Source organism: Bufo bufo, chromosome 6, assembly GCF_905171765.1.
Source record: "Bufo bufo chromosome 6, aBufBuf1.1, whole genome shotgun sequence".
Classification (NCBI taxonomy): Eukaryota; Metazoa; Chordata; class Amphibia; order Anura; family Bufonidae; genus Bufo; species Bufo bufo.
Window position 1 is genome coordinate 346739390 of NC_053394.1, and position 120650 is coordinate 346860039.

General features: G+C 44.8%; 1 protein-coding gene across 2 annotated transcripts; it reads left to right on the top strand.

The window, feature by feature from the left end:
* Positions 1 to 4914: 4914 nt before the first annotated feature.
* LOC121004763 (protein-glutamine gamma-glutamyltransferase E-like) lies at positions 4915 to 87479 on the top strand. 2 transcript variants are annotated; one of them, XR_005779825.1, is made up of 14 exons: positions 4915 to 5037; positions 16013 to 16186; positions 16687 to 16929; positions 17768 to 17886; positions 19616 to 19744; positions 54183 to 54360; positions 57733 to 57862; positions 65390 to 65493; positions 65888 to 66130; positions 68432 to 68797; positions 69724 to 69881; positions 71923 to 72056; positions 72868 to 73695; positions 87470 to 87479. XR_005779825.1 is itself a non-coding variant. In XM_040437108.1 (13 exons), the coding sequence occupies exons 1-13, from the start codon at positions 5031 to 5033 to the stop codon at positions 73079 to 73081; spliced, it is 2199 nt and encodes a 732-aa protein (XP_040293042.1). In that variant the 5' UTR covers positions 4915 to 5030; the 3' UTR covers positions 73082 to 73825. The 2 variants fall into 2 exon arrangements, 1 of the variants encoding a protein (XP_040293042.1); XM_040437108.1 differs by lacking the exon at positions 87470 to 87479 and having other exon boundaries at positions 72868 to 73825.
* The last annotated feature ends 33171 nt before the right edge of the window (positions 87480 to 120650 follow it).

The following is a 120650-nucleotide window of genomic DNA, read 5'->3' on the forward strand; positions in this document are numbered from 1 at the left end:
GCAAAACAAATGATGAAGTTACAAAATAACACCCAAAATGTACCACACGGTGGTGTTAACACACCCCTATCTGATCAGCACAGTATGATTTAGTGATTTATGACAACCAGTGTCATACTTTTAACAAACGGACTCATATACAAAGAGAAACTTAGGATCTTCTGTTTATCAAACAGGCTATAACAATAAAAACACGGATTATACAGGAAAATAACTGTTATCCCTTGACTCTTTTTTCCTATGACCAATCAAAAATATATGATATTAATATGATAAAATATTCAGCTCGGCAATCAGACTATGGAAAATAACTTTCCAAGGGTTTTAGTCCTCTTTTCAAATGTCAGATCTTCCATTAACAATATGCATCTTTGCTAAGAGAATAATCAGCATTATGGAGGCACTTGACACTATATATTCCCACAGTATGGGAACTCTTGGCTATATACCGAGAGAAATATCTTATTAATATCACGAGTAGTAAACAAAATATACGTTACCGGGTCAAAGGTAGACAGAGTTCAGATGGGACCAGTTCTGAAGAACTTTCCTAGTAATCCTAAAAAAATTATCCAAGTTTCTTCTGGTAAAGTTTTTCTTTTTGATTGAATGGATGAATGGATCTTTGGCTTAATATGGATCAATATGCATTTTTGGATATCTCCGCACACGAGTAATTATTCCCCCCCTTACCTAAGAATCATCCCCTTTAGATTAGGGATTCCCAATCAGGTAAGGTGGGTGTATTCGCATGCTAATAACACCATGATGTCATATAAACTCCTAATATGGTATAGAACAAATAATGAAATAATATAATATTGTCCATCTGCCTCCAGATGGCACTGCGTTACTGTAGATGAACATCACAACTTTTAAGCATTAAAATTTAATATTTAATAATATGTTCTCATGACCTGCTTGACCTATTTAATATAAATCATTGAGGAAGGTCTTTTACTGACACTTTTAATTACCTATATCCTGGACTTGTTGGAGTTGGTTGTCTTCTCCTATCTTTTTGAAATATAGATTGACTTGATGAAAATTTTATATAACGGCTTTGATGCTTGGCATCGGAACTTGTACATTTCACTTATCTACATCCATGAATAACTAATTATTGTTTTGAAATAACATTTTCAGAAATCCAATTAACATAAACTTACTTCAATGTTTTTGTACCTTCTACAATACCTTCTAAATCATAAATACATGGTATAACATATATAAATCGATACATTGTTACACATAGATAACAAATTATATGAATTATTGATTAACATATGTGTTAAACTAAATATACCAAACAGAGATTATATAATATAATTATGAATATATAAATTGAACCTCATACAGCAGGTGTGCCTCAAGGATATGAATCCTTATCAAGTCATTGCTTATCCGTGAAATAACCTTGCTCCCTCCAGACAGACATGTCTTAGGAAGTTGGCTTACTCCTTACAGATAATCCCATATCTTTAGTAATAACTTTTAAATACAATGTCCGTTTTATGTTCACATCTATTTTTATATAAACTGAACTTGCCATGAACTCATCTTGGCTTCCTCAGCCACATAATAGAACTTTGGTTCAGGCTGATTTTTTTCTTAAAGGCAATGAGATGAGCATTCATTTTGGTTATAATGTCATTAGATAATATTGTATACGTATGAAAATGCACAACAGCTGTAATATAAATTATGTCAATATGCGGTGATGTTAGAGCTGCAGGGTAAAGCAAGACAGAGATGCATCCTGAGCTTATTACAACACAGGAGATTTCAAATGACTTTGGACTCTAGACAATAATGTTAAAGTATCATGGGTTATTATGAGTTAAATGAGGGAGAAAAAAATAACTAGAAATCTCTCCTGGGATGTGAAACTAGGACATTTACATGCAAGGGTGACCACTTACCTCAAGTCTACAGCTTATCATATTGAGCAGAGTGATTTTCTATACTTAGAGAGCTAATACATATCACTGGATTATTTATAATCATATATTGTGCCTATGAATAAACCAGTAATATGGATTAGGTTTCTAAGAATAGAAAACCTCTATTCTCAATATGGCAAGGTTATAGTAATTTGTGTATGTGATATGTACATGCTAGGACACAGTTCTAGGACATAGCTCTGTCCTCAGCATGCTAATGTATCTCACTGTCAATCAAGGGGAGGGGGAGTGTACATAACACAGAGATGTTACAAAAGCAGTGCTTCAAGGATTCATCCCTGCCCCCTGGTGCTCCAATATATGTATTTGCATATGCATAAAATAACATACAGAAAATAAAGGAATCATGTTAAACAGTATGATCAACCCTACCAGGCAGTATTGAGCATAGTTAATAAGGAACAAAGGAACAGCTTGTCGCCGGTGTGTGGAGTAATTTCATCCTTCCAGCATCCAGTCACTGATCATACCTAATCTAAAATTTAAAAAAACTTATAAGGGAATGTTCATGTGGTTGGTTTCAGAAATATCACATCTGAATGGGATTATTTCTGCTGGATTTACATAGATTTCATCAAGCCTCATTCAGATTAAAAGGGCAGTCATGGAAATTTCTGTTGTGTGTGACTTTATCCTAAGGGCTCATTCACACATCTGTATTGCAGATCTACATTAATGACATATTTTTTCATTGGAAAACTGGCAGCAGTACATTTAACTGATTTTATGTACATTTCCATTTTTTCGTGCATGCATTTTTTATGGGTATGCCCATATAGGTACTGTTTTTGGCTCATAGTGGGTCCCATTGTCCGATTAGATCAGTGGTGGAAGGACCCATAGGCCATGAATCTGTAGCCTTCTAGGTAAATAATCACCTTCTTTATGACGTTTTAATGTCTTTTCTGTTACATACGGTATATGCTTCTATCCACATGTACTTATTTGTGGCTTTATTCCAGGTATTTAATACAGGGTGTGTATGCATTGACTCAGCACATCAATTTACAGGTATTGATGTCATTAAATATTTCCTAGTAATACACCCTGTTAATGGCTGTATCACACAGCACTTGCACCCCAATAACAAGCAAGGTTTGCTGGAATTACAGAGGTATCATCAATTGCAAACCTGAAATGAGCAGCAGTATAATGGCAATTTGGATCCCTAGTCAGTGCAGCAAGGTGTAATAGGATTGTTCCTATTACCCAGGCTGTACACTCCCCTATTGGATCCTGTTCTGCTTTTATAGTGTGGAATAATTCCTCGCTATCCTTTCCCTACACTTCTAATGATCTTTCCCTGAACTTCTGTTCAGCCCAAAAAAAAGATTTAAAGTCTTTTCTAGCACTTCCCCTAGTGCCTGCTAATGTCTCTGCCTGCACATAGGCTACTTTCACACTAGCGTTAATATTTTCCGATATTGAGATCCGTCATAGGGTCTCAATACCGGAAAAAAACCCGCTTACGTTTCTTCCCCATTTATTGTCAATGGAGACAAAACGTAACTGAACAGAACTGAATTCTCCAAAATGCATTCCGTTCTCATACCGGAGAGCATGCTGTGGTTTGCTTTCCATCCTTGGATGCGGATTCTCTGACACAATCTGACACAATAGAAAACGGATCCGTCCCCCATTGACTTTCAATGGAGTTCATGACGGATCCGTCTTGGCTATGTTAAAGATAATACAACCGGATCCATTCATAACGAATGCAGATGGTTGTATTATCAGTAACTGAAGCGTTTTGCTGAACCCTGGGTGATCCCTCGTTCCCAGAGTTCTAACATGTGCAGCAACCATTTTTGGAAAAATGCGATTCGGTACCACGAAGCGTGAGGAAATTTGGATTCGGTGCAAATCAAATTTTTCCTGAAACTTGGATCTAATTCCACTTCGTCAACTTCGATTCACTCATCTCTACTTAGGAGTCCAGTGGGCAGATCTAATCAGTGACTGACAGCCTTCATTGTATAGTTGGGCATGATAACTTTCATGACCGCCCACAGGACTTCTAAGCATAGAAAGATGAGAGATTTAAATGAGTAATGTACAAGTTAGGCTACTTTCACACTTCAGACGTCGCCGGAACTGCCTGCCGGATCCGCTAAAAAAGTAGGCCAACTGATGGCATTTGTAAGACTGAACAGGATCCTGATCAGTCTTTAAAAAATGCCTGATCAGTCAGAAAAATGCATTGAAATACCGGATCCGTTTTTCCAGTGTCAACTGGCAAAACTTATCCAGCATTTATTTTTTTCACCTTTTTTTGGGTCTGCGCATGCGCAGACCAGAAGGACGGATCCGCCATTCTGGAATTTTGACTAATACATTCCTATGGAAAAAATGCCGGATTCGGCATTTAGGCAAGTCTTCCGGTTTTTTTCGCCGGAGATAAAACAGTAGCATGATGCGGTTTTATCTTTTGCCTGATTAGTTGAAAAGACTGAGCTGAAGACATCCTGATGCATCCTGAACGGATTACTGTTCATTCAGAATGCATGGGGATAAAACTGATCAGTTCTTTTCCGGTATAGAGCCCTTTTGACTGAACTCAGTGCCGGAAAAGAAAAACGCTAGTGTGAAAGTACCATTAGACTACAAAATGTCTCTGCGACCTGCTGCCTGCAGATAGGACTGCACATACAAGGTGAAATGTTCCCATTAGTAATGCTAAACTAAGCCGTCAGATGACAGATATTATTGTATCTCTCTATAAATAGTAAAGCAAACAGGTATAAGAAGAAAACATACAATGTTGTCCCTGCCTTTAAGATTCCTCTGTATGATTCAGAAATCTGCTTAATCTCTATGACCATAGCTCTCAAACCTCTGGACCGGCCAAACAGGTAATTCATAATCCAGAAAATAATCTTGCATAACATTAAAATATATTAATGCACATCACTGCCTCGGTTGTAAGTTTCAGGAAGTTTCAGGAAGTCAACTGGGGCCATGATCTCCTCCTACAATCAGTCATCGGCTGACTCTTCAGTTGTGCCTCAGATTGCATGCTGATGAGAAGGAGATCTCTACTCAATCTACTGCTGAGAATCTGTCATCATGGCGGGTGAGTAAAAGGAGCGTTTTGTAACTTTTGCATGTCAAGGCTTAGGTTGCTTATGAATTATATTTAAACTATACTTATAAATTATAATAGACTGGTCATGATTGTAGGTTCAATGTGCATTGCTCGCTGCTTGAAGAAAAGGTGTGTAGCCTTCCTGATCATAGTGTAAAAAAAAAAACTGCCCGATGGATTATATATTAGATAGATCTAGATTTAATATATATCCTTATTGTGTGATATCAGTTTTACACTCTGGAATATTGGTCTCCAACTTGTAGCTCTCTAGCTGAGTTGTGATCCTACAACTCCCAGCATACCCTGACAACATAGCCTGATGTCTGCACAATGTAGCTGTGCCTAAAGCATGGAGATGGTTTGCAGTACGAGGCACATTGCTTGTGCATACAACCCATGATGAAAGGGGCAAAGTTAAAGCCATAGCAGGTGCTATAAGGGCCAGAGGTTGAGGGGCCCACTCAGGCGAGAACATTGTACATTTTGTAGGAAATAACAAGTTGGTGGATTTCTGTTATACACTGTACACAGGGGCCCTATGAATGTTCTGAGCTTCCGCCCTTGCTACTGTGCCTGGATAAACACTGAAGGAGCCATGGTGCCTTTGTTCTGATGATCAACCAGAGTCAAAGCAGTCAGACCCCCATCAATCTAATACTGGAGGATTGTTATAAAGTAGCCATTTTTCAACCACTTGTGCACTTATTCTCTGGCCGCCAGGTCGTTCTTAACGACCGTTTTGAATCCGTTTTTAATGGCAATAAAAAATTGAAGATTTTCATTGGCTTTTTTATTAAAATCTGACTCCCTGCAGTATACTGTACATAATGTCCCACATAGTGGCCCCCAGCGTTAATAATGTCCCCCAGAGTTTCCCCTAGTATTAATAATGTGCTGAAAAATTAATTACCGTACTCACGTCATCCACTTGCATGGGCAGGGACAGTTATTCTTCACTTGATGCAGAAGAACCTGCGCTCTCAGCGTGATGATGTAACCATGCGCTCCCGGCAATCATTTACTTCTCTGTCTCTTAAATGGTTTCTCCAGGACTTTAATATTGATGCCTTTACAGCTCTCCCCATTCACTTGCATGGGACTGAGCAGCAGTAATCACAATATTTAAGGCACACTGACCATCTTCTTTCTTTTAAGAAGACCACTTTTAGTTGGCTGTCTCAAAGAGGTTTTACTGTTTGTGAACACGTGTAATATAGGACATCTCTATAGCAGTCATCCCCAACCAGCGTATCGCAGACCAGTACCGGGCTGTGGATCATTTAAAACTCGGCCGTGGGGGGAGCCGGAGTTGATTGCTGGGACTGGAACCATTCAAAGTGCAGGGGGTCGGGAGAAGTCGGTGGTGCAGACTGTACTGGAGAGCAGGGAAGCTGCTTTGTGAATTGTAGAAGAGGGAACATGTGCAGCAGCACCACATAGCAGCCGCCGCTACCTTCTTCCTGTCCCATACCTCCTAACCACCCCAGATCTGGCGGGACAGTCCTGGAATGGGTGAGGCATGTCCCGCTTTGAGGCAGTTGTCTATGCATCCATAGGACCCAGAGACAATTGCCTGTAATGATGAAGCAGGGAGCTCCCTGCTTCAACATTCCTCCCCCCCTGCTTGCACTCCACACTGCTAGTCTGTGCAGGGGGTCGCCAGTGGCAGATTAACATATGGGCGTTTGGGTCGGCAGCCCCAGGCCCAGCATCGCTGGGGAGCCCAACGCAGACCCGAACGCCCACATACTTCAGCGGGGTACGGGAGCGCATAGTTCCCTGCCCCGCCGCTGATCAACGACATAGGCTTCAGGCCTGGTAGGCCTGAGGCCTATGTGATAGTATAATCTCGGCGCAGGCGTGCGTGATGACATCATCATGCGTCGGGATGCAGAACAATGAGGATTGCGCACCTGCGGCCTGCTTCATCATCCCGGACACAGGCAAGTATTTTTTATTTTTTCTGTGTGTGCCAACTTTGGCGGGCCGAAGAGGACATGGGGGCAAATGCAGCGTGCCGGACCGCAGGGGAAAACACGTGAGACTCGCGGTGGGCCGATGGGTGCAATAGTTGTTTGTACTCACAGTTAGCAGATGCCTTCCTGAGTAGGCAGTGCAGTGAAAGGAAGACAGCACGAGATCTTCCGGGGCACTCTCTGTTGCAGGGAACACCAGCCAGATGTTGGTTGAGGTGCACTTGATAGTGGTGATGTTTAGGGTGCTTGTGGCTTGGCCCCTGTGTCCCTGACACCAGCACCGTTAGGTGCAAATGTTGAGAGTAGTGGTAGCTAGAATGAGGAGTCAGTAATTGTAAACCAGTTGAACGTTTACTAAAGATCAATAGTCTCTGGACAGTTGGTACAAGTTCAAGGGTATTCTATTTTCTGGTAGTGGCAAATGAGGAATTGTCCTTTTTAGGAGAAAACTCTTGACAGGCAAGGATCCTGATAGAAATCCTATATTTAGTTCACAGCACACTGGCACTGAAGATGCTAGTAATTATTCATCTATGAGTATTCCTTTAAGGGAGTCCCCCTTACGGCAGTCAAACACATCTGCTTCATTCTTTGCCAAGAAACGCTTCTAGAAATGGGTTGACTTCCTGGGATGGAAGATCTGGCTCTCTGCATCCCTCAACCCCTTTTAACAAATAAAACTTGGCCACGTGACTTGGTGTAAAAAGGCTGTAGCTTAAGTTTATTAAGAGGACAATCCAAGTGAACCATGTTCGCCCCTCGCGAACCTCCTCTTATAATCCAGGTTTAATCCAACTTTACCCTCGGCCGCCCTCACCAACCCAAGGGCACCAACTCCTGGAAATTAAACCCCTGCCAGGCTATTAGCCCAAACAGGATCCCCCAGCTTTCCATTCACCACAACATCCTAGATGCACACCGCAAGAGATGGAGCCATGCACCTATCAAAGTTTTGCCTCCCAGGATCCTTCTACCTGCTCGCTACAAGAGCAATTTAACGAAACCACCAAAAACATAAATTACGGGAGGGTGGGAAACTTCTCTACACTTTCAGACAACCTAAAACTCTTCCCATCCAGCTTTAAGTACCTGGAGCGAATCTACCGCTCCACCTCCCCAAAACTCCTCCCCCGCAACCTTCAACCAAAGTCAAGCCGCATTTCGCTACTGGTGCGCCCCGCTCCATTGCTTTTCTTCTTATGGTTTCTCACTACCACCCGGAAGGTTAAGTCAGTGATAAGAACAAGTTGGCCTAAATTATCTGGTTGTGTACAGGCACTCTGTAAGCTTCTCCTGGTCACTGGTGCTATTGAAGTCTATAAGCCTTGGCTAGATGTTACCCTCACTAGTCTCCTTGCATCTCTGTGTATAGACTCACTGTCTGGTGCTGGTCTTCTGCAATAATCTTCTCCAGGCTTGATCAGGGCCCAGAGGAAAGTACAGCAGTTACATAGTGACTTTAGTCTGTGTCTCTCCTCCATGGACTTGCTTCTTCCTACTCTCACTAACTACATTCTAAACTAAACTTACACTCTCTCTAAGCTAGACACAACCCCAATATATATACTATGTGGTGCCAGCACCACCAAGGGGCGAATGGATGTAAATGACATTGCCAGCCAGAAAATAAAAAATATTATACATTACAATTACAATAAGTACAGATATTCAGATGTTTGAAGTGTTCCTTTTTCACACATATGTGGGACACTGCACAAATAACTTCAGGGGGCGCAGTACGGAGGCAGATTATTACATAGGGGCAAATCACTTCATTGGGGGCAGATTAATACATGGGGCAAATTACTTCATAGGGGTGCAGTGTGGGGGCAAATTACTTCATGGGGCAGTGTGGGGGCAAATTACTTCATGGGGCAAATTACTTCATGGGGCAGTTTGGGGGCAAATTACTTCATGGGGGCATTGTGGGGGCAAATTACTTCATGAGGCAGTGTGGGGGCAAATAATTTCATGGGAGGCAGTGTGGGGGAAATTACTCTATGGAGCAATGTGGGGGAAATTACTATAAGGGGGCAGTGTGGGGGAAATTACTATATGGGGCAGTGTGGGGGAAATTACTATAAGGGGGCAGTGTGGGGAAAATTACTATAAGGGGGCAGTGTGGGGGAAATTACTATAAGGGGGCAGTGTGGGGGAAATTACTATATGGGGCAGTGTGGGGGAAATTACTATATGTGAAGATGAGATGCAGTGGAAAGAATTTGTCAGGGCGTTCTGGGTCAAACGGAGGAAAAGAGGAAAGAGAAGGTCTACATGAACGGAGATATCCCTGGATGTAAGAGGTATGTGGTGCTGTATTCTCCTATATGTAGTGCTGGCTCACTACTGTGACCTGCATCTCATCTTCTCCTCCAAGTCTTTTTTATCGTAATCATATGTATTTTAAATTTGGCAACTAAAAATTTTATTTGTCACCTGCAGTCCTATGTAACAGCCCAGGTAACAGTGATAACTTTCTTTGTGCAGATAATGTAGTAGATGTTCAATGCAGTCCTATGTAACAACTGTTGTGGAAATTTTATTATGCGGACATTTTACTTTAGGATGTGTGTGTGTTTTTATAGATTGTCATCTGTCTCCCTGTGTCGGATTTAGCCAAGGAGCGCTCTAACAGAGGGTATTTTGGCTGAATCGGGACCAGTGGTAAAAACCGTCAGTATGAAAACCCTCTCATGGTCTTGGAGACATATCTGCTTTTAAGACATGCATATCTGCCTTGTCGGTATACTAGTACCGTATACTGACAATAGCCGTAGCAATGTCTCGCAGATAATTTCAAGCCTATAGGAACCAGTAGAATGATCTTTATTAGATACTGATCACCTTTGAGCAGTATTGAATGAGGTCCATGCTGACAGTGATGGGGGTGGGCGGCCACCTGGCTGATCGGACAATGGACATGACTCATCCTTCCTTATACAGGGATGGGGTGTGTGCATTGTCTGCCCAGCCACATTGATGGCCCCGCCCTGTCCTTTGTCATGTCATCACTTTCTGTATCCTTGTCTTGGGCCAGCCCCTTTTGTTAGTAAATAAAAGACACAGGTTGAGCAGGGAGGGGAGGAGTTGCTCAGAATTTTCAATCAAGATGGTAACACCTGGGTTTGTTTCTGACTGGGGCTGAGGGAAGAGAGTTTCACCTTACACAAACTTTGATGCGAGCTGATTACAACTATTAATATTTTCTACAACACACCCCACATAACATAATATTTCACTGTGTTATGGAAGGTGTTACATAGGACTGCAGATAACATCTATGACATCTGTACTCAGAGAGGTATGAGATGGTGGGGGTCAGACTCCTGGCACCCCTTCCAATCAGCTGTTTGAGGAGACCGCAATGTCCCAGTGAGCGCAGCACCTTTGCTCCTTACCAAGGACAGCGCTGTCCATTTGATAGCACTGTGCTTGGTATAGCAGCTCAGCCCCAATCACTCAGATGGGACTGAGCTACAGCTAGGCCATGTGAACGATGAATGTGATGTCATATGGCCTAGAAAGAGACTGTGGCGCTCACGAAGCACCACAGCCTCTTGATGCAGAAAAAACTTAAACTAAAATGGAGGGAGGGGCCCAAGTTGGGTAGACAGCTCCAGGCCTATCATGCAATCATCTGCCCCTGGGGGTTGAAGCAGGTCGGCAGTCATGAAGTCATCTTTGTGATGCTTCATTGTTCTGCAAGATTTCATTTTACTACTGTCACGGCCTTGGTGTTGTGCGCTGTGACACGTTTGCCGTATATGCCGGTTGCCAGGGGCAACGCGTGGTTGTCTGCATGTGTGTTCTTTGCTCCCCTTCTCCTCTGTCTGGTGCTGGAGGGGTTAACTACCTTGCTGGGTGCGGTCACTAGGTGCTTCTTATACTTGTGGCTTATGGCCAGGAGTTAGTTGTACTCCAGCCTTGGTGTGTGCTGGAGTAATCCTCTTTGTCTGGATGTTCCATATTCCAGTGTGAGGGCTACCTAGTGGGACATACTGTCACAGTGGGGAGTGGGGGAAACCCCCCACCATACGATATTGGGTAAGCGGGGAAGCAGCTAGGCCAGGATGCCGGGATCAGATCACCTTCTAAAGTGTCCCTAATCCTCGCCCTAACTCAACGTATGAGTGGACCTGGATGGTAGGATGGCTCATACCCAGGATACCTAGGATCCTGAGTCGCCCTGATAATCCCTCACATAGGAGCAGGGGAGAGACAACCTGTTTTTCCAATACACTGAAGAGCAGGAGTCTCTGCAGGCCTAACAGCAAGGAAAGGAAGCCAAGTGGAACGGCAGGTAAGTATCCAGTGGCAGGGATAACCACTAAACCAAGAACCCAGATAGGCATGGTAACTTACCTGCCGCAGCTGCTGGATGGCACAACAGAAGACCCCACCAAGGTAAATTGGAACCCATACAAACTAGCTGCGATCCAAACACCAAACGGATGCAGTACGTACTGACATACAGGAACCAGCACTCCAGCAACAGCTCACAGACTTGACATTTGGTTCACCCCTCCGGGAAACCATGAGGCCCCCCTCCAGAGGCACAACAAACAGGGTACGACTTGCATACATGCCGGACATAAAACACGAACTGACCAGATATGCAACAACAACAAGACGAGACACCAAACCCTGAACATAAACCCACACCAAACAACCACACAGGTAAGGTAGGGGAACATCGAGGACAGAATGGGAAGACATCGCTGGAGACATCGATGTTCCACTAGGTAGCCCTCACACTTGAAGATGGAACATCCAGACTAGGAGCATAATTCCAGAACTCACCAAGGCTGGAGTACAACTGACTCCTGGCCTTAAGCCACAGGTATAAGAAGCACCTAGTGACCACACCCAGCAAGGTAGTTAACCCCTCCAGTACCAGACAGAGGAGGAACCAGGAGAAGGGGAACAAAGCACACACATTCAGACAACCACGCGTTGCCCCTGGCAACTGGCATGCACGGCAAACGTGTCACAGAGCAAAACACAGAGGCCGTGACAACTACAAACTAAGTAAAGGCCTTCTGAATAATCCTCAAAAAATTCACAACAGTAAACAATCAGAAGATGAGTGGGCAATGACGTAGTTATTGTCTTGTAATTTTGTTTTGCCATGAGGTTCATTCTGAGTCTTACACAACTCAAGTGTACAATAGTTTATCAAGCTGACTCATATATAAAAGGGATAAAGAATTGGACAAAGATCAATTCCCAAATATACCATTACTGTAGTAACTAAACAATAGATCTGATAGAACTGCAAAATGGAAGACGAGGTAGACTGGGAACTTATAGTGGTCCTGGATAAAAAACTAAATGTGGCCCCATGTTGTACGTGGGTTCAGATTTATAGGCAACAGAACAGAAATAGGAGGGGCAGCAATACAGCAGCACAAGATACCGCCCCTGTAGAACCAGAAAACCAGTGCAGCAAAAAACTCTGCCTCAGCAAAATAAAATATCACAGTGCAGCACATAATACTGCCGCCTTAGCCACAGTATTCAACTATATTACCATACTGAGGATGATGATACAGTTGAATTCAGAAGGGCACCTGTGTCCGCTTGCCAGGTGCATAAGTGCGAACCGGATTCCAAAAAAGTTGGGACACTATACAAATCGTGAATAAAAACTGAATGCAATGATGTGGAGGTGCCAACTTCTAATATTTTATTCAGAATAGAACATAAATCACAGAACAAAAGTTTAAAATGCAAAAATGTACTATTTTAAGGGAAAAATATGTTGAATCAGAATTTCATGGTGTCAACAAATCCCCAAACAGTTGGGACAAGGCCATTTTCACCACTGTGTGGCATCTCCCCTTCTTCTTACAACACTCAACAGACGTCTGGGGACCGAGGAGATCAGTTTCTCAAGTTTAGAAATAGGAATGCTCTCCCATTCTTGTCTAATACAGGCCTCTAACTGTTCAATCGTCTTGGGTCTTCTTTGTTGCACCTTCCTCTTTATGATGCGCCAAATGTTCTCTATAGGTGAAAGATCTGGACTGCAGACTGGCCATTTCAGTACCCGGATCCTTCTCCTACGCAGCCATGATGTTGTGATTGATGCAGAATGTGGTCTGACATTATCTTGTTGAAAAATTTGATGGGAGCATATGTTGTTCTAGAACCTGAATATATTTTTCTGCATTGATGGTGCCTTTCCAGACATGCAAGCTGCCCATGCCACACGCACTCATGCAACCCCATACCATCAGAGATGCAGGCTTCTGAACTAAGTGTTGATAACAACTTGGGTTGTCCTTGTCCTCTTTGGTCCGGATGACATGGCGTCCCAGATTTCCAAAAAGAACTTTGAATCGTGACTCTTCTGACCACAGAACAGTCTTCCATTTTGCCACACTCCATTTTAAATGATCCCTGGCCCAGTGAAAACGCCTGAGCTTGTGGATCTTGCTTAGAAATGGCTTCTTCTTTGCACTGTAGAGTTTCAGCTGGCAACGGTGGATGGCACGGTGGATTGTGTTCACTGACAATGGTTTCTGGAAGTATTCCTGAGCCCATTCTGTGATTTCCTTTACAGTAGCATTCCTGGTTGTGGTGCAGTGTCGTTTAAGGGCCCGGAGATCACGGGCATCCAGTATGGTTTTACGGCCTTGACCCTTACGCACAGAGATTGTTCCAGATTCTCTGAATCTTCGGATGATGTTATGCACAGTTGATGATGATAGATGCAAAGTCTTTGCAATTTTTCGCTGGGTAACACCTTTCTGATATTGCTCCACTATCTTTCTGCGCAACATTGTGGGAATTGGTTATCCTCTACCCATCTTGGCTTCTGAGAGACACTGCCACTCTGAGAAGCTCTTTTTATACCCAATCATGTTGCCAATTGACCTAATTAGTGTTATTTGGTCTTCCAGCTCTTCGTTATGCTCAAATTTACTTTTTCCAGCCACTTATTGCTACTTGTCCCAACTTTTGGGACCCGCACCTGACACCGTGAAATTTTGAATCAACGTATTTTTCCTTTAAAATGATACATTTACTCAGATTAAACGTTTGATCTGTCATCTACGTTCTATTACAAATAAAATATTGACATTTGCCATCTCCACATCATTGCATTCAGTTTTTATTCCCAATTTGTTTAGTGTCCCAACTTTTTGGGAATCCGGTTTGTACCTGATGATCCTAGCATTAATAAATGCTGAGAGCATCACATTGTATCCGGCTGGCAGTTGTGAGGAGGGCTCCAGTGGCCCCCTGGGAAACGGCCCACCAGGATAGATCCCTGTAGAGTCTATTGCCAGTCCGCCCCCAGATGGTGGAGCTAGGGTTTAGCAGGAGATACTGGGGAAAATTGCAAGTCTATTCACATAAGGCACTGTAAAGCGTTGGTTTCAGCCAGTTGAAGCATGCAATCTTAGGCCCTGCTCACACAGTGGTTTCTGCTGCAGTCTTTAAATTTGAACGCCGCAGATACCTGACCATCGGAATCATTTCCTCTTGTGGGTTCAATGAACCCTGGCAGTGCTGTTATGTTAAGACTGTGTGGCAGCTAGTGGCACTGGAAATTGTGTAAATAGTATAAAGAATAGATCCGGCTACATGTCAAGACCTTCTGGAAGCAAATATAATTATCTCACGGTTACTGAGGATAGGATAAATGTTCAATAAAGAAACTAAATAAGAATTCTAAATTCTAGGTTTTGATGAAGGTTTTTTGTTATTGTCTAAATTTTCCTCATTTGTAAAAAAAGAAATCTTTGGGTACTAGGCTGATCCTCCTCATCATTACATACCTTGATACAGATATAAAGACTCCTTCTAAAGTCTTCATAGTGACCTCTAAAGATGATTGTTACAAGTCATATCTGCTGATTATATTTGATTAAGTGCATAAAATTGAGACTTATGTGCACATCACATTTAGTGGACTTCTATCCCATAAAGGCCTGTGTATTGTTCAAGTGCTCAATGACAAAAAGGAAGTGCAATGGGCGCCTCCCACTAGGGCCCTCTATGTCGCAACCCAGGTGTAGGAATGCCGAGTGGTATTGTGCGGCCTAAAATGTCCCTTTATGTGTGTCACGGTGCTCCTACCTGGATATGACTGGATCCCAGGCTTTGACTCCGAAGAAATAAATAGGGGGAATAATTGAAGGATTTGAAAGAAAAATTTGTCCAGACCTTGTATGTAGTTGAACAGCAGCTTTACTTTGGTAAAGGTTCATCAGAAACAAACTTTAAGCTTTGTCTTGGTCCCAGCAGGCTTTATTATTAAAATTGGCAGGCAAACTCGACTCTGCTACATCTGTTTCTCTCTGGCTCTGCTGTACTGACAGGCTGACTGTATAACTCAGATTCTTCTGTCTGCTGCACCTTCTCTCTGTAGTCTGACTCTTAAGTTTTGCCAGGGAACTATGCTCCTAGCTTCTGAGGCTTAAGCTTTGGCCTCCATGGCTAGCAGAGCTGAGGGTGCTCTGTCTGTCTGGGAACATCCAGCAGAGATGTGCCCTGCACACCTGCCCTTAGCAGGGGGTAAGCTAGAACTGACTAGAAACTGGGACCCACCCTTTCTGCAGTAAGTAGGACTTGTCCACTTCTCTCCAGAGGGGGGGTTAGAATGAAATGGAAAAATCCATTCTACCTAACTATAGCTCTGCCATGTTTGCTGCCACCTGCTGGTGAACCAGGCACATCACATGTGAACATAGCAGTTGCAAACAGATTAGGAATACACAGTGTAGTGGACCTGAACAAAATACATAAGATGGCATTATATTAGCCCATTAGAGACAGTAGCGGTGTGAAGAAGTGGTAATGCCACTCTGGGGCGTTACAGAAGCTTCCAGTAATATCTTATAATACTGTTTCATGGATCTGAAGGGTTAAGTAGCAATATGAAAAGTATATATGAAAAGTACGAATAGGAAACACCTCTACAGTAGATTCTACATGATGTTAGATTTAATGTTATACACTTTTTTTCTTTATAGCCTTAAAGCTAAAAACTTTCAGCATGGAAAAGAATTCAAACATGGAGGCACACAGAACAAACTACTATAACAGCAGCAATCTCATTCTCAGAAGAGGGCAAGAATTTGGAATCAAACTTCACTTCAATAGACCCATCCAGAAAGGAGACAAGATGGAATTCATTGCTAGCACAGGTACTGATGCATAATGTTTTCTAATTTGAGGTGGTGATTCCTTCATGTTCAGTCATTTTGTAACTCAGGATCCAACATTTACAATAGATGATATTACATCTACTACTCCTCCTCCTGACCTCTGCACAGGTCACAGAACATGCCTAGAAACTCTCCCATAAAAGTCAATGAGGTCTACTCCTGTCCATGGCATGGTGGACATGTCCATAGTCCATGGTGGCTGGTGTAAAGCATATCTCTAAATGCTAAGAACAGCACAGGTAAGATGGTCGCCCCCACAATCATATTAAGGAAATAGAGTTAAAAAAAATCTAAATTCTGAAAATCAAAAAAGGATATGTGCTGCTATCAAGTTTTAATTGACAGAGAAAAATGTAGGTGAAACATTCCCTTTACTGTTACCTAATTGCCACAGTTATCTTACATTTCAGGTATTTTCCTGCAACCTGAATAAGTTGCCCTTTGCTCCAAATTAGTAGTACTTTGTAATCTTTTCATAGGCCCTGCCCCTGCGGAGTCTGACCAGACACTTGCTGTCTTTCAACTCTCTGGATCTAAAAAGGGCAATACCTGGATGGCTGTCATGGACTCCAGCTTCACTGCTACAGTGAACATCACGATTAAGACTTCTCCACGTTCACCAATCGGTCATTACAAAATGAATCTATACATCCCCTCCAAAAATAAGAAGAGCCATTTCAAATTAGATGATATCATACTATTGTTTAATCCTTGGGCTAAAGGTAAGTCAACAAAATAGTTGAATTCTATTTTCTATTTAACGGCACTTATAGGAGTTTTATACTGATGGCCTATCCCCAACTAGAGGGAGAGCCGCCCTATATATCATTTATCTATATCCTCAGGATACGTCATCAATATCAGACTGATGAGGGTCCAACACCCCACATCCCTCATTGAGCCTCTCTTCCCCTGTAGCTCCAGCATCAGAAATAGGCACCAGAACCAGGTGGCTGTATTGATTGTGCAGTAAACAGAACTGGTCACTGCATGCATGCTCCAGTTGAAGTGAATGGGGTCAGTTCTGCAGTTGCCCGCTCAATCCACTACATTATGTACAGAGCTTTGTAGCTCTGGCTCTTGAGCTATTCAGAAATAGCAGATCGGTGGGGATGCTTGAGGTTGAATCCCTGTCGATCTGGCATTGATGATCTATCCTGAGGATACACCATTAATACAAAAATCCTGGACAACCCCTTTAAAAAGGTGGTCAGGTCTAGAATGGCAGGTTCAACAGGACAGGTATGTAGTGTTTAGAAAACAAATGAAAGCGGTTGTCTCATGAAGACAACACGTGTCCATATTCCCCCCTTTCTACGAGCCAGAACACAGAGCCGCTCTGTATAAACAACTGTATGACAAGGACTCCCATTCATGTGAATGGCTGACATGTAATACTACATTTCCCCTGCAGTGTCTGCCTCAGAGGAAACACAAGTCATGCTATGGTTTCTCCCAGTAAAATCAGCTGTCTGTCGGGGGTACTGGGGATTGTCTCTGATATAGGAGTATTCATGAAGCAGCGTATATATACTGTACATGTACATAATCTGTTTTCAGATGACGTTGTCTACATGGAGGACGAAAATGAAAGACTTGAATATGTTTTAAATGACAGTGGAATTATTTACTGTGGTCTCAAGGACTACATTGACGAAATAGGGTGGAATTATGGGCAAGTAAGTAGATTTTAACCCTTTCCTGACTGAAACGAAACAATTTTTCAATAGCTGTTGGCCGAAAGATCCCTCCCATCTCCCTCCTAGCTTCCCCGTACATACACGTTCCGCTCAGCTGAACATGTCTGTGTATGCTATGGGGAGACCAGAGAAAGCCTCTGCCAGACAGTTCGAGCAGCGGCTTATCTCCCTGAAGGGCAAAAGGATCAGGCAAAAATATTCATTTCGTCCAATCCTTGTCTCACCCAACATCATGTATCGGGGAACAGTCAAAAGCTCCCCACACACACATTAGTGTGTCGGCCGAACCCACCGAGGACAAAAGTACGCTGTGTATGGCCAGCTTAAAGGCTATGTACACCTTTAGTGGCAATATTTTAATGATTGCATTAAACTAATTTTGAGCTATTGGTCTTTATTTCATTTGGTCTCTATTAAAAATGATTAGCCGTTTTCCCTGGACTGCTTTGAGTTTATCTTCTAGCATGATTTGTATTTTCTCTCTGCTATGTAAGGCAGGGATCTAACGGCTCCTTATTTCTGATCTCTGACCTTATAATTACTCATTGAAGCTCAATTCTTATCTTACTGATAAGAATGTGGCATAAATAAGTGTTTATTACCTTTTAGTAATTTAGAGATAAGGGTTATTAGATGACCTGAACAAAGTGAAAGTGAAAGTGCCATACACACAGCTAGAAAAATAGTCAACACTTTGTGACAGAACGGCTCAACATTTTTTATAAAGACCAACTGAAAAAATAATTTTTGCGCAAATTTAGTAAAACGCAATCATAAAAAAAATTAACCCCAAAGATATACAGTACATAGTTTTTAAGCCTATATTGCCATGATTGAAACAACTTTCCTGCTCTGCAATAAATATAGTAGTAGGACACTGGACTCCCCTAACAAGTGGAGAACCTCATTATACCATAAAGATGCAAATGTTAATAATTAATACTGACACGTTTTCCCATTGACGTAACAGGTTATTTTTGTTACTCAGACTACCGGCACTGGCATAAGCTCACAGTATTGGTAGTAATAAATTATCTGTATGTAATCCCAGCTGTTTTCAGAACTTCAATACAAGTGAACAGAGAGAGTTACGTATGTGCAGCCACCTCTCCATTCACACCATCTACAGCTCCAGGCAGGACAGGGAGTCAGGAAACCCAGTTTTAGCAATAGGTACATGTCCCAAAAGTGGGAATCACTTCTCTCTGACATTTGTGATATATTGTGTAGATAAGCCATAAATATCTAAAGGCACATTTAGATGCTTCGAGGAGCTGGCCATTGTCGGGAAGGAAGTGTACCTTCCCAACCACAATCAACAGCTCGTTAAGTGGAGGTGATCGCTTTATGAAGACCAACGATTGCTGCTATCGCTTGTCCCCAAACAAAATCATTGTTCCTAGGCAGCAGAGTGCTCTTTAGACAGCACAATCTGCTGTTTGGGAATGATGATTGAAACATTCACATCTCAGACCGTTTGACCTGATGAAAGAGCATTTCACTCATTCATCAGATGATCTGCGGCACCTTTAGATGGGCAGATTTGTAAATAATCAGCTCGTACATCGGGCCATGTAAATCCAGCTTATGGTCAATGATGGAGGCCATCTCTCTATGATGCACAGAAGGATATCCCTACCTAGTTTATCACTTTTGCTGAAGTGAAGACAATGATAGATGTTTACTGTATATTCACTTCCTTTTCCAGTTTGAAGAAGGCATCTTGGACATATGTTTCCAGATCCTGAATAGAAGCTTAGACTATCAGGAGGACAGTGTACTGGACTGCTCAAAGAGATATGACCCTGGCTATGTGGGCAGGGTACTTAGTGCAATGGTAAGTACAAGTATGCCACATTTATAATGAATTATTTTGACGAGGGGTCAGCAACCTCCGCCATTCCAGCTGTTGTAAAATTACAACATCCAGCATGCTCCACTCACTTGTATTGGAGTTCTGAGAACAGCCAATCATGTGTACATGCTGGAAGTTGTAGTTTCACCACAGCTGGAGTGCCGAAGGTTGCTGATCCCTAAGCTAGACTATTATAGAAAATATTCATACAAAAACAGATGTAGCATCATGTAACTTAACTTAATCTGTATCTTTTCACCACCATGATAATTTACTGAGTTAATTAAATTTACCAGCAGACCTACCAGTGGATCTGCCCAACTCAGCTCTGCTATATTGTCAAACATAACACTGTATATATCTCACCACATTATAGAGGTTGTTTTATGATGACAATGCCTGTAAAGGGGGTAACCCTCGTCCCTGTATGGTATGTTTGCCTTCCCCTTTTTATGTTTTTTCCCTTTAATGTGTACCCCCTTCTTGCCTATAAGTCATTATTTCTTCCAGTTCTGTGAGTCTGTTTTTTCCTTCTTTTGGCAATGGACAGTGCCAAACTCTTTATATGGCATGGCTGTTTAGCAAAGGGACAATATTGGATGGCATATTCTGGGAAGGATGGAGAAAGTGGCTGTGTGTAGAGCCAGTGTGTCTTGCGGCTTGTGCTGAAGAGCAGCAGGCCTCTATGCAGTCAGTGGACTGGAGGCAAGAGACTGAAGGGCACTAAGGGTCTTGACTGATCAGCTTGGGCAGAAAGTAGACATGGAAACAGATGGACTGAGCAGTGGAATGATTGTTTAGATGTCCTGGAACCAACTACAAGGTTTATTCTACATGTTTAGCAGAGTGGATGGATTGATGGTAAAGGCACAATTTCCTCCTACAGTGAAAGTGCAATAGTTAACATTGGTTCCTGTAACTATCATGCATTATATGTGGAAAGTTGCTGTTAAATTGTTGTAATAGAGAGTAGTAGTATAACAATCTGCCACTGATTGGCTTGGGGCCATACCTCTGAGTTGTGCTTTATGTGGTGTGCATGTTGTACCCTTACAGTACATACAAAGGAGGTCAGGATCAGTGACAGCTAGTGATGTTGCGAGGATCCATGGAGGTGTAGAGAGATTAGGCAATGCAGGCTGTAGTAGATAGTAGGTTCTCAAAGACTCACAGTGGCACTATAGGATTCACTATGAGCAGTCACTTTGTTTCATCCCAACTCGATGGAAACTCATGTGGTGGTTGACAATCCTGTGCCTGGATTTTGATACATCCAGAAAGGTCATGCCAATGTAACACTGTTTAATTAAACTACAAATTCAACTGCAATGTCTGTGTCATTTGAGGGAATGCCCTCTTCTTTAAATACAGTCATCCAAGTGATTGGCTGGTCATAATGAGACGAGAATTTTATAGACAATCTTCTTGCTATCTCATATATTAATTGGACTTGCAACTATTTAGCATATGATTAGTTATGCAGATTCTTGTCATATAACTGCATTTTTATTGTTTTACTGCTAAAATTCCCCCCTAAATTTTTTTTTACTAGTATTTTGTAAATCCAACTATCGCTTTCTACACTGCCTGAAGCTTTCTGGGCATGCTCTCTATCAGATTCAAGCATGTCTCGACCAGAATCTATTCCCAGGTTTCTTCTACACATTCCCAATGTTGGTGCATACTGGTCGACTCACTTGGGTACGAATACAGCTTTTTCTTCAACTCTACACACAAGTGTTCGATTCAATTGTGGTCTAGGGGCTGTGGGGGCCAATCCATCACATCGACTTTATTGTCATTGAACCATATCATATAGACTATTTCGAGGTATGCTTCGGGTCCTTGTCCTGCTGGAAGACTATGTCTTCCTATTCATACCCATGGTACTTGAGTGTACAAAGTAACTCGTCTTGTAGGATACTCACATGTAGACGAGAGATGAGCAAATTTATCAAAAATTTGATTTGGTCGGTTCACCGAAGATTTGATTTGATACGAATTTCGTTTAAAAAAACTGCTATTTCCTGGCTGCAGAGAGCATGTATAGTGGTGTAGAACACTCTGCCTCGCAGAAACAAGCATAGGGAGTCTGCTGAGGTAGTGAAACAATACTGAGTCAGTATGACACACAGATGACAGGCATCGCTCTTAGAATCACTTTACACTTCACTTATTTGGGCAGTTACGGGGCCAAAACTGACCAAATAACTTAAGTGTGAACTCAGCCTTACAGGTCAATGTTAGCGCCAGGAATAAAGAACCATGCAGAGGCCCAAGATCCTACTATAACATGAAGGAGCGTACTCCTTTTACACCGTCATCAGTTGATTCCACATAGATTTCTACAGAGCCTGTTCTATTAAACGCTTATACGGATCCTGTCTGTTGAGCATCCACCTTTTATGATGCAAAATAGGGACCATGTCATACAGGCCTTACAGCTGCTCCATAGACAGGATCCGTTGTGCATCTCATTTTTCCTTCCTTCTGACAGATCAGAAGAAGGGTCAAATAAATGATGATGTCAACCAGGCCAAAAAGGCAAAATAGTGGCCCAGTCATGGAGTGGGGAGGGTGGAAACAGCATGAGGAATTAACAGAGTAACCCAATGACAGAGTATTCAGGTGGCAGCAGCATGAGGAGACCACACATGTCCCAGTGAAAGAGTGTTCAGGTGGCAGCAGCATGAGGAGACTTCACAGTGTCCCAGTGAACGAGTGGTGAGGTGGAAGCAGCATGACAAGACCACAGAGTGGCCCAGTGACATAGTGGTGAGGTGGCAGCAGCATGAGGAGACCACAGAGTGGCCCAGTGACATATTGGTGAGATGGCAGAAGCATGAGAAGACCACAGAGTGGCACAGTGACATAGTGGTAAGGTGGCAGCAGCATGAGGACACCACAGAGTGGTGATGTGGCAGCAGCATGAGGAGACAACAGATTGGCCCAGTGATAGTGTGTTGAGGTGGAAGCAGCATGAGGAGTCCAGAGTGGTGATGTGGCAGCAACATGTGGAGACCACAAAGTGGTGAGGTGGCAGCAGCATGAGGCGACCACAGAGTGGCACAGTGACATAGTGGTGAGGTGGCAGCTGCATGACGAGACCACAGAGTGGCCCAGTGACATAGTAATGAGCCACCAGCAGCATGAGGAGACCAGAGAGTCGCCCAGTGACATAGTGGTGAGGTGGCAGCAGCATGATAAGACCACAGAGTGGCCCAGTGACATAGTGGTGAGGTGGCAGCAGCATGAGGAGACCACAGAGTGGTAATGTGACTGCAGCATGAGGAGACCACAGAGTGGCCCAGTGACAGAGTGGTGAAGTGGCAGTAGCATGATGAGACCACAGAGTGGTTATGTGGCAGAAGCATGATGAGACCACAGAGTGGCCCAGTGACTCAGTGTTGAGGTGGCAGCAGCATTAGAAGACCACAGAGTGGCCCAGTGACAGAGTGTTGAGGTGGCAGCAGCATGATGAGGCCACAGAGTGGCCCAGTGACAGAGTGGTGAAGTGGCAGTAGCATGATGAGACCACAGAGTGGTTATGTGGCAGAAGCATGATGAGACCACAGAGTGGCCCAGTGACTCAGTGTTGAGGTGGCAGCAGCATTAGAAGACCACAGAGTGGCCCAGTGACATAGTGGTGAAGGGGCAGCAGCATGAGGAGACCACAGAATGGGGAGGTGGCCGCAGCACGAGGAGACCACAGAGTGGTAATGTGGCAGCAGCATGAGGAGACCACAGAGTGGCCCAGTGACAGAGTGTTGAGGTGGCAGCAGCATGATGAGGCCACAGCGTGGCCCAGTGACAGAGTGGTAAAGTGGCAGTAGCATGAGGAGACCACAGAGTGGTTATGTGGCAGAAGCATGATGAGACCACAGAGTGGCCCAGTGACTCAGTGTTGAGGTGGCAGCAGCATTAGAAGACCACAGAGTGGCCCAGTGACATAGTGGTGAGGGGGCAGCAGCATGAGGAGACCACAGAATGGGGAGGTGGCAGCAGCACGAGAAGACTACAGAGTGGTAATGTGGCAGCAGCATGAGGAGACCACAGAGTGACCCAGTGACAGAGTGGTGAGGTGGCAGCAGCATGAGGAGAACACAAAGTGGTGATGTGGCAGCAGCATGAGGAGACCACAGAGTGGCCCAGTGACAGAGTGGTGAGGTGGCAGCAGCATGAGGAGACCACAGAGTGGACCAATGACATAGTGGTGAGGTGGCAGCAGCAAGAGGAGAACGCAGAGTGTTGAGGTGGCAGCAGCATGAGGAGACCACAGAGTGGTGATGTGGCAGCAGCATAAGGAGACCACAAAGTGGCCCAGTGACATAGTGGTGAGGTGGCAGAAGCATGAGGAGACCACAGAGTGGCCCAGTGACAGAGTGGGGAGCAATACCAGTACCATCTAAAGATGGTGGGTGGCTGTAGGAGCACCTGGCAGCAGGTGTGGCATCAGGCAGGTTGCAGCATCAGAATAGTAGCTGAAGCAGGAAGCCAGAAAAAACAGGTCTTGACAAAGTTTAGGTGTGGCACCATGGATGATTTAGTCTGATGCATCAGGCACTGGTGTTTGAAAATCCTGGCTGATCCATGCTTGATTCATCTTCACAAAGATCAGTTTCTCCACATTTTGGGTGGACAGGCGAGTTCTCCTTGGGGTAGCTATGGCCCCCACCGCACTAAACACCCGCTCTGATGTTACACTGCTGGCTGGGCAGAAAAGCTTGTCCAGGGCAAAATCAGCCAGTTGCAGCCACAAATCGAGTTTGGCTGCCCAGTAGTCCAGGGGATCTTCAATGTGGGGTGGCAGGGTGCACTTTAAGTATGCCGAAACCTGCTTGTTCAGGTTCTGCTGTATGTCTAGGTGCTGCTACTGGTGAGTAGTTTCTTCAGTAGGCGGGTGAAGAAAACTGCTCATCAGCAACTCTAGACTTAAGTTGCTGCTGATAGAGCTGGTACTGCCCCTGCCCCCCCACACCCAGCAGCCATGGCAGTGGAACGTGAGCGCAGAGGACCCCCCCCCCCGGTCAGACCTGCGTGAGGATGGGCGATGGCGCACATAGGCAGTGGCCAACTGACTACATAGGATGTCTCGATAGTAGTTCCGTTTGTCCTCCCTCCCAGCAGGTGTAAAAAAGGCCCCCATTTTGGACCGGTAGTAAGGGTCTAACATGGTGTAGGGTCGGTAGTCATCCCTCTGCCGAATAGTGAGAATTCGTCTGTCACTTCGCAAGCAACTGAGCATGCATCGGGCCATTTGCGCAAGTGACTCGGAGGGACTCCCTGCCTCCATCTCCACTGCATACTGCCACGGTGTGTCTGGGTCATCTACCTCGTCTTCCTCATCACCTTGTAGCTCCTCTGTCTGCTCCTGCTCCTCCTCTCCTGTCACCTGTGTAGAAAAAACATTTCTCTACGCATTACTTGTGCTCGAATGTCCTCCTCCTCCTCTAGTTCAGCCCCCACAGGGCTCATGTGGCCGTGAGATATAGTCGCCATGTCTCCTGTCTCCTGGCCAGCCAGATTTAGCAGCATCTGTTCCAGGACATAAATCAGTGGAATGACGTTGTTTATCCCGTAGTCCTGGTGACTGACAAATAAAGTGGCCTCCTCAAAGGGCCTGAGCAAATGGCACGTGTCACGCATGAGCTGCCACTTGCTTACATCGAAGTTACACAGGGGAGTACCTCTGTCCGCCTGTATCATCATGAAATCGTTTATGGCCTTTCTCTGTTCATATAATCGGTCCAACATATGGAGGGTGGAATTCCAATGGGTGGAAACGTCGCATATCAGCCTATGTTGGGGGACTCCGTTCTGCCGCTGCAGCTCAAGGAGGGTGTGCTTTGCAGTGTACGAGTGACTGAAGTGCATACAAAGTTTTCTGGCTATTTCCAGGATGTCTTGCAGATGGGGTGAATACTTCAGGAACCGCTTTACAACCAGATTGAACACATGCGCCATGTAGCCCTACTAAATGAAGCACCGACACCATGTTCTTCCCATAGTCGGTCACCATGGATCCGATTTTGAGTTGTCGAGGAGAAAGCCAGGATTCGATTTCTTGATGAAGGACGCGGAGCAGTTCCTCCCCTGTGTGACTCCGTTCACCCAGGCAAACTAGTGTCACGGATGGTGTTGCAGAAAGCTGGAACTTATAAATAAACATCCGACTGGCTTGATCCCAAACTAAGGAACATATGGGTGAGCCCTGTAACAGCCTAGCTCTCTCCCTTACTGCTCAGCCTATGAAAAAAATCTCTATGGTAGATAATTGCATACCCTCGTTCCTCGACTGTATGACACCTGAACACCCTATAATAGTGAGGGGACACGACCAACGGCTCCCTACACTTAATACAGAGGGAGTCAGAGTCACCTAAGATCAAGTAAACAGGAAAACAGGAATAAAGAAACAGACTTATCTTGTGGATGTAGCAGTAACAGCTTCTAGCATCAGCACACTCCAGGAAGTTGTATAAACCGCAAAGTGATGCAGTATGGGAGGGGATTTAAAGGGATGCAATCAGTGCAACTAGATGACAGCTGAGAGAGGGAAACGAGATGACAAAACGAAAGCAAAACAAAAAGAACCTCAAGCAGGAGGTTCTGAAGAACATCTGTCAGAGCTTCACAGATGTCTGGCGGTGACAACTAGGTGCAGAACAGCATGATACAGCCGTGCCCTGAACATGTGGTATGCTGGAGGAGCATTGTGATTTTTCCCTGCAGTGGAGGCTGAGGACACAGTGGAGGATGAGGAGGCAGAGGCGGACATTGTTGCAGGACCAATGTCATGAGAACGGGGAGGCGGAAGCGTCGTCACCTGGCCAAGTTGCTGGTGTGACTGGGCAGGAACCACATTTACCCAGTGGGCCGTAAAGGACATATATTGCCCTTGACGATAATTACAGCTCCACTGCCGTGCACTTTGGCAGACACCGCCAGGCTCAAGAACTAGCCCACCTTCTGTTATACATATGTATGCAGGACTGGTACTGCATTTTTGGCAAAGAAATTACGGCTTGGGGCTCTCCACCTCGGCTCGGCACAAGCCATCAGTTCTCTAAAAGGTTCAGAGTCCAACATTTGGAAAGGGAGGGACTGCAGTGCCAGCAAGTTGGCCAGGAGCATGTTCATCTTCTGGGCCATTGGATGAGTGCACGCATACTGTTGTCTTTTGGCAATTGCGTGATCGATTGCTGACGGAATGACTGATGAGGAGTAGGAGGACGAGGAGCAGAAGCATCAGGACCAACAGATGATGGGAAGGACAGACAGCTCCCTTCGGCTGAGGGGGTGGAGCCTTGACTGCATGAAATTGGGTGATGCAGCGGTTGCTGCGGCAGGCTGGACCACCACATCGGAGCCACGATTCTCCCAGGCCACTTTATGGTGACACTGCAACTGTTGATGCAGGGCCGTGGCGCCAACATTGGCACCCTGGCCACGCTTTACCTTCTGCCCAAAAATTCAGTAAATGGCCATGTTCACCTCCAATGTTGGCCTAACAAAAAATTGCCACACCGCTAGGTATAGCATTTTCCCCCAATACTCTGCGTTGACTGTCTGCTACCGCTGCCTCCGTGAACCCCTGCACCGCTACTTTCCGGGCAGGTAGGCTCCTGTGAAGCAGGTGGTCTACCCCGGGCACATTAGGCTCCTGACCTCCCACTGCTGCCACCCTGCTGACTACAAAGTAACTTCACCGCAGAACGGCAATTAAGACATATATTTTTTCCGATTAATAATCCCCCCCAAAAAAAATATCACAATTCACCGCAGAACGGCTAATAGGACATACATATTTATTTCCTTTTAACACACCCCATAAATGGCTGTAGTACAATGTAACTTCACCCGAGAATGGCAATTAAGACATATTCTTTTTCCTATTAATACACCCCAAAAAAAGAAATATAACAATCACATTTCACCGCAGAATGGCTAATAGGATATACGTATTTTTCCTATTAATACACCCCGTAAATGACTAATACAATGTAACTTCATCGCTGAACGGCAGTTATGACACATATTTTTTCCTTTTTTTTCCTATTAATACACCCCCCGAAAAAAGTAAAATAATGTGAAATCAACGCAGAACGGCTTTCAGGACGTACGTATATTTCCTATTAATACACCCCGTAAATGGCTGTAATACAATGTAACTTCACCGCTGAACGGCAATTATGACATATTTTTTCCCTTTTTTTCCTTTCAATACACCCCCCAAAAAAAAGTAAAACAATGTAAAATCAAAGCAGAACGGCTAATAGAACGTACGTATCTTTCCTATTAATACACCCCGTAAATAGCAGTATTACACAGAACTTGCATAAATATTGGGACATCATCACAATTCTAACATTTTTGGCTCTATACACCACCATAATGAAAATGAAATGAAACGAACAAGATGTGCTTTAACTGCAGACTGTCAGCTTTAATTTGAGTATATTTACATCCAAATCAGGTGAACGGTGTAGGAATTACAACAGTTTGCATATGTGCCTCCCACTTGTTAAGGGACCCAAAGTAATTGGCTTCTCAGCTGTTCCATGGCCAGGTGTGTGTTATTCCCTCATTATCCCAATTACAATGAGCAGATAAAAGGTCCAGAGTTCATTTCAAGTGTGCTATTTGCATTTGGAATCTGTTGCTGTCAACTCTCAAGATGAGATCCAAAGAGCTGTCACTATCAGTGAAGCAAGCCACCATTAGGCTGAAAAAACAAAACAAACCCATCAGAGAAATAGCAAAAACATTAGGCGTGGCCAAAACAACAGTTTGGAACATTCTTAAAAAGAAGGAACGCACCGGTGAGCTCAGCAACACCAAAAGACCCGGAAGACCACAGAAAATAACTGTGGTGGATGACCGAAGAATTATTTCCCTGGTGAAGAAAACACCCTTCACAACAGTTTGCCAGATCAAGAACACTCTCCAGGAGGTAGGTGTATGTGTGTCAAAGTCAACAATCAAGAGAATACTTCACCAGAGTGAATACAGAGGGTTCACCACAAGATGTAAACCATTGATGAGCCTCAAAAACAGGAAGGCCAGATTAGAGTTTCCCAAACGACATCTAAAAAAGCCTTTACAGTTCTGGAACAACATCCTATGGACAGATAAGACCAAGATCAACTTGTATCAAAGTGATGGGAAGAGAAGAGTATGAAGAAGGAAAGGAACTGCTCATGATCCTAAGCATACCACCTCATCAGTGAAGCATGGTGGTGGTAGTGTCATGGCGTGGGCATGTATGGCTGTCAATGGAACTGGTTCTCTTATATTTATTGATGATGTGACTGCTAACAAAAGCAGCAGGATGAATTCTGAAGTGTTTTGGGCAATATTATCTGCTCATATTCAGCCAAATGCTTGAGAACTCATTGGACGGCGCTTCACAGTGCAGATGGACAATGACCCAAAGCATACTGCAAAAGCAACCAAAGAGTTTTTTAAGGAAAATAAGTGGAATGTTATGCAATGGCCAAGTCAATCACCTGACCTAAATCCGATTAAGCATGCATTTGACTTGCTGAAGACAAAACTGAAGGGAAAATGCCCCAAGAACAAGCAGGAACTGAAGACAGTTGCAGTAGAGGCCTGGCAGAGCATCACCAGGGATGAAACCCAGCGTCTGGTGATGTCTATGTGTTCCAGACTTCAGGCTGTAATTGACTGCAAACGATTTGCAACCAAGTATTAAAAGGTGAAAGTTTGATTTATGATTATTATTATGTCCCATTACTTTATGTCCCTTAACAAGTGGGAGGCACATATGCAAACTGTTGTAATTCCCACACCGTTCACATGATTTGGATGTAAATACCCTCAAATTAAAGCTGACAGTCTGCAGTTAAAGCACATCTTGTTCGTTTCATTTCAAATCCATTGTGGTGGTGTATAGAGCCAAAAATTTTAGAATTGTGTCGCTGTCCCAATATTTATGGACCTGACTGTAACTGCAATTTAGATCCCCAATAAGTGCAGCAAGGTGTAATAGAATTGCTCCTATTACCCAGGCTGCTCTCCTATTGCACCCCGTTCTCCTTTTATAGCGTAGATAATGCCTCCCTATCCTTTCCCTACACCTTGAATAATCTTTCCCTGAACTTCCAAATCGATTTTTCAGCACAATGAAGTCTTTCCTAGCACTGTCCCTAGCACCTGCTGACATCTCTCCCTGCACTAAGTACCAGGAACGTTGCTAGGGTCTCAAAAGATCCGGGGTGCAAGCTCCAATGAATATGGCGCAGTACTCTAAGTCTCCCCCCCCTCCTCCCGCACACCGCATTTTGCTGTACTTGCTATACAGCAGCACATACTTGTCACATCCATTGCCTCCAGGTGATGTCTCCTCCGATGTAGATCTTCTCTGTCATCATCTTCTCCATTTGGTCCATACAACTTGTTTTAGCTGTGCCTCATCTCTGCCGAGTGTGACACACAGACATCTTAGCTTCCTCACATTTCTATCATCATCCCCCAACCTGGACTCCCAACAGCGTTATCCTGCTGCTCGCTGTGCTCCCCAATACCCCCAAATACTATCCTGAAAATAAATGAGTGCCCCCCATAGTAATAGTGCTCCTCATAGCCCCATCAATAGTAATTCCCTTCTAGAATGCCCTAATTAGTAATACTGCCCCCGACAGTGCCCCCAACAGTGATAATGCTCCTTAAGAATGCCCCCATTAGTAATACTGCCCCCTACAGTGCCCCTAAATGTGATAACGCTCCCCATTAGTAGAAGAGCCCTCCAGTATTAATAATACCCTCACAGAGCCCCCAGTAGAAATGAGGCCCTTTATTGTTCTCCCAGTGGTAATAAAGCCGTCTACAGACCCTTCAGTAGTAATAGGGCCCCCCATAGTATTCTTAGTAGAAATAATGCGGCTCTGTAAGTCCCTCCAATAGAGCCCCCAGCAGTAATAGGAACGTCTATAATGTCCCCTGGATTTATAATACCCCTACAGTGCCCCCTACTGTTATAATGGTCACCCTGAAGGGTCCCCAGTATTTATAATGCCCCCTGCAGTGCCTCCTGTAGTTATATTCCTTCCTCCACCATACAGTCCCATGTAAATACCATCACACCATCTCTCCTGCCCCCTCCAAAATACAGTCCCATGTAAATAACATCACTCCCCTCCCTTCATCCCCTCCAATATATAGCCCCATGTAAATAACATTATTTCCCTCCCTCCGCCATAGAGTCCCATGTAAATAACACACCACAGCATCTCTCCAGCACCCTCCAATATACAGTCCCATGTAAATAACATCACCTCCTCCCCAGCCGCCTTCAACATACAGTCCCAAGTAAATAATATCACCCACTCTTCAGCCTCCTCCAACAAGCAATCCCATGTAAATATCACCTCCTCAACATTAAGTCCTATGTAAATAACATCACTCCCTCCCACAGCTGCCATCAACATACAGTCCCATTTAAATAGCATCACTCCCTCCCACAGCCCCCTCCGAAATACAGTCCCATGTAAATAACATCAATCCCTCCCACAGCCGCCTCCAACTTACAGTCCCATGTAAATAACAATCCCCTCCCACAGCCGCCTTCAACATACAGTCCCATGTAAATAACAATCCCCTCCCACAGCCACAATCAACATACAGTCCCATGTAAATAACATGACTCCCTCCCCAGCCACCTCCAACACACAGTTCCATGTAAATAACATCCCTCCCTTCAGCCCTAACGTACAGTCCCAGTTAAATAACCACAACTCTCAGCATTGCTCTGCCTCTCCCTTCACTTACCTCTCCTCATGTAGCAGACATCACCACAGCTTCTTCCCCCAGGACTTCTCCTCTTCACTGCCGTCCTCTCCTGCACTGGTCACGTTATGGTGATATCATCGCAGGTCCTTCTCAACCACTGACTGTTTTACTGGTCACATGACCTGTGATGTCATCACAGGTCCTTTAGCTTTTCCAGTGTATTGGATTCAATTGTATTGCCATCCAGAGAATGGCAATACAGTTGTATCTTGCTGGCAGGCAGGACATTCGGGGTCTGGGACAAAACATCAGGGGCCCAGGCCCCGAAGGTTTTAACCTAGCAACGTCCCTGCTAAGTACACTGGAAAATGGCTGAATCCAAGATGGCTGAGGCTATTTATAGGGCTGTGACATCAGAGGGGCTGGCTGGATGCTGATTGGCTGCATGCATGGCATTTTGGGTGATCCCTCGTTCCCAGAGTTCTTTGCTCCATGTCCTAACAAGTGCATCAGCGATTTTAGAAAAAAAATGCGATTCGTTACCACGAAGCGCGAGGAAATTCGGCTTCGGTGCGAATTGAATTCTTCTTGAAATTCGGATCGAATTCCACTTTGTCAACTTCAATTCGCTCATCTCTAGAGACCACCATCAAATACTATAGTTTTAGTACAATGTAAGACATTAGAGATGAGCGAATCAAAGCTGATGAAGTGGGATTTATTTAGAATTTCAGGAAAAATTCGATTCGCAACGAATGCAAATTTCCTCACACTTCGTGGTAATGAATCGCAATTTTCCTAAAATGGCGGCTACACGTGTGAGGACTGAGGACATGGGGCAAGGAACTCTTGGAAGGCGGGATCACCCTGATTGGCTGTATGCAGGCATGTCAATCAGCAGCCAGCCCTGTGATGTCACAGCCCTATAAATACGGCAGCCATTTTAGATTCTGCTATTTTCCAGCGTTCAGAATGCAGGGACAGATGTGTGAAGGCGCTAGGGACAGCAAGTGGAAAAACGATTTATAAGTGCAGGTAAAGGATAGGGAGGAATCATTTCACAGCATCTTAGTGCAGGGAGTGCTAGGGACATTGATAGGAAAGTGATTTACAAGTGCAGAGAAAGACTATTTGGGGATCCAAATAGTTTTTAGACAGCTCTGTCATTCCAGCTATTTGTTATTGGGCTGCAAGTGTTACGTTGAAAAGCTTTTAGAGGCTTATATCTTAGTATCTTATTCAGTACTACAAGAAAAATATATACGCATTTCACTTATGCAGTTATTTCTGGTGAAAGCGAAAAATATACAGTACAGACCAAAAGTTTGGACACACCTTCTCATTCAAAGAGTTTTCTTTATTTTCATGACTATGAAAATTGTAGATTCACACTGAAGGCATCAAAACTAGGAATTAACACATGTGGAATTATATACATAACAAACAAGTGTGAAACAACTGAAAATATGTCATATTCTAGGTTCTTCAAAGTAGCCACCTTTTGCTTTGATTACTGCTTTGCACACTCTTGGCATTCTCTTGATGAGCTTCAAGAGGTAGTCCCCTGAAATGGTTTTCACTTCACAGGTGTGCCCTGTCAGGTTTAATAAGTGGGATTTCTTGCCTTATAAATGGGGTTGGGACTATCAGTTGCGTTGAGGAGAAGTCAGGTGGATACACAGCTGATAGTCCTACTGAATAGACTGTTAGAATAGGTATTATGGCAAGAAAAAAACAGCTAAGTATTGAAAAACGAGTGGCCATCGTTACTTTAAGAAATGAAGGTCAGTCAGTCAGCCGAAAAATTGGGAAAACTTTGAAAGTAAGGGCTATTTGACCATGAAGGAGAGTGATGGGGTGCTGCGCCAGATGACCTGGCCTCCACAGTCACCGGACCTGAACCCAATCGAGATGGTTTGGGGTGAGCTGGACCGCAGAGTGAAGGCAAAAGGGCCAACAAGTGCTAAGCATCTCTGGGAACTCCTTCAAGACTGTTGGAAGACCATTTCAGGTGACTACCTCTTGAAGCTCATCAAAAGAATGCCAAGAGTGTGCAAAGCAGTAATCAAAGCAAAAGGTGGCTACTTTGAAGAACCTAGAATATGACATATATTTTCAGTTGTTTCACACTTGTTTGTTATGTATATAATTCCACATGTGTTAATTCATAGTTTTGATGCCTTCATAGTCATGAAAATAAAGAAAACTCTTTGAATGAGAAGGTGTGTCCAAACTTTTGGTCTGTACTGTATACGCACTGCACTGTTGCAGTTATTTCTGTTGAAAGCGTATAGGGGTGTATTTCATAAAAAAAAAAGAAAAATATATACGCACTGCACTGTTGCAGTTATTTCTGTTGAAAGCGTATAGGGGCGTATTTCAGTAAAAAAAGAAAAATATATACACACTGCACTGTTGCAGTTAATTCTGTTGAAAGTGTATAGTTGCGTATTTCAGTACTTAAAGAAATTTATATATGCACTTCAATCAGATTCTTTAATTTTTTTCTGGTCAAAGCGTATAGTGGCCTATTTCCGTCCAACAAAAAATATATATTCTCAGTTCACTACTGCAGTTATTTCTGGTGAAAGCGTATAGGGGCGTATTTCAGTACTTCAAGAAAACTATATACGCACTTTACTCTTTAATTTTTTTCTGGTCAAAGCATATAGTGGCCAATTTCTGTGCTACAAGAAATATATATTCTCAGTTTACTGCTGCAGTTATTTCTGGTGAAAGCGTATAGGGTTATATTTCAGTACAACAAGAAAAATATATTCTCAGTGCATTTCTGCAGTTAATTGTGGTGAAAGCGTTTAGTGAACTATTTTAGTACAAAAAGAAAAATATATTCGTCCCTTTTAGGGGTGTTTTAATTTCTGTTTAATTTGTTTAGTTCAGCTACAAATATGTCAGGCAGAGAAGTGCCAGGCCATGCACAGAGGAGTGGCAGAGGCCTGAATGTTTCTGGGGCAAGCAGAGGTCACTGCAGAGTAAGGGGGCTTGGCAGCAGGAGTTGCAGCGAGAGGCCTGAGCTCCCAGTGTCATCTAGCGGTCGTGTTTTGACCAACAACCCAGCGGTTCTTGATTGGTTAACTTGGTCATCCACGTCATCCCAAGTGACATAAGACACCCCCAGCCAACAGTCGGTGGGTTCGTCAGAGACAACCCTTAGTTGGCATGGCCCTGGAGCAGGCCCTGTGCCCTCACCTGTCCTCAACCTGCCTCTGGCCTTTTCTGTTCCATCACCGCGAGAAGTACTACATGCTGTGGGCTCAGCTCCACTTTTCACCGAGGAAGAGCTACTAGAAGACAGTCAGCAACTAGTGCCCAGTGTAGGAGAGTCCCCGGAATAATAATGGACGGACGATACGTGCCACCAGAGGTCCTGGCCTCGGTGGAGTAAGAACCGGATCATTGCGGTTACAGCGGCGAATGCTGCTGGCGCAGCGTGTCCGGGCCGGTTTTTACTGGGAACAGGTAAAGAGTTGGGGGGGGTGCCTGTTCCCCACGGCCAGCCCAGGTTTTTGGTGGAGCTGGGCCTTTAAAGAACCCAGCCTGCTGATGATGGGGGTGGGGTGTGTCTTGCTGTGCTGGAGATTTCCACAGACAGAGTCAGTGCTGGAGAAGGAGAGTCTGGGCGCAGCACACATTGAAGGATAGTCCTGGGACCTGTGGTGCTACGAGCCGAAGTGGCTCTGGCCTGAGGGAGACAAAGGCAGGTAGCCTACAAGCCTGCAGAAACTGCTGTGGTCTGTCCAAAACAAGGTGACTCAAACCTGCTGTTTATTTTCTATGGAAGGACTTTTGTTTTATGCACTATGCGGATATGCACCTGTGTGGTCTGCACATTGCCTGTTATGCCTTTGGTGTAAATAAAGTCACGGTGAACCTCAATACTCCCGCCGCTACCGTAGCCTACCACGAGCACATCCCCACAATTGGTGGCTTGGAGCGGGCATTCCTGCAGTGAGGCAGGCCTGAGGCAAAAGTTGTGTTGGACTGCATGTCATATATCAGGCCTGCAAGTTTTGTGGTTCCTGACAAGATGGAGGAGGCCATTAAGCACCTGATTCAGAGTAATGTACAGCAGCAACAGGCATTGCAGGCTCAGAGGGAAAATAATGAGCTACAGCAAAAAAGACACGAGGAGGCTATGTGTGCACAGCAGCAAACAAACAATCTCCTAATGCAGCAGCTGGTAGCCATGCAAGAGTCGGTGCGAACATCCCTGCAAGGAGTTTCAACCGCAACAACCCCGACTGTGTCTACCGCCAGGGATAAAGTCCGATCCGCCCTGAGGAAAATGGGTCCGGAAGATGATATAGAGGCGTTCCTGGCGGTGTTCGAAAGAACCGCGGAGCAAGAGAGGCTGCCATTGGAACAGTGGGCCGAGGTGGTGGCGCCTTTTCTGGTGGGGGACGCACAAAAGGCCTATTTTGACCTCAGCCGCGATGAGGCCAAGGACTATGAGAGGCTAAAAAGTGAGGTGTTGGCCAGGTTGGGGGTAAACACCTATGTGCGAGCGCACAGGGTGTATCAGTGGGTGTTTGCCGAGTCCCGACCCACCCGGTCACAAGCCTATGACTTACTTCACCTAGTAAAAAAATGGCTTCAGCCTGAAATATTGAGCCCTTCTCAGATGGTTGAAAGGGTCGTGGTCGACAGGTTCGTGCGTACCCTCCCGAGAGCCATACAGCGCTGGGTGGGACAAGGCGATCCAGGCAACCTGGAACAACTGGTTAGCCTGGTGGAGAGGTATATGGCCACTCAGGATTTGGTGCGGGACTCAGCGGTACTACCGAAGTCACGTCAGCCCCCGTTGCCGACCCGGGATCCTGAAAAAGGGATCCCACCTCGTAAGGAGGGGAGTGGATCTCCAGTCCGTGGGAGGAATACCCTGGGGAGGAGGGAGGCTGCGAGGATCAGATGTTGGCATTGTCAGGGTTGGGGACATGTGGCAGCCAACTGCCCTAGGGCATCTGAACCCATGGACTGCGGGTTCGCTCGCCGGTCCTCTTTTCATGCCCAACCGGTGTATATAGCTGACCCCCTGCTGGCTGCGGACACCCCTCCGTTGTGTGATGTTGTTGTCAATGGTCACTCCGTGCAGGCCCTGCTGGACTCTGGGAGCCTGGTAACTCTGGTCCATGAATCGCTGGTAACGGAAAAACTCCCAGATAGGCGAACCCTTACCATTGTCTGTATACATGGGGATCGCCGGGAGTATCCCACCACTAAGGTTACCCTGGCGGTGTGTGGGAAGGAGGTACCACATGTCGTCGGAGTGGGGAGACGGCTCCCTTATGCCGCAATATTGGGAAGGGACTTTCCCCTGTTCTGGACTTTGTGGAGGAACAGGTTGCCTACCTGTGAGGAAGAAAAATGTCCGGGTCCCGAGCCCGAGGACCCCGAGGCAGGGGCCCCAGCTGTAGGGGTCACCGTAGGGGAGGTAGAGTGTAACCCTGACCGGTTTCCCCTAGAAGTATTGGCGGGTGAGACAGTAGAAAGTTCGTCTATCCTGGATCTGGGGGTACCCCGAGAAATCTTCGGGACCGCACAGCTCCAGGATTCGACGTTATTGCGGGCTAGAGAAGGTGTGTCGGTGATTAATGGCGTTGCCCAGCGTCCCGGCGCCGATACCGTATTTCCTCACCTGGCCAATAACCAGGACCTGTTATATAGGGTAGACAAGGTGAGGCAGGAGGTGGTGGAACAACTGGTGGTGCCCCAGCCTTACCGGCGAATGGTCTTGGATTTAGCGCATGCGCATGTGTTGGGTGGTCATCTGGGGGTTAAGAAAACGCTGGAGCGAATTCTACAACGGTTCTATTGGCCTGGGATTTATGAGGAAGTCCGGAGGTTCTGTCAGTCCTGTCCAGTGTGTCAGGTGACTAGCCCCCACCCTCAGTATCGCAGTCCACTGGTACCTATGCCCATTATAGAGGTGCCCTTCGAAAGGATCGCCATGGATCTGGTAGGCCCCATTATTAAGTCAGCCCGAGGTCACCAACACATACTGGTAGTGTTAGACTATGCCACTCGCTATCCGGAGGCGGTCCCATTGCGCCATACGTCGGCCAAGGTAATAGCTAAAGAGCTTATGAGTATGTTCGCCCGGGTGGGGATACCAAAGGAGATTCTGACGGACCAGGGGACACCCTTTATGTCCAAAATAACAAAGGAATTGTGTAAGCTATTAAATATAAAACCCCTGCACACGTCCGTCTACCATCCCCAAACCGATGGGTTAGTAGAACGGTTTAATAAGACCCTGAAGTCCATGCTAAAAAGAGTCGTGGCTAAGGACGGGAGAGATTGGGACTTACTGTTGCCCTATGTTTTGTTTGCGGTACGGGAAGTGCCCCAGGCGTCCACGGGGTTCTCGCCCTTTGAGTTGTTATATGGGCGACATCCCCGTGGACTACTGGACATCGCTAAGGAGGCATGGGAGCAACAGCCTACGCCTCATAAAAGTGTGATAGAACACATAGGAAAAATGCAGGACCGAATAGGGGTCGTGTTGCCGATCGTCCGGGAGCACATGGAAGCGGCACAACTGGCCCAGAGTCGGGTATATAACCGGTCCGCCCGGGTAAGGACATTTCACCCGGGTGACCGAGTTCTTGTACTCGTGCCCACGGTCGAGAGTAAATTCCTGGCCCGGTGGCAAGGACCCTATGAAGTTAAGGAGAAAGTGGGCCCAGTTGATTACAGGATATACCAGCCAGGGCGGCGGAAGCCCGAACAGGTATATCATGTGAATCTACTAAAACCTTGGAGAGACAGAGAGAATTTGTTTGGAGACAGCCCGCCCTCTGTCTGGACGGCAGGGAGTGACCCGGGGTCACCAGGTGTTCCGGAGAACGCCGCTGGGGTGACGATAGGGGACGGACTGTCGACCAAACAGGCACAAGAGGTGAGAGAATTCGTTAGTTGGAATAGGGACGTATTCTCTGACCTTCCTGGACGTACCACCTTGATCGAGCATGACATTGTCACCGAGCCCCGGGTGAAAGTCCGCCTAAGACCATACCGAGTACCGGAGGCTCGGCGACAGGCCATTTCGCAGGAGGTAAGATCGATGCTACGTCTAGGGGTCATAGAAGAGTCAAAGAGCGAGTGGGCTAGCCCGATTGTCCTTATTCCCAAACCGGATGGTTCATTACGGTTCTGTAATGATTTTAGGAAATTAAATGAGGTATCAAAATTTGACGCCTATCCCATGCTTCGGGTGGACGAGTTGATAGAGCGGCTGGGAAAAGCCCGGTATTTTTCGATCCTAGATCTCACGAAGGGCTACTGGCAGGTACCTCTGACTGAGGCGGCAAAGGAGAAGACGGCCTTTGTCACCCCGGAGGGGCTTTTTCAGTATAGGGTGTTGCCTTTTGGGTTGCATGGCGCTCCGGCTACGTTCCAGCGTCTGATGGATGTCGTCCTTAAGCCCCATCACCAGTATACCTCCGCGTATCTGGATGATATAGTCGTGTTTAGCCCGGACTGGGAGGGTCATTTGTCAAAACTTCAGGCAGTGATAGATTCTCTAAGGAAGGCGGGGTTGACTTCCAACCCAAAAAAATGCTCGGTGGGACTAGAGGAAGCTCGCTATTTGGGGTATGTGATTGGACGCGGAGTCTTTAGGCCCCAAGTGAATAAAGTTGAAGCAATCCGGAATTGGCCCAGGCCTCGTACGTCCAAGCAAGTACGGTCATTTTTGGGCCTGATTGGGTACTACATGAGGTTCATTCCCCATTTTGCCACCTTGGCAGCCCCTTTAACCGGCCTCTTGAAGGGTAGAAAGTCGGTGATGGTTCGCTGGGGGGAGCAGGAGGAGGAGGCGTTCTCCCGTTTGAAGTCGGCCCTATGTGAGTCCCCGATTCTGGTGACGCCCGACTTCAAGCGGGAGTTTGTAGTTCAAACAGATGCCTCGGGAGTAGGACTAGGGGCTGTGCTTTCCCAGGAGCTCAACGGGGAAGAGCACCCCGTGGTTTTTCTAAGCCACAAGCTTACCCCAGCAGAAACCCGGTATAGCATTGTGGAGAGAGAGTGCCTCACCATCAAGTGGGCACTCGAGTCTCTCAGATATTACCTTCTGGGGAGAAGGTTCCGTCTGGTGACCGACCACTCCCCTCTCCAGTGGATGAGTCGAGCTAAGGAGGGGAGCGCTCGGGTCACCAGGTGGTTCTTGTCCCTCCAGAACTTTAAGTTCACTGTTGAGCACAGGGCCGGCCGCTTACAGGGGAACGCAGATGCCCTGTCCCGGGTACACTGCTGTGCATGTGTACACCCCCTCAGGCTTGAACAGTATGTTCAAGCCCTCAGGGGTGAACAAAGGGGGGGGATATGTAGGAGAGTCCCCGGAATAATAATGGACGGACGATACGTGCCACCAGAGGTCCTGGCCTCGGTGGAGTAAGAACCGGATCATTGCGGTTACAGCGGCGAATGCTGCTGGCGCAGCGTGTCCGGGCCGGTTTTTACTGGGAACAGGTAAAGAGTTGGGGGGGGGGTGCCTGTTCCCCACGGCCAGCCCAGGTTTTTGGTGGAGCTGGGCCTTTAAAGAACCCAGCCTGCTGATGATGGGGGTGGGGTGTGTCTTGCTGTGCTGGAGATTTCCACAGACAGAGTCAGTGCTGGAGAAGGAGAGTCTGGGCGCAGCACACATTGAAGGATAGTCCTGGGACCTGTGGTGCTACGAGCCGAAGTGGCTCTGGCCTGAGGGAGACAAAGGCAGGTAGCCTACAAGCCTGCAGAAACTGCTGTGGTCTGTCCAAAACAAGGTGACTCAAACCTGCTGTTTATTTTCTATGGAAGGACTTTTGTTTTATGCACTATGCGGATATGCACCTGTGTGGTCTGCACATTGCCTGTTATGCCTTTGGTGTAAATAAAGTCACGGTGAACCACAAAGACTGTCTGTGATTGCCTCAATACTGCCGCCGCTACCGTAGCCTACCACGAGCACATCCCCACACCAGCCAAGATCTGGGGGAGACATCCACCGCTTCCTCCGCTAGGCGGGCAAGTAGTGATGAGGAGAGTGGCGCGGTAGCTTGTGTTGCGAGCGGTCAGGCTCCTGACCCAGAGACCATTGAGTGCAGACAGTACTCGATGATGATGAAGCCGATCGCACTTGGGAGCCGGGTAAAGAAAGGGCTTCGTCATCATCAGTAGAAGAGGGTGGCAGCTTGCCCGTGAGCCAACGGTAGAGTCAGCAAGTTGTTAGCATGGCCGGGAGTCAGCAGGGTGGAAGCAGTGGGAGATCGGGAGCCAAACGGACACGGGGTAGACCACCCGCTTTTCAGCAGCCTACCTGCCCGCAAAGGAGTGTTGCACGTGTTCACGGAAGCAGCAGCGGTAGCAGTCAGCCAGTGAGTAGTTTTGGGTTGAAAATCAGGTACTCGGCAGTGTGGCAGTTTTTTATGAAGCCGCCAGAGGAGGTCAACATGGCCATATGTAGAATATGTGGGCAGAAGGTGAAGCGTGGGCAGGGTGCCAATGTTGATACCACAGCCCTGCATCAACATATGCAGTGTCACCATAAAGTGGCCTGGGAGAACCGTGGCTCTGATGTGGTGGTCCAGCCTGCCGCAGCTACCGCTGCATCACCCAGTGGCATGGACCCAGTTTCAGCCAGTCAAGGCTCCACTCAGTCAAAGAGAGCTGTCTGTCAATACCATCTTCTGCTGGTCCAGATGCTTCTGCTCCTACTCCTCGTCAGTCATTCCGTCAGCAATCAATCACCAAAGCGATTGCCAAGAGACAGCAGTATGCGTGCACGCATCCAACGGCGCAGAAGCTGAACGTGCTGCAGTCCCTCCCTTTCCAAGTGGTGGACTCTGCACCTTTCAGAGAACTGATGGCTTGTGCCGAGCTGAGGTGGAGAGTCCCAAGCCATCATTTCTTTGCCAAAAAGGCAGTACCAGCCCTGCACACACATGTAGAACAGAAAGTGGGCTAGTCCTTGAGCCTAGCGGTGTTTGCTAAAGTGCACGGCAGCGCCGACATGTGGAACTATAAGTACGGTCAGGGACAATACATGTCCTTTAAGGTCCACTGGGTGAATGTGGTTCCTGCACAGCCACACCAGCAACTTGGCTGTCACGCCATTGGTCCTGCGACAATGTCCGCCTCTGCCTCCTCATCCTCCACTATGTCCTCAGCCTCCACTGCAGGGACAAGTCACAGTGCCCCTCCAGCATACCACATTTGCAGGGCTCGGTGGTGTCACGCTGTTCTGCACCTGGTTTGCCTTGGCAAATGGAGTCACACAGGGGAGGAATTGCTCTGTGTGATGCATCAAGAAATCGAATCCTGGCTTTCTCCGCGACAACTGAAAATCGGAACCATGCTGACCGTCAACAGGAAGAACATGGCGTCGACACTGTGTCAAGGAAGGCTGAGCCATGCGCCCTGCATGGCACACGTGTTCAATCTGGTTGTCAAATGGTGCACCCATCTGCAAGACATCCTAAAAATGGCCAGGAAACTTTGCATGCACTTCAGCCACTCGTGTACACCACAAAACATACCCTCCTTGAGCTGTAGCAGAAGAACGGCAACCCCGGCAACGGCATAGGCTGATATGCAATGTTTCCACCCGTTGAAATTCCACCCTCCATATGTTGGACCGACTATATGAACAGAAAAAGGCCATCAACGATTTCTTGATGATGCAAGCAGATAGGAGTACTCCACTGTGTAAGGCTACTTTCATACTGGCGTTTTGGTTTCTGTTTGTGAGATGCGTTCAGGGATCTCACAAGCGGTCCAAAACGGATCAGTTTTGCCTTTAATGCATTCTGAATGGATAAGGATACGCTCAGAATGCATCAGTTTGGCTCCGTTCCGCCTTCATTCCGCTTTGGAGGTGGACACCAAAACGCTGCTTGCAGCGTTTTGGTATCCGTCTGACGGAACTGAGCCAAACGGATCCGTCCTGACACACAATGTAAGTCAATGGGGACGGATCCGTTTTCACTGACACAATCTGGAACAATAGAAAATGGATTCGTCCCCCATTGACTTTCAATGGTGTTCAAAACGGATCCATTTTGCTATGTTAAAGATAATACAAACGGATTCGTTCTGAACGGATGCATGCGGTTGTATTATTTGAACAGATGCGTTTGTGCAGATCCATGACGGATCCGCACTAAACGCGAGTGTGAAAGTAGCCTAACTTCGATGTCAGCCCGTGGCAGCTCATGTATGACACCTGCCATTTGCTCAGGCCCATTAAGGAGGCCACGTTATTTGTCAGTCGCCAGGACTACGGAATGAACAACGTCATTCCACTGCTTCATGTCCTAGAACAGATATGTAACACCCCAGAGTTGGGTTACTAAACGCTTTTGCCCCGCTACAATCTGCTAAGAGCATTAATATTGTCATCTGATGTGATTTCCCTCAAGTCATTCATAACTGTGCAGATAAAACCACTTTAATGATATCTTCTTCGTAATGTTTCAGGTCTACCAGCAGGTGGCGGCATCGTTGCTAGGAATAGTTTTAATGTTATGGCCATTCAGAATGGAATGTTCCAGTTCTGTTCTGCCCCCCTGCTTAAGCAAAGTGGAGTTTCCCACACCCTGCAGCAAGGGAGGAAAAACCAGTTAGATCCAGTTAGTTCTAGCTCTCCCTGCATGGGGAAGGCTGTGTGTGTAGGAGCTCCCAGTTCTAGGGATCCAAAGCCAGGATCTTGTCTCGGTTGAGACAATTGATCCTCATTCCCAGTCTGAGCCCTTCAGCCTCAGCTGGTGGAAAGCAAGCAGCCACCTCCAGAACTCCAGGAAGAACCATACCTTGTGAGCACAACTGTGAGTAACGTCCAGAGACCAGGAAAAGCTAAATTCCTCCTCAGCTAGGAGGAGCAGAAGATAGTAAGCGCAAAAGATATTAATTCCTGCCACATTACAGATCCACAAGCAGACGACTTATCCTGCAAAGAGCTCCAGGCACATGATAGAGCAGAAGCCAGATTCCTGCCACACATTGCCAATACCTGCTGGGACTTCAGCCTATTGCTGTATCTCACTTGGATGAAAGCTGCATCAAGTAAACACCAGTTTGAACTTTATTCCAAGTCTGGATCTCAATTATTGCTGCAAATCCCTCAATTACTCTTACTAGCAACACACTCATTTTTATTGCAAGTAAGCCAGGATTCAGGAGTCCAGCTGTACCAAGGTAGGAGACACCGTTGACACTATTGTCATTACCACACAGAGACATTATACCACTCTGGCATTCCTAACCTGCTATGTGAGTTACAACACCTTAAAGGGCCCTGCAACAGTACCCTGCGCACGCTGCAATTGGCGTCACGAACAAAAACTATAGACTATTATGTGCATTTCCTGACCCACTGCATAATTTGGCGTCCGTGTAACTGCACCCACGGTCCGGCTCATTGCAGATGCTGGTAACAATGGCTGGTCAGGGGACAGAAGACATGGTGCCTCGATCTCACGGCCACATGAGCCCTGTGGGGGCTGAACTGGAAGAGGGGGAGGAGGACATTAGAGCATAGGCAATGTGCAGCCAAATGGGTGGTTTTTCTACTCAGCTGACAGGACAGAAGGAGCAGTAGCAGCCAGAGGAGCTACAGGGTGATCAGGAAGACGAGACAGAGGACCCTGACACACTGTGGCAGTATGCAGTGGAGATGGAGGCAGGGAGTCCCTCCAAGTCACTTGCATAAATGGCACGATGCATGCTCACTTGGCAGAGGGATAACTTCTGGCTCTCCACCTTGTTGGACCCTCGTTACCGGTCCAGAATGGGGGCTTTTTTTTACACTGAGAGGGAGGACAAACTGACCTACTATCGAGACATCCTATGTAGTCAGTTGGCCGCTTCCTATCTGTGCCATCGTCCATCCTCTCGCAGGTCTGACCGGGCCCTCTGCGCTCACTGCCACTGCCATGGCTGCTGGGGAGGGGTGGGGTGGCAGGAGCAGTACCAGCTCCATCAGCAGCAGCCTGATTCTACAGTCGCTGATGAGTAGCTTTCTTCAACCCCATAGTGAAGAAATTACTCACCAGCAACAGCAGCTAGACGTAGAGCAAACCCTGAACCAGCAGGTGGTGGCATACTTGGACAGGACCCTGCTACACCACATTGAAGATCCGCTGGACTACTGGGTAGCCAAACTGGATTTGTGGCTGCAACTAGCAGAGTTTGCCCTGGAAATGCTGTATTGCCCGGCCAGTAGTGTGGGATCAGAGCGGGTGTTTAATGCGGCGGGGGCCATAATTACCCCAAAGAGAACTCGCCTGTCCAAAATGTGGAGAGAGTGATCTTTGTCAAGATGAATCAGGTGTGGATCAGTCAGGATTTCCAACCACCAAATCCTGATGCATCAGACTAGATAATCCATGGTGCCACACCAACACTTTGATACAAGAGACCGGTTTCTTCTCAATACCTGCCTCAGCTACTACTTTGATGCTGAAACCCGCCTGATGCCACACATCTTATCCCAAGTGCTCCTTATTTCACCCACCTTCGTCAGCGGGAACTGGTATTGCCACCCACTACCCCACTCTGTTACAGAGTCATTTTGTGGTCTCCTGATGCAGCTGCTGCCATCTCCAAACTATGTCACCTTGCCACTCTGTGGTCTCCGGATGCTGCTGCCATAACAACACTATGTCACCTTGCCACTCTGTGGTCTCTCGATGCTGCCGCCATATCCACACTATGTCACCTTGCCACTCTGCCGCCTCCTGATGCTGCCGCCACCACTAAACTATGTCACCTTGCCACTCTGTGGTCTCCTCATGCTGCTGCCATCTCCACACTATGTCACCTTGCCACTTTGTGGTCTCCTCATGCTGCTGCCATGTCCACACTATGTCACCTTGCCACTCTGTGGTCTCCTCATGCTGCCGCCATCTCCACACTATGTCAACTTGCCACTCTGTGGTCTCCAGATGCTGCCGCCATATCCACACTATGTCACCTTGCCACTCTGTCTCTTCCTGATGCTGCCGCCACCTCCAAACTATGTCACCTTGCCACTCTGTCGCCTCCTCATGCTGCTGCCATCTCCACACTATGTCACCTTGCCACTCTGTGGTCTTCTTCTGCTGCTGCCATCTCCACACTGTGTCACCTTGCCACTCTATGGTCTCCTCATGCTGCTGCCATCTCCACACTATGTCACCTTGCCACTCTGTGGTCTCCAGATGCTGCCGCCATATCTACACTATGTCACCTTGCCACTCGGTGGCCTCATCATGCTGCTGCCATATACAGACTCTGTCATTGTGCCACTCTTTCAAAGTGTTTTTTTTTTTCCGGTAATATTGATGGGTGTCTGCAAATCTCCTTTTGCTGTATGGACCGAATGACGTCGTGTGACGTCTGATAGTGTGAGGAAAATATATATATTTAGAAACAACAAAAAGTACATGAACACAATGACAACCTCCTGATGCTGCCGCCACCTCCAGACTCTGTCATTGTGCCACTCAGTGGCCTACTCATGCTGCTGCCACCTCCAGACTCTGCCGTTGTGCCACTCTGTGGCCTACTCATGCTGCTGCCAACTCCAGACTCTGCCGTTGTGCCACTCTGTGGCCTACTCATACTGCTGCCACCTCCAGACTCTGCCGTTGTGCCACTCGGTGGCTTTCTCCTGATGCCGCCACCTCTAGACTCGGTCATTGTATCACTCGGTGGCCTACTTATACTGCTGCCACCTCCAGACTCTGCCGTTGTGCCACTCTGTGGCCTACTCATACTGCTGCCACCTCCAGACTCTGCCGTTGTGCCACTCGGTGGCTTTCTCCTGATGCCGCCACCTCTAGACTCGGTCATTGTCTTACTCGGTGGCCTACTTATACTGCTGCCACCTCCAGACTCTGTCATTGAGCCACTCGGTGACCTCCTCATACTGATACCAACTCCAGACTCTGTCGTTGTGCCACTCAGTGGCCTACTCATGCTGCTGCCACCTCCAGACTCTGTCGTTGTGCCACTCCGTGGCCTCCTCATACTGCTGCCAACTCCAGACTCTGTCGTTGTGCCACTCAGTGGCTTTCTCCTGATGCCGCCACCTCCAGACTCGGTCATTGTATCACTCGGTGGCCTCCTTATACTGCTGCCACCTCCAGACTCTGTCATTGGGCCACTCGGTGGCCTCCTCATACTGCTGCCAACTCCAGACTCTGTCATTGGGCCATTCTGTGGTCTCTTAATGCTGCTTTCACCTCACCACTATGTTATAGGTCCACTCTGTGGACTTCTCATGCTGTTCCCACCCTCCCCACTTCATGACTGGGCCACTATTTTGCCTTTCGGCCTGGCTGACATCATGATTTACATGATTTATTTGACCTTTCTTCTGATCTGTCAGAAGGAAGGAAAAATGAGACGTCTGTGTAGCAGCTGTAAGGCCTGTATGGTCTCATCAGAATTGGCTTATGATTTGGTAGCCAAAAGCAGCAGTGGGTACAAAACACAGAAGACATGCAAATATTCCATTCACGTCTCATCTCTGTTTTACATCCACTCCTGTTTTTTTTGGGCATTAGCAATACTGATGGATTATTGAGCAAATGGTGACCGAGTAAAGGCATATGCTCCACAGACAGGATCTGTTTTTTGTGGGTTATTGTTCTGACCGATCAGAGGAATGGCAAAATAATCAGTGACGTCAACACAAACTTACTACTGACACCCTCTCCACTCTGTCAGGGGGGCTCTACTTGTATAAGCGTTTAATAGAACTGGTTCTGTAGACATCTATGTGGAATCAGCTGACGATGGTGTAAAAGGAGTGTGCTTCTTGTTGGCGCTAACATCGACCTGTAAGGCTGAGTTCATACTTGAGTTATTTGGTCAGTTTTGGCCCCGTGACTGCCCTAATAAGTGAAGTGTGCAGTGATTCTAAGAGCGACGTCTGTCATATGCATGTCATACGAATTCACAGTATTATTTCACTACCACAGCAGACATCCTATGCGTGTTACTACAAGGCACAGTGTTCTACACCACTATAAAGGCTCTCAGCAGCCAGGAAATAGCGGTTTTTTAATGTAATTTGTTGTGAAGATATTCGGATGGAACCAAATTTTTCCCGAATCGGCGAATCAAATTTTTTAAAAATCCGCTCACCTCTATAAGACATACAACCCTAAGGGCTCAAATAATAGCTTTTAGTATGTTATATTGTATAGCTACATTATAAAGCTAGTTATGGAAATAAATTACTATACAAAGCCAACTAAATATACATTAGTTGCAGCAGTTTTACATAATAATACATACAAACAGTTGACAGCATCTTCTTGTAGTTACAACCAAATCTCTGTTAAGAAAAACTACTATTTTCTTATGGAAACAACCAAATGAGACAATCATTACTCCAACTGCCCTCTACATTGGCATCATATTACAGATATAAAAGCCAAACTAAACTGGCCATTTTTTTAAACATTTAATCACTCATTATAAGTTTTAAAAAAAATCACTCATTCTACTGTAAGTAAAATAAAAAGCCCATATACCTTCAAGGACAACTTAATGGTTGCACTTCTGTCACATACGGTCCCCAGGTTCATTCATGGTTTTCTTTCTTTTGCTTCCCAGCAGGATGAAACAATGATTATGGCTACATGCACACGACCGTGTGTGTCCCCCGTGGCCGTATTGCAGCCCGCATACAGCGGGTCCGCAATACAGGGGCACTGGCCGTATGCATTCCGCATCACGGATCGCGGAACCATTCACTTGAATGGTTGAAAGCAAGATCAAAAAGATGCATCGCACTCACCATCCATGTTCATGTTCATGCTTCTTTATTAGTGATTGCAGAGTTACATGCAGGGGCAGACTCACATGGAGTATAAGTTAACAGCGACGGCCGTTTCGCGGTGTGACCGCTTCCTCCGGCTGTTTGATTCACTCTGTGGATCGTGTGTGTGCTGGCCTATAACCTCATAAGGGGGAGGGTTCAACCGACCCATCACTCAAAAACCCCTGACGCCACACCAGCAGCACTAGTTCAGTCCCTTATGGATAATTTTTAAGACTTAGACGTATCTATAGCCAGGATGCAAGTTTCCTGAGACAGGCAAATGAACTGAGGGATAGATTGGTTCAACGTGGATACCCGCCAGAGCAATTGGATATAGCTTTGGAAAGGGCAAGTGCCCAAACGCAGCGATCATTGATGAAACGCAGAGAAAGTGGGGTAAAAAATGATGCAGAGAAAAAGGACAGGTTTGTGTTTGTATTTAAGCATAGTTCCATGGCTAATTGCATAAAAAGAACTATATAAAAAAATTGGGAGATTTTGAAAGCAGAAGGAGACTTAGGTGAATTCTTAGACCTGAAACCTATACTAGCTTTTAAAAGATGTCGCACATTTAGGGACATTTTGGTGCAAAGCCGCTACAGCGAGCGGAAACCGCGCGATTGGTTGTCACTCGGTAAGCCGGTTGGCAACTATCGATGCGGTGACTGCTCCCTGTGCGGCTTTATGTTTCAGGGCCGCCATTTCTTTCTTGGAGATTTTGAGCATTGTGTGCACCAATTTATCAATTGTAGAAAAACGTATGTAGTTTATGCATTGAGCTGCGTGTGCGGATCCTTTTACATAGGAAAAACCAAAAGATCCTTAATGGAGCGGATACGAGAACACCGTAACTCAATAAAAACAGGCAAGGGACGTACTCGCCTTATTGAGCATATACGATGCCAACATGGAGGAAATGCAAGTGCCCTGCGATTTGTGGGTTTGGAGCATGTTCCCCCATTGCCTCAGGGAGGCGACAGACACCGTATTCTGCTCCAGAAGGAAGCCCGGTTTATTATAAAAACGGATACAACTGGGTGTTTGGGGCTTAATGAACGCAATGATTTGTCAGTGTTCATTGAATAGGATGCGTTATATATGCGTCTTTGTTCATTTTTATCACTGACTATAGGGTTATAGCAACCATATACATATGTATATACAGTACAGACCAAAAGTTTGGACACACCTTCTCATTCAAAGAGTTTTCTTTATTTTCATGACTATGAGAATTGTAGATTCACACTGAAGGCATCAAAACTATGAATTAACACATGTGGAATTATATACATAACAAACAAGTGTGAAACAACTGAAAATATGTCATATTCTAGGTTCTTCAAAGTAGCCACCTTTTGCTTTGATTACTGCTTTGCACACTCTTGGCATTCTCTTGATGAGCTTCAAGAGGTAGTCCCCTGAAATGGTCTTCACTTCACAGGTGTGCCCTGTCAGATTTAATAAGTGGGATTTCTTGCCTTATAAATGGGGTTGGGACCAACAGTTGCGTTGAGAAGTCAGGTGGATACACAGCTGATAGTCCTACTGAATAGACTGTTAGAATTTGTATTATGGCAAGAAATGAAGGTCAGTCAGTCAGCCGAAAAATTGGGAAAACTTTGAAAGTAAGGGCTATTTGACCATGAAGGAGAGTGATGGGGTGCTGCGCCAGATGACCTGGCCTCCACAGTCACCGGACCTGAACCCAATCGAGATGGTTTGGGGTGAGCTGGACCGCAGAGTGAAGGCAAAAGGGCCAACAAGTGCTAAGCATCTCTGGGAACTCCTTCAAGACTGTTGGAAGACCATTTCAGGGGACTACCTCATGAAGCTCATCAAGAGAATGCCAAGAGTGTGCAAAGCAGTAATCAAAGCAAAAGGTGGCTACGTTGAAGAACCTAGAATATGACATATTTTCAGTTGCTTCACACTTGTTTGTTATGTATATAATTCCACATGTGTTAATTCATAGTTTTGATGCCTTCATAGTCATGAAAATAAAGAAAACTCTTTGAATGAGAAGGTGTGTCCAAACTTTTGGTCTGTACTGTATATATATATATATATATATATATATACACTTTTTGTATTTTTGTATCCTTTTTTATTTGTATTTTTCTATTTAGCTCATCTTCAGAGGATTTAAATGTCATTTCTGCTATTCATATTAACTTTGTGTCACCTTTTGGAAATACTCTGCAATTATTGTAACTTGTATTTCACCTTTGTTACTTTGGTTTTTAAAATTGCACTAACATCCAGTTCACACCTGAGCGTTTTACAGCGCGTTCCTACGCGCTGTAAAACGCTCAACAAGGAGAAACCAATGCTTCCCTATGGGAATGGTTCTCACCTGGGCGTTTTACAGCGCGTACGATCGCGCTGTAAAACGCCCGACGCTCAAACAAGTACGAAACGGCCGTCGCTGTCAACTTATACTTCATGTGAGTCTGCCCCTGCATGTAACTCTGCAATCACTAATAAAGAAGCGTGAACATGAACATGGATGGTGAGTGCGATGCATCTTTTTGATCTTGCTTTCAATTATATTCTGCTTAATCTTCGCACCCCGTTTTCCTGGATGGTCGGAGGAGGCCAGGACTGTGTTCCCTGATATCTCAGGTGCAGGACGGTGCCCTCAATACCTCTCGTTATATATATTCACTTGAATGGGTCTGCAATCACGGAGATGCGGATCGGAACCCCACGGAAACACTACGGAGTGCTTCCGTGCTGATTCTGGCTGTGCCTCCACACCGCAAAAAAGTAGCGCATGCACTACTTTTTTGCGGTGCGGACCGTCAGATGCGGATTGCGGACTCCATTCAATGGGTCCGCGATTAGCATGCGGCTGCTCCACGGTCTGTGCCTGTGCATTGTGGACCGCAATTTGCAGTCCGTAGCACGGGCACGGAGCCCTAACGTTCGTGTGCATGTAGCCTAATGAGGTTGTCCAGGATTTTACAAGTGATGGCTTATCCTCAGTATAGGCCATACTATCTGATCAGTGGGAGTCTGACACCCCACACCTCCACCGAACAGCTGATCTGCAGTAGCTCCAGAATTTGGCATTGTATACAACTCCGTCTATTGTGTAGTAGATGGAGCTGGTAACTGCTCATATTCACTTTACCAATGGCTGCAGCGAATGGGCATAGGTTGCCGAGTGAGCCAGCCCCACATCTTGTCTCACCTTTAACCTCAGTCAATTCCTTAATTCTGTGCTTGTATATAGGTATACCTTAGTGTGACGAATGCCGCACCTTGCGTCCCCGCCTGATGTCAACTACATCGAGCTCACGAGATATGGTTTCGTCCCTGTGAGCACATAAGGTCAGCTTGGTACAGTTTACACAGAGCCCTCCTGTCCACGCGGGCACAGGGAGACAGGGGGGTGAGAGACAGTAGTTCACGCGGCCTCGGGCGTAATCCCACACTCGCTCACAATTCTGACAAGCTGAGAGCCTTTTCACTGCCCCAGTGAAACAAAGCTTTCTCAGCCTGGTAGACTGCCATCAGTTCCTCATTTGATATAAGCCCTGTCCGCTAACGGGATTACATAGGGTGAGAAACCAACCCGCAGTAGCATATAACTATGCCAAAAACACGGACGTGGGGATTCGTGGACCGACAGCACAAGATTAAATTATATATTTAATTTCCTTAAGAACGCACTACACAATACACAATATACACAGAGAATATATACAGTGGTCGGATATGCAAATACAGGTGGTATGATACAACAGAGTTAGGCCGAATGCACAGGGCCGTGTTCCACGGCCGAGAGCGGTCCGTGGTATGCCGGGCTGGATTCCTGTTCAGAGCAGGAGCGCACGGCGTCATTGGATGCTATGACGCCGTGCGCTTCATGCTGCCGCTGCACTACAGTAATACACTGATATAGTGTATTACTGTAGTGCAGCGGCGACATGAAGCGCACGGCGTCATAGCAACCAATGACGCCGTTCGCTCCTGCTCTGAACAGGAATCCAGCCCGGCATACCACGGACCGCTCTCGGCCGCGGAACACGGCCGTGTGCATTTGGCCTTAAACAGAGCAAGTGTTAGTTACCAGGTGGATGAGTAGTCCTTCGGGTTATGATGAATTCTGGGTTGCTGTAATGCTTGGCTGTAGTCACATGGGGAGAGTGATGTCAGCAGTTTGTCCATGGTCCCTCCAAACACATTTCTCGAAGTGACCCCCTTCAGAGAAAAACCATGGCCTCTGGCCTGAATGGGCCTTTTCACCTGTAGTCGGCCACTCCTCTCCCTTCCTCTGGGAGGAGTCTACTCCCCCTCCTGGTCCTGGTAGCCAAAGATCCAGAAAACCCATTATGGCTCATAACTACATACCGGAAGGTCACAATCACAAGGAGATGGTTCTGGGACCAACGGATCCGCCTGGGTTCCGGCTACAGGTGGAAACCAAACATGGCTCTGTTATTAGGTTCCAGCTGGGAGATATCTGTATCTCCCCTTCCTGGCATCCTAGCCCCAAACTACGACCAGGGGCATGTCTGTCTTGGCCCCAGGGTCACAGATATGTAGCTGGTTAATGCCTGTGACGGACGGGCAATTCATAATTCCTTATGAACTCCCGGTTCCATGATGTCTGATGGATTTGAGTGATCTGGGTAATTAGCTGAGACCCCCTACAGAGTTTTTTTTTTTCCTGTAGGATGAGTTAGTCTCTATGCTGGCTGAGTGAGGTGTGAACTGTACACATGTGGCTTCACTTGAAGCAGGGTCCCCTGTGGAGTTTACTTCCTCTGCTATCTGACAGCAAATGGCTGGAATTAGATCCTAATTCCACATGCCTGACACTTAGCTAATACTGTTTATGATTCTGCTTGATTTTGCCTTTTCTGTGGTTGCTGATCCAGACTTCTGCCTGTTGCTTGTTGTTCTATGGTTCCTACTTGTCTTGTTCTGGACTTTAGCTCAGTCTATGTCACTGGTTATTCTGTGCTTCTTCCTCTTTTACATCACAACCATCAACCTGAATCTAACCTGGTGATTTGCAGCCAGAATGTACATCCCCACTCGTGGGAGACATAGGGTACATAACGACTAAATTCCTTAGCCTCTACGCACTAGTTTAGCCTGCGCCAATTATGGCTTAGAGCAGAGATAGCTAACCTGCAGCCCTCCAGCTGTTTCAAAACTATAACTCTCAACATGCCCTGAAAGCTATAGGCTGTCCAGGCATGCTGGGAGTTGTGGTTTTGCAAGAGCTGAAGGGCTGCAGGTTGGGCATCCTTGGCTTAGAGCAGGGATGCCCAACCTGCGGCCCTCCAGCTGTTGTAAAACTACAACTCCCACAATGCCCTGCTGCAGACCGACAGTTGTAGGCTGTCCAGGCATGCTGGGAGTTGTAGTTTTGCAACAGCTGGAGGGCCACAGGTTGGGCATACCTGGCTTAGAGGATCTACTGCTGCTTCATCATCATAAAAACTTACTACACCAAGAGGCATTGAAGCATGCTGATGACATCTCATTGATTTCTTCAATTAGTGGTAAAATGTTGCACATAATGATGTCACTTATGGGAATGACAAGTGACCTCAGTGGTCATGCCACATATCATTATGGACAGAATGTCATTATATTATAGTGTACATAAAGGATTGGTTTGGGACCTGAACATCAACATTGGAACGGTGAGGAATTTTCATGGTAAAAATGTATTGATTGTTAAAATATTTTTTGTAAATATGTTCAACCACAGGGTTGTGATGGCAGGGTCACTCAACATGTCATATACATGTATGTACAAGAAGAGAAAGTACAATAATACAACAGAATATAAGTGAAATAAAGATGATAATGATGATGTTCCTACCTCTTATCTTATTCCAGATCAACAGCTTTGAAGATGACGGGGTGCTGGAGGGCAGCTGGTCTGGTAGATTTGTAGGTGGGGTTCATCCTCAGGATTGGAATGGTAGTGTAGACATCCTCCATATGTGGCGTAAAAGAGGCTATAGACCAGTCAAATACGGACAATGCTGGGTCTTCGCTGGAGTCCTGTGCACTGGTAATTTATATACAAAGTAGAATCATATAGATATTTAGTGTACAACTAATTACTTGTTACAACTAAATACGTGGGGTTGCCTGGGCAGTATTTTTTTTAAAAAAAGGCTCAGAATGCTTTAAAGAAAAAAAAAAGATTAAAAAAAAGATATAACTAATATAAAAAACTGATCCCCTGGTACTCATAATCCAATGCTTCCCAGATACCCTCCTGACTCTGCTTCCTAGTCTGTCTCGATATAGACATGTGATGCTGCAGCCATAGCAGTAACCAGCCATAGCAGATCACCGCTGCTGTAAGTGATTGGTTGGGCAGACACATTTCTGTTTCGAGAGGGACTCTTTTGGTTACCCTAATTGCAGTGAAATAGTGTAAAAAAAAAAGTGTCTTTTAATTTCGCACTGGATCTTCAAGCAAGAAAGCTGCAGCGGCCTCTTCACGCTCAAATGGATTTTTTTAAAGTGATTAACCCCTGAAAGGCCTTAATATTCATCTCAGATGGCTCGATCAGCAATCAACGTGGCATCGGACGTTCCCCGTCATTGCACCCGCTACTTACAAAGAAATGTGGTTCGTGACGAAGTAATTTGTCACGTAGCAAGATTTTTGTAAAATTCAGCGAAGCAGCCGAATCAAACTTTTAAGAACTTAGCTCCTCACCACCCATAACTCATGATATTATTGCAATGGCCAATGTCAGGAATGTTGCATCACAAGACTTTATGTTTTTTTCTCAGGAGGCAAAACTCTCATTGGTTACCACTCATTAGGCATAAGCTTGTCAGTTACACTCATGTTGAGGCACAAAACTTGTTGGTTCCATATAGGGGGTCTTTTAACAATAACAATAGCAGCTTTTCTGGCAGTCCAATTGAAGTTGATTGGAGTGGCGGCATACATGGGTGACCCCTGCTTCATTCGAATAGTGGAACACATGGCCCCCATTCTTAAGATTGGTAGGAGAGGGGGCAGATGGTCTTATCCCACCAATCTGATACATATTCGCTATCCTGTAGATAGGGGACAATGACAACCTTATCAGGCAGGAACTTCCATAATCTCACTGTTCTTACCATAAAGAATCCTTCTACATGTATGTTGGTGTAGAAACCTTCTTTCTACCAGATGTAGAAGATGTCCCCTTGATATCTCTATGGTGCTGAGTATTAACAGATCATGGGACAGATCTCTGTAGTGACCTTCTGTATGGTTATACATAACTATAAGGTCACCCCTTTTATTTCAAAACTAAAAAAAAAAACAATATTTAAAACTGTAATGGGTAGCCTGCAGTCCACATGTTATTTTGGTTGCCCACTTTTGAACCCATTACATGTCTTTTATGTCTTTCTTGTTCTTGTGCAGACTACTCCTTGTGTGATGTTTAAAGTGGTAGAATTATGTTCTCATGATGTGCATCTATGCCACTTTTGATGCACTCCATGATCTGATTGGCCTTGCCAGTAGTTGCCTGACACTAGTTAATGTAGTTCAGTTTGCTGTCCTGTTAATATCTACAAGCCCTCTTCCATTTTTGGCTTTGTCAAAAAGCACCAATTCAGAGCATAATTCTGAAAAATAAATCTTGAAACATAGTACTGGCTAGACTGAAGCTGATGGCAGATATGGCATCCAGTATGATGGTCTATAAAGTGCTTCCTTAATCTTAGGTGTAGTGAAACAGGGAGTGGCTGTGCATAGGACAAGGCCTTACTAGGATATAACTGCTTATTCGTAAATCTTTATATGACAGCTGTATATTTTTCATGCTCAAAAGCTCAGCAGTACTATAACTCTCCTTAATCTTAAAGAGAGCTTTTCATAAACATATGCTTTGATGTCCACCTCCTTAGAGCTTACATACAGGAAGCTATCCTACTTGTACAGTGTATGTACAAAATAACCATAACCTCTAATAAAGGGAGCCTGTCCACGATTTTAACTATGCTAAACTGCTGACAGCGCTGAGTAGGAGCTGAGGAGAGCAGAACAATCATTCCTTTTGTGGATCAGTGTAAGGCTACATGCACACGGCCGTTGTTTTGGTCCGCATCCGAGCCCCAGTTTTGGCGGCTTGGATGCGGACCCGTTCACATCAATGGGGCCGCAAAAGATGCGGACAGCACTCCGTGTGCTGTCCGCATCCGTGGCTCCGTTCCGTGACCTGCAAAAAAATATATAACATGTCCTATTCTTGTCCGCGCTTTGCGGACAAGAATAGGCAGTTATATTTAAGGCTGTCCGTGCCGTTCCGCAAATTGCGGAATGCACACGGACGCCATCCGTGTTTTGCGGACCACAAAACACACAACGATCGTGCGCATATAGCCGAAATATGAGGTTTTAGTCTGCCAAGTTCTGCTCCTGAAAGTGCCCAGAAGACGGAGCTTCACTGTGAAGTGCTCTCTGCATTGAGTTACATCACAGCCCTTTTCCTTTGCTCTGAGAGATAGTTGTAGCTTCCAACTAGGAGCCTTCTACAGTTGTCACTCGAAGCATAGGGAAGGGAACGAGATGTAGCTCAACGCAGTGAGTACTTAACAGTGAAGCTCCACCTCCTTGGTGTTTAAGGAGCAGAATCTGGCAGAATAAAACTTCATATTTACACTACTCTTTGATTTCCTATATCAGATGAACTCAGCCCCAAACACTATAAAGATGTATTGCTAAATTAATCAACACTGAATATTGGGCCTCTATATTACATGGGGTTAAAAGGTGGGGATTTGTATCTTACGAGTGTAAAATATATGGTCTACTCCAAATTAAAGGGGCTGTCCAACCTTGTCTAAGTGATCAGTATAGGCCATCGCTAGCTGACTGGCGGCTGTCTGAAACCCCCCACCCCTACATCAGATGTTCTGTGTACCTCTGTCACTGGAAGTCTGTGCCAGAGCTACAGACCACCGTCAACATTGTGCCCGCATTGCTGAGAAAAATTCTGCTTTAATATATGCAAATGAACCTCTAGAAGAAATGGGGGCATTGCTGGTATACCTAGAGGCTCTGCTATCTCTGCAACTGCTGCTCCCTCTGCACTTTAATTGACAGGGTCAGGAAGGCATGATGATGTTTTCATTGCCTGGCCATGTCAATCAAAGTGCAGAGGGAGCAGCAGTTGCAGAGAGAGCTGAGCCTCTAGGTGTAACGGCAACGCCCCCGTTGCTCCTAGAGGTTTATTCGCATATATTGAAATCTCATTTTTCTCAGCAATGCGGGCACATAGGAACATGGGACTAACACCCCTGTTACAAGTGCTGCCAAGCGCACTTGTAACAGGTCAGCCAGTTTCATAGGTTAAAACCTGCTGACAGATGCCATTTAAGCTAATTTTGAAAAGCTTGACTTTTTTCCTCTTTTATTCATTTCTAGTTCTTCGATGTTTGGGAATCCCAACCAGAGTAATCACAAATTTTGAATCCGCTCATGACAAGGATTCAAACCTGACTGTCGATACTGTGTACAGTAAAAATGGAAGATCAATGAGTAAAGACACATTATGGTACGTGGTATAAATATTCTCTGTCTCTATTGGGGTGGTGTATACAGTATTAAATAGAATCTGACTGTCACCCCGATCGTGGACCACTATCTAAAGTAAAACATGCATAGTACTGCAGATATGGAGCCTAGGTGACTATTTTTTATTTTCCTATCCCCCCCCCCCCTCCACACCCTAGCCCCACCCGACACAGGATGTTTTCATCCGCACATGGGGAGAAGCTGCAGCAGCAGTGCGGGGACCAGTATATTCAGTCTCAGGGGCCCGGGCATACAGGGTTGCCTTTTATACTCTTGGATAACCCATTTAAGGTATTGCTGCCAGCTGACATCACCGCATGTAAACACAGAATTAGATGATAATTAGTCAGTGACTAAAATTACACTTATTAATAATTAATATAATATAAAATCATGCAGCTATAGCATTATACTGTATGATATCAGTACATACATTGAACAAATGCTGCTAAGCTTCTGTAGAACAATATGATGTGACATATTATATTCCGGGACATATGGGATTGCTTTCATTATATTGACTGGTGTTGACGGTCTCTGCAGTTCCTGCTGACAGTGAGTCAATGTTGATGCCGTACGGGCATGCTGCTGCCAAACAATGCCCACAGCAATGATGACAATATCCTATGCATGGTATGCTACCACCTCAACTATTGATTGCATAGTAAGCAGCTTTGGACTGGCCCACTAGAATTCCAGAATATCTTCTGGTGGAACCTAAATATCCAGAGGAAAAAAACATTTGGACAAAGTGCCACTAGGTCTATTTCTTTGCATCAAAATTCATTAGACTTTATTGACCTTATGGGAGTTGGGGCTCAACTTAATTTCCAATGTTGGGCCCAAGGAGCGCCCGACCCTGCATGTAAGTATGGCTTATCATCATTGGAGAAAAGTGAACAGAAACTGGTAGAGACTATGTGCCCAGCAGAATGGGATTAGCAGATAATTTAAGATTCAACTATGTTTTTATTTGTTATATTATTATCAAGGAACTGCCCAAAAAATTATAGCTGCTCAATTTTTCTGATTCCGAGGTCCAAATCGCCTGCATAGTAAATGATAGAATAAAGGTCTGCCTGCCAGCAGCCACTATCGGGGGTAGTTTGGGAGATGACCAGATATGATACAGCATATGCACAGAACAGAATAATAAAACAGTATGCATTTAGCTCCTAAGCTCCCTCTAGTGGTCGCCGCAGAGAGACAGATATGATTAATTTATAGGGTATCTGACAGCAGGATCAGCCCTATTAAACCAGACATAAGTCATTTAGGGCTGACCCTGCTAATTAAAATCATATATAGGTGAAACTCGAAAAATTTAAATATTGTGCAAAGTTCATTTATTTCAGTAATGCAACTTAAAAGGTGAAACTAACATAGAGAGAGACTCCTTACATGCAAAGCGAGATATTTCAAGCCTTTATTTGTTTTAATTTGGATGATTATGGCTTACAGCTTATAAAACCCCAAAGTCACAATCTCAGGTCCCCTTTGCTCAGGGGGTATGGATTAATTAGCTGACTAGAGTGTGACACTTTGAGCCTAGAATATTGGACCTTTTCACAAAATTCAAATTTTAAGTTGCATTAATGAAATAAATGGACTTTTGCACGATATTCAAATTTTCGAGTTTCACCTGTACTTCTTACCCCAAGCCTCTATATCAGATCTCATAGGGCCCCATAGCATACATTAGTAGGAGCACCCCTTGCCCCACACACCTTCCGAGAATGCGTATTGTACATCAAACACTTCCAGGCAACACGGAATGTAAAATAAGCCTCCCCAGATTTTTGACAAATTAAAAAAAAGTAAAAAAAAAAAATTGCCCTCAGCCTCACCAACTTTAATGTTAGAAAAACTGCTTAGTAAAAAGTGCTCATTCTAAGCACCATATTTCTCAATCCATTTTACAGGATAAGGCCTCATGCACACGACATGCAAATCGCGGATCTGCAAAACACGGGTTGGTGTCCGTGTGCATTCCGCAATTTGCGGAAAGGCACGGACAGCCTTTAATACAACTGCCTATTCTCGTCCGCAAAGCGCGGACAAGAATAGGACATGTTATATTTTTTTGCAGTCCACGGAACGGAGCCACGGATGCAGACAGCACACGGAGTGCTGGCCGCATCTTTTGCGGCCCCATTGAAGTGAATGGGTCCGCATCCGAGCCGCCAAAATTGCGGCTCAGATGCGGACCAAACCAACGGCCATGTGCATGAGGCCTTAGTGGTAGAATTGCATTGATAAATCTGCTTTCCTTCACATAATATATTATAAAATTTGCTGCCTGCAGCCACCACTAGGGGAGCTAGTTACATACTGCAGGAATTTATACAGTTACAGTTGATAGCAATAGAAACTGGAAATAATTTCTTTTCACTGAGCTCCCCCTAGCGGTGACTGCTGAAAAATGCTGAAAATCTATTTCTGGAACAGGAGAAGCATTTCAGCGTCATGCCCCTCCATAACAGTCGCATTGTCTGCCCTCCGTGTTAAGCATGCCACTGCGTTTTTCCTTCTTGCAGAAATCATTGTTTTAAGAAATTCACTAATAAAGGCTTAAGTGCACTGAGGACAGACCCTAACCACTTGGTGCACCTTTGCTCCACTGCAAAACCAGTATTGTATAAACAAAACCACCCAATATTATAGCAAACCCTATGTTAAGTAGTCAAAAACACACAGTCAATAAAACAGTATATATCAGAGAACCTAGGGGATAAGATGGAAGGCCTGCAACTGTTAAGATGCAAGAGTCATAAGTATATCCCCCTATGTTAGGCAGTAAGAAGTAAATGGCAGATAAGTATTAAAGAAGCTCTGTCACCAGGATTAACCCTATAAAGGGCTGTTTTCTCGCGCCTGTGCACTGAATTGCTAGCAAGGCTTCTGCTGCCTGCCAAGCAGAAGACATCACTGAACCTGGAACCCAGTAGTGGAGGTGCCATCGGCTTCATCTGCAGTCACCTCCACTTCCGGGGTCAGTGACGTCAATGGTGTGTACGCACTAATCATCTTAGCTGCTCGGAAAGCAGCAGAAGACATGGTGCACTTGCGCCCGTGTTAGCGACTCAGTGCGGTGCACAGATTGCTAATGCGATTGCTCATTCCCATACAAAATCTTTATTTGCCGGCAGCAGAGCATGATTAGACGACACAATCTGCTGCTGGCAAATTATGATTTTTTTAGCCTGCTTAAAAATTGTGATTGCCCGATGAAAGAGCGTGTTGCTCATTCATCGAGTAATTGGCGGTGCATTTACACAGGCAGATCATCGCTAACAAACATTTCTACAAACACTTGTAAGCGATGATCTGCTTGCTATCTCACACTAGCGTCGGGGTTCCGCTTGTGAGTTCCGTTTGAAGGCTCTCACAAGCGGCCCCGAACGGATCCGTCCGGCCCTAATGCATTCTGAGTGGACGCGGATCCGCTCAGAATGCATCAGTCTGGCAGCGTTCAGCCTCCGCTCCGCTCATCAAGCGGACTCCCGAACGCAGCTTGCAGCATTCGGATGTCCGCCTGGCCGTGCGGAGGCAAGCGGATCCGTCCAGACTTACAATGGAAGTCAATGGAGACGGATCCGCTTGAAAATGACACCATATGGCTCAATCTTCAAACTGATCCGTCCCCTATTGACTTTCAATGTAAAGTCTGGATGGATCCGTCTGAAGCTACTTTCAGACTTAGAATTTTTTCTACAATATAATGCAGACGGATCCGCTCTGAACGCTAGTGTGAAAGTAGCCTAAGGCATGTAAGATTTTAATCAGCAGAGTAAGCCCTGCCAGACATTGTGCTTGGTTTAATAGGTCTGATCCTACTGATAAATGCCTTTATTAATTAAAGATGAAGTGGCCCAGACACCTTTCATTCATTCATCCCTACTTCATAGGAGTACATAGCTATATCTCTTTCTAGACAGTAAAGAAGGAAATCATGGGGCATTACATACAGCACCATATGTATCGCTGGGGCTCTATGTGGGGGACTATTTTCTATGCAGTGGAGGAAGGGGACGTATTTTCTAATTAGGCACTTGTGGTCACGTGCCTAAGGCGTCGCCCTGCAGAGGAGCGGCACTAGAGAGGCAAGTTTATTTATTTTTTTCATTGTAAAAAAAAAAGTTTTGTTAGTTTTTTCACCTTCCAGGTAACCAGGTGCCGTGGGTGGGGTTAGAGTAAGGCCTCTTTCACACGGGCGTTGCGGGAAAATGTGCGGGTGCGTTACGGGAACACCCGTGATTTTTCCGCACGAGTGCAAAACATTGTAATGCGTTTTGCACTCGCGTGAGAAAAATCGTGCGTGTTTGGTACCCAAACCCGAACTTCTTCACAGAAGTTCGGGCTTGGGATCGGTGTTCTGTAGATTGTATTATTTTCCCTTATAACATGGTTATAAGGGAAAATAATAGCATTCTGAATACAGAATGCATAGTAAAATGGCGCTGGAGGGGTTAAAAAATAAAAATAATCATTTAACTCACCTTAGTCCACTTGATCGCGTAACCCGGCATCTCCTTCTGTCTTCATCTGATCTCTGTGCAGCAACAGGACCTTTGGTGACGTCATTTCGGTCATCACATGATCCATCACCATGGTAAAAGATCATGTGATGACCGGAATGACGTCACCACAGGTCCTGTTGCTGCAAAGAGATCAGATGAAGACAGAAGGAGATGCCGGGCTACGCGATCAAGTGGACTAAGGTGAGTTTAAAAAAAAAAAATTTATTTTTTAACCCCTCCAGCGATGTATTCAGAATGCTATTATTTCCCCTTATAACCATGTTATAAGGGAAAATAATAATGATCGGGTCTCCATCCCGATCGTCTCCTAGCAACCGTGCGTGAAAATCGCACCACATCCGCACTTGCTTGCGGATGCTTGCGATTTTCACGCAACCCCATTAATTTCTATGGGGACTGCGTTACGTGAAAAACGCACAAAGAGGAGCATGCTGCATCACCGCTCATGTGCACAGCCCCATAGAAATGAATGGGTCGGTATTCAGTGCGGGTGCAATGCGTTCACCTTCTGCATCGCATCCGCGCGGAATACTCGCTCGTGTGAAAGGGGCCTTATGGGGTTTGGTGTGAGGGGCTGCAGGCTACAGACACAGTGTGAGCTCATTTGCAAAGCTCAAAGGCTGTCTGCGGACTGCACGTTAGGCAGAAGAGGGGAAGAGAGGAGAGCGGTTCTCCTCCGGCTCCTCTGTACTCCCCCACAGAGTCAAGGAGCTCAGGAGCAGCCTGGGACCGGAGCATATGACTCACTCTAAGGCCCCTTTCACACGGGCGAGTATTCCGCGCGGATGCGATGCGTGAGTTGAACGCATTGCACCCGCACTGAATCCCGACCCATTCATTTCTATGAGGCTGTGCACATGAGCGGTGATTTTCACGCATCACTTGTGCGTTGCGTGAAAATCGCAGCATGCTCTATATTCTGCGTTTTTCACGCAACGCAGGCCCCATAGAAGTGAATGGGGTTGCGTGAAAATCGCAAGCATCCGCAAGCAAGTGCGGATGTGGTGCGATTTTCGCGCACGGTTGCTTGGAGACGATCGGGATGGAGACCCGATCATTATTATTTTCCCTTATAACAGTGTATTCTGCTGGAGAATGGACCGGTGTATATACTGTATACTGCTAGAGAATAAACCATGTATATACTGTATACTGCTAGAGAATAAACCATGTATATACTGTATGCTGCTAGAGAATAAACCAAATATATACTGTATACTGCTAGAGAATGAACCATGTATATACTGTATACTGCTAGAGAATGAACCATGTATATACTGTATACTGCTAGAGAATAAACCATGTATATAGTGTATTCTACTGGAGAATGAACCGTGTATATACTGTATACTGCTAGAGAATGGAGTGGTGTATATACTGTATACTGCTAGAGAATGGACTGGTGTATATACTGTATACTGCTAGAGAATGGACCAGTGTATATACTGTATACTGCTAGAGAATGAACCATGTATATAGTGTATTCTGCTGGAGAATGGACTGGTGTATATACTGTATACTGCTAGAGAATAAACCATGTATATACTGTATGCTGCTGGAGAATGAATCATGTAAATACTCCATATTTCTAGCGAACGAACCATGTATATACTGTATACTGCTAGAGAATGAACCATGTATATACTGTATACTGCTAGAAAATGAACAGTGTATATACTGTATACTGCTAGAGAATGGACTGGTGTATATACTGTATATTTCCATAGAATGGACTGGGGCATGTACTATATACTGCTAGAGAATGGAGTGGTGTATATATTGTATATTGCTGGAGAATGAACCATGTATATAGCGTATTCTGCTGGAGAATGGACCGGTGTATATACTGTATACTGCTAGAGAATGGACCGGTGTATATACTGTATACTGCTAGAGAATGGACTGGTGTATATACTGTATACTGCTAGAGAATGGACTGGTGTATATACTGTATACTGCTAGAGAATGAACCATGTATATACTGTATACTGCTAGAGAATGGACTGGTGTATATACTGTATACTGCTAGAGAATGAACCATGTATATACTGTATACTGCTAGAGAATGGACTGGTGTATATACTGTATACTGCTAGAGAATGGACTGGTGTATATACTGTATACTGCTAGAGAATGAACCATGTATATACTGTATACTGCTAGAGAATGGACTGGTGTATATACTGTATACTGCTAGAGAATGAACCATGTATATACTGTATACTGCTAGAGAATTAACCGTGTATATAGTGTATACTGCTAGAGAATGAACCATGTATATACTGTATACTACTAGAGAATGAACCATGTATATACTGTATACTGCTAGAGAATAAACCATGTATATAGTGTATTCTACTGGAGAATGAACCATGTATATACTGTATACTGCTGGAGAATGGACCGGTGTATATACTGTATACTGTACACCAAAATTTGTGACTTTTTTCTATGCTGCTCTCGCCACTTTTGGGTACAGTAGGTGGAGTTCAGTGTGAGGGGCTGCGGCTAGGCATAACCCAACACATTTATTATAATTGAGGCCAGAAACTGGCACAAATTATACTGCTGATCTATGCCAGCACATAGCTGCCATTCCTTTGTATTTAATTGTATGGACTGTCGAAAGAGATGCCTAATTTATTAAGAGGTATTTAGCAGATTTTTTTTTTCAGTGTACTTAAATGTGCGTGTTTATGGGCAAGTTGGGAGGGATAGCTGATGGCCAAATGCTCGTCCAATTTTTGGACTTTTGGGACTTTGCCTAATATAACAAACTGCTACCCACCCACAAAAAGGGAAGATAGTCCTCCAGATATGTGAGTAAAAAAGAGTTTTAAATGTTGAGGGATAACCCATTTAACTTTATGGTTAGTGTATATTTTCTAGGATCCTCTTTGTAATATTTTCTAGGTATATTTTACTAAAATAAATAATGTGTGTTTAATACATGGTGTTATCTGCAGGAATTTCCATGTTTGGAATGAAAGTTGGTTCTCTAGAAGCGAATTGGGTTCAAGTTATGGAGGATGGCAAGTGCTGGATGCCACACCACAAGAGCTAAGTGGAGGTACAGAATGAGATCCATTACTTTCTATACAGATGTTTCTAAAAGCGATTGTTCCTTGACAATAAACAAATCTGAAAGTGTCTTCCTGCTGGAACCTCCAGTGATCAGCTGTTCTGGTTCCTGTAAGTAGGTGCTTAATTTCCCTGCAGCGCCACCACAAGGGAAATTGAGCATTACACAGTGCTCATTCATATCATTAGGTTATCTGTGTAATATGGGACAGGACAGGTTCTCCAGAAAGAGGAACAATGTTCTAACTGTTGTCTACTCTGGCTATTAGATGAGGGTTCCTAGCAGAGGACTCACCTCTATTAACTCCAAAACCTTGACAGGTATATATGAGTTTTCTAAACTGTTCAACTTAAGGACTAATTTAACTGATTATTATCTATAGGAATTCACTGCTGTGGCCCAACCTCAGTCCATGCCATCAAAGAAGGAGACATTGATCTTGATTACGATGGCCCGTTCGTTTTCTCAGAAGTTAATGCTGACCGCGTTACATGGGTTTATTACGACAAAGATCTGAAGGAGAAAGTCTACACCAACAGCGGTTCGGTGGGGACATTTATCAGCACCAAAGCAGTGGGGAGCAATGGACGGACAGATATAACGGACAACTATAAATATCCAGAAGGTTTGTCCTATGAAATACAGTGCTAAATTAGAAAAAGTATGTGTGCCCTATGACTGATTATGCACCATGTTAATTTGTGTGTGATCTTCAAACAAAGAGTCATAATAAACAAAGAGAGCCAAAAAAATGGCATAACATAGTCCACATTTACTATTATGATTGTGCCTGAATTCTAGCGTACATTACACCAAAATTTGAATTGGGAGCAAAAGGAATAGTTCACTGGGCATCATCCTTCAAGGAGTGTGGCATAACTAAAATGGGTGTGGCTAAAGATACCACATTTTGCACCAACTTCTCTTAGGCCTATTGCACACGGGCGTTTTTTTTCCCCCGTTTACTGGCCGTTTTTTGCGTTCCGTATACGGTCCGTATACGGAACCATTCATTTCAATGGTTCCGCAAAAAAAACGGAATGTACTCTGTTTGCATTCCGTTTCCGTATTTCCGTTTTTCCGTTCCGTTTTAACATAGAACATGTCCTATTATTGCCCGCAAATCACGTTCCGTGGCTCCATTCAAGTCAATGGGTCCGCAAAAAAAACGGAACACATATGGAAATGCATCCGTATGTCTTCCGTTCCGTTTTTTGCTGAACCATCTATTGAAAATGTTATGCCCAGCCCAATTTTATCTATGTAATTACTGTATACTGTATATGCCATACGGAAAAACGGAACAGAAACGGAAACACAACGGAAACAAAAAACGGATCCATGAAAAACGGACTGCAAAACACTGAAAAAGCCATACGGTCGTGTGCAATAGGCCTTATAAACATTATTTTTATAAGAAACTTTTTTTTTTTTCCGAAACTTTTTTTTTTCCTACTCCATGCTGAAATTTTTTTTTTTTTTATAATGCATGTTTTGTTGCTAACTGAAGATTTTCTTTTTATTTATTTTCTGTAGATGATGGTGGAGGTGTCCATATTGTCTGAGCTGCAGTTAACAGCAGCCATATGGACACTAGAAGCCTGTGATAAACAACTGCTTGACTTCTATGGGAGAGTATTGTGAGTGTGCAGAGCTCATTGTGCAGGGAGGGGAGGAGATGAGCTGTGACCATCACCTATTGCGAATGGTGTATGCTGTGTTATCTATGATTGTTTTCCTGACTGTGATGGTAATGAGATTACTGCTGAGTGGTGATCTATACAGAACGGGAAGTGTCAGCCTATAGTGAGGCTCAGTAGCCAGGGCAGAAAACTGTAAGATTTCAGGATCAAAACATACATTATGACAAAGGAAATAAAAAAACACGAGCAACATTTTAGAAATATATATACTTAATAAAAATGTATATTCTGACAATACATTCCTTTTAAGCAAAAGCAACTGAACAAATGTTAGAATTTGACATCAAATATATTGGTATCAGACCTCTGCGACTCCAGTTGATTCTGAGACCGAAGAAAGTGCCACCTGTGGTGCAAAGAAATGCACAAGGGAATGGCTTTTAATTCTCAGTTTGAGCGAGGATCCCACCAAGTGTGGTCCCGACCAATCAAAAAATGACAGCATATCCTTTCTATGATGGAAAAAAACCCTTTCAACTAAGGCTGCCTTCACATCTGTGTTAGAAGCTCAGTTTGGGGCTTCCGGCGTGGAAACTCATAAAAAAAATAGCGAAAAAAAACCCTTCTCCTGAATGGAAACCTAACGGATTCCATTATAGTCAGTGGGATCTGTTAGGCTTTATTCCAGTCAGTTATTTGTCGAATCTGGCACTTCATTTATTTTCATTCTTCTGCTCCTCTAACGGACCAGTCATAGAGTCATAGAGACTAATATGCGGGAAACCAGCACAATCCAAGAGTAATATTTATATTGGTCTCACCTTACAAAAAAACTCATGGAGGTTGGAGCCCACCTAATAATGTCATGGCATATCCTACAGATGAAAATTCCCCATTAAGTAAATGCAATAATAATTTTAAAACTGTACTATCAGAAGCGTACATAGAGTAGTAAAGGCCCCATAGCAAGGATCTAACCAGACCCCCCACACAGGACAGAAGGGTTTCTGCCTAAACTCCTGTCAATGACCCTAGGGCCATTTTATTTCCACTGCCTCGTTTGCTAAAAATTGTTGCTTTAAGGGTAGAGTCCTGACCAAGTTTTTACCTCCAGTAGAAGAGGAGATGATTCCAACTGGGCGGGTCCCATTGCAGTCGCACGCTCTGCCGCTATGGTAGTTACGCCCCTTGTGTACTATGTATTTACTTAGGTGTTCTCCGTCCCATGAACAGCCAATTCTCCAAACCATATCTTATAATACTACTGTATCACTGTTTTTCAGAGTCTGAAAAAGAAAGATTAATATACATGAAAGCTCGTAAAAAGCTAATAGAAATGGGCATCATTAATAAGAACAGCGCTGAGAACCGAGGCATTACAAAAAGAAGTCGCAAAAAAAGAACCGGAGGATCTCCATTAGATGACCTAGATGAGAAGAAGAAAGAATTCGATATTCAAGGGACATTTGAGCTAAATTCATCCACAAAGTTTGGAGCTGACATAAAACTGACCCTGCATTTAAAGAACACCAGCAAAGTCCCTCAACCCGTTAAAATAAAGATAAGCGCCTCTACCATTGAATATATCGGCAGGCCGGATACTGAAGTATATTCTGATGATACCACTCTAACTGTGCCACCCAAGAAAGGTAATTCAGCATTCTATTCCTACTTGGTTTTCTGCCCGCAACCATGCTGGTGTGGAGAGAGTCTCCCCATCGTCACTGCGCACACATTACTTTACCCACCCTGATCTGGTAGCCCAGTATAGAGGAGGATTCATTGTAAATTACAGGCGGTCCAGTGTTTTCTCCATGTTTCAGACAGCAAGGGAGGACATATGGCTAAGGCGACTTTCACACTGGCGTTTCTGGGTCCGTTTGTGAGATCCATTAAGGGCTTTTCCAAAAACGGATCAGTTCTGCCCCAATGCATTCTGAATGGATAAGGATCCGTTCAGAATACATCAGTTTGGCTGCGTTAGGTCTCCGTTCCGATTTTGAGGCGGACACCAAAACGCTGCTTGCGGAGCCAAACGTATCCGTCCTGACTTACAATGTAAGTCAATGGGGACGGATCCGTTTTCAATGACACAATTGAAAGAATAATGCAAACGGATCCGTTCTGTGCGGATACAAGCGTTTGCATTATCGGTGCGGATCCGTCTGTGCAGATACCAGACGGATCCGCACCGAACGCAGGTGTGAAAGTAGCCTAACCAGTAATAACAATTCTTCTATTATTTTGCTAGGCTGTGTTCACACTCTTCATTTAATCACATTGTTTGCAAAACCAGGCATGGGACCTAAAGAGATTACAAATAAAAGCTTCATTCGTTTTCTTTATCTTGGATTTTCCGGACTACTAAAACCTAGGAACAGTAGCAGTACGCACTGATGACTAATTATGGCATTTCTGACTATTACCCTAAAATGCTAATTAGAGGGTGTAATAAAATTCAGTTTGAGTCTGAAGGATCCGCATTGCCACCCTGTGGTTAGGAGTGGTAATACAGTCATTAGTAAGCATTAAGTCTGTCACACCCATATAACCACTGTCTATGTGTTCATTACAGAGAAAACTCTTTCTGTAAGCATACCTGCTTCAGATTACGAAAATGATTTGACAAACCATAATCTGATGGAAGTTGTGGCATTATGTGAATTGAAAAATAAAAAGAAAATGCTTGTTCGGAAAGTCATCGTTATTGAGAGGCCTCCTATGGACATACAGGTAACAACAACCCAGCACAATGTGCATGATACTAATGCACTCAAATGTTTTTTGCGTTCAGTATACTGTGCGTTTTTTTAGTTCAGTATGCGTTACTTATACTGAACCATTCATTTCAATGGGTCCGTAAAAAAAACGTACTCTGTATGTCTTCCGTATCCGTTCAGTTTTTGCGGAACCATCTATTGGAAATGTTATGCTCAGCCCAATTTTTTCTATGTAATTACTGTATACTGTATATGCGAACGGAACGGAACCGGAAACACTACTGACACAAAAAATGGAAAAACTGATCCGTTAAAAATGTCCCCCAAAACACTAAAAATGTCACGTGCATGAGCCCTAAGGCTACTTTTACATGGACGATGTTTCCGTTCTGGGGCTGGAGTTTAGAATGGACACCACCCGGACTGGACATTGACCGATTCATCTCCATGTAGGCAATTTGCTGTATGAACATTGGTCCCTGGCAAGGAAACCACAGCAGGTTTTCCACAAAACTCATTCATTCAATAAATGAGAAAAATGGAGTGCACATCTTAAAGAGGTTATCCATTCCGACAGCTATTTCCTACAGCCCTATAGAGCTGAATGGAGAGGCAGCATTCAAAGAGTTTTCTTTATTTTCATGACTATGAAGGCATCAAAACTATGAATTAACACATGTGGAATTATATACATAACAAACAAGTGTGAAACAACTGAAAATATGTCATATTCTAGGTTCTTCAAAGTAGCCACCTTTTGCTTTGATTACTGCTTTGCATACTCTTGGCATTCTCTTGATGAGCTTCAAGAGGTAGTCCCCTGAAATGGTCTTCCAACAGTCTTGAAGGAGTTCCCAGAGATGCTTAGCACTTGTTTGCCCTTTTGCCTTCACTCTGCGGTCCAGCTCACCCCAAACCATCTCGATTGGGTTCAGGTCCGGTGACTGTGGAGGCCAGGTCATCTGGCGCAGCACCCCATCACTCTCCTTCATGGTCAAATAGCCCTTACTTTCAAAGTTTTCCCAATTTTTTGGCTGACTGACTGACCTTCATTTCTTAAAGTAATGATGGCCACTAGTTTTTCTTTACTTAGCTGCTTTTTTCTTGCCATAATACAAATTCTAACAGTCTATTCAGTAGGACTATCAGCTGTGTATCCACCTGACTTCTCCTCAACGCAACTGATGGTCCCAACCCCATTTATAAGGCAAGAAATCCCACTTATTAAACCTGACAGGGCACACCTGTGAAGTGAAAACCATTTCAGGGGACTACCTCTTGAAGCTCATCAAGAGAATGCCAAGAGTGTGCAAAGCAGTAATCAAAGCAAAAGGTGGCTACTTTGAAGAACCTAGAATATGACATATATTCAGTTGTTTCACACTTGTTTGTTATGTATATAATTCCACATGTGTTAATTCATAGATTTGATGCCTTCAGTGTGAATCTACAATTTTCATAGTCATGAAAATAAAGAAAACTCTTTGAATGAGAAGGTGTGTCCAAACTTTTGGTCTGTACTGTACATTTTCTTCCGGTTGGCATCTATCATTCTATTCCATCTATGGCTAATTTCCAACTTCCATTAGTACAGTAGGTCCGGCAGGCTGTTTCAGCAGGGAACAGCCTGCTGGGGCTCTCTGGATTCAGCTTTGTCAGATGTCACCTCAATGCCCTCTGACACCATGAGATCCAGACACTCAACGTTTTTTTTCCGGCCAAATTCCCACATATTTTCCAGGTCACAACCAGATCTCTGTTGGACCCCAGGAGCATTCCGGTGACATCCGGCAATGCCAGATTCAGCGAGCTCCTGCAGGCTGTTCTCTGCCTGAACCGCTTGTTGGACCTACTAATGGAAATATGAAAAAAGTCTTAAACCACCATTTTCTGGATAGCTAGTCATAGGGCGCCATTCACACAGCCCGGTCTTCACTATATTTTAAACTAGATTACAACGGTATCACGAATATGCTTCAATTGCTAAAAATCAAAAGTTAATAAGACCTGTAGCTGAAATTCGGAAGTTCATTGCAGAAAATTGTCTTTCACAGATCTACGGATTTGCATTTCTAAATAACCCTCTGGACGTGGAGATTACATATACTAATCCGTTATCTACCCCGCTAAACGATGGAGTCTTAGTCTTTGGTGGCAGTGGCTTGCTCAAGAAAAGCAGAAGGCGAAAGTAAGTCATTTTTTGGAAAAAATATATATTTTTAAATGTAGCTATCTCCAGTCTTCACAGTGTATTAGCCCAGGAAGCTTATATATTGGCTGTTGGTTAGAAGGGCCCTCATATGAGACAGTGACTAATGCAAGCCCTGTGTTTGCTTGTTACTGGAGGCAAAATTGATGGCACTGATCTATTTCTTCACCTTGACTACAGGGGACAAAATTCACTAGTGACCATTTTGATTCCTCAATATCATAGTCCTAACTGGACGATCCCTATAAATTATCATAAACAATGTAAAAATTGCTACATACTTGATATGCTGACCTCTTTTCTCATCCATTCCCTCTTCCTGTACATCCTGTATGCTTACCGAATGTGTCCAGCACCAATGATCACACAAAGTTAGGAAAATTAGTCCTACTTCCCAAGTCCTCTTGTACACAAGTGAAAAGTGAGAGGTGCAAGTGTTCAATTTTCCTGCAGCACCACCACAGGAGAAACAAAGTATTACACCATTCTCAATAAAATGTTTGAGATGCTGGTTTCCCCAGACCAGGGATATCCAACCTGTAGTCCTCCAGCCGTTGCAAAACTAAAACTCCCAGCATGCCTGGACAGCCTAAAACTATTAGGGCATACTGGGAGTTGTAGTTTTGCAACAGCTGGAGGGCCGCAGGTTGAGCATTCCTGATCGAGACCAAAACACCCTATTTGTAACCACTTGTTTTAAAAGCCAGACAACCCCTTCTAATGTTTGCTGCATCTCATTTACAGTAGGCACACTGATAAAAAAAATGTAACCATTTATTGCCTATTACAGGGTACCAAAGCTGCAGCCCAAAGAATCAGGCAGAATGACAATAGAAATAACACCATATCAAAGTGGAAGCAGACAGCTCACAGTGGATCTTACTTCCAAACAGTTTTCAGCTATTAAAGGATTTCACGAAGTAAAAGTATTTAGAGAAGGTGAAACCCTTGACAAGAGTGAAGGCCACGAGGAGGGTGGTGAATATGAAAATGATGAAGCCTAGGAGGACTCTATGTAATTAAAACAATCAGGTTTTCAGTAACTGATCCATGTACCGATGCAGCAGAGGGGGTTTGTCACTGCTTCAAACAGTATATCTGGTTGGTGGCAGCTGAAGAATGGAACTGAGCATGTGCGACCGCCAAACAAACAGCAGGTGCTATACAGATACATTTTATGGAATAATTCCATGGCTATGTTACATTTAAATATAACTATGTTACATTTTTAATTACATACAATGACAAAAGTTTTCAAATGCAGTTGCCGGTTTGAAAAATGCTAAATATTTTTTGTGGCACAAGCTTGTTGATTGATTTTGATATCATGTGTGGATTTTCATAAGGCTACAAGTAAACCCAACGAGTTACCGTAGTCTCTGTTCACATTACATTTGGCTCTGCCAATCATACTACAGTATACACTGGGATCATTTCCTGACATATACCTTCAATTGGATTCTACAGTAATAAAAAAAAAAACATATACAACCTTCCGTCTTCCTCTGTATGAAATAGCACAGTCTACTGCACCATTCTATACAGGTAATAAAAGGTTTGTTGTTGAAGACTATCCTGCCATGTGCCAATAGGATCCTGTTTGTCTTTTATATGTAATGTGAACAGAGCCTTATTTGTGCATGACAGAACTCCATAAGTGATGCATTGAGCACTGCAACATTTGCATATTAATATTCAAGTATTTGTTATATATATGAAAAACATAACTCTTTACAGTTTTAATAAAAGTGGTGTAGTTTAGATCATTTTGTGCTTGATATTTACTGTCATATGAGTCTGAACTTTACTGTCATGTAAATTCCCACAATGCACTACATTCTGGTAAAAGGCTACCAGCAGAATTCTGGAAAAAGTAAGGCTGGTGCTACAAGGTGACTTTGGCAATGAGACACACAACCAAAGATCGCAGTGCATTGCAGCCTGAATTGCAACTGCAAATAACTAGAGATGAGCGAATTTCTCAAAAATTCAATTCGGCTGGTTCGGCAAATTTTTCAAAAAGATTAGCTTTTATCCAAATTTATTAGCGACGAATTTTGTTAAAAAACTGCTATTTCCTGGCTGCTGTGAGCCTTTATAGTGGTGTAGAACACTGTGCCTTGTAGTAACACATATAGGGAGTCTGCTGTGGTAGTGAAATAATACTGTGAGTCTGTATGACATACAGATGACAGGCATCGCTCTTAGAATCACTGCATACTTTACTTATTTGGGCAGTCACGGGGCTAAAACTGACGAAATAACTGAAGTATCAACTCAGCCTTACAGGTCGATGTTAGCGTCAAGAAGAAGCGCACACTTCTTTTACACCATAGTCAGCTGATTCCACATAGATGTCTACAGAACCTGTTCTATTAAACGCTTATACAAGTAGAGCCCCCCGGACAGAGTGGAAAGGGTGTGAGCAGTAAGTTTGTGTTGACGTCACTGATTAATTTGCCCTTCCTCTGATCCGTCAGAACAATAACTAAAAAAAAACGGATTCTGTCTGTGGAGCATACGCCTTCACTCGGTCAGCATTTGGTCAGTAATCCATCAGTATTGCTAATGCAAAAAAAAAAACAGGAGTGGATGTAAAACAGAGATGACACATGAATGGAATATTTGCATGTCTTCTGTGTTTTGTACCCACTCCTGCTTTTGGCTACCAAATCATAAGCCAATTCTGAAGGGACCATACAGGCCTTACAGCTGCTACACAGACAGGATCTATTGTGCATCTCATTTTTCCTTCCTTCTGACAGACCAGAAGAAGGGTCAAATAAATAATGATGTAAGCCAGGCCAAAAGGCAAAATAGTGGCCCGGTCATGAAGTGGGGAGGGTGGGAACAGCATGACGAGACCACAGAGTGGCCCAATGACAGGGTCTGGAGGTGGCGGCAGCAGCAGCATCAGGAGGAGGCCACAGAGTGGACCTATGACATAGGGGTGAGGTGGAAGCAGCATGACGAGACCACAGAGTGGCCCAATGACAGTGTCTGGAGGTGGCGGCAGCATCAGGAGGAGGCCACAGAGTGGCACAATGGCAGAGTCTGGAGGTGGTGACAGCATCAGGAGGCCACAGAGTGGCAAGGTGACATAGTGTGGAGATGGCAGCAGCAACATCAGGAGACCACAGAGTGGCAAGGTGATATAGTGTGGAGATGGCAGCACATGAATATTTTCAACTTACTGAAGCTGCTTGATTTAATTGTGAATAGATGGTAAAGGCCCCCATCGATTTTACCGAAAAACAATTTAGAATTTTTTTTTTCATGACGACGTAATTCGGTCCTTACAGCAAAAGGAGCTCTTCAAGCACCCATCAATTTTCCCGAAAAAAAAACATGTTTGAAATAAACAATTTCACCACAACGTAATTCGGTCCATACCGCAAAAAGGACTTTACCACATATAACGCTGAATATATTTTCTTTTTCTACTGATATACGCCACTCAAGGCTTTACCACATATGACTGGAACAGTGAACGCCTATTATGTTTTTCTTTTTCCATGGATATACGCCACTAAAGTCTTTTCAACAGAGGGTTATAGGCTGTCAGTTTAAAAAAAAACACTGGCGCCCGAGGCGGAGTGATCTGAAGTGAACATAACGTAACAGAGGAAGTAGTTCTGCTTTGGAATAGCAAGACGCGCTGCTTGTGCGGTTTCTGTGCTGCAGAGAAGTCCCCGTAGTGTCCAGTAAGCAATACCGCAGATAAATTCGGGCTTGTGTGAATTAGTTTGCATTTTTGTGCAAGGTTAGTGCATAGTGTAGTCACCTGTATTGGTGCACCGCTCTTATGGACGTGCGGCGCCGCGTCCGCAGCACACACACGCTCCTCAGTTCCCGCCAGTGCGGCTGCAGCGCACACTGATAATGACGTCGTCACGTAAGCGCACAGTGTGTGAAACGTGCTGAAGGGCCCTGCCTCCTTAAAGTGACCATGTCTGAGCAGACCATAACCACCAAAAAGGAGGACTTCTGGCCGTCTGTCCTGGCCTTGCGCCGGATGGAGGACGAGGAGTCTAAAAACCGGACTGTCCGTCCTAAAACCGGACGTCTGGCTACCCTACGCATCCATCTACAGAGAAGGCCCAGAGAGCTGTCAGTGTCACTTCTGACAATGCTGAATTTTTCCAAACTTTACTGTTTCCATTTAAAAATCTCCTGGAAAGCAGCATCCGAATCCTCACAATCACAACATGCTCCATACACAACTTTAAGTGAATTCAGTAGCACCTGAAGCTTTCCAAGCCTCGATTCGAAAGGCAACTGGCCAAACTCAATCAAAAATGCATTGATGGATGAAATAATTTTTTTAATACATCTCTTTTTATTTTTTCAATAATACAGCATGCCTCCAACATAATTCATGGATCTCTACATGAAAATAATGTATTTGCTGTAAATCAAGAGAGGGGCATAGTTGGAGACATTGACTTCACAAGAGATGCAGAGCAGCAGAGTTCAGCCACCTCTATTTGCCACTAATACACGGCAAAAAGGGCTTTACCACATATAACTGCACTGCTGAATGGCAAATATCTTTTTCTTTTGCCACTAATCCATGGCAAAAAGTGCTTTACCACATATGACTGCACCACTAAACGGCAAATAATGGACAGAGTGACAGAGTGTGGAGGTGGCGGCAGCATCAGGAAGCCACAGAGCGGCACAATGACAGAGTGTGGAGGTGGCGGCAGCATCAGGAGGCCACAGAGTGGGCCTATGACATAGTAGTGAGGTGGAAGCAGCATGAGGAGACCACAGAGTGGCAAGGTGACATAGTGTGGAGGTGGCAGCAGCATGTGGAGACCACAGAGTGACCCGGTGACAGAGTGGGGAGGTGGGTGGCACTACCAGTACCCGCCAACGAGGGTGGGTGAAAGAAGGAGCACTTGGCATCAGATGTGTGGTATCAGGCGGGTGGCAGCATCAGAATAGTAGCTGAGGCAGGTAGCCAGAAGAAACCGATGTCTTTTGTCAAACTGTTGGTGTGGCACCATGGATGATCTAGTCTAATGCATCAGGCATTGGTGGGTGGAAATCCTGGCTGATCCATGCCTGATTCATCTTGACAAAGGTCAGTCTCTCCACATTTTGGGTGGACAGGCGAGTTCTTCTTGGGGCAACTATGGCCCCCGCCGCACTAAACACCTGTTCTGATGCTACACTACTGGCTGGGTAGGACAGATTTTCCAGGGAAAACTCGGCCAGTTGCGGCCACAAATCCAGTTTGGCTACCCAGGAATCCAGCGGATCTTCAATGACCGCTTGCAGGGTGCACTCCAAGTATGCCACCACCTGCTGGTTCAGGTTCTGCTCTATGTCTACCTGCTGGTGAGTAGTTTCTTCACTATGCGGGTGAAGAAAACTGCTCATCAGCGACTCTAGGCTCAGGCTGCTGGCGCTGCTGTCACTTGCGACAAAGTCAAAGATCGAGTCAACCAATCAAGAACTGCTGGGTTGCTGGTCAAGACATGACCACTAGCTGACACTAGGAGCTCAGGCCTCTCGACGTGACCCCTGCTGCCATGCCCCCTTACTCTGCTGCGACCTGTGCCTGCGCCAGAGACATTCAGGCCTCTGCCACTCCCCTGTGCAGGGCCTGGCACTTCTCTGTCTGACATACTGTTAGCTGAACTAAATAAATAAAAATTAAACACCCCTAAAAGCACCGAATATATTTTTTTTTTGTACTGAAATAGGCCACTAAATGCTTTCACCACATATAACTGCAGAAGTGAAATGTGTATATATTTTTTTGTTTTGTACTGAAATACGCCACTAAACGCTTTCACCACATATAGCTGCAGAAGTGAACTGAGAATATATTTTTCTTTTTGTGCTGAAATAGGCCACTAAACGCTTTCATCACATATAACTGCAGAAGTGAACTGATAATATATTTTTCGTTTTGTACTGAAATAGGCCACTAAACGCTTTTACCGCAAATAACTGCAATGGTGAACTGCGTATAGATTTTTCTTTTTGTACTGAAATACGTCACTAAATGCTTACACCACATATAACTGCAGAAGTGAACTGAGAATATATTTTTCTTTTTGTACTGAAATAGGCCACTAAACGCTTTCACCACATATAACTGCAGAAGTGAACTGAGAATATATTTTTAGTTTTGTACTGAAATACGCCACTAAACGCTTTCACCACATATAACTGCAGAAGTGAACTGAGAATATATTTTTCTTTTTGTACTGAAATACGCCACTAAACGCTTTCACCACATATAACTGCAGAAGTCAACTGAGAATATATTTTTATTTTTGTACTGAAATACGCCACTAAACGCTTTCACCACATATAACTGCAGAAGTGAACTGTGCATATATTTTTCTTTTTCCACAGACACAAGCCAATAAAGGCTTTTCAACATAGCACTTGCACCCCAAGAACAAATTGCTGGAATGACAGAGCTGTATAATGGATCCCGAAATAATCTTTCCCTGCACTTGTAAATCCCTGCACTTGTAAATCCCTGCACTAAGATGCTGTGAAATGATTCCTCCCTATCCTTTCCCTGCATTTATAAATATTTTTTTCAGTTTTTTTTTTCACAATGAGTTTTTTCCTATTGCTGTTCCTAGCGCCTTCTTACATCTGTCCCTGCACTCAGAACGCTGGAAAATGCTTGAATCTAAGATGGCCACGATATTTATAGGGCTGTGACATCACAGGGGTGGCTGCTGATTGGCTGCATGCATGTCATTAGGAGTCATCCCGCCTTCCCAGAGTTCCTTGCCCCATGTCCTCACAGGTGTAGCTGCCATTTTAGCCACCATTTTAGGAAAAATTTCAATTCGTTACCACGGAGCGCGAGGCAATTCGCATTCGTTGCAAATCGAATTTTTTACTGAAATTCGGATCGAATTCCACTTTGTCAGCTTCGATTCACTTATCTCTACAAATAACTAAAGAGAATGGGATTGCATTGCATATCTTTTTTTTTTATTATTGCATTGTACTCATTGTACTTTATTAAAAAAAAATTAACTACTGTCTTTATGCAGCCTTGAGTTTCTCTAGGAACAGGATCTGAATTTACACTCTGTTCTGTCAGACAGCTCAGCTGACGGCTCCTTATCTCTGAATTTATAAACACTCATTATAGCTCATTTCTTATCTTACTTCCAGAGCGCTCCAAGAATGACAGACACCTGTAATAAGTAATAGAAGGTGGGATTATAATGAAATGGTACAATGCAAGTTTGTGATTTTAACTTGAGTCTAAAGGGTTAACTGTGCTTAAAGTGGACAAGGAGAATCCAGAAGCTTCTGTGGTTGTCTCAAGCTACATTTGCAGCAATCCCCTGAGGGATCAGTGCAGAAGATTGGCGTGGTAGTGGCCCTGATGAGATGTTGTGTACTCCCCCAGGCTGTTGTTCCCTGGGAATCAGTGCTATGAAAAGGTGGTCTGAAGAATCAGGCCAGAAGAATAAAAGTCTCTCCTTAATGAGCGCAAAATATAATTTGTGGCACATCCAGCAGTATTAAGTACAAAGTGCAGTTTCTGACACCAGATCAAGAGCTATGATGGCTAGTTGTATGACAATTTAATGACACTTGCAGGCACTTGTGGATATAGGTGTCCACTGTGAGATACAGGCTTGATAATTGTATGGCCTACTGGTGGTTTCCGTGATGAGTGTCTGAGCTGTAGTCCCTCATCTTTCAGGACTGTCTGTAAAGTTGTAATTTCCTGATCACTCTGCTGTCACACTGATGCTATGTGGAAGCTGTGCTCTTGATGCTGATGATCCCTCTGGAGTGTTGGTCTCACAGGAGAATCGGTTACAGTTCTTAGAAGTATGAGCTCTGACGTGTGCTTCCACTCCCTTTACTATCTGAACTTGAACTCCCCCTCGTGGCAGGAAGTAGGAACAGCCCACTACTACAAAGAGGGAAGGAACAGGGTGGTTAGCCAATAAATGACCAATACATAACATTACATGTTATTACATAATATAACAGGTCTGGGACAATGCACATTTCACTCAGCTAAATGGTCTCCAGGTTTCAGGCAGGGAGCAGAAGATGATATATTGCCCTGCATTCCTGTCACAGCAACCTTTTTCTGACAGAATTGAAAGAAAAAGGAATTCCCTCCTGCCCACACATGATACTTAAAAAAAAAAAGTATATGTTGCGTGCTTGTTAGAAGGCTGACGTGGTTTGTATGATTAACATAATTGCCAACTGTCCCAAATTTGACAGGACTGTCCCTTATTTTCATAGGCACTCCCAGCAAATTTGGCTGACCAAGGTCAGAAAATTGTTGACCTTCCTGGGCGGGACAAAGACATTCTCAGGGGTGGGGCTTAACATTTTACCAACTAAAATGAGGGAAAGTATGGATTAATAAATGTTGTGGTTATTAGCACAATTGTGTAAAGCTTAGCTTTTGTTAATGTTATTTAAATTTGTTATTAACCCTGAATAAAGCACCTGATTAAAGGGGTTATCCCATCTTAGACAATGGGGGCATATAGCTAGGATATGCCCCCATTGTCTGATAGGTGCGGGTCCCACCTCTGGGACCCGCACCTACAAGGAGAACGGAGTCGGGGAGAGTTGTGGCTGGAGGACCCCGTCCACCACAAGGCGCAGCTTCCCGCCTCTCCCATTGAAGTGAAGGGGAGTGCACCGCGCATGCGCAGCCACCACTCCCATTCATTTCTATGGGGCCGACGGAGATAGCCGAGCCAGCGCTCGGCTATTTTCGGCGGCTCCATAGAAATGAATGGAGGGCGGCCGTGCATGCACAGTGCGCCCTCCTCGACTTTCTCCGCTCCGTTCTCCTTGTAGGTGCGGGTCCCAGGTGGGACCTGCACCTATCAGACAATGGGGGCATATCCTAGAGATATGCCCCCATTGTCTAAGATGGGATAACTCTTTTAAGCCATTTATACTGGTATGAGTCTTCATTATAATTTTATTATTATTATTGGTGTAATTTAATTATTGAGTTTATAATCCCACGGACATGCCCTTTGGCAGGTGTTTTCTCATGAATTAGGCCCAAAATGCAAAACCGCTGCAGAAACCCAAGAGTCAACCTGGGGTTTCTGCCACACATTCGGGGACAGATTTTTCCAGCTGAGAAATCCACCATGTTAACATATCCTCTGAGTAAAGAAAACAAGCCCAGTATCCAAGGACAGTTTTACAATATAGTAATAGATCAGGATTCCCATCATCCAGGTAAAACTTGTCATTTTTGATTTTTCACTAATGTCTCAAAAAAAGTCAAAAACATTATTAAACTGCCTAAAAGACAACCTGCCTTTTGTTGCCCATGACAACCAATCAAAGCACGGCTTTCATTTTTTGGGAGCACTATAAGAAACTAAAGCTGTGCTGTGATTGGTTGCTATTGGCAACAGATACAGGTTTTCATAAACCTGCCCCAAATGACATAATTAGCAACATTTAGGTTTGTCAAATCGGGGCAACCAAAGCTCTCCAAACTCACCACCCCAAGTAATGCCCCCATTCCACCCTGGCCCAGGGTTCTCGTTAACCATTCCTGTTTTTGTTCTGGGACAACCCACATTTTCAGAGACTCTTAATATCAGGAACAGTCCCTTCCATTTCGGGACAGTTGGCAACTATGTAGTACAGGTGAAACTCGAAAAATTAGAATATCATGCAAAGTTCATTTATTTCAGTAATGCAACTTAAAAGGTGAAACTAATACATGAGAGAGACTCATTACATGCAAAGCGAGATATTTCAAGCCTTTATTTGTTATAATTTGGATGATTATGGCTTACAGTTTATAAAACCCCAAAGTCACAATCTCAGGTACCCTTTGCTGAGAGGGTATGAATTAATTAGCTGACTAGAGTGTGACACTTTGAGACTAGAATATTGAACCTTTTTACAAAATTCTTATTTTAACCACCTCAGCCCCCATAGCTTAAACACCCTGAAAGACCAGGCCACTTTTTACACTTCTGACCTACACTACTTTCACCGTTTATTGCTCGGTCATGCAACTTACCACCCAAATGAATTTTACCTCCTTTTCTTCTCACTAATAGAGCTTTCATTTGGTGGTATTTCATTGCTGCTGACATTTTTACTTTTTTTGTTATTAATCGAAATTTAACGATTTTTTTGCAAAAAAATGACATTTTTCACTTTCAGTTGTAAAATTTTGCAAAAAAAAACGAGATCCATATATAAATTTTGCTCAAAATTTATTGTTCTACATGTCTTTGATAAAAAAAAAATGTTTGGGTAAAAAAAAAAAATGGTTTGGGTAAAAGTTATAGCGTTTACAAACTATGGTACAAAAATGTGAATTTCCGCTTTTTGAAGCAGCTCTGACTTTCTGAGCACCTGTCATGTTTCCTGAGGTTCTACAATGGCCAGACAGTACAAACACCCCACAAATGACCCCATTTCGGAAAGTAGACACCCTAAGGTATTCGCTGATGGGCATAGTGAGTTCATAGAACTTTTTATTTTTTGTCACAAGTTAGCGGAAAATGATGATTTTATTTTTTTTTCTTACAAAGTCTCATATTCCACTAACTTGTGACAAAAAATAAAAACTTCCATGAACTCACTATGCCCATCAGCGAATACCTTGGGATGTCTTCTTTCCAAAATGGGGTCACTTGTGGGGTAGTTATACTGCCCTGGCATTCTAGGGGCCCAAATGTGTGGTAAGGAGTTTGAAATCAAATTCTGTAAAAAATGGCTGGTGAAATCCGAAAGGTGCTCTTTGGAATGTGGGCCCCTTTGCCCACCTAGGCTGCAAAAAAGTGTCACACATGTGGTATCTTCATATTCAGGAGAAGTTGGGGAATGTGTTTTGGGGTGTCATTTTACATATACCCATGCTGGGTGAGAGAAATATCTTGGCAAAAGACAACTTTTCCCATTTTTTTATACAAAGTTGTCTTTTGCCAAGATATTTCTCTCACCCAGCATGGGTATATGTAAAATGACACCCCAAAACACATTCCCCAACTTCGCCTGAATACGGAGATACAGATGTGTGACACTTTTTTGCAGCCTAGGTGGGCAAAGGGGCCCATATTCCAAAGAGCACCTTTCGGATTTCACTGGTCATTTTTTACAGAATTTGATTTCAAACTCCTTACCACACATTTGGGCCCCTAGAATGCCAGGGCAGTATAACTACCCCACAAGTGACCCCATTTTGGAAAGAAGACACCCCAAGGTATTCGCTGATGGGCATAGTGAGTTCATGGAAGTTTTTATTTTTTGTCACAAGTTAGTGAAATATGAGACTTTGTAAGAAAAAAAAAAAATCATCATTTTCCACTAACTTGTGACAAAAAATAAAAAATTCTAGGAACTCGCCATGCCCCTCACGGAATACCTTGGGGTGTCTTCTTTCAAAAATGGGGTCACTTGTGGGGTAGTTATACTGCCCTGGCATTTTCCAGGGGCCCTAATGTGTGGTAAGTAGGTAAATGACCTGTGAAATCCTAAAGGTGCTCTTTGGAATGTGGGCCCCTTTGCCCACCTAGGCTGCAAAAAAGTGTCACACATGTGGTATCTCCGTACTCAGGAGAAGTTGGGGAATGTGTTTTGGGGTGTCATTTTACATATACCCATGCTGGGTGAGAGAAATATCTTGGCAAAAGACAACTTTTCCCATTTTTTTATACAAAGTTGTCTTTTTCCAAGATATTTCTCTCACCCAGCATGGGTATATGTAAAATGACACCCCAAAACACATTCCCCAACTTCTCCTGAGTACGGCGATACCAGATGTGTGACACTTTTTTGCAGCCTAGATGCGCAAAGGGGCCCACATTTCTTTTAGGAGGGCATTTTTAGACATTTGGATCCCAGACTTCTTCTCACGCTTTGGGGCCCCTAGAATGCCAGGGCAGTATAAATACCCCACATGTGACCCCATTTTGGAAAGAAGACACCCCAATATATTCAATGAGGGGCATGGAGAGTTCATAGAAATTATTTTTTTTTGGCACAAGTTAGCAGAAATTGATATTTTCTATTTTTTTCTCACAAAGTCTCCCTTTCCGCTAACTTGGGACAAAAATTTCAATCTTTCATGGACTCAATATGCCCCTCACGGAATACCTTGGGGTGTCTTCTTTCCGAAATGGGGTCACATGTGGGATATTTATACTGCCCTGGCATTCTAGGGGCCCTAAAGCGTGAGAAGAAGTCTGGAATATAAATGTCAAAAAATTTTTACGCATTTGGATTCCGTGAGGGGTATGGTGAGTTCATGTGAGATTTTATTTTTTGACACAAGTTAGTGGAATATGAGACTTTGTAAGAAAAAAAAATAATAATTCCGCTAACTTGGGCCAAAAAAATGTCCGAATGGAGCCTTACAGAGGGGTGATCAATGACAGGGGGGTGATCAATGACATGGGGGTGATCAATGACAGGGGGGTGATCAGAGAGTCTATATGGGGTGATCACCCCCTGTCATTGATCACCCCCCTGTAAGGCTCCATTCAGATGTCCGTATGTGTTTTGCGGATCCGATCCATGTATCCGTGGATCCGTAAAAATCATATGGACATCTGAATGCAGCCTGACAGGGGGGTGATCAATGACAGGGGGGGGTGATCAATGACAGGGGGGTGATCAGGGAGTCTATATGGGGTGATCACCACAGTCATTGATCACGCCCCTGTAAGGCTCCATTCAGACGTCCGTATGCGTTTTGCGGATCCGATCCATCTATCAGTGGATCCGTAAAAATCATGCGGACATCTGAATGGAGCTTTACAGGGGGTTGATCAATGACAGGGGGGTAATCAATGACAGGGGGGTGATCAGGGAGTCTATATGGGGTGATCACCACAGTCATTGATCACGCCCCTGTAAGGCTCCATTCAGACGTCCGTATGCGTTTTGCGGATCCGATCCATCTATCAGTGGATCCGTAAAAATCATGCGGACATCTGAATGGAGCTTTACAGGGGGGGGGGATCAATGACAGGGGTGTAATCAATGACAGGGGGGTGATCAGGGAGTCTATATGGGGTGATCACCACAGTCATTGATCACGCCCCTGTAAGGCTCCATTCAGACGTCCGTATGCCTTTTGCGGATCCGATCCATCTATCAGTGGATCCGTAAAAATCATGCGGACATCTGAATGGAGCTTTACAGCGGGTTGATCAATGACAGGGGGGTAATCAATGACAGGGAGGTGATCAGGGAGTCTATATGGGGTGATCAGGGGTGATCAAGGGTGAATAAGGGGTTAATAAGTGACAGGGGGGGGTGTAGTGTAGTGGTGCTTGGTGCAACATATTACTGAGCTACCTGTGTCCTCTGGTGGTCGATCCAAACAAAGGGGACCACCAGAGGACCAGGTAGCAGGTATATTAGATGCTGTTATCAAAACAGTGTCTAATATACCTGTTAGGGGTTAAAAAAAAACACATCTCCAGCCTGCCAGCGAACGATCGCCGCTGGAAGGCTGGAGATCCACTCTCTTACCTTCCGTTCCTGTGAACACGCGCGCCTGTGTGCGCGCGTTCACAGGAAATCTCGGCTCGCGCGAGATGACGCATATATGCGTGACTCTGCGCAGGGCTGCCACCTCCGGAACGCGAATCTGCGTTAGGCGGTCCGGAGGTGGTTAAGCTGCATTAATGCAATTCCTTTTAAGTTGCATTACTGAAATAAATGGACTTTTGCACGATATTCAAATTTTTTGAGTTTCACCTGTATATCATCCTACTGAAAGCATTACTTGTCCTCGTATATAATGCTACATAGAGGTCCATCACCTCACCAATAATAATGTAAATGATGATGACGCCATGCTGTATAGGTTCATACATACACTATAATAATGAAACACTAAGACTAGTTTCAGACTAGCGCTAGCGATCCGGCAGGCTGCACAAAGTGGTTTCCTTCTGGCCAAATCTCGGCAATGCCAGTCCCCATTATAGTTAATGGGGCCGGATGGAGACTGTCAAGCTTCTGGCAATGCCGGAATGAAGAAAGATCCAGCCGGATGTTCCCTGCCGGAACAGCCTTGACGGAACGCTAGCGCTAGTGTGAAGCTAGTCAAATTTGTATAGTGAGACTGCTCCACTTATCATAATCATATAATTGTGCAAGGCTTAGTGTATATCACGGAGTGTCTGCACCAACCACTAAGGGCAGACATGTGGGGTAGTGAGCGCAACGGCTGCAATCCCTATCGCTACCACACTGCTTTCTGCTTTTATACGATGATGCATTGAAGCGAGGTAATGCACGTGTGATCATCTCTAATCTATTCTTACTGGGTTTCTATGACCTGAGTCAATAGTTACTTAGAATAAAGAACTCTAAGCTTATCATTACTTATATAAGGGGTAAGTATGTTACTGTAATTATACAGTGAGCCCAGTGAATGGAAACAGTCATCACATAGAGCAGGGTAAAGCATTATCATTAGGCATGCGTCAGACGGCTGTATTACAACCTGAATCCTTTCTAATATGCAGTGAGGTCCAAATATCTATGTAGGACATGGACCATAAGAACACAGGAGGTAATTATCTCCAATGCTCTTCAAGTTCGCATTTTGGGAGAGAGGGACCAAAGTAGTGAATGTCCTGAGTTTCCTCACACACCCTTGGTCCGTGTGGAAAAACAGATGTATGAATAGCACCATTGACTTCTACTTCTGAGTTAGGCTACTTTCACACTCACGTTTTGCGCTGATCCGTCATGGACTGATTGGTTCAGATAATACAACCATCTGCATCCATTCAGAACGGATCCGTTTGTATTATCTTTAACATAGCCCAGACGGATCCGTCTTAAACACCATTGAAAGATCTGTTTTCTATTGTGCCAGATTGTGTCATAGAAAACGGATTCGTCCCCATTGACGCAAGCAGCGGTTTGGTGTCCGCCTCCAAAGTGGAATGGAGATGGAACGTAGGCTGATGCGTTCTGAGCGGATCCTTTTCCATTCAGAATGCATTAGGGCAAAACGGATTCGTTTTGGACCGCTTGTGAGAGCCCTTAATGGATCTCACAAACGGAAAGCCAAAACGCCAGTGTGAAAGTAGCCTAAATGAACAGCACACCAACAAAAAATGCTGAAATAAATGGACCCACTTGAGGTAAATAAGCAGGTCTCATTTGAGTCAACAATTGTCCTCCTAATACTCACTTTTTCAGAGTTAAGCCATAAAACTTGAAAGCGCAATAGCTGATGTGCAGCGAGCCTAGCAGGAGCGAAGGATGGGAGTGGTAGTGGCTCTGGCAGAGATAACCATTTACAGTGGCAATCCTCACACAGATGCTCCCTAGGGAAAAACATGGACGGGGGGTGCTTCTTTTCTTCCCTCAGAGCATACCCTGATATTGGGTCTCCTGTCTGACAGGTAGTTGGGGTGTCCTTGGTGTTATGAGTGTTGTATGGATGCAAGGCAGGCGAGTGCAGTGGCCGGCAAATGGAGCTGGAGTCAGTAACCAGACCAGTTGTAGAAAATAAATGTCTCTCTTTATTAAAGTTCAGAATGGGAGTTGTAGTACATCAGACAAAATCAAAACACAGTCCCTTACAATTCTCAGTGCAAATCTTCCCATATAGCAATGTATGGATATAGACTGGAGTCTCTGTCTGTAGAAAATAAGGCTGGCAATATTACTCTTTCAACGGTGAATGTAATTCCTAGCTGGGGGCTACAGGATTAAGATACGGTGGGCCAGGCCGTGTCCAAGTGTGAAGGATGTTTTAGTACTTTCCCTCTCACTGCAGTAAAGTCTCTATCAGCCGTAAACAGCAAATACCTTACTAACTGACTCCATGCTCAGCCATTCAGATTCTGGATCTTTTAGTTCTTCATTTTCTCTCTTTTTCTGAAGTACTGTGAAGTAGAGATGGTTTTCTCTCTTTGGATCTCTCAGAGATAGTGGTTCTCTGGAGTTCAGACCAAGTACTCTGAGGAGTACTAGGCCGCCTGAGCCAGCGAGGGACACAGGCCGGAAGAGGCCTGCATCGCATCCTGGAGGAGGTAAGTATAGTTTATTTTTTATATATATGTACAAATTACAATACTGGCACATAAGGGGGGCTGCTGGCACATAAGGAGGGCTACTGGCACAGACATAAGGGGGACTACTGGCACATAAGGGGGGCTACTGGCACAAAAGGGGATCTACTGGCACATAAGGGGGGCTACTGGCACATAAGGGGGACTACTGGCACATAAAGGGGACTACTGGCACATAAGGGGGACTACTGGCACATAATGGGGGCTATTGGCACATAATGGGGGCTATTGGCACATAATGGGGGCTACTGGCACATAAGGGGAGGTACTGGCATATAAGGGGGGCTACTGGCACATGATAGGAGGCTACTGGCACATAAGGGGGGCTACTGGCACATAAGGGGGAATACTGGCACATAAGGGGGGCTACTGGCACATAAGGGGGGCTATTGGCACATAAGGGGAGGTACTGGCACATAAGGGGGCTACTGGCACATAAGGGGGGCTACTGTCATATAAGGGGGGCTACTGGCACATGATAGGAGGCTACTGGCACATAAGGGGGGCTACTGGCACATAAGGGGGACTATTGGCACTTAATTGGGCTACTGGCACATGATAGGGGGGGCACTCTGGCTACTGGCACATGATGGTGGGGAGCTCTTATTACTGGCACATGATTGGGGGTATCTATGGGGGCACATCTTACTGGCACATGATTAGGGGGCATCTATGGGGGCACATCTTACTGGTACATTATTGGGTGGCACTATAGGGGCATCTACTGAGGCTAAAAAGAAGGGGTATTTTATATGGGGGGCTGTGTATAGGGGCATTTTATACTGGGACACATTATGGTGGGTACTATGGGGAAGGGGAGAGAGAAGCACTATGGGGTCATCTACGGGGCACTAAGAAGGGGTATTTTATATTGGCACATTATGGGAACATTAGCTCAACTGGGGGCATTACAAGGGGTATATTTTGCACATTATAAGGAGAATTATTTCTACTGGGGGGGCATTATGGTGGGCTTTATTACTCCACCATGGTATGACCCCCTAGTAGCAGCACCAGCCTCTCCCTGCTCTGCTATCCCTCTGCCCATTCTCCAAACCCTTATTATGAAATCTTTCTCATTAGCATAAAGCACATCAGCTCCACCGAGCCCCCGGCCAAAGTGCTGAAGTGGTGTCCGAGATCCCCAAGGGCCAAGCCAAGTAATTGTAAGTTTTCATGTGGAGTATGTTTATGTTATACACATATAGCATACACTGTGCCACACAATATACAATATACCTCTACACTGTGCCACACAATATACAGTATACACTGTGTAGGGGTTATACTGTTTATTGTACAGCATGGCACAGAGGTTAAATTGTCCAGCATGGTGTACAGTACAGTATACAGTAATCCGCCTTGCCATCTATGCTTTGAATCTGGTTTTATATGTTACTTGGTCTTTGTACATTTACATGCGTGTGCTAGTTGAGACCTGCACTAAGTTTGATGAAATGCACTTGTGAAAGTAAGTGTCCCTGAATGGCAGTTAGGAAATGTGGTCACCCTACTCCCTGAGTCTCACTCTACATTCACTTTGCAATCTTCCCAAATAATCACAGGTGTTCAATTTCTTTCTCGTTAACTCTTTCTGCAGTTCCCAGTTGCAGGGTTCAGATCTTAAATTGGATGGCCAGTCTGTCTCAGAGTATGAAGCAATATACCCATTCCACAAGTAGTAAAGTCTTATTGCTATAAATGTGCTGTAACTTACTGTCTGGATCCTGCAAGGCCTTTGTAAGTCGTAGACCGGGGAGGCCTCCCCAGTATACAGCAAGGCCACACGGGTACTTTTATTCCTAACAAATCAAACCTAGGAAACACAACGGACACAACAGTATGGAAATATATGTATTTACAGTTCTGGGGGCACTTACCCTGGTGCTGCGCCACTCGGCGGAATATGTAGTGAAGAGTGTTTCCCAATTTAACTATAGGCAAGACCGTGTGTACGACTGCCAGAACTATATTATCTACCTTTAGCGTTATAGATCTGCTTTAGTGTCTGCAGTGCCATCCGCCGGTGGCACAGCACAGGGTTCACAAACTTATCACCCGGCAGAGTATCAGACTCAGACCGGCTGGATCCTCTATAGACCAAAACACAACATAGCAATACAGAGATACAAAGAGTGCCTTAGACTAAAGACGCAAAGTCACTGTTCGTGTCCGACCGGACGAACCTAACGCGGTGGCGTGCACAGCAGAGCCTACAAGTCAATACTGTGCCGCTGAGCCACCGGTATAGGCCTACAGAGAAACAAGTTGATCCTCTACCTTTAGCGTGCACGCTGTTCACGACTCACCAGATCTGGATCTGCTATGGCGGAATCCTTCCTTCCTGAAGTCATCACAGGGAAGCTTCTGCTACTGGTTTCAGTTTCTGTATGGATCCAAAACTCCAGCACAGCTCCTCAGAGAAACAATCCTTTACACTGAAAAATCTCTCTCAGACTCCTGCAGCACAAACAGAGTCTCTCACTTCCTGCAGCCTTTGAACACAGTCCAGCCAGCTCACAAGGGACCCAGCGGCATCTGGTGGCTGGAGTTAGTACTACTGGCAATAACAGTCTATAAGTTCCTAACACTGAACTGATGCAGCCTGTGTGTTTCATAGGAGCACCCTGCAAATAATTCCAGTTCACATGAAGGTCCACTTAAGGGTATATCCTTACCTTCTCACACTTTGACGGTTCTCAACCTTCTGTAAATCTCTGTTCTCTTTACCTCAGAGGTAGTCTTTCAGTTAAGTTAGTCTTTGGTAGTTTTTCAGTCTCATAAATCATGTTTCCTGGATGAGGCTTCTCTTTAAAGGGAACCTATCATCAACTTTATGCTGACCTCACTGAGGGCAGCCTAAATTAGTGACAGAAATGCAGATTTCAGCGGTGTGTCGCTCATGAGCTAAAAGTAAGTGGTTGCTGAGAACCAGCATCATAATCATTATAGCCCAGGCCTTGAGAAGAGTCAAATCTACCTGAGAAGAGTCATGGTTATTCATAATCTCCTGCTCTCACCCATCTGCTGATGGTTGGCAGTTCTCTCCTAGAGAGAAAGGGAGAAAACTAGGTAGAGGACTGTCAGTCATCAGCAGGTGGGCAGGGAGAGCAGGAAGTCATGAATAACCATGACTCTTCTCAGGTGGCCATGACTCTTTTCCAGGCCCAGTCTGCAATGATTGTGATGTTGGTTCTCGGCAACCACTTACTTTTAACTTATAAATGACAGACCGCTGAAATCAACTCACTTGTCTCTACTTTATGCTGCCGTTTGTATGGGAAGCATAAAGTTAATGACAGGTTCCGCAGGTCTTGACTGCTAAAGCTGGCCATACACATTAGTCTGCCATACACATTTTGTCGGCCAAAACTGCAGAGAATGGCGGTATCAGCCGAAACTGTAATGTGTGTGGGGGAGCTCCTGACTCTCCTCCAACAGATGATGCTTTTCTTCTCCCAGGAGATAAGCCACTGCTCGAAGTGTCAGGCAGTGGCTTTCACCGATCTCCCCATAGAATAAACATGCATGTTTGGCTGAACCGAACGTGTTTGTGTATGGTGAAGCTGGAAGGGAGTCAGGACAGATAGCTTTTGGCCAAACAATAGGGGATAACTGATAGATTGGTGGGTTTCCTACCGCCGGGACCGCCACCGATCACAAGAGCGGGGGCCCCATACCCGCTACAGCTCCCTGTAATAAACTGAGTGACTGGTTTGGCATGCGCATGGCCGCTCCATTCATTGCGAAAATAACTTTGGAATTCCCACAGAAAAGAATGGAGCAGCCGCACTCATGCCCGACTGGCCGCTTCGTTCATTTCAGGGTGCTGCAAGGGGTACGGGACCCCCGTTCTCATGATCGGTGGGGGTCCCTGCAGTAGGATATACTGATCAAATAGTTATTCTCTATCCTGTGGATAGGGGATAACTGAATGTAAATGGAATACCCCTTTAATCGTCTTTAGATCTTGGCCGTTCTTTACAGTAGCTCAGTTCCACTGAGGTTCATCTCTGATCTATGACTGTAGTTTAGCTACGGTGCCTCCGGGGGGGTGTAAGATAGTCTGAGACACCCCTTTCCCCTGTCTCTTCATTGGTTCAGGCTGCTGCAGCTCATATCATGGTTTGCATATACATGATAGTAATAAATGTGAATGTGCCTGCTAAATACATGTGCTGGTGCCTTGCCGCTGTCATGAGATAGGACTCATTTTTATTCCCAGCCTGGCCCTACAAATTACTAATATCATATCTTGAATGTGATTGGTAACGATATCATACCTCATATAAATATTGTACATCACGTAATCCATGGTGGTGTAACGTAAGGTGGTGTAAGGTAATGCTCATCTTAAGCATTTTAGGAATTTACTATTTGCTATGGTGAGACGTCATACGTGTCTTCTAATTATTATCAGTCATAATTGGAATAGCAAAATACGTTATTCAAAGCAGAGGTATGTCTGGTATTTTTTAATATACTTCTATTACCGATTCAGCTATATAATTATCAAGGGGAAAATATTAGTCACCTGAGGTATGAGGAAAGAAACAGATGCACTTATGTAATGGATTCCATCATTGCGACTGGGCCTGTAATACAAGCACAGCAAAGACTGTATACTGTATATGCTTCAATTCTGCAGATTTAGGCCCCATTCACACGTCTGTACTGTGTTTTGCGGAACCACGGATCCGCAAAAACGTGGACACAGGCAATGTGCGTTCTGCATTTTGCGGACCGCACATCGCCGGGAGTAATAGAATATGTCTATTCTTGTCCGCAATTGCAGACAAGAATAGGAAATGTTCTATTTTTTTCGGCAATGGAATTGCAGACCTGGAAGTGCGGGTCCGCAATTCCGTATCCGGGCCACACATCGTGTAGCCCCATAGAAATGAATGGGTCCGCAATTCCGTTCCAAAAAATGCGGAACGAAATTGCGGTCGTGTGAATGGGGCCTTAGTGTTCATGCCCAAATGTTATCAGGGTCTATGCAAGCAAGTGTAAGCATCCTACGTGTTTTAATGTTGGCATTTAAATATTCCAAATGCACACTTAGTGGGGTGGGGGGGAGGGCATAATGCCTGCAAAATTCCCTCTGACAGTTCAGGGGGAAAAAAACCATACACTTAAATATTACAATTTATTATGTGGCCAATACATGGAGCTCACAGCATATTGACTTATTATTGAGCTCAAAGGGCGATGTAGAAATTCCTTTTGTAGTGAGCTCTCTCTAGTGGCAGAGACAGGAACTACATATCTCAATTATATTCTTATACTGTATGCTATTTATGAGGTTTTCAATCTTCTGGGGCCTTTCAGGCCGACCACCCCATGTGGCTGTAACTGTGGAAGCAAATATACTTATCTGCTTCCCAACGCTGGGTTTCAGGTCCTTTACTTCGGTCCCTGCTTGTAAACATTTAGTTTCATGGCCACTGCCAGGTATTGAAGGAGCCATAACCCAGCAGTGTGGATCAGGTAAATATGCTTCCCTCTACAGGTTCAGGCATGGGGGGGCGGGGGCAACCTGAGGGGGGGGGGGGCACCCTAAGAGGAACCCTTTAAGGGTTCACCACTAAACCAAAGTAGAGCTCCAGTAATTTATATTTGGAATTAAAGAGGTATTCCAGTTAAACTTAGTTATACATTTCTAGGAGGAATAATGTGGGAACAGCACAATGTAGAGTTGTAGGAAAATATGCTCCTGGATTGTTATTTCATATGGGAAGTATCTATTAAAACACAAATGTCAATGGTGGTGACAGGTATTCTATGATGCAGAGGAGATCGGACCATAAATTTCATCACCTCTCTGCTGTTCTGATGGTGACTGGGTCCCGGCTGTGCTGCACTTCCTGCTGATGCCCAGACATGTCAGGAAATGGATGAGAATGCTACTCGGCAATCAACGGCTAAGGCGGGTTATCCCTCCCGCCAGTGATTGATTGAGTAGCGTTCTGAGTCATTTCCTGTGGTGTCAGGATGTCAGTAGGAAGTGGAGCACAACATAGACCTAAGTCATTGCCTGACAGATGGGGCTCTATGTACCCATGCAGCCAATAACTGGTGACATGTCTCTAAGCGCCACTTGGGGACACATCACCACTGAATCGAGTCATTGACTGTAGTGATGCCTGTGACCCGTAGGGATGAGCGGCACAGGCAATATTAGAATTAGCCGAATATTCACTATAAATTTGCAAATTCGAGAATTTGTGATCTCTAGTCATTATTTACTTGATTGCGGAAATCAGCAATGTAATATATTTGCGATAAAAATTTGCGATTAGAATATTCACGATCAATACTAAGGGGTAGGCAATAGTGATGATCAAGCATGCTCGGCCGAACACCTGTTCGGCTCGAGCATCTCAATGCTCGGCACATGGCGGTACTCGGCCGAGTACCGCATGTGCTCGAGCACCATGCTCGAGTCTCCTCCTCGCACTTTTCTTAGCTGCTACGCAGCCAATATGTCACGGCCTCAGTGTTGTGCGCTATGACACATTTGCTGTAAATTCCAGTTGCCTGGGGCAACGCGTGGTTGTCTGCATGTGTGTGCTTTGTTCCCCTACTCCTGGTTCCTCCTCTGTCTGGAGTGCTGGTTCCTATGTGTATCAGTAAGTACTGATACACATGAGTCCGGCATGGTATTCGGATTGCAGTACGGTTGCATGGGTTCCAGTTCACCTTGGTGTGATCTTCCGTTGTGCCGTCCAGCAGCTGTGGCAGGTAAGTTACCATGCCTTCCTGGGTTCTTGGTTTAGTGGTTATCCCCGCCACTGGATATTTACCTGCCGTTCCACTTGTCCTCCTTTCCTTGCTGTTAGGCCGGCAGAGACTCCTGCTTTTCTGTGTCTTGGAAGAACAGGTCGTCTCTCCCCTGCTTCTATGTGAGGAATTATTAGGGCGACTCAGGGTCCTGGGTATGAGCCGTCCTACCATCCAGGTCCGTTTATATGGTGAGGAGTTAGAGCGAGGATTAGGGATGCTTTAGGAGGTGACCTGCTCCCTGATCCCGGCATCCAGGCCTAGCTGCTTCCCTGCATACCCACTATCCTACGGTGGGGAGCTTCCCCCACTCCCCACAGTGACAGTATGTCCCACTTAGGCTCCTCTGTCTGTGCCTTTGGGGAGGGCTCAGCATGTGTTTCCTTCAGTGTTCTGGCGTGCATGCTTATCCTCCGGAGAGAGGGTGAAAGGTGAGATGCTGTTAACAGTGTGGGTCTCTGTGACAATTGTTGCAGTAGGTGTGAACCATCACTTCTTTTTGTGTCTCCCCTCGTCCATGTCTCAGTGGTTCTATCGCTTGTGTTGTGGTGGCTGGCTGCATTCCTTGTTGTACTGGCTCTGGTGTTTGTGCAACATCCCAGAGTTATGTTACTAAACTCTTTTTCCCCGCTACTATTTGTTGGTAACATGTGCCTTATCATCTAAAGTGATTTATTTAATATTCCTCACAAATGTGTATTTTCTAAGCCTGTTACATGTATTTGCTGTAATTTCCATGTACACAAGAAGGTGGCAGCAATGTTTAGCAAGGCCTTAGTAACAGTTTAGCATATCTAGACTGGAATAGTTTATTCCAGTTTAGCTCCCCCCCTCTTTGAGCAGAGTGGGCTCGCCCATGTCCTGCCTCATGGGGAGGGAAGGAAGTCAGAGTTAGTGTGTGCCAGCCACCCCGGCTAGGGGAAGGCTCTGCTGGTAGGAGCTCCCAGTTCTAGGGATCCCAGACCAGGATCGTGTCTCGGCTGAGACAAAAGATCACCATTCCCAGTCTGAGCCTTCAGCCTCAGCTGGTGACAAGCAAGCAGCCACCTCCAGAACTCCAGGAAGAACCTTACCCTGTGAGCATAACTGTGAGTACCATCCAGAGACCAGGAGAAGTCAAATTCCTCCTCAGCTAGTCAGTCCCATACACAGCAGAAGATAGACAGAGCAGAAGATACAGATTCCTGCCACATATTACAGAGCCATAAGCAGACGACTAATCCTGCAAGAGAGCTCCAGGCACATGATAGAAGCAGAAGAGATATTGATCCCTGCCATACCTTGCCAATACCTGCTGGGACCCAATACTATTGCTGTATCTCATATGGATTAATGCTGCCTCCAGTAAAGACAAGTTGAATTATATTCCGAGTTTGGATCTCATTCATTGCTACCAAGTTCCTCAATTACTCCTACTAGCAACACACTCATTTATTGCAAGTGAGCCAGGATCCAGGAGTCCAGCCGTACCAAGGTAGGAGACACCGTTGACACTATACCTACTAGTACACAGAGACATTACCCCACTCTGGCATTCCTCACCTGGTACGTGAGTTGCAACACCTTAAAGGGCCCTGAGACTGTACCCTGTGCACGCTGCAATTGGCGTCACGAACAAAAACTATAGACTTCTATACCCATATCCGGACCCACTGCATAATTTGGCGTCCGTGTAACCGTATCACGGTCCGGCTCATTGCATAAGTGGCGTCACTGGAACAGGATCGAGCTGTGTGCCAACAGGATCCGAATTAAATTGTGTGCCATAACAGAATCCAATTGTGTGCTACAACAGAACTGAATTGTGTGCTTAACCGGATCAAATTGCATGTTTCACAGTACTGAGAATTGTACAAAACCCCTGAAAATTTACTTTATTGCCTTGTTACTGTGCCAGAAAGTGCTAAAACGTGCGCTCCAGCACTCAAAGGGTTGAATTGGCCATATTTGCAAAATGGCGCTGCTTCTTCATGCCCAGAAGCGGGAAAAGACAGGAACGCCCTCTCAAGAGCGCGAAGATGCCGAATACGCCCCCCGAGAAGCGGGAATTCTAAAACCTACCCACCAAGAACTTAGCAATGTGAGCCATGGGAGTGCAGACTCCTCCCCTCAGGCTCCACCCTTACCTCCTGCATGCACCATGATGGAAAGGAAGATGGCCGCCAACCCAGAAACCAATATGGCCGCCGGACTCAAGCCCACTTCTGCGGGGGGCGACAACTCTGACTAACAAGGCCCCAGAGAGGACAACTACGCTTGAACCCTCTCCGCCTGGCCCAGTGACTGAAGCATCGGCACCGGAACAAGCCGCGACAACGTCACCCATTGCAGTGACCATCGCACAGCAGGATGAGGCACCGGAACCGGCCACCCGGCCGCAACCTCAGGTAGTAACCAACCCATTCCCTGAGGCCCCGGTCCAGCCCACAGCTGACCGTACACTGCGCCCGGTGGTCCCGGAACAGGTCACCAGACTCCAGGAGGTCCCCACAGTGATCCCTGAACTCCCTGCAGCCTTAACTCTACAGGTGGGGCAAATAAATAACTTAGTAATGACTTTCAGTCCCAGAGTACAGGGGCACATCTTACCCAGAGAGGTCCGTAAGGTGTCCGTTATCACGCCAGTGTCACGGTGGACAGGGTATAAGATACACAGAAAAATAAACAAACAGGTTTCTAGGCGAGAAGCTGGGGATCAAGGTCACCTCCTGACAAATCCCTACCAGCTCTCCCTATACTGCTATGCCCACATTCAGACCCTTAAGGTGGGAATAATGTGTCCTCGTGCCTGGGCTGAAAATACCCTAAAATCCCTAAGATAGTGAAAGGGGAATAGAGGCAGCCTGCTCCCTCAGAGCCTGGAGGGGCAGGCGTCTCTCTAACAGCCTAGACAGCAAACCACAAGAGAACAAAAAACCAACTTATCTTTCTGAGCAGGAACAGCCAATCCTTCCTTCCTTGCATACACAGAGCCAGACAGAAGCTATAACCCGCAGGGAACACTGGGAGTGGGTGTGATTTAAACTGAAACCAACGACCCCACCCAGTGCACCTGAAGGGAGGCGGATCTAGCTTGACTCCAAAACAAAACAAAAGGCTAGACACATGCTGCTAAACTGGCAGACCTTCGCACATAGCCTGAGCAGGGCATGACAGTACCCCCCCTTCTACGGGTGACATCAAGAGCCGGAACCAACATCCTTTCCTCAGGGCCGTATCCCCTCCAGTATACCAGGTACTGAAGGGAACCCCGAAGAACTCTTGAGTCAAGAACCCTGGAGATCTCGAACTCTAAATTTCCTTCAATCAGAACAGGAGGAGGCAATGGCGATGGTTCCACCGGTTTGACATATTTTTTCAGTAAAGACCTGTGGAACACATCATGGATCCTCCAAGTCTGCGGAAGATCCAGCCGAAACGCTACTGGATTGACCACCGCAGATATTTTGTACGGTTCAATAAATCTTTACACAGAGCCAGACAGAAGCTATAACCCGCAGGGAACACTGGGAGTGGGTGTGATTTAAACTGAAACCAACAACCCCACCCAGTGCACCTGAAGGGAGGCGGATCTAGCTTGACTCCAAAACAAAACAAAAGGCTAGACACGTGCTGCTAATCTGGTAGACCTCCACACATAGCCTGAGCAGGGCATGACAGCCTGTTGGCACGGCGGAGGCAGCCAAAGCTCCCACTCTGCTGCCCAGAGAGAGCGCTCCTTCCCTGTCATCGTCATCACTGGTGATACCTTTGCCAGAGCCACTACAGCCAGGAGTTCCCGATGTACAGCAGCTCACCGCAACTTTGACCAGCCTCACTACCCAGACAATACCAGAAACTGCCACAAGAGGTCAGTGTAGCTCCATCACAGCAGCCTGCCTAAACTACAAGATGCCAGAGCGCCCTCTTGTGTTCCTCAACAGTTTCTGCAGTGATGAAGAAGTCACCTGGCAGGATAACCTTGCCCAATGGAAAGCCCACAGGTGTAGTAAATTACAGGACTTTCTAAAAAGACCAGAAGAACGGAAAAAGATACAGAGTATGGTTAGTGATGAAGCCTCCAAGTATTCTTTTTATCCGCCTGCTGAAGACAGCACACCTTATATGACTCTATCAGATCCAGCAGCCACTGAAAGTGACCTATCCACCAGTGAGGAGTCCACTGATACTGCTCCATGCACTCCAGAACCAGCACCAAATCCAGGGATCTTTGCTATGAAAGACCAAGGGTCCGTCCTTTATTGCTGTCCAGAAAAACTGTCACCTACAAGGAAAAAGCCAAGGCTTACGGAGGATTTTCCAGAGAAAGGTGATCCTGCAATTCCCAGTTCTGCCGCAGAAAGCCACCAGGAGATCACAGATGAAGTTTCTGCTAGAGTTACAGCTGCTGAGAGCACCCAGGTTAAGAAAGAACTTTTGCGTCCTCAAATATGGGATCCAGGAGGAAGATTTCCAGACTTTCCTGTGAGGAAAACCACCCACTATTGCAATTACCCACTACCTTGTGTGGATTACAATTAACTCTATTATTCCTGTGGATTACAATTGACTTTTACCTGTTTTAGTGGATTACAAGTGATTTATGAACTTTTTGTTCCTGTCCACAATCAAGCACTTCAAGAAAAAAAGACTCAAGTCATAATTGAGCGCATTATTGCACTGATGTTTGCATAATATTATTGCACTAATTTTATTTCAAGTTTACAGGTTATGTAACGTTCAAGTATAACATGCCCATTGTGTGTATTCTTTTCCAGGTGCCGCAATGTGACCTTCCTGCACTATTTGTGACAATTGCACTTAACATTGCACTTAACTAAAAATGTAGTAACTTACTCAAGTATGCCGGATTTTATAGCTCTTATTCTCTCATTCCTTTATACGGACTGCCTTTTTGCGGACGCTTAATGCTAATGGCCTACATCTAGAGTTATATATCCTAGGTACCCAGGTAGGACCAAGTGGTAAGTCCAGGCAGGTCTAGTAACTACAAGGGTAGCCCCGCTGCTTCGGGAATGGTTAAAAATCATAGACCCCTCCTTCCCGTTTGTTTCATGTTCAGGATTGCTCCCATCCTGAGGTGTTTTATTTCCAGGAGTTCCAAGGGATTATACTACCCTCCTCCTGTGACATTGCCAGAAGAGTATGGAGACGCTAAATACCTCCCATTCTGAGCCTTTGCCTAAGGTATGGCGCCTCAAACCTTAGAGCCACAATTTAGCTACCCCATAGTCACCATAGTGATCGTGCTATAAGCCAAATTTCTCAGGCTTTGGTGCAGGAAAGGGAATACAGGATAAAGCCACCCTTTCATTTGCGGGCATTTCATTACACAATGGCGGGATTACAGAGTAAAGACACCCCCCATGCTTTCTTTGGTGTTTTAGGGCCAGAACACTTCAAAGTCAGTCAGTAATGTTTGCTTAGTGCAGTATTTGGTTCACTGGTTATACCAAGAGAAGGAAACTGTGTGTTGGACACCTTACTCTAGCGGGCAGGAACCTGGGGATAGCCGTTTCATGTTTGTCCTTGTATGTCATTATATGTAATTCATGCAGCACTTTGTACTTTAATGGGTACCCCAGAGCTGATTCCTCTCCCTCCTAAGCATAAGCCGAGGGCGGCCTAACTCGAAGTAAGGGGGAAAGTAACATCCCAGAGTTATGTTACTAAACTCTTTTTCTCCGCTACTATTTGTTGGTAACATGTGCCTTGTCATCTAATGTGATTTTATTTAATATTCTTTACAAATGTGCATTTTCTAAGCCTGTTACATGTATTTGCTGTAATTTCCATGTACACCAGCAGGTGGCAGCAATGTTTAGCAAGGCCTTAGTAACAGTTTAGCATATCTAGACTGGAATAGTTTATTCCAGTTTAGCTCCCCCCTCTTTGAGCAGAGTGGGCTCGCCCATGTCCTGCCTCATGGGGAGGGAAGGAAGTCAGAGTTAGTGTGTGCCAGCCACCCTGGCTAGGGGAAGGCTGTGCTGGTAGGAGCTCCCAGTTCTAGGGATCCCAGACCAGGATTGTGTCTCGGCTGAGACAAAAGATCACCATTCCCAGTCTGAGCCTTCAGCCTCAGCTGGTGACAAGCAAGCAGCCACCTCCAGAACTCCAGGAAGAACCTTACCCTGTGAGCTAACTGTGAGTAACATCCATAGACCAGGAGAAGCCAAATTCCTCCTCAGCTATTCAGTCCCATACACAGCAGAAGATAGACAGAGCAGAAGATACAGATTCCTGCCACATATTACAGAGCCATAAGCAGATGACTAATCCTGCAAGAGAGCTCCAGGCACATAATAGAAGCAGAAGAGATATTGATCCCTGCCATACCTTGCCAATACCTGCTGGTACCCAAGACTATTGCTGTATCTCATATGGATTAATGCTGCCTCCAGTAAAGACAAGTTGAATTATATTCCAAGTCTGGATCTCATTCATTGCTACCAAGTTCCTCAATTACTCCTACTAGCAACACACTCATTTATTGCAAGTGAGCCAAGATCCAGGAGTCCAGCCGTACCAAGGTAGGAGACATCGTTGACACTATACCTACTACTACACAGAGACATTATCCCACTCTGGCATTCCTCACCTGGTACGTGAGTTGCAATACCTCAAAGGGCCCTGAGACTGTACCCTGTGCACACTGCAATTGGCGTCACAAACAAAAACTATAGACTTTTATACCCATATCCGGACCCACTGCATAATTTGGCGTCCGTGTAACCGTACTACGGTCCGGCTCATTGCATTTGCTGGTTGGGGATGCATGCTGTCATAGACCTGTTGTGAACTGTGTCTGAGTGTGGACGCAGTGGTCAGTGCGGTCTCCTGGCTGTTTGTTGGCTGGCTGCCTGGTTCCTAGTTGGTGGTTCCGGGGTGCTGGCGGCATTGTTGGGGAGACTCTCTTGCACTGTCACTGATTCTGTCACCCCCCCCCCCCTGTTTTGGGTGTTCCATTTAGTTTCCCCTTTTTCAGTTGGGGGGCTTTGAGGGGTGGGAGTGTCACAGCCTCGGTGTTGTGCGCTGTGACACGTTTGCTGCACATGCCGGTTGCCTGGGGAAATGCGTGGTTGTCTGCATGTATGTGCTTTGTTCCCCTTCTCCTGGTTGCTCCTCTGTCTGGTGGTGGAGGGGTTAACTACCTTGCTGGGTGTGGTCACTAGGTGCTTCTTATACCTGTGGCTTAAGGCCAGGAGTCTGTTGTACTCCAGCCTTGGTGTGTGCTGGAGTTATGCTCCTTGTCTGGATGTTCCATCTTCCAATGTGAGGGCCACCTAGTGGGACATCGATGTCTCCAGTGATGTCTTCCTTATGTCTCCTCTATTTTCCCTACCTTACCTGTTGTTATGTTTTTGTGGGTATATGTTTTTGTGGGTATATAGGGACGCTTTAGGGGGTGACCTGCTCCCTGATCCCGGTATCCTGGCCTAGCTGCATCCCTGCATACCCACTATTGTACGGTGGGGAGCTTCCGACACTCACTACGGTGACACAATAAACGTCCAGGTAAGTACTGTTGTCACGGATGGTGTTGCAGAAAGCTGGAACTTATAAATAAACATCCGACTGGCTTGATCCCAAACTAAGGCAGTATGGGAGGGAATATAAAGGGAGACAATCAGTCCAAATAGGTGACAGCTGGGAGAAGGAAAGGAGATGAGAAAGTGAAACCATAGACCTGACAGAACAACAGACGTGCAGGTTGGGGGACACCTGGGAAATAGTGACATAAAGTAATAACCTTCCAATTATCATTCAAATGAGCGTTTCTACAGGGAGGAACAAAAATACCAAACTTCAAAAAAGCTAAATTTAGCCAACTAAGAGAGGCCATAGGCCTAACTAAATGGGATAAAGTCCTCACAAATAAAAATACAGCCACAAAATGGGATATCTTTAAAAGCATCCTAAAATCTCATTGTGAGAGGTACATACCGTATGGGAATAAAAGGTTAAGGAACAAAAAGAAACCAATGTGGATAAACAAAACTGTAAAGAAAGCAATAAATGACAAAAAGAAAGCATATAAAACACTAAAACAGGAGGGTAGCACGGAAACACTGAAAAACTATAAGGAAAAAAATAGAACATGTAAAAAACAAATAAAAGCGGCCAAACTAGCGACCGAGAGATTAATTGACAAAGAGAGTAAAACTAACCCTAAAATGTTCTTCAATTATATAAATGTTAAAAAGTATAAATCTGAAGGTGTCGGCCCTTTAAAGAGTAATGAGGGGGGAGTCGCTGAGAGCGACGAGGAGAAAGCAAAGCTGTTAAATATTTTTTTCTCCAATGTATTCACTGAGGAAAATAAACTGTCAGATGAAATGCTGAATGTTGAAATAAATTCCCCATTAAAAGTGTCCTATCTGACCCAGGAAGAAGTACAACAGCGACTTAAAAAGATTAAAATAGACAAATCACCAGGACTGGATGGCATACACCCCCGTATCCTAAGGGAATTAAGTAATGTCATAGCCAGACCCTTACTTCTGATATTTGCAGATTCTATACTGACAGGGAATGTCCCACAGGATTGGCGCATGGCAAATGTGGTGCCAATATTCAAAAAGGGTCTAAAAACAGAGCCTGGAAACTATAGGCCGGTAAGTTTAACATCTGTTGTGGGTAAACTGTTTGATGGTTTTCTGAGAGATGCTATGTTAGAGCATCTTAAAGGAAATAAGCAAATAACGCCATATCAGCATGGCTTCATGAGGGATCGGTCATGCTAAACTAATTTAATCAGTTTCTATGAGGAGGTAAGTTCTAGACTTGACAGCGGCGAATCAATGGATGTCGTGTATCTGGACTTCTCCAAAGCATTTGACACTGTACCACATAAAAGGTTAGTATATAAAATGAGAATGCTCGGACTGGGAGAAAACGTCTGTAAGTGGGTAAGTAACTGGCTCAATGATAGAAAACAGAGGGTGGTTATTAACGGTACATACTCAGATTGGGTCACTGTCACTAGTGGAGTACCTCAGGGGTCAGTATTGGGCCCTATTCTCTTCAATATATTTATTAATGATCTCGTAGAAGGCTTGCATAGTAAAATATCAATTTTCGCAGATGACACTAAACTGTGTAAAGTAATTAACACTAAAGAGGACAGTATACTACTACAGAGGGATCTGGATAGATTGCAGGCTTGGGCAGATAAGTGGCAGATGAGGTTTAACACTGACAAATGTAAAGTTATGCACATGGGAAGGAATAACGCAAGTCACCCGTACATACTAAATGGTAAAACACTCGGTAACACTGACATGGAAAAGTATCTAGGAATTTTAATAAACAGCAAACTAAGCTGCAAAAAACAGTGTCAGGCAGCTGCTGCCAAGGCCAATAAGATAATGGGTTGCATCAGAAGGGGCATAGATGCCCGTGATGAGAACATATTCCTACTACTTTACAAATCATTAGTCAGACCACACATGGAGTACTGTGTACAGTTCTGGGCTCCAGTGAACAAGGCAGACATAGCAGAGCTGGAGAGGGTCCAGAGGAAAGCAACTAAAGTAATAACTGGAATGGGGCAACTACAGTACCCTGAAAGATTATCAAAATTAGGGTTATTCACTTTAGAAAAAAGACGACTGAGGGGAGATCTAATTACTATGTATAAATATATCAGGGGGCAGTACAGAGATCTATCCCATCATCTATTTATCCCCAGGACTGTGACTGTGACGAAGGGACATCCTCTGCGTCTGGAGGAAAGAAGGTTTGTACACAAACATAGAAAAGGATTCTTTACGGTAAGAGCAGTGAGACTATGGAGCTCTCTGCCTGAGGAGGTGGTGATGGTGAGTACAATAAAGGAATTCAAGAGGGGCCTGGATGTATTTCTGGAGTGTAATAATATTACAGGCTATGGCTACTAGAGAGGGGTCGTTGATCCAGGGAGATATTCTGATTGCCTGATTGGAGTCGGGAAGGAATTTTTTATTCCCCTAAAGTGAGGAAAATTGGCTTCTACCTCACAGTTTTTTTTTGCCTTCCTCTGGATCAATTTGCAGGATGACAGGCCGAACTGGATGGACAAATGTCTTTTTTCGGCCTTATGTACTATGTTACTATGTTACTAAAACAAAGAACATCATACAACAGGTAGAGAAGGACGTCTGCCAGATCTTCTCACAAAGCTGGCGGTGACAACTGTCCTCACTATAATGTCAGTAGCCATGTTGGCTACTGGCATTACAGTGATTGGCTGGCCAGAACACGTCATCGGGTGCTATATAGACAGACAGAGAGTGAAGGGAGTGTAATTGAATATTTTTTTTGTACAAAAACGTTTCAGAGACGCAAAAGTCCATGTAAGGACTATTGTGTGTGACAGCAGCAATATATATTTTTGGTGACATCCAGTGTACTTTTTCAATAGACGGTGTCTGCTGTGGACATTGAGATTAGCTGCGCCACATCTCCAGCGTAAAGTGTGCGCATTCCTAAAATATCAGTGACATCCAGTGTACTTTTTCCATAGATGTTGTCCACTTCTGACAGTGACCATACCAGAGCCACATCTGCAGTGTAACGTGTGTGCTTCAAAAATTTATTTGTGACATACAGTGTACTTTGTCAGCTTTGAAACCATACTCCCCATGGAACCCAAAGACTTTGGTTTCCCGGAAGCAGCTCGGCGGGTCATGGCAATAACGCAGCCGGATCGCCGGTCGTCATCATTTATGGTCTGAACTACAACGGTATCTGATCGTCTTCGAACCTCGGTCTTTCGTTTTTGATTAATCAAAGCATTCTTGGCAAATGCTTTCGCTTTGGTTCGTCTTGCGCCGATCCAAGAATCTCACCTCTAACGGCGCAATACGGATTCCCCCGGCCGTCCCTCTTAATCATGGCCCTAGTTCCGAAAACCAACAAAAAAGAACCAGAGTCCTATTCCATTATTCCTATCTGAACTATTCAGGTGACCAGGCCTGCTTTGAACACTACATTTTTTCAATGGTCAGCTAAGCAGCAGGCCCTCGCATATAATTTTTTAGAGGGTCAGATCAGCTGCAGGCCCTCGCATATAATGTTTTAAATGATCAGCTCACCTGCAGTCCTTCACCTACAATCTTTTACAGGGTCAGCTTACCTGCAGGCGCTCACCTAATTATACCTAATAGGTAATTTGCGCACATGCTGCCTTGCTTGGATGTACAATTTAAATGATCACAGCACTCATTCATTTACTGGCTATTCCTGGGTGCTCGTCTAATTTCTTTCCCAGCTCCACCTCAGGAACACTTTCATCCATATATATACAAATTGACAGCACTCCCAAATTAAAGGTGAAGTAATCAGTGATTTTTTTTCAGCCGGACATAAATTTAGGCAACGTTTCGGGCTATTTGTAGCCCTTCATCAGGCCTAGCTAGTCGGAACAGACGTGTGGGCGTGTGGCACTGGCATCCACATAGAAACATAGAAACATAGAATATGTCGGCAGATAAGAACCATTTGGCCCATCTAGTCTGCCCAATATATCTGAATCCTATGAATAGTCCCTGGCCCTATCTTATATGAAGGATAGCCTTATGCCTATCCCATGCATGCTTAAACCCCTTCACTGTATTTGCAGCTACCACTTCTGAAGGAAGGCTATTCCATGCATCCACAACTCTCTCAGTAAAGTAATACTTCCTTATATTACTTTTAAACCTTTGCCCCTCTAATTTAAAACTGTGTCCTCTTGTGGTAGTTTTTCTTCTTTTAAATATGCTCTCCTCCTTTACCGAGTTGATTCCCTTTATGTATTTAAAAGTTTCTATCATATCCCCTCTGTCTCTTCTTTCTTCCAAGCTATACATATTAAGGTCCTTTAACCTTTCCTGGTAAGTTTTATCCTGCAATCCATGTACTAGTTTAGTAGCTCTTCTCTGAACTCTCTCTAGAGTATCTATATCCTTCTGGAGATATGGCCTCCAGTACTGCGCACAATACTCCAAGTGAGGTCTCACCAGTGTTCTGTACAGCAGCATAAGCACTTCACTCTTTCTACTGCTTATACCTCTCCCTATACATCCAAGCATTCTGCTGGCATTTCGTGCTGCTCTATTACATTGTCTTCCCACCTTTAAGTCTTCTGAAATAATTACTCCTAAATCCCTTTCCTCAGATACTGAGGTCAGGACTGTGTCAAATATTCTATATTCTGCCCTTGGGTTTTTACGCCCCAGGTGCATTATCTTGCACTTATCCACATTAAATTTCAGTTGCCAGAGTTCTGACCATTCTTCTAGTTTTCCTAAATCCTTTTCCATTTGGCGTTTCCCTCCAGGAACATCAACCCTGTTACATATCTTTGTGTCATCAGCAAAAAGACAAACCTTACCATCGAGGCCTTTTGCAATATCACTTATGAAGATATTAAACAAAATTGGTCCCAGTACAGATCCCTGTGGAACCCCACTGGTAACATGACCTTGTTTTGAATGTTCTCCATTGACTACAACCCTCTGTTGTCTGTCACTCAGCCACTGCCTAATCCACTCAACAATATGGGAGTCCATGCTCATTGACTGCAGTTTATTGATAAGTCTTCTATGTGGGACAGTGTCAAAAGCCTTACTAAAATCTAGATATGCGATGTCTACTGCACCTCCACCGTCTATTATTTTAGTCACCCAGTCAAAAAAATCTATAAGATTTGTTTGACATGATCTCCCTGAAGTAAACCCATGTTGTTTTTCATCTTGAAATCCATGGGATTTTAGATGTTCCACAATCCTATCCTTTAATAGGGTTTCCATTAATTTGCCTACTATTGATGTCAGACTCACTGGTCTATAGTTGCTCGATTCCTCCCTACTACCTTTCTTGTGAATGGGCATGACATTTTCCAATTTCCAATCTTCCGGGACGACTCCTGTTACTAATGATTGGTTAAATAAATCTGTTAACGGCTTTGCCAGCTCACCACTAAGCTCTTTTAATAATTTTGGGTGTCTCTCATCAGGCCCCTGTGACTTATTTGTCTTCACTTTAGACAGCAAACTTAGAACATCTTCCTCTGTAAAGATACATGCATCAAACGATTTATTAGTCATCCTTTCTAGTGGAGGTCCTTCTCCTTTTTCTTTTGTAAAAACTGAACAGAAGTATTCATTAAGGCAGTCGGCTAGCCCTTTATTCTCTTCTACATACCTTCCGTCCTTTGTTTTTAATTTAGTTATTCCTTGTTTTAATTTCCTTTTTTCATTTATATATCTGAAGAATGTCTTATCCCCTTTTTTCATAGACTGAGCTAGTTTTTCTTCTGCCTGCGCTTTAGAAGTTCTTCTAACTTGCTTGGCCTCTTTCTGCCTAATCTTGTAGATTTCCTTATCTTCATTGCTCTGGTTTTTTTTATAATTACAAAATGCTAGCTTTTTATTTTTAATGATTTGGGCCACTTCTGCTGAGTACCACAGTGGTCTCTTCCTTTTTTTGCTTTTACTGACAAGTCTAATGCAATTTTCTGTTGCCTTCAATAATGCACCTTTTAAGTAGTCCCATTTCTCCTGGACTCCATGTAATCCGTTCCAGTCTGATAAGGACTCATTTATGACTAATTTCATTTTTGAAAAGTCTGTTTTTCTAAAATCTAAAACTTTTGTTTTTGTGTGGTGGGACTCTTTCACAGTTCTTATATTAAACCACACTGACTGGTGATCACTAGATCCCAAGGTTTCGCCTACAATGACATCATATACCGAATCCCCATTTGTGAATACCAAATCCAAAATGGCCTCCCTCCGGGTTGGCTCCTCAACCACTTGTTGTAGAGATAACCCCAGTAGGGAATTTAGAATATCTGTACTCCTGGTAGAACTTGCTATTTTGGTTTTCCAGTTTATATCTGGAAGATTGAAATCTCCCATAATGATAACTTCTCCTTTCATTGTCATTTTAGCTATTTCTTCAACTAGTAGATCATCTAGTTCTTTAACTTGACCAGGTGGTCTATATATCACACCTACACGAGTTACTGCATGGTTAGCAAACTGCAACGTAACCCAAACTGACTCTATGTTGGCCTCATCAACTTGTATTAGGTTAGATTTAATGCTATCTTTCACATACAGGGCCACTCCTCCTCCTTTCTTGCCTTCTCTGTCTCTTCTGTATAAAGAGTACCCTGGTATGGTTATGTCCCAGTCATTTCTTTCATTAAACCATGTCTCCGTAACAGCCACTAAATCTACATTCTCAGATGCCATTATTGACCCAAGTTCATTGATTTTTTTACCTAAACTGCGAGCATTTGTAGACAGGACTCTGAGCTTATCATTTCTTAACCTCTGTGCTTCTGACCTGTTCTGGCATTGTTTCGGGGGGCAATTGGACTCTTTTATTTTCACTCTTTTGCCCCCCCCTCCTAGTTTAAATACTCTTTCGCAAATTCTTGGAGTTGTTCACTAAGTACATTTGTTCCTTTAAAAGAAAGATGCAAACCATCTTTTTTGTACAGTTCCTTTCTATTCCAAGTAGAGCTATCATGAGAAACAAAGCCAAATCCTTGCTCTTGACACCATTTACCAAGCCATATGTTGAACTCCTTTATGCGCCTCTGCCTATCGTTCTGAACATTATGCACAGGCAGAACTTCAGAAAATGAAATGGTGGATGCAAAATCCTGTACGTCATTACCAAGTGTGATAAAAGATTTTTTCACCTCTGACACTTCATTGCAAGCCAGGTCATTTGTCCCTAGATGGACAAGAACATCCACGTCCCCTTCCTGCTTTGCTTGCTTAACAATAATAATAATACGTCTTCTATCTCTTCTAGCAGTAGCCCCAGTGAGACATCTCACAAAACCATTTTCTTTAAGCTCCACACTTCTTATGATTGAATCACCCAGCAACAGCTGCTTCCTTTGAGACTTCACTTTATCTTTTTTGTCCTTGGCTGCAGTCTTGCATACATTAGACATAGGAGTCGATGGTTTCACACCCTCTGTGCTTGAGTCCATATCCATGTTGTCCTTACATTCTGAGAGTGCTGCAAATGAATTATGGAGAACCACCGACTGTGGGACATGTCTTCTATCCACCACTCTAAGTCTTCCAGAACCTACAGTAACCCATCTGCCATTTCTGGGGGACCTCTGTGGCAGTGCAGCAGTCCTAGCTGGAGTTTGTTTAACAGATAATTTAAATATTTCAGCTTTCAAAAATGCAATTTACTGCTGCAGTAAAGAGAACTGTCTACAGATCTGACAGCATCCGAATCTCCAAAGAGTGGAACATGAAATAAACATCGGTTCTGAATAGCTAGGCCTGATGAAGGGCTACAAATAGCCCAAAACGTTACTTAAATTTATGTCCGGCTGAATAAAAATCACTGATTACTTCACCTTCAATTTGGGAGTGCTGTCAATTTGTATATATATATATATATATATATATGCCTTTCTTGGGTGTGGTAGCCGTAGCCATTTCTCAGGCCCTCTTTCCGGAATAGAACACCGATTCTCCCTTACCCGTGGTCACCATGGTTGGGGCTGAAAATAACAAAGTTGATAGGGGAGACATCCGAATGGATCGTCGCCGTCATGGGGACATGTGATCGGCCCCAGGTTATCTAAAGTCACCAAAGCGGCAGCAGGCCCTTGCCCATAATGTTCTAGATGGTCAGATCAGCAGGCACTTGCTCCAAATGTTTTTGAGGGTCACCATCAGGCCATCAATCATAATTTTTCAAGGTTGTGTATGATGCCCTCCTTTATGTATAACAAAGGGTGTATTGGAGTGCCATAGGCTTTATGAGTGTAGGAGTCCCACTAGCTGAACAATTTTACCACAATGGGAATGAGGCCCTCCTTTATGTGATATACAGGTTGTATCGGAGTGCCTCTTCCTTGTAATTTTTGGCAGCACTTGCACTTTATATACAAGTAAATATACAGGAAAGAATGTTTCCTAACAATGTTGCCTCTAAAATCTATTTTATCCTAGGTTTTGTGTGTATTATTGTCAGTCTGTAAAAGTGGCGTACTACTCGGACAACATCGTTCCCAGCAGCGACCTGGGAGTCCAAGATGCATCCAGACATCCTCCCCATGCTGTTCCTGAACCATTTTGGTGGTGTTTCCATCAACTTCTGACCTTTTCCTATGAACCAGGCACCCCCCCCCCCCCTCTTCAGAGCAGGGAGTGCCTAGTTTAATGCTCGGGTTCTCCCATTGACTTCCATTATCTACCAAGCACCCAAGCGTGTTCGGCCCGAGCCCCCGAGCACTAGTAGGCAACTTTACAATTTGGTTGCTAGGGATGTTGCTAAGTGCCGATATTTACAATAAATTTGCGATAAATTTGTGATATAGAATATCAACACTATTCGCGAATACAAATATATAGCACTATATTCTAAATATTCTCAAATTCTCGAAGTGGCTATATTCGCGATTAAAACTCGCCATTCGAATATTCGCGCTTAACACTAGTGACCCCATTCGCACCCTGGCCAGAAGTAAGCAAGCTGTAGACCGGATGATGGCCAAATGAAGCAAGGGTCTGGATTGGCAGGAAGCAGGTAAGTATGATTCTAGGTTAGATACTACATGCTAAAGGCCTAGTTAAAATGGGACCAAATCCTGGAAAACCGCTTTACGCAATCACTATCAGAAACACCACACAACTTCATGTGTCATGTTTGATTTTGCTGTCTATCGCCTATGTACGAAAAACAGATGTACAATTATAGGGGATGTGCCCCTCCATCCCACTGGAGAATAGCAGACCTATAAATGACAAATGATGAGGAGTCCTGTTAGAGATTTTGTATTAGAGCCAAGGTGTTAAGTTACTCCCCTGAGATGAACTGGTCATAATTTATGTATTAGGGGTGAATATTTTGGAAATTATGTACAGTATAGTCTATTTATATAGAACCAACTATATGAAATTGCATTGCACAAGAAATTGCAAACATCCTCCAGGTGTCTTGGGTATCTTGCACAACCAAATGACACTTATCACATAAAGGATGTTGCATGAAATTTGCTAATTAGCAAAACCAGTAAATGTTATAACAGGAACAAGAAAAGAGCTCTGCAAAAACTCCCAGTAAATCGAAACATGAAAATATGAAAATTTTTCATTCTATATGGAAGTTATTAAGAATACCATGAACTTCAAGAACCAAACCAGCTATAGCTGTAAATGATAGGGGAAGATCATGTCTCATCAGTGAAATATATGACCCTCGACTGCATTTATGGTGCTCATGAATCTAAAATATATCTGTAACACAGGTCAATTCTTCTGCAGATTCCATGGTTCTATGATTTGGTACAATCTTTGCTGCTACCGTAAGTGCTGATGATTTTGCATCTGCAATTCTGTGGTGGAAAATTCAGCACATGTGGCCATACCCTTATGGTTTCAGTCAACACATAAATGTTTTTGAAAGGTAATCTGAATGGAAAAACCCATTGTTTATTTTTATTTTTTTTACCCAGTCATGTTATTCCCACATAGATACTGCAGAAATGTCTGCTACTGCCCTAGTTATCTGCATGGCAGAGCTGCAACTATGTTGACGGTGTCAGTGTGCCCCCCACTAGGGTTGAGCGAACCCGAACTGTAAAGTTCGGGGTCGTTCCGAACTTTAGTGTTTTTTGTACCCAGACCCGAACATTTTCGTAAAAGTTCGAGTTCAGTGTTCGGGCAGCCAATCAACAAGCGTTTAACTCTGTGCCATTAGAAGCCATCACAGCAATGCCTACTAATGGAATGGCTGTGATTGGCCAAGTGCAGTATGTTACCCAGCCTCTATATAAGCTGGAGTCAAGTAGCGCTGCACGTCACTCTGCTCTTACTAGTTGTAGGGAGAGGATGCTGCTGCTGTGAAGGAGAGATTAGGAAAGACTCTGATATCTGCACTTGGTGTGAAGTCTGAGATCTACAGCGTTTTTTGTTTGGGGGTGCAATGCAACATTTTTGTACCCTGCCCTGAGCCCAGTGAGACAAAAAAAAAAGTTTTAACCCATCTGTTAGTTAGGTGGGTGTCGGCGGCCATTTTGTGCAACAGAAGTGCACCAGCACTGCATATGTGCCAGGGACAATCACTTAATCCTGTTCTTGTAGTTCAGTGCCTGACATATACCCATTTTTTAAGTGCACATGAACTACATACAGTAAGGTCCATAAATATTGGGACATCGACAAAATTATACACCACCACAATGGATTTGAAATGGAACGAACAAGATGGTATTTGAGGGTATTTACATCCAAATCAGGTGAACGGTGTAGGAATTACAACAGATTGCATATGTGCCTCCCACTTGTTAAGTGACCAAAAGTAATGGGACATAATAATCATAAATTAAACTTTCACTTTTTAATACTTGGTTGCAAATCCTTTGCAGTCAATTACAGCCTGAAGTCTGGAACGCATAGACATCACCAGACGCTGGGTTTCATCCCTGGTGATGCTCTGCCAGGCCTCTACTGCAACTGTCTTCAGTTCCTGCTTCTTCTTGGGGCATTTTCCCTTAAGTTTTGTCTTCAGCAAGTGAAACGCATGCTCAATTGGATTCAGGTCAGGTGATTAACTTGGCCATTGAATAAAATTCCACTTCTTTCCCTTAAAAAACTCTTTGGTTGCTTTTGCAGTATGCTTTGGGTCATTGTCCATCTGCACTGTGAAGCGCCGTCCAATGAGTTCTGAAGCATTTGGCAGAATACGAGCAGATAATATTGCCCGAAACACTTCAGAATTCATCCTGCTGCTTTTGTCAGCAGTCACATCATCAATAAATACAAGAGAACCAGTTCCATTGGAAGCCATACATGCCCACGCCATGACACTGCCACCACCATGCTTCACTGACGAAGTGGTATGCTTAGGATCATGAGCAGTACCTTTCTTTCTCCATACTCTTCTCTTCCCATCACTCTGGTACAAGTTGATCTTGGTCTCATCTGTCCATAGGATGTTGTTCAAGAACTGTGAAGGCTTTTTTAGATGTCATTTGGCAAACTCTAATCTGACCTTCCTGTTTTTGAGGCTCACCAATGGTTTACATCTTATGGTGAACCCTCTGTATTCACTCTGGTGAAGTCTTCTCTTGAATGTTGACTTTGACACACATACACCTACCTCCTGGAGGTGATCTGGCCAACTGTTGTGAAGGGTGTTTTCTTCACCAGGGAAAGAATTCTTCGGTCATCCACCACAGATGTTTTTCGTGGTTTTCCGAGTCTTTTGGTGTTGCTGAGCTCACCGGTACGTTCCTTCTTTTTAAGAATGTTCCAAACAGTTGTTTTGGCCACGCCTAATGTTTTTGTTATCTCTCTGATGTTTTTTTTTATCCTAATGATGGCTTGCTTCACTAATAGTGACAGCTCTTTGGATCTCATCTTGAGAGTTGACAGCAACAGGTTCCAAATGCAAATAGCACACTTGAAATGAGCTCTGGACCTTTTATCTGCTCATTGTAATTGGGATAATGAGAGAATAACACACACCGGGCCATGGAAAAGCTGAGAAGCCAATTGTCCCATTACTTTTGGTCCCTTAACAAGTGGGAGACACATATGCAAACTGTTGTAATTCCTACACCGTTCACCTGATTTGGATGTAAATACCCTCAAATTAAAGCTGACAGTCTGCAGTTAAAGCACATCTTGTTTGTTTCATTTCAAATCCAGTGTGGTGGTGTATAGAACCAAAAATGTTAGAATTGTGTTGATGTCCCAATATTTATGGACCTAACTGTATGTGCCAGGGAAAGGGAAAATAATACCGTCTGTGAGTTCAGAGACCCAGGGGGTGACATATCCCCATTTTTTTCTGTAAAGTACCGCTGTGCTGCATTTCTGAGAGTGAAATATAATCAGTTAAATCCATCTGTTCCATTGTGGGGTAACATATTTAAAGCCTGCACTGTATATGTGACAGGCAGGCACATAAATTCAGCAAATCCATCTGTTTCATTGTAGGGGTGACATAGCCACAATTGTTTATGGAAAAAAAAACTGTGCTTAATTTGTGACATTGAAATATAATCTCAGTTAAATCCATCTGTTGGTTATCATCATTTATGGTTAAAGAAACCTTTTTTTTTGCGCAATAAAGTACTTTTTTGCCCTGTGCTGCATTTCTGACAGTCCAATAAAACCGCCAAATACTGCAGTTACATTTTTTGTTAAAAAATTCTAATTTTTATTGATAGAAAGTACATTTGCAGCCTACACTGCGTTCCTGTCAGTCAAATAAAACCAGTAAATACCGCCGTAATTTTTTTTGGCTTCAAATTCCCATTTTTGGGTGTAAAGTACCTCTGAGGCCTGCACATGTGACAGGCAGGCACATAAATTCAGCAAATCCATCTGTTCCATTTAGAGTTAAAAAAAAACTTTTTTTTTTTTTTTTGCAATAAAGTATATTTTTGCCCTGTGCTGCATTTCTGGTAGTTAAAGAAATACAGTTAAATCCATCTGTTTCATTGTGTGTTAGAAAAAAACTTTTTTTGGGGCAATAAAGTACTGTACCTTTGCTGCCTGCACTGCATAGCAGACCGGGCAGTAAGTTAAAAAAAATTGTCTGTTCTATTGTTGGGTGACATTAACCCATTTTTACTGTCAAAAACCCCTGCTCTGCCTAGGTGACAGGAACCAAAATTTCTAAAATTTGTCTGTTCCATTGTTGGGTGACATTAACCCATTTTGGCCGTCAAAAAACTCCTGCTCTGCATTGTTCACAAGGAACTTAATTTAGTAAAACGTCTACTACTTCGGTGGGTGACCGAAAAAAATTGAGGAGAGCGTCAAACAAGGGATGTGGCCCTCGTCGTGGTGCTGCTGGTGTTGGTGAAACTCCTGTTGCAGGGAGAGGACGTGGTCGATCTGTGCCAGCTACATCCCCAAGTGAAACATCTTTCTCAGGTGCGACTAGGCGACAGAACCTTCAGCGTTATTTGGTAGGGCCGAATGCGGCTCTACGAATGGTGAGGCCAGAACAAGTACAGGCGATAGTAGATTGGGTGGCTGACAGTGCCTTCAGTTCCTTCACATTGTCTCCCACCCAGTCCACGGCTGAAAGATCAGAGTTGGCACCTGCAGCCCATGGTCATCGGTCTTTCACCTCACCCCCTTGCAAATCAGCCAAGCAGTCTGAGCCCCAAGTCATGCAGCAATCTCTTCTGCTTTTTGATGACTCTGCTGTCAGAGTTTCCAAGGGCCATCCACATAGCCCTGCCCCAGAAGTGGAAGAGATTGAGTGCACTGATGCCCAAGCACTTATGTTTCAGGATGAGTACATGGGAGGACCACCGCAGCACGTCTCGGATGAAGATGAAACACAGGTGCCAAATGCTGCTGCTTTCTGCAATGTGCAGACCGAGAAGGAGGGCAGGGGTAAAGACTGGGTGGAAGATGATGTGGTGGACGATGAGGTCCTCGACCCCACATGGAATCAAGGTCATGCGAGTGACCTGTGTAGTTCGGAGGAAGAGGCGGTGGTCGCACAGAGCCACCATCACAGCAAAAGAGGGAGCAGGGTGCAAAAGCAGAGCGGCCGTCCCCAGACAGTACGCCTGCCACTGCCCACTGCACCAAGGGACCGAGCACACCAAAGCCAGCTCCAAGGAGTTCCCTGGTGTGGCAGTTCTTCAGACAATGTGCTGACGACAAGACACGAGTGGGTTGCACGCTGTGCAATAAGAGCCTGATGCGAGGCATAAAACTTCTAAACCTAAGCAGAACCCGCATGACCAGGCATCTAAGTGCAAACCACGAGCTGCATTGGAGTAAACACCTCAAAAACCAAGAAAGGTCTTTAGCTCCTCCTGCTTCCTCTTTTGCTGCAGTCTCGGCCTCTTCATCCCCCTCTGGAGTGACAGTGGCACCTGCCACCCTGCAAACAGAGTATGTGGCAGCAACGCCACAACCTCGGTCACCAAGCATCTCCACAATGTCCCATGGAAGCGTTCAGCTGTCTATCTCCCAAACACTGGAGCGAAAGAGGAAGTACCCCCCTACCCACCCGCGATCCCTGGCCCTGAATGTCAGCATTTCCAAATTCATGGCCTTTGAAATGCTGTCATTCCGTCTGGTGTACACGGACAGTTTTAAGAATCTGATGGCGGTGGCTGTCCCACAGTACGTTGTGCCCAGCCACCACTACCTTTCCAGGCGAGCCATCCCTTCCCTGCACAACCAAGTGGGGGACAAAATCAGGTGTGCACGGCGCAACGCCATCTGTGGCAAGGTCCACATAACTACGGATACATGGACCAGTAAGCACTGTCAGGGATGTTATATCTCCCTAAAAACACACTGGGTAAATGCAGTGGCGGCTGGGCCTGAGGAGGATAGCAATTTGGCGCATGTCCTTCCACCACCAAGGATTGCAGGGCGCTTCTCTTTGCCTCCTGTTGCTTCCTCCTCCTACTCCGCTTCCTCCTCCTCTACCGCCTCCTCATCCGGTCAGCGTAACTCCTTCACCACCAACTTCAGCACAGCAAGGGGGAAACGACAGCAGGCAGTTTTGAAACTTATCGGTTTGGGGGACAAACCCCACACCGCGCATCAGCTGTGGACGGTCATGGAACAACAGACCGATGAGTGGTTGGTGCCAGTGAGACTCAAGCCCGGCCTGGTGGTGTGTGATAATGGGCGAAATCTCGTAGCAGCTCTGGGCCTAGCCGGTTTGACTCACATCCCTTGCCTGGCGCATGTGCTGAATTTGGTGGAGCAGAAATTCCAGAAAAATTACTCCAATATGTCAGAGCTTCTGCAGAAAGTGCAGGCCGTCTGTGCGCACTTTCGGCGTTCTTACCCTGCTGCTACTCGCCTGTCTGAGCTGCAGCACAGCTTCGGCCTTCCCGCTCACCACCTCATATGCGATGTGCCCACAAGGTGGAACTCCACCTTGCACATACTAGCCAGACTGTGCGAGCAGCAGCAGATAGTGGAGTTTTAGCTGCAGCAAGCATGGGGGAGTCGCTCTGCGGAACAGCACCACTTCACCACCAATGAGTGGTCCTCCATGCGAGACCTGTGTGCCTTGTTGCGCTGTTTCGAGTACTCCACCAACATGGCCAGTGCCAATGACGCCATTCTCAGCCTTACTATCCCACTTCTATGTCTCCTTAAAAAAACGCTTCGGGCGATGATGGAAGAGGATGTGGCACAGGAGGAGGAGGAGGAAGAGGTATCAGGCCAGTCATTCACAAGTGGCTCCGAGGGTGGGTTCCTGCACCAACATAGGCCAGGTACACAATTGTCCACCCAGGGCACAGTTCTGGAGGATGAGGAGGTGGAGGATGAGGAGGAGGAGATGGAGGAGGAGGAATCGTGTTTACAGCAGGGTGGCACCCAAACCAGCTCATGGCCATCACTGGTGCGTGGCTGGGGGGATACAGAGGACACAGACGATACACCGCCCACAGAGGACAGTTTGTCGTTGCCTCTGGGCATCCTGGCACACATGAGCGATTACATGTTGCAGTGTCTCCGCAACGAGCGCTGAGTTGGCCACATTCTAACTTGTGCTTATTACTGGGTGGCCAAGCTGCTGGATCCCCATTACAAGGACAATGTACCGTCCTTAATTCTGTCACTGGAGCATGATTGGAAGATGAGCGAGTACACGCGCACGCTTGTAGACGCACTGCTGATGACATTCCCACCTGACAGCTAGGGCACAGTGAAAGCACAAGGCGAAGGCAGAGGAGGAGGAAGAGGTCGCCAACGCAGCTGGGGCACAGCCAGGACCTCAGAAAGCAGGGTTAGCATGGCCGAAATGTGGAAAAGCTTTGTCAGCACGCCACAACAACCAGCACCATCAGCTGATATGGAACGTCTTAGCAGGAGGCAGCATTTCAGCAAAATGGTGGAGCAGTAATACTGGAGCGTAATAATATTACAGGCTATGGCTACTAGAGAGGGGTCGTTGATCCAGGGAGTTATTCTGATTGCCTGATTGGAGTCGGGAAGGAATTTTTTATTCCACTAAAGTGGGGAAAATTGGCTTCTACCTCACAGGTTTTTTTTTGCCTTCCTCTGGATCAACTTGCAGGATAACAGGCCGAACTGGATGGACAAATGTCTTTTTTCGGCCTTATGTACTATGTTACTATGTTACTCAAGTACATTCAGTCTAGAAAAAGGGGATTTTAGGTCAGTTAATAGCAGTCTGTACTGGTATTCAGTGGTGAGGACTATGAGAAGGAGATAAGCCATATAGGCATTTACTTCCAGTTTGTTCACATAACTAATATATGGACATGTAGTATGAACTATTTTATAGTTATTGTCGAGGGCTTGTCACAGTATGTATCAAAGCGTGAGCAGAGTACCCTGAACTACCCATTGCCACTATCCCTACTTAATTGCACAATCAGCCCTAAACGGCAGATCACAACTGGTTGGCAGTCCTTTCCTGAATAAGTGCAGGTATCTAAACGGTAGAGAGAACCGGGAGGAAAAAAACAATAAACTAGCGACAGATCGGCAGCCATAAAAACAAGCGTATGACAGCCAACCGGGTCAAAACTAGGAGAGACAAAACTGAACCAAGTCAGGAACCACAAAACAGAATCAAGACTACACCAAAGTCAATGCCAGGAGAACAGACAGGAAAAACCAGAAGAACTAGACAAAACTGATATAATACCAAGCCAGGTTCCAAACCATGAAGGAATGTCAAAGACCAAATCGTCAGGCAAAGGTCAAGGTCCAAATCTGAGGTCGAGAATCCAGTAGATAATAAAGCAGGATAAGATTAGTGAGGCAATACAGGAAAATAACACCAATCACAGGCAACCTGTGGCCAGCAGGATGTCGGTTTAAATAGACAGCACTTTCTGATCATGTGACCCATCCAGCCTCACATGACTGACATCAGGGCACCTCTAATTGGCTGTCGCTTCCTGAACCAGGAAGCCTGGTCTTGTTGTCCTGACAACTGAATGCCAGCGGTAAGGAGCATGCTGTCAGTGGAACGTGACTGTATGATTTGTATAATGATGATTGGCTACCTTTTAAGGGAACCTGTCACCTCCAAAACACATTTTAAACCGACATCATTACCTTTCAGTAGCCCCCAGTGTGTTCCTAATCATGTTTTTTCTTCCTCCGCTGGTTGTTGTATACTTTATGAAAACGCTGCTTTAATCTGTGTTTTCGCTATCCTCAGAGTCAGCCTGAAGTCAAGGGGGCAGCGGCCTCCTTGCTTCAAGTCAAGCTAAGCTCTCCCCTCACCCATCCTCCCTTCACTGTGATTGACATCCTGCTGTGAGAATGGGATCGTGCAAGTCTCGCACATGCGCGGTGCGCTCCTTGTCACTGCGCGATCCCATCTCTGGCTCCCGCACTGCCGGCCGCTTTCCTCTCTCTGCGCATGCGCAGGGCGAACGCACATGATGGAAAAGCCCAGTGCATGCGCAGAGAGAAGAAAGCGGGCAGCTGAGCGCGAGCCGGGATCGCGCAGTGACAAGCAGCGCACTGCGTATGTGCGAGACGTGCACAATCCCAGCCTCACAGCAGGATGTCAATCACAGTGAAGGGAGGACGGGTATTGGGCGGGCTTAGCTTGACTTGAAGCAAGGAGGCCACTGTCCCCTTGACTTCAGGCTGACTCTGAGGATAGCGAAAACACAGATTAAAGCCTCATGCACACGACCGTTGTTGGGTTCTGTGTCCGTTGTTCCGTTTTCCGTGATTTTCTGAGGACCCATTGACTTTCAATGGGTCCGTTGAAAACTCGG

Coding starts and splice junctions, on each gene's coding strand:
- LOC121004763 (XM_040437108.1), top strand. Junction 57,863..65,389: donor ATGAGTAAAGACACATTATG/GTACGTGGTATA, acceptor TGTTATCTGCAG/GAATTTCCATGTTTGGAATG. Junction 69,882..71,922: donor GGCCTCCTATGGACATACAG/GTAACAACAACC, acceptor TGTCTTTCACAG/ATCTACGGATTTGCATTTCT.